General features: G+C 40.7%; 1 protein-coding gene across 5 annotated transcripts; it reads right to left on the minus strand.

Moving 5' to 3' along the window:
- Positions 1-2,559: 2,559 nt before the first annotated feature.
- SGK1 (serum/glucocorticoid regulated kinase 1) lies at positions 2,560-113,384 on the minus strand. 5 transcript variants are annotated; one of them, XM_079938845.1, is made up of 14 exons: positions 112,935-113,384; positions 67,885-68,100; positions 32,964-33,039; positions 8,233-8,308; positions 7,421-7,496; positions 6,901-7,005; positions 6,715-6,798; positions 6,483-6,614; positions 6,101-6,213; positions 5,635-5,758; positions 5,105-5,200; positions 4,454-4,609; positions 4,260-4,349; positions 2,560-3,879 (listed from the first exon to the last, which is right to left on the minus strand). In XM_079938845.1, exons 1-14 carry the CDS (start codon positions 113,001-113,003, stop codon positions 3,712-3,714), a joined length of 1,581 nt encoding a protein of 526 aa, XP_079794971.1. In that variant the 5' UTR covers positions 113,004-113,384; the 3' UTR covers positions 2,560-3,711. The 5 variants fall into 5 exon arrangements, with proteins under 5 accessions (XP_079794971.1, XP_079794970.1, XP_079794969.1 ...); XM_079938844.1 differs by lacking the exons at positions 32,964-33,039; positions 67,885-68,100; positions 112,935-113,384 and adding an exon at positions 9,375-9,751 and having other exon boundaries at positions 2,564-3,879; XM_079938843.1 differs by lacking the exons at positions 32,964-33,039; positions 67,885-68,100; positions 112,935-113,384 and adding an exon at positions 11,152-11,247 and having other exon boundaries at positions 2,565-3,879.
- Positions 113,385-144,179: the final 30,795 nt, after the last annotated feature.

Here is a 144,179-nt window from a genome sequence, read left to right on the forward strand (position 1 = left end):
GGAGCTGGGATTCTGACCTAGGTCTGCCTGAGACCCTCCCTTTTTCCAATACCCCATTCACTGTGCTTAGGCAGGCTGCCCCCTGGCTCCCCACCTCTACCAGCCAGACCTGGAAGGCCCTACTTTCTGCCTCACTTTCAAGATCCAGTTCCCAAGACAATCTACCTGAGCCCTTCAGACCTCCCTAAGCCTCTCTGTCCTAAACTCCCGGAAAACTTAGCCCCTTTCCCTGACCCCCAGATTGGATAAGAAGTCCCTCCTCTGTGTTCCCATAACATCCTGTTTCTGTCATACCATGTATTTTTTTAAATTAATTTATTTATTTATATTTTATTTTTGGCTGCGTTGGGTCTTTGTTTCTGTGCGAGGGCTTTCTCCAGTTGCGGCGAGTGGGGGCCACTCTTCATCGCGGTGCGCGGGCCTCTCACTATCGTGGCCTCTCTTGTTGCGGAGCACAGGCTCCAGACGCGCAGGCTCAGTACTTGTGGCTCACGGGCCTAGTTGCTCCGCGGCATGTGGGATCTTCCCAGACCAGGGCTCGAACCCGCGTCCCCTGCCTTGGCAGGCAGATTCTCAACCACTGCGCCACCAGGGAAGCCCCATACCATGTATTTTTAAGTAAACTTTTTTATTGATATATAACAAACATATAGAAAATTCACGTATCATAAGTATTTAGCTTGATAAAATATCAAAAAGCAAAATCACGCCTGAAACCACCAAGATCAAGAAATTACCACCAGGGCTTCCTTGGAATTGGAATTGTCCCTTTTACCAACCATAATGCTCAAATGTAGTTTCAAATGCTGACAGGGATGTGCCCCACGGCCCTAGATAAAAGATACCTCTGCACATATGCTATTTGACATCATAGTGTTTAATAAATATTTGCCTTTTTTTTAGTTGATCCCTTTTTCTTTCTGGACTTCCCTGTTCTTGCCCTGTTCCTTTCCCACCCACCTGTGTTTGATTTAATCTCCTCCTGTTTATGTGACACTTGGGACTCCTCTGGCTCTTATCAACTCTCCAGCAATGCAAATCAGATCTTACACAGTGACTGACTGAAGCCATAAACCAAATTTCTACCCTTAAAAAATTAAAAAGCTTTGTAATCCATGATTAACCCCTCTCAGTTATCTATAATTAGATGGGAGAGTCCGGGCTGCAAGACTTATGTTCAGATAAAAAAAGTGATTTAAGTACTTATTGTTCAAAGAGGAACTCTTAACTGTTATTGATCATGAGAATGAGGGGGAGATATGCAGAAAGCCTTTTTGTCAGGGCTAGCATCAGTCATTACTAGGACTTTAGACTTTCTTTGTCACCATTGTCGATTTTGGCATTTGGGTTTGGTAAGGGGTTTATAATATGCAGCTCATGTCTGTAGGGCAGAGCCGTAACTCAAATGCAGAGCTTGATCTGGGGTTCCCCTTCAGCAAGAAGTCATTGACTCAAGAGAGACAGACTAAGTGATCTCCAACACCTGTTCAACCCTTACAAGCCTTCTGGGAGAGGTGAGATATAAGAGCCATGATAAAAGGGAAAATGACCACTACTTTCCCTGGGGAAATCCCTGTGCAAACTAACAGGTCAGGGTAGAGGGTGTGCAGTAGGCTTAGAGCAGCAGCAAGGCCAACTATTGGAGAATCCCGCGTATGCTAGGAAATTTGTGGAAGGCCTAGAAAAGTGAAAAAGTCCAAACAACTTGGACGCAAGATGATTATCTCCTAATATCAAGCCCCTTTCCTTTCTCCCACAGGAAATATTCCAATGGGATGAGCTCTAGGGAAGGCCTCTGAACATCAGTCGGGTGGGCCCATGCAGTGCTGGGTGCACACCAGCTTCAGTGGCTTCTGGTCCAAACCAGGGACATGCTCCTGCCAGGGTCCTTCCCTGAGCTGACACTGGACTTGTTCCGGCTCTGGTTACTCTCACGAACCAGGAGTCCTGCCGGCTCAGCATTTTGGGAACATAGCCATGTATGACAAACACCCTCACCCTCTTCAGTGGCATTCTCATACACTTACAGACTGTTATCCCGATTTCCATTTCGACAAACTGCGTTATTGAAAGTCTGTCTTTCCCACCAGGATGTGTAAGGGCAGATCTGTCAGCTTTGCTCATTGCTTTATCCCCAGCACTCAGAATAGAGCCTGGCACCAGGGAAGGCACCAAGTATTTGTTGAAAGAATTACCTGTTACTTCAAATGTCAAATGCCAAATGTCAGACAGACAGCCAACTTCACAGGGCAGGCAAGAGTATAGGGATCATTACTTCATGGCTGTCCTTGAGAGTTAAATTGACAAGGACTTGTTTGGATGGATTTATGGATAATGACTGACATAAATTGGCTTTAGAGAATCCCCTGGTGGCCCAGTGGTTAGGACTCTGTGTCCTTCCACTGCAGGGGGCATGGGTTCTCCCTGGTCTGGGAACTAAGATTCTGCAAGTCATGCAATGCAGCCTCCCACCAAAGAAAAAAAAAAATAATTGGCTTTAAGACCACCCTATTCTCTCTTAGAGTCAGAAGCTGATGCTATTGGAGGAAATCAAGCCACTGAGCTGTAAACTACAGCAGCCATTTCCCCGGTTTTAAATTTTAAAGAGATCTGCTATTGTCCCCTTAACTGAAATTTACAAAATAACACACATGACACAATTTCTGCAAATATTTTTCAAGGTTTTATTGCAAACCAAAGTTGGTTTATCACACACAAAAAAAGGTGTGTGGTAGGGAGGGGGGGAAAGAATTGTACATTATTATAACCATGTTAATTACAGTACATTAAAATGGTGGTTTACATTACAAATAAGCCTGTAAGTTTAAATATACTAGTGTTATAACCCAATGTACAGACTTTCTTTATACAATACATATAATTATCAGGAATGCAAAAAAGAAACAAAAAAACCCAAAAACATAAATAATGCCCATTTTACAGGTGATATTTTAAACAATGAAAACACCAGGCTCTGACTGACAACTGGGGCATTGGTCCATAAAAACCTTTTCTAAAAATAGAAATATTTGTAGCAGCAATGCTTCTTTAAGCATCTGGATACAAGTCATTGCAAGACCATTTTCGATAAATTTTAGTTATTAACTATATCTTACAAAAAAAAACAGCCTACACATAAATTTATCTTCCAAATATGGAAGAAACAAACAATGTCCCACGTTGTAGTGTCCTGCAAGTGTCACATTGATGCTTATAACTGAGTCCTTCTGTGAGCAAGCATACCACACTCATACGGCTGATCACACAGGAAAGTCCACAAGGAAAAACAGAACGGAAACACTCGGCAACAGGAAGAACTTTGGAGCTAACACGATCTCATCAGAAAAGGCACGTTTCATAAGATGCGTTATCACGGCCCGGACAGACCTTCAGAAGCTCCTTCTCCGAACAGCGTCCTCCTAAGAATGAGACCACTGCATCTGCCTGGGGCGGCCCTCTACTGCTCATTTCAGAGATAGCACCACATTGGAAGGAAGGATAAAGGAAAACCTCACAAGCTCACTGAGGAGGATGTGCTCTTCGAAAAGCTTCCAGCAAACAGTGTGCAATAAGATTGCCAAGATGTGCAAGCTTCCAGGGATGTGCAAATTCTCTTTTAAGATGTCCTGTCAGCTGGCAGCTCTGCCAAAAGGCTAACTAAAACATTTCAAAAACGCCCGTAAAATCCTTCACAACCAACCCTAAGACCATTCAGAGGAAAGAGTCCACGGGAGGTGCGTAGGAAAAGCCCAGGAAGGCCTCGGCCGCTTCCTTGACGCTGGCTGTGAGGAGGATACTGTCGGGCGACCGACCGATGGAGTTGGGGACTGGCTCTTCGGTAAACTCGGGATCAAAGTGCCGCAGGTCGCTGGGTCCACTCTGATGCAGGAAGGGAAGAAAACAGTACTCGATGTCAAGAATTCACAATGGAGACAAGAAAGGGAAATTCTCATGCAGGCACCATATGGCAACTTCCACCATCAGCAACCATTTCAAGCACAAAACCCAAAGGCCACACAAAGTTTCAACTATGAGGACCATGCTTACTTTCCGTCTTTTGCTACCGTAATTTATAAAAGGTGTGGAAAAATAACGTGAGTTTTGTTGGGACAAAAGTTCTTTCTTCTGTGGGTAAAATAATGGCTTACGAATGCCAATTTATTCCCTGAGGGCCCTTCCCCTTCCACCACTACCAACAGCAACTCTGACTTAAAGAAAGGCCCTCTGGGCCTGTGCACACTCATGAGAGAGATACTCACCACATTTGGGTTAAAAGGGGGAGTAATCTTCTTATTAATGAGATCATCCCAGTTAATTAGGGAGAAGAAGACGTGATTCTTAATCTCCATCTGTTGAGAAAGGAGCACGAATTTAGAAGAGTGAAATTCAAGAAGGGCGGCGAGGTCTAGGGCTCTACCCATGCAGCCCGGGAGGAGAGGAAAAAATGACTCACAAAGTCATCCTTGGCACCAAGCCTCTTTGTCCTGTCCTTCTGCAGGAGGCCCTCCAGGACGTGTCTTGCAGAATTTGTAATATTTGGCTTCAACTGGAGGGGTTTGTTCAGAATGTTGTCGTACATCTCAGCTGTGTTTCGGCTATAAAATGGAGGCTGAAAGAAGCAGGAAGATTACTTACCACTTAACTGCAAGTTTTGGAGAGCATCCATTACCAAGAAAGACTTAAACGTAATATACGAAGCTGGTTTGGACAAAGTTTATCGCCTGATAGGTTTTCTTTGCCTTAGATTTTTAAGTGTCTACATTTTCCACCCTTATCGGGGGGTAGATGTTAATAAGCCATGTTTTTCACTCTCACATAGGTTAAGTGTGGTCACACCTAGTAAAATGTGAACTTACAAAAGAAAAAAATCCACTAGGTAACGGTTTACCCTAAAATACCTATAGCTTAACCAATATGCCTCTCTCATCAGCATTTGATAAGCATACTGATAGAGGGCAAGACGTGATGATCAGGTCTGCAATGGGGCTTGTGTGCCCAGATAAGTCTGGATTTTTAAGACTAAGTCTAGATTTTTAAGACTACATTCTAGGGAGAAATGTATCAACCCAGGGCAATATTTCACGATTTTCAATGGGCTACTCACCAGGCCATAGAGCATCTCATATAAGACGGCCCCCAGACACCACCAGTCCACGGTCCTATCATAAGGCTGCTTATGAAGTACCTCAGGTGCAAGATACTGAAAGACACACCAGGAAAAGAGAGTTCAGAGCCCCTGAAACGAGGTAATCCCAAGACCAGGCATGCACTTTGAAAGGGCTGAGAGACCCTGGGTCCACTTGGAGGATATATTTCTTTAAACTACTTCCTGATAAAACTGCTGGCTTTGAGGCTGACTGGCCACTTACATGTCCTGATGTTTTGAAAGCTATTGGGCCCTCCTCGGATATCTTACTTAGGGGTTTAGAACCTTTTATAGTGTGGACCTTACAAACAGCTCACTTTAATTAAAGCACCGTGAGGCCTTGGAATTTCTCATGCCTCCAACAGCCAGTGTATTTTACTTGCACTGAACTGGATTAAATCATCTCCGAAAACAGCTTGTTCTTTCAGTAGTTAAGAGTCACTGCAGTGATCCCTTCCTGGAGGGGTGTGGACCAGGAGTTCGCCTACCTCGGGTGTGCCGCAGAAGGTGGATGTCGTGCCATTGTGTTCAATGTTCTCCTTGCAGAGTCCAAAGTCAGTAAGGACAATGTGTCCCTGTGAATCCAGCAAAATATTCTCTGGCTTTAAGTCTCTGTAAAAAAAAAAAAGGAAAGTAGTCGTATTAAGTTAATTTCACCGCATTAGCAATCCTCCGTAAAGATCACCACTAGGGCTATCGGAAGCACTTTGCATTCACTGTAGTTGTGTTAGTGAATCTAAAAGGGGGTCCTTGTTCTGTTTATCTATTCTGGATGAGGCACAATCCTCATTGGCTAGTTCCCTCGTGGCAGGGAGTCAACAGATGGGTCACATGCCGGGGACCTGGTTTTAGGTGACCAAGTTGTGCCTAAACAGATTATTTTAAGGCCCTGTCAAAGGCCGGGCTATGTCTCCTTTACACAAGGAAAGGAGTCTTAAGAGCCCTTCAGCTCACCTATAAACGATGTTCAGAGAGTGCAGGTAACCCAAGGCACTGGCTATTTCAGCAGCATAGAACCGAGCCCGTGGTTCCAGGAAGCATCGCTCCCTCTGGAGATGGTAGAACAACTGTAGGAGATAGAACAGAGTTAGCCTGGGTTGCCAGAAACCCCGGACAATGCATTGGCTCTGTCTTGACATATATAGCTAAAGAGGACAATTGCAGGAAGTGGCCCTAAATAGTTTATAAGCCATCTGAATGCTGGCAGGTTAAAGGAAATACTAAATCTGGTAACTCTTCCCCCACTAATTATCTTTTAAAAACTTTCCTCTCAAATTAAAACAAAGCAGGCTATGCATGGGACAGCCAGGGGTCAGCTCCCATCCTCTCTGCTCACCTCTCCACCGTTAATGTAGTCTAGGACAAAGTACAGTTTGTCAGCCGTCTGGAAAGAGAAGTGAAGGCCCACCAGGAAAGGGTGTTTCACGTTCTTCAGGAGAACATTCCGCTCCGACATAATATGCTTTTCCTAGAAAAAGGACAATCAAGATTTAGTGGCAAATTTCAACGTGGCACCAAGATGGCAAGGTAATGTCTACTGAATGTCTATCTCCAAGCCCATCTCATACCTCCTTCTTTTTCAGGATCGCTTTCTTTTGTAAAACTTTGACTGCATAGAATGCTTCTTCGGCTTTGTGTCTTGCCAGGAGAACCTGAAATTGAAATTAAAGATCATTTTCCTGTTCACATCCAGGGAGATGTAAAATGAGCATATGAAAGACTATAAATAATGAGAGCTTCAGATGTGAAATTACCTTTCCAAAACTGCCCTTCCCGATCACTTTCAAGAAGTGAAAGTCAGATGGTTTAGCATGAGGGTTGGATGATGGGCCCAGGTTAATTTGCTGAGAAGGACTCGGCTGGAAAATAAAAGGTTTTCTTTTAATATCCTTGCTTCAAAGGAAGATAGAGATTAATAAAGTATAGGCAATGCAAAAAGGTGGTACATCTGCAAATGACAGGGGCAGGTCCCCAGACATCTATAAACACATTCCAAACTCCTTTTCATCCATACATGCAAATATTTCAAATGAGAGTATGGAAACTGTATATAATCGTGTTGTTCTTAAGCAGAAAACTTTTATGAAATATGTCTTTTAAAATACTCCACTGACTCATACTTAAGTGCTTACATCACTTGTTTGCCATGAACCAACGAGGCATTCCTGCCTTGACGCTAATTCAAATGCTATTTTATAATTCATCAACATAGGAAAACTAACTGACTCATTTACAAGATTCTCCACGGATGCATCACGAATAGAGAACACTTACTGGAGGAGAAGGGTTGGCATTCATGAGCTCAGGCTCCTGAGGTTGGGAGATTTTCAAAATGGACTGAACTTCAGGGCTGCAGAGAAGAAAGGAGCAACGTTGAACATCCTAACTCGCCACGTGAGGGCAGACCAACACCAATAGTGAATTTCTGGCTCAACCTTTCCGGGGGATTCAGTATTTAAAAACACACAAGTCAATTACTCAGTGAGAGAAAATAACAGCCAAAATGATAAACCCAGTTAAACACAGAGGGTGGTTCTTCAAGGAGAGAGGGGGTGAATTAGGCAAATATGAAAATTTTATTGGGACTTCCCTGGTGGCGCAGTGGTTAAGAATCCCCCTGCTAACGCAGGGGACACGGGTTCGAGCCCTGGTCCGGGAAGATCCCACTATGCCGCGGGAGCTACTGAGCCCGCGCGCCACAACTACTGAAGCCAGCGCGCCTAGAGCCCTTGTGCTCCGCAACAAGAGAAGCCGCCACAATGAGAAGCCCACGCACCGCAACAAAGAGTAGCCCCCGCGCACCACAACTAGGCCTGGGCACAGCAACGAAGACCCAACGCAGCCAAAAATAAATACGTTTATAAAAAAGAAAATTTTACCTTGCATTTCCAGAACAAGCCAAATCAGCAAATTAATTGTAATGCTTTAAATGTTTGAAATAATTAGAACTTAAAGAGAAAAGGGCTCCCCACCCTCGGTAAGTCGTCGGCTTCCTGATCAATATATTGATGAGGATGTCTTTACCGCTGGTAAATGGAAACTTCCCTACTTAATTCTATTTCCCCACGTCGCCCCACCAAACTTACTGTTTGCATGCATAGGAGTTATTGGCAATCTTCTGAATAAAGTCGTTCAGGCCCATCCTTCTCTGTTTCATGAAAGCTGCGAATTAGAGGAGAAACGTTTAGACGGCTTTGTAACATCCGACGCCACACGCACCAGTCTGATCCGCGACCTTCAAAACTTTCCAGTTGGCGTAACCTGGAAGTCCAGTCGTATTCCTACACTCACCGATGAGAATTGCTACCATGCCCCTCATCCTGGAGTAAGTGAGGGTGTCCCTAGCAGCCTCGGTTTTCACCGTCATCACCACAGAGAGAGAGCACGAGGACTTGTCAGGCCCGAGAGACCGGCTCAGCCAACACTGCGCTCCGGCCGCGCCGCCGGCTTTATATGCCTTGTGCCGCCGCGAGGGCGGGACCCACAAGACATGGAGGAGGCGGCGCTGCCCGGCCCCGTCGCGACCCCGCCCCCGGCTGCCCCGCGACTTGCCCGGCGGCAAAGCGGCCGGCGGCAGGCGGTTCCGCCCCCGGCGAGAGGGGCCAGCCCGGAGCGGGGGCGGGGGACGCGGGGGGCGCGGGGACCGCCCGGGCAGGGCCCGGCGCAGGGCAGTTGTCGGCCTCGCTCGGCTCCCGGGCCGGAGAGGGGGAAACCGCCGGCGGAGGGGGTGGGGAGGGAGGGAGCGGCCGGGGTAATTTTCCACCTTTCTCATTTATTCCGCCCTGCGAGGAAATCAGAGTCGCGGCACATCAGGAAATCAGAGCGCTTTCTGCCCGGTGCGAGGCGATCGGGGTGGCTCTGTGCCCGCTCTGGCTTCTCAAACTCTCCGCTCGGATTCACTCCCGGCCCCGGCGCCGACCCTGACACTCTCCCCTAATCCGCAAGGCAGCCTCCGCAGCCCTCGCCGGCCGGCCGCGCACCGCCAGCTGAGGTTATCTGTCGGGCGCAGGGCTGCAGCGCCCGGGGAGGGCGGCCCCGCACGCCCTTATCTCCGGCCCCAGCTTGGGGCCAGAGCGCCCGGCGCGTCCCCGGGTTCCCGCCCTCCTACCCCTTCCCCATCTCTCCATCCTTGGTACTACCCCAAATACCCAGCCCCTCTCGCCCAATGCGAGCAACTAGTGGAGGAGTTGGTGAGACAAATCCCCCGCGTGCCGGCAGCGGCGCTTACCCAGTCCGGTCAGCAAGAAGGACTCGCTCCGTTTCTGCGCCTCGGCCCTCTTTTTGTGCCGGGGCCGGAGCAGGGACTCGAGCCGGGCCCTGGCCAGCGCGCCCTGCATCTCCCCCATGGGCAGCGGCGGCCGGGCGCGCAGCGGGCGAGGGCGACCAGAGAACACTGACGTTTCCTTGAAGGAGCCGCCGTGACTCAGGCCGGGCAAGATTTCCTGCCCCGAGTCCCAAAACAAACAAATGGCCCTTGTGCACGGCCGAGCCGCTTCCGAAAACGCCTTTTTTGTGCTTTTGGCCCAAGCCAAGCAAGGCTGAAAAATCCCAGAACTTGGAAGAGGAGGAAGGAAGGAAAGAAAGAGGGAAGGGGGAGGGAGAGAGGTCAGGAATGTGGAGGGGAGGGGGCGGAAATAAAATTCGTCTCAGCACTAAAGGAAAAAAAAATCTGCATTTCACTTTTTTTTCCCCCTAAAGTAATCTTTGGGAACATTCAGTCCTTTCCGCATGTAATTTTCCCCCTTGCCTTTTTAATCCCCGCCTTGCCAAAAACACGTGAGGAGGTGGCAAGTTAGGGGACAGACCTGGCGTGACCCTGGGGCGGTGCGGAGTCGGCATCCCAGGCCATCGTCGACTCCCGAGGTTTCCTCGCCCGCTCCCCGACCTGAAAACTCCGCAAGGTTGCATCCCATTGTCTTCAAATCTCTTAGTTTGTGCTCGTCTTCCCTACCCCTCCTCCGGTTTAATTCAGGGTTGACCCCGCAGTCTTCTTACAGGTTTACCACCTCGATCTTTCCCTCAAGTCCCAGATAACTTGTGACTCGTTAACTCCTGAAAGATTAGCCGGGAGCCTCCTCCGCTCCAGAAAGTAAGGGAGGGAAGGAGGGAAGCTCTGCAGAGCAGCGGTGCGGTGCCTTCCAGTAACCCCGCCGCTGGGAGATGCCTGGGAGCTGCAGTCTGACCGCCGGTGGGAGGACTTGCGCCAGCGCCGGCGGGGAAGCCACGAGCACAACGACTGGGCCAGGAGCGGGGAGAGGGCTGCAAGTTACTAAGTTTGCAGGGCCGGGTACCTGGCGCTTGTCAGGGATGTCTGCGGTGCCTGCCCTGCCATGACCCCTTGCTGCCAACGCCCCTGCCATTTAAGGTTGCCTACTGGATCTGACACACTCCGAACTACTAACTGTCAAACCAAGGATACATGTGAAGCGGTTTTTCTTTGGTGCTGGGCAGGAATTTGTTTTGCAAACCAACCACCTTATTTGTCTTAACGTGATCTGTAGCCTCCACTGCTTTGCAGCAGCCTCAAACTGGCAGAAGAGAACACACATCCTCTCTGCTGGAGGCTGGCTGGGAAATTCTGCTCAGCACCCACTCATTAAAAAGCACTTACTATTCCCCGAAACTGACACTCCAACCCAAAGCAAGGTTTAGGAAACTCCAAGTCACAGCAACTGGCCCACTTCTGCTTCCTCTTTCAGGGATTCTTCATATAACATGACTTTGTTATTGCCAGTACCCCCATATCCCACGCTCCACTTCAACTAGTCTAGGCCAGCCCCGCTCCCACCCGGTTCCTTCCCCTTTTGAGAAAGCAAAATTTTTGAAGAATGACCAGAAACACCAAACTGCACCAGGATTTCTGCCTGTTTGTTTTTTAAACATGAGATTAAGAAACCTCCAGCGACTCACCTCCTGTGCCCCCCCATGCCAAGTAACCCCAAATCCTCTGAAGCATCTTTGTTTTACCCATTTCATCCAAATTACCTTAATAAAAGCAGACAAACCTTTCAAAGGGGATTTTATAGCTTCCTCTTTCATTCTTCAGGTTGTCTAGGATATGAAGGTTGGGGATTCCTTTCTGGAGGCTGGAGGTAGAGCTTAGTTATGGCTGGAGTAGCCTCCCTGCTATGTGCCTGATAGGACTGGAAGTTGAGATGATAAGGGAGCACGAGTCAGAGGTGGCTGTCCCAGCTCTGTTATGAACCCCACTTTATATAAAAGGCAATTTACATACAGGAAGAGAGCAAGCTGCAAAGTTCAACACTGGGCCATTTATTCCCTTCGTTGCAACATCGTCCAGAAAATTACAGTCATCAGTGCCCTGGGTTTATTACACCCCCAGCAAGACACACAAGAAATGTAACTTGACTGATTATCATCACAAATCAGTCCAGAAAAAATTCAAAACACATGCACAGAGTTCATTTTCTCAAAGAGGCTCTGCTCGCATTCCAGGAGGAACGTGGAATTTAAGTTAGAGGGCTCTAAGTGGAACAGAGAAGAGGCACAACCGTATGATTTGTGGTTGGAACAGAAAAGTATCGTCTGCTGTGCTCCCTCCTCCCCCTACACTAATGTGCAGCCGTTGGAGACGGATGGTCTGCTAAACTTATCATTTAACGGAGAGAATCAAGTTGTTGAGACTGGCTTTTCTTCCAACCGGATACCTGATGGGTGGAGCAGGGGCCCCCTGTTCTGTCCCAGCAACCTACTAAGACTTCCGAACAGGAAGGTGACACACGGCGGCGGGTGTATGGGGTCGGGGGAGGTACGCGGGGGAACTGTGTGCGACGCGCGCCTAACTCTTCACAGGCTTTAGGTTGTCCTGTGGCTGCTATTCAAACGCTTGATCTGTTCTTCCTTCCTGTCGCCAGCCTCTTTCTTTGGTTCAGAGAGTGCTCCTACCGGGAGAAATCCGGCCCCTTCCCTCCTACACCCTGGTGGCGAAGTGGCCCGAGCTACGTCACCAGTATCTGCTTGTAAATACGAGCTAGAGGGCGCTCGCGTTCTCCGGGAGAACTACTCCCGAATGTATGATTTCCCCCACTTCTCTCCTGGGGTTTAATCAGTTCCAGATAATGCCTCCGCAATACCTTGTGAGGGCAAAGAAAATAGATAGACGGCTTGATATGAGATACGCTAATTAGTTCCCCGCTCCCCCAAGCCAATCGTCTCATTTATTCCTCATACTGGGAAAACGCAATCAAACTCTCAAATGGGAATTATTCATCAAGATGTAATGTTTGCACTGAAACAAAACAGTTTCCAATGTATGTGTATTTTAATACGAAAATTATTTTAGCTTTTCAAATGGGAATTATTCACCAAGATGTAATGTTTGCACTGGAACAAAACAGTTTCCACTGTGTATTTTAATACGAAAACTATTTTAGCTTTCCTACTTAGTGATTAAGTAAAATTTTTCCTTAATGATGAACTATAAATAGTACAACCTGAAAGCTTTACTAAGATATGATTCTTTCCATTTAATTTAAAGGCGCAGAAAACAAATTCCTGGTACTTCTCAACATATTAGAGGAAATATTTTGAAAAATATAAGGACTTAACTTTTTTTTTTACTGTTAAAATATTTTCATGTCAATATAAAATGAGATCAGGGTTTGACAAGCAAGTTTCAGAATATGAACATCGATTTCTAAAATGATTTATCTTTTCAGAAGCCTAAATATGAATGCATATAAATCTTAGGGATATAAAAAAAATGTCATGTTTTTTTTCCCCCATTTTAATACATCTGCAATTGACAAACATGCAAAATAATTAAGTTCCCCTCTTGGGCTATTTCTTTAATGTGTCAGCTGTGTTAGTCTTCATTCCTTAGATAAAATGTCTTCCATTGATAACAGGGCAATATGATTATTTTGTATTGCTCAAACTGTCATAAATTCTATAACAATCCTGTGCTGCACCATTTAGGTTGCCATACTTATTGTTTTATTGGTGAATGCGTATGGAAATCTTTTTCCTGGAGCATCTCCAAAGATAGTACATAGAAATGCCAGAAAACATAATTATTACTCTAGAGAGCAACAAAATGGATCAGTTTTTGTTGAAGGTTGTCACCAAGTGCATTTTTTTTTTACAGTATTCATCAAATACAAAATGATGATGATAAATGAGCTAATTCCGGATAACTGTTATAGATCAGTAACTAGCAATGGTGGTTAAATGTCTATCTATAGAACACAGGTTCTATAGTGACTATTACCTTCCCTATTCATAATTGTCAAAATCGACATGCATAAAGGAGTTAGGAATGTGATACAGCAGATAACTAAGAGAACGCATTATCTAGAATAATAGTGTTGAGTTATTAAAACCCACAAAACTACATGCTTTATTTACACAGGGCTTATTTTTTTCCCAAGGCAGTGATGTTGAATAAGCAAGACTATACACTATAAGAATCTTGGAATAGGGTTTTGTTAAATAATCTACGTGTAGCCGTCTACTCGGCAGACCTTATGTTGTCTTCTCTAACAGCATTTTTTCATTATTAAGGATTAAGCAATTATTGTTATTTTTCTTCTGAGTTGGACAGATGATAGGCAAAATTGTGAGGTAACAAAACTTACTTATAGGACCAGATTTATCTCCTTCAGTTAACCTTTCTTTGTCACTGAAGTTGACTCCTATGCCTCTCCCACTTCCCACCCATGGCAGTGACATACTCTCTGGTCCCCCAAACTCTGAAATATTGCCTCCCATCCTCCTTCCCACTAATGCTAACTGCCTCAAAGCCCTGCTGTCAGCTAATCATCACAGGAGGTATTGAACTGATACATCCTTCATTCCTTCCCTCCTTCCTTCCTGCCCCACTCCCTCCCCTCCCTTCCATTTATTCATTCGTGCAAGTATTTAACAAGCATTTATCAAGTAAGTACAGATATTAAGATCAAAGGACACAGATATGAGTAATCCCGTTATCTGACTTGACAGAAGCACTCATTCTAAGTAGGGAGACACACACGTAAATTATGATACAACACGATGAGTGTTAAAACAAAGGTCTGAGCAACCTGCCATAGAACAACAGAGAGGGGAATTTTCTACTGGGGAGAGGCAGCAGACTTGGAATTTTTTTTTGTTTTAATAGTTATTTTTTTATTTGGTTGCCCTGGGTCTTAGTTGCGACCGGCGGGCTCCTTAGTTGTGGCATGCGTGTGGGATCTGGTTCCATGACCAGGGATCAAACCTGGGCCCCCTGCATTGGGAGCATGGAGTCTTATCCACTGCACCACCAGGAAAGTCCCCAGACTTGGAATTGTTGAGGAAAGTCTCCACAAACAAAGGATATTTGGCCTGATCCTGGAAAGGCCAGCTAGGTACACAAAAGGGAAAGTCATTCTGGGCAGAGGGAATAGTATGGGCACCAAATTTTAAGGTGCTATGTAGTATCTCTGGCATAATTTGGAAATATGGTCCGTACTCAGACCTTACACACAAGCAAATGTACATGGCTCTCTTGCTGCTACTGCTGAAGTGGATAACAGCACTTTCAAGTGAAATAAAAAAGATCTTAGGGACTTCCCTGGTGGTCCGGTGGCTAAGACTCTGCGCTCCCAATGCAGGAGGCCTAGGTTTGATCCCTGGTCAGGGAACTAGATCCCACATGCCTCAACTAAGAAGTTAGCATGCCGCAACTAAAGATCCTGCATGCCACAACTAAGACCCGACACAGACACATAAATAAATAAATATTAAAAAAAAAAAATCTTAGCTGACACAAATCTGCCTCTCCTCTCTTTCTCTCACTGCCCCCCACCCCAATAAATATGGAATTAATAATGTCTTAGAAAACATACCCGTTTGAAGGACTGCTGATTATTAGCCTGCATAGGCACCTCTGTGTCTGATACGCTCTAGGCCCGGTGGAACTCATTCATTCATTCATCCAGATTCTTCTAGAACTATGCATCAGACATTGCGCTAGATGCAGGAGATACAGTGGTAAACATGATCTCACCTGGTGAGAGGCAGGTGGGGAACTACCTACAAAGGTAGACGGAGCCCTATTGTGAAGAGATCTTAAAAACCACCAAGGAAAATCCCTTTTAAGAAGGAGAACATTCCAATGTGCTTTGAAAAGTTAATTCAAACCAAATGTGATCGATCACTCAGCTATCATTCCTTCAAAGGATATTTGCATTTTTTTTTACACTACCCCTACCTCATTGAAAATGAACAAATTTACACACACAAACACATAAAGAAATGTTGGAAGTTGGAATGGGGAAATTTATGTAGTTGGAAGATAAAAGTTTAGACAAGCATAGTTATAACCCAGCATAGGGATTAGCAATCTGTCAGAAGTGATAACACCATGTTCTATGCCCATCCCTTCTGGAAAGTCAGGCCACAGGGAAGTTGGTGGTAGGATGCGGACATGGCTTTGTAGTAAATTTTTAATTTTAATCAGGGAATAAATTAAAGAAGGGAGGCCAGTGGCAGCTCTTGACATGGGAGGAATGGGAATCTAGAACAAACCAACGGGTCTATGTTGGGTTGAAAACTCACTGTATCCCCATCTTTATAATGCTGTCAATGTCTGACGTAGCATAATCCAATGAACAAGAAATAAAAATAAAAAATGACTGTCAATTAGAATACAGTATGAAGGGTAAGGAATAGCACATACTCGATAGCTTTGTATTTGGCTCTCAGGATTGACCTGGAAAAAGACCTCCAAGGTATTTTCTGTATGATTATGAAAAATAATTCAGGAATAAATTGGACAATTTTTGAAATGAAAATTCAGTATTATCTGTGACTTTCTAAATTCAAGAGGACTATGGCTTTACTGAAAGCTTTATATTTTATTATTATTATTACTTTGGTTTTTTTTTTTTTTGAGCAGAGAAAGGTTTATTGCAAGGTCATGCAAGGAGACGAGGTGGCTCATGCCCTGAAAAGCCTTGAACTCCTGCAAGGGTTTCAGCAAAGCATTTTTAAAAGCCAGGTGGGGGGCGTGTGTCGCAGGGTAGGAGATGGTGCACAATTCTCTGATTGGCTGATGAGGGAACAGGGTGGGGTCACAGGGGTTAACTTTATCAGTCCTTACTGAAATCCTTATATATTGTTGACATAGCTTTATTATTGGGCATTTATTGCTAGGCATTTGCATTTTAAAAGGCCTTGGTTGATTAAAAAAATGAATTTGTAATGATAAAATGTCAGATGTTGTCGCAAGGATCAAGTCAGAGGGCTTTTGGCTTTACTCCCTTTTCTCTGTCCAGGATGAACCCTCATACACACCTACTTTCCCTATGTGCCTCACAGCCCAGCTCAGAGTTCAGGCAGCACAGGGCTTGGAATTTCTTTGCAGGCCGAGTTCTTCTTGGGACACACATATTAAAGTTGTAACAGACATGAAAACAATATAAAGGGCTCTCTTTCACCCCAACTGTATTTACAAAGTAAATAAGGAGCCTGGATTTCCGATGGACATCTTTTGCCAAACAAAAGTGAAACCCGAAAGCTTTCATTTGCTCAGGGTAAGTAAATCTCTCTCCAGTCGACTCCATTTCTAACCCTATAATTAATTTAGCAAGAAGCAACAGAAGCTCAGGCCACCCTTATGGGCTGTTTCCTGTAAAGCCTGCCTACAAATTGCAGCAACGAAATAAGATAAATGTCATAGTAACTCGTAGTGGGAAAACCAGGAGGCACGGGTGGCTGGCAAAAGGTTGAATGGCATCATTTTTATGTAAAGCAACTTTTAAAAAAATGTTTATGTCACCTCCCACGACAAGCTCAGCAGTGACAGTAATGTGCTGAGGATAGAGATCTTTGCAGTACACTTAAGTCAGCTACAACCGAGGCTCATTACCTGTGAGAACTTAGACAAGGTATTCTCTACATCTTTATCTCTTAATCCGTATAATGGGGATACTAATACTTAATGTAAATTGCGAAGAAAAGTAATTGAAATTAAGAATTTAAAGTGCTGACTCAAGTTGGAATCTCACATAGAAAATATGACATATCTTAAAAAAAAAAAAAGAAGAAAAAAGAAAATATAATGTGTCTATGTTCCTTACCCCACTCCACACATACCACAGCCACAAACAGAACACATCATGTAATGCAAAGGGCTCCAACAAATCAAAATAATACCGGTTATGTGCTGTGTTTAAAGAGCAGAAACAGTGTGGGCCACTTAATCTGCTGGGTCAAGGTCAGACTAGTTGGATGGGAATTCCTTTAAAGGCCTGAAAAGGTGATCCTCTTCGTTTTTTCGAATTCCCCCCTCCTCTCTTGGTCTCCACACAATGTTCCAGAACAGGCAGTAAAGACCTAAATGCCACAATAACAGAATAAGTGCTTGTTTACCACGTGTTTGAAGTAAAAGTTAAATTTAAGGTGAAAAAGCAGAAAGTAAGGCAAAAGCTAAACCAGAGGAGTTTTTAATTGTTCAAGGTGGATGGAAAATAATAGAATGTAAATATGGGCCTGTTGAGAGGGTAGAATCATTGAAAGCAGGTCAGAGAAAGCCAGCAGCACAGAAGATGCTTGTTCTAGGTCGTTTAGCTTATCCTTGAGTTACAGAAAGAGGTACAAGCACCAACTGATGGTGGCCTGTTGTTTTTAATCCTTCAGGCCTCCACAGAGCACCGTGCTAAGTCCTGGGTCTAACAAGGATGCCCAAGACGGACAGCGTTGCTAAACTCAGGGAGGGCAAAGTCTGAATTTATTTTGTTAAATTGAACAGCGCTTTCCCAAAAGCAAAAGTAAGCTTACAGATATTTCTACTTTTCCTAAGGCCCTGCTATGCCTTAATGCCATTAAAATACAGACTTGGGCATGTTGAACCCTTTAGATTATTCATTTCTCAAGTGAACGTGCTAGAAGTTCTCTTGCAGCTCTAATATTGATTCTACAGTTCTGTGATATCTGGGAAAAGATAAATCTAAAAAGGAACTTCTGAATGCCCAGAAGCCCCTCATGTGACTTCCTAATTCAGCTAATGCTTTGCATGCCTCTCCCCTCCCTCCATTGTCAGGGACTTTGTGCTACTATTCTAAATCTCCGGTGACTCCCTGGACCTTGAGTTCCCTGAAGACCAGATAACACAAACAATTCAGGTTTCTCTCCTGCCTAACAGTCTCCAATCAAACATCACTTACACAGTGTCACTTATTCTGTTTCCGTTACTTGCATATTAGTTTTATTAGCTGACTTTCTGAGTGTTTGTTGTTTGTCTCCCCCAACTAATAAGTAGTCTCTGTGAGCCAGGGATAGTACCTATTTTTCCTTTTTTTTTTTGCGGTATGCGGGCCTCTCACTGTTGTGGCCTCTCCCGTTGCGGAGCACAGGCTCCGGACGCGCAGGCTCAGCGGCCATGGCTCACGGGCCCAGCCGCTCCGCGGCATGTGGGATCTTCCTGGACCGGGGCACGAACCCGTGTCCCCTGCATCGGCAGGCGGACTCTGAACCACTGCGCCACTGGGGAAGCCCGATAGTAGTACCTATCTTGTTCTCCAGAGTATCCCTGGTGCCCCAAAGAGTACCTGATCCGTAGAAAATGCTTAATACATGAAATGGTTTAATAATACGCCCCTTATATATTGTTGGGCATAAGATTTGTTCTCAACCAAATTTAGTTTTTTTTTCCCTTCACCAAATAATCAAGGGTATGTTTCCCTAGCAGTCACTTGACACCTCACTGTAAAACGCAAGACAAAATCAAACCAAACAACACCCCACTCAGGCTTAACTATCATATTACATATTATATTATGCTACTCAGTTGCTTCAGAAAATTGAGGGACTAGATTTTGTACATGAGGTACATGAAGATTTTGAAATCGAGGCTTTGGGTCCAATGGGATCATTAAACAAGCATATTGAATAACCATTTTTTGAGAGAACTAAAGTAGATGCCCTTTTCTACAGACAACATTCAATGGATAGTTCGTCAAGTCCAGAGAATCAAACCATCGGGAGGGTAGCCATCTAGGTTTTCATCTGCCCAGGCTGGGAAAATGTCCATTTAGCCTCTTGTTCCAAGGACCACAGAGGAATCTTCCAACGAGTCAGAAAAATGTATCCTCCTTTTACTTTCCTTACATTGCCCCTCAAATTCTCCTTTGCCCCAAAATTCTTTGCTGTCTATAAAGATAGAATTTACAAATGAGAGTCCCATTAAGTTTCATGATACTTTACTTCTGTTTTCATCTAAAAGCCTTCTGCTCTGTTCCTGTTATGAGCCTCCCCAGTATTTTTAGGGGCTGTACTGATCATGTTCGTGAGCCTTGACAGTTGACTAAGAACTGTTCTTTAAAGAAAGTGTTAACAAGCATAGGCCGGTCAGAGAGGCAGCCTGGTGCTCTCAGGGTCTCTTCTTGGCCTTCTATGATTGCCCTGCATAATCTCTAAAAGTAGATGATGGTAGCAAAATGTCACACTGTCTCTGCAGATATGTAGGAACAAAGGGAGGGAAAATCCTCTTCATTAATGATACCGCATGAATTTGGTGTATAGAAAAGAATGCCGTCATAACCTGTTTGACTTTTGTCACTCAATCAACTTTCTCCAGCAGCTCCAGAACCTCACTTCCAGCCTGAGAACGTGGAAGATAACACAGCCACCTCACAGAATCCTTTCTTTCTATCTTGTAATCATAAAGTTTTTCCATAACTTTCATATTGCCAGAAAACCTGAATGAACATTTAGTCCGAAACCCTTCTACACTATATCTTTGTAAAATATCCTTCTCTACGCAATGATGAGGTCTTGATAAAAGGGCCCCTAGTGTGCAGTGCCACCCTGGACAAAGGAGTTTTAAAGCCATAGCAGAATGACCACCATGTTGTCAGAAGCGTCTAGAGCCACTGGCCATGCGCAAGTGGTGCAGATGCTTAGTACCAAGTCGGTGGGTAAATTGCATTGTCATACCTCTGTGGTTATATGCAAGCACAAATGTATTAGTTCTCCAGAGAAAGAGAACCAATAGTATATGGGCAGAGAGAGAGAGAGGGAGAGAGGGAGGTTGATTTTCAATAATTAGCTCACAAGATTATGGAGGCTGTCAAATCCAAAATCTGCAGCTCTGCAGGGTGGGTCAGCAGGCTGAAGACTCAGGGAATAGCAGTTCAAGCCCGAAGGCTCTCTGCTGGCTGCAGAATTCCTCCTTGCTTGGGGGGGCGGGGGGGCGGGGGGTGGGGATGGTGGGGTGGTGTGTGTGTGTGTCAGTTTTTGTTTTATTAAGGCTTTCAGCTGATTGGGTGAGACCCACCAGCATTCTGGATGACAATCTGATTTACTCAAAGCCCGCTGATTTAAATGTTAATCTCACACAAGAAATACTCTCACAGAAACATCTAGAAGTGTTTGACCACATATCTGGAAACCATGGCCCAGTCAAATTGATACATAAAATTAACTATCACAAGACCAGTCCTTGTCAATTTGGACCCATATGCATCTCCTTAAATCTCACTTAATCTCCATAAAAGGACAATGACAAGGTCATACTTCCACCTAAAATGATACAACTATCCTGCTTACAACCAAAAACCTACTAATACTCTCCCTAGAAGAGGGTGCAAAGTCCTTGCAGGAGGTCTACGGTTCTTCTTGCCCATGAATTATTATTATATACATTTATTTTATTTTATATATTATTATATAAATAAATAAATATTATTATTTAATTATATATATTAATTTTATTATTATAGATATTATTATTATTATAATCCCATGCCTCCTTCCAAGCAAAATGAGCAACCAGGTGCACTCCTCTTAAGTTCTGCACACAGAGCGGATTTTCCTTCACTACTGGCCTCCAGCTATGTCCCAGAAAGGGGGTATCATATTGCAGCTGTCCACTTCTGTGATCATATCAGAGAACTCAGTGATTATATCAGTAACTCTGTGGTGTCTTCCATCACATGAGGGTATGACACACAGCTTCATCTCACACAGAGATAGGAAAATGCAAGAACCCGCAGACTTGATACTAAGCACTTGCATTTTTATTTCCTGAGGATTCTACATCTTCATTTGCTTTTTTCTTAGTGCTTGGTAGATTTGGGTATGTTTCTTTATTTTTAGGACATTCCTGGCTGGCTTTAATATTTGGGTTCTGTCGTTTTCTAGTCCTCCCACTCTCTTTTTAGCTGGTAATTTGCAACCTATTCTTAGTAACCCAATGAAAGTTAGGCACTGCCATCAGTTTACCAAGCCAAACTTCAAAGAAAGATTACTGTGAAGCGCTAACTACACTATCTGATATCCACTTAATATATTTGAAAATATTGTGTAAAAGTACGGAAGGCATTGTCTTGACACTAGACAATTTTTGTGTGAAATTCAGAGGGTCACCTAAAGCACATTTCATATTTCACACAGTGGCACCATAACTTGGCAACAATAGGAAGTAGCCAAATACGCCAGATATCAGGATATGACACCATAGGACTTCTGATGCCTAAAAAAGCCCTGACTTGTATTTTTTTTTTTTTTTTCGATATGCGGGCCTCTCACTGTTGTGGCCTCTCCCGTTGTGGAGCACAGGCTCCAGACGCGCAGGCTCAGCGGCCATGGCTCACGGGCCCAGCCGCTGCGCGGCATGTGGGATCTTCGCGGATGGAGGCACGAACCCGTGTCCCCTGCATCGGCAGGTGGACTCTCAACCACTGCGCCACCAGGGAAGCCCTCTCCTACTTATTTTTATATCTCAGCTTAAAACCCTAAGATGAAAATTAAAAGCTTCGATCTTTTGCTCAGATGACACATTTCAGTGAGAGATGTTTATTCTAGACTAGTTAATAAGAGTAAATTTATTTTTGTTTTTATTATTATTTCCTTGATCAGAACTTCTATGATTAGCCATTAGAGCCTAATTTTCTAAAAGCATATGGTCATCCCATCAGTCGTTTTTGATAGTACTATTTGTTTCTGCGATGGGATTATAGAATCCTTTTAACAAGATTAGTTGTCACACACACACATACACACACACACACACACAAACTGATGGTTTGGTCAGAAGTTTCAGATATATTAACTACTTCTGTTATTTATTTTTCTATTTTGTTTCATAATCACCATTTCACAAAAAATATAAGTGACAGCTAAAAGAATAAAAATAAGCTTTTTTTAAGACCACAAGAAAATTACAGAGAAGAAACTAAACAGATGTGAACAAAAGATAGGAATCATGAATAATACCTCCCTTTCTACACTAAATAAATATGGTCACTTAGAGAAGTTACTATAATGTTATTTGTTTATAAAACTCTGTTTAAAATTGCCTTGTATCCTATCCTCATTTAGAGCAAATGAATATTCCAAAGAAATAAGACTATTACTATCGTTAGTATCTACAATGATTCTATTTCACAATTCACAAACTATTGCTTAAAAATCTAAAACCTTAGAATACAAACATAGATCATCATGAGAGACCTATCTGAAATTCATTCTTCAAATCATGTTGTTTATATCTCTTTTAATGTACAAACGTAAATCCAGTTTAGCAAGTCTTGAGTTTACCTTTTAAAAGAAAAAGCATTTTCTTTTTTCTCTTTACCACCTTGTAAATACTGTACTTTTATATCTACAACCTGCTCTCATAAGCATCACTGATGGCCCATTGCCTTCTGACTTTTCCTTTAATAATAGGAACAAATAACCAAAGAGTAGAAAGGAGTACATAGTTTCTGTCTAAGCCCCACTTGCCACTCTTCTCTGCATCCTTCTTTCTGTCTCTTTCCACTTTCCATATTCTTTTCTTAGGACTGTCATTATTTAAGATCATCAGTTTCTGTAAGGTTGACAGGGACTTTGTAAAATTCCCCCAAGACAAGACTGCTATTCCTTTTCCATCTCTTTTCTTAAAACAGTATAGAGGGTTAGACCTAATATTACACACATTGTGTATATATATACATTATATATAATACACATTGTATACCATTTTAATATTATTAAAATATTAATATTTAAAAAATACTAGAAAGTACATTTACATAAAGATGTCAGAGAGGAACAAATACACCAGCCATAGCTAAAGTACTTCCAGGAATAATAGTAAAAGTTTCTAACACAAGTAGTCTTGTCAGAACATGGTGCTGCTGGATCTAACATTGTCTTTCCTATAAGAGCCAATTATTTTTCCTCACAGAGCAATTCTTTCTGATTTTCACAGCCTGCTTTCTGATCATTTATCTCACAACGAGACTGGGTGAGGGCATGTGTTTGGACCATTGTAGACCCATTGCCATTTCCAAAAATAACCCAACCACCACTCACTTTAGTTCTACTGTATTTTTGTGTCATGTGTGCAAAGGACAGGAGAGTTCACAGCCAGCACACTAAAAGCTCCTTTTCTCTTTGTTTTAAAGTTTGAAACTATTGTATATATATGAAAGTTGGAGTTTTTATTTGAACAGCACTGACAGCCTCATTTCATGCTGTTCATATTATTGTGAACAGATTCTATTGATGTTAAAAGGATCTTAGGGACTGTGAACATCCCTACAGTATTCCTGATAAATATTTATTGAGCTATCACTTTAATTTCTCACTGGACTCACCTCTACTTCCAGGGCTATCTCTACCATTGTCAACCAGCATCAATCAGTAAAGTTCTTTCTTAGACTGTGTTCAAATATCCTCATGAACGTTTTATAAGGAATGGTTCTCCCGCATGTTCTAAAGCCAGGCACTTCAGTGATGCTAAGGACATACCGCTAAGCAGAAATGAACATGTTCCTCTTTGTAACTTCCACAGTTTAGGGCATCTATTATAATAGCCAACACTGAATGATTATACTAAGTGGCAGACACTGTGTTTTAGTGCTTGTTATGCAATTTCTCAATTAACCCTCATAATGACTCTATGAAAAGCTGTTACAATACCCTTATACATTCTTAAGATCTGAGGCTTAAAGAGGTAAACGTTGGTTGTGTGATGCCACATAGCTAGTAATGGCAAAAACAGAATGCACAATGACCTACTGTATAGCAGAAGGAACTATACTCAATATTATGTAATAATCTATAAGGGAAAAGAATCTGAAAAAGAATGTATATATATAAAACTGAATGGCTGTGCTATATAACTGAAACTTACATATTGTAAGTTACATATTGTAAATCAACTATACTTCAATAAAAAAAAATTAAAAAACCCAACAGAATGAAAGTGTAGGTTTTTCTGATACCAAAAGCTTTGCTTTTAACGATTAAAATAATCTTCCTCTCTATCTGTTTTAAAAACCAATCGTTCACATATCTGTAGGCAGCAATCATGATTTTAACTTGTATTTAGACTACTTTATTCAAAGTTCACCTGTGTCTGTCCAGTTTGTTTACCTAAGCTTTCCAGGGAGAAAACTGTTGCTTCCTTGTCCATAGAACCTAGCAGAGTGCAGGGCAGAAAGAGATACACTATATCTAATTTCTGTAAAACAAACCTTGTATCTACCTTAATTTCCTCCTCTTCCCAACTGCCTCACCCAATGGCAAGATCACAAGTCAGTTGGAATCTCCTCCTTCACTTACTGCTATTTCCCCAAATACTTGTGTCCACATTCAAGCTACTTTCATTACTAAGCTCCCCTGTTACCTTTTTGAAGCTGTAGAAAGAGAACCAGAAGAGTTTCCAGGAGATGTGACTTTTCAGCTCTGTGTCTTAGAATTTATGACTAAATATTTAGCTCTGGGCAAAGCACTTAACTTCCTTTAAGTGTCCTCAGGGTTAACACCCATTTAGTTAATCCCTCAGGGCTTGATAGGAAAGATCAGATGAGATTAGGTATGGGTGAACAATTTGAAAACTCAAGTGTGTTATGTAATTTAATACCTATAAGAACAGTGCAGCTGAACTATTAAATGTAAAATTTTCCTCTAAGTGCCAAAATTTTAATCAGTGGAAAGAGCTGATTGCCACGTGCTTCTGAGGAAAAAAGGTCAGAGATACACTGTTCATTGAAGTCTATTCCAAAGGCCCCAGCCCACCCTAAACCATTTTTTTTTCTAAATCCTTTTGCATTTTCTTTTTGTTGTCATTTTACACCTTCATAGAATAAAGGAGTTTCAGAGTAAGAAAGAATCCTAGAATCAATTGACTTCAATCAACTCTCACTTTACCAGTGAGTTTGCTCGGGGCTCCCTGCCCTAAATTTTTTTTTTTTTTAATCTTAAAAAGTATTTATTGAGATCTCTCCGTAGTGAATCAAGTGGGTGTAGTGAATCGAGTGGGTGTAAAGTGGCATAAACACAGCATTGAAAATCAGCTAAACCCCATTATAAAAATAAATTACAAAAAAAACAAAGGCAGTGAAAGAGAGAGAAATTCTTACAAAATTTGTTCAGGGGCTGTGATGCAACCTGGATTGACCACATCTAGACCCACAGCTGGATGAGACCTAAGGCTGGACACTCTTGGGGCTGAGAGGATTGGTGAGGTTGGGTGAGCAAATGCAAACCCATTCCATGGGTCCCAAATCTCCAGGTTCAGGGGAATCTTCCAAGAGCTAAAACATGCATGGGAAACCCAGAGGATGGTACACCGTGTGATTGGGAAAGGTTTCTAAAACGCACCTCCTCTATTCATCTCCTGGTGATTCACTGCTGCCTAAATTTTAATTCTATTCTCAACTCTGGGCATCCTGGATTCACACAAACCTCCCTGTCGCTAGGCTCCAACCCATCCATCCCACCCCTCCCTTCCTAATCCGTCACTCTCTATCCTGCATCCACCCCTCTCTGTGGGCCATTTCATCCCAGGGAAAGCCCATTTTCATGTCATTGGCCCATTCTCCTTATTACATACAATTTTAAAGTTGTAAATAATTTTTCTTCAAATTTTGTAGACTGCGTTTATATATTTGACCAGATAAAATATTTCTGATATTAAGGCAACGATCTAAAACCCTTTTTTCAAATGATACAAATGAACTTCTAGAAATAGACCCACAGACATAAAAAACAAACTTATGGGGTTTCCCTGGTGGTGCAGTGGTTAAGAATTCGCCTGCTAATGCAGGGGACATGGGTTTGAGCCCTGGTCAGGGAAATAAGATCCCGAATGCCAATCAGCGAGGCCAAAAAAAAAAAAAAAAAAAAGAATGCTGGGAAATCAGAAAAATAAAATTGTGAAAAAACTGCTAGTTTAGCTTTGAGTCAAACAGCAGAAATAACGAGTAATTTTGGTCATAATCAAGAGGAAGAGAAAGTTGTGAGTTTAACAAAGGGAGAAACAGACTTTGCTCCAACTGTAAAACTTACCTGACACAATGCAAGGGAGAGAGAGGGGGCTTCTCTGCGCTGAGCTGGAGGAGTCTATAGTCACACGTTTACACATTCACACACTAGGCAGCAGGACCATCATGAGGATTGGAATTGATAATGTTTTGCTATCAAACTTAAATGCTAGATGCGCGTGACTCTAACTTTAAACAGGAAAGTTTTGAAATGACATTTTGCTACTCGCTGGAATAAACAACCCGTCCTTGAACTGGGAACCCTCTAAGCCATTGTAAATGGTTAAAGTCATGCAAAACTAAGTGCGTTTCTGCTTTATGGACCATAGCTTAAGAATGCAATATTTTATCTAAATGAATAGGCGATGTCTAAGGTTCTTTCCAGTGTGAGGGTTTTATGTCCAGCCATATGTTTACTTTCAGGAAGCTTATCAGTGCTGTGTATGGGGACCCAGATAACAGAAGACAGTGAATGATGAACTTCTTGGTTCAGAGAGAAGAAAAAAACAAAACGAAACAAAAAAACAAGTTATGGGTTCAGAAAAGTATGAAATAGTAAGAGTAATGACAAAATAAAATGTATTCTTCTTTCAACCCATAGATTGTAGACCTTATATATGGCGGGGGGATGAGTGTTCAGGTTTGTATAAATGACATAATTCTTTCTCCAAGTAAAAAGAGCTGTCATAAATTGACCACTAACTATATGCTAGACAGAGTTCTAAGTACCTTTACCTGAATTATCTCCTTTAGCCCCCACAAAACTGTAATCTATTATAATATTCCATTTTTGCACGTGAAAGAAATGGAAGCACAGAAAGGTGAAATCATTCCTGCAAAGTCACACAGGTAATAAGCACTGAACTTGGTGGCAAACTCAGGCGGCCTTACTCAAGAGCTCACAGCACTAATCACAGCAGAAAGTAAAGTGTTGAGCAGTTTCCTGCTGCTCCATGCGTGGCTCACTGGGAAGCATGGCCAGATGGTCTGCTGGTCAGCACTGATGTGAGTCCAGTTGGCTGAAAGAGATGCGGTTCAGAAAACTGAGGATGATTGTGGCTTCCTGATCTAAGATGAAGGGAATAAATACCAAGTTTGATTTGGAAAGCTTTGAGCGGCAGAAGTAGGGGATATCAGAAGCAGCCAGGAGCATGCCCCCGTTTTCTCCAAAGCCTACCTCCATCTCTGATCCCATGGGTGGCATTATGTGATATTTGGAATTTCTCACTGTGGGTAAGGTGGCTTTCATTACTGAGATAGCTACCTTTTTTAGTTAAGACCTGAGTAATGAGGTCAGTCTACTTAAGAGATCTTCTTGTATCCACAGATTTTTACCAAATGGTTTATCTCTAATAGCAAGAGGCAAAGTCTACACTGGCCAACAAGTATCAGATGCAAAGTTTCTGTGGAAGCAGATTGTGTTTAACTTTTCTCACATTTCTTTTTGTTGGCAGGGTGAGGGGGTTAGATAATTCCATATCTTGAGGAATGAAGCAACAGTTTTCTGGATATTAAATATGAGAGTGTTTTGCTTTTTAAGAATAAAAATCTAGAAGTTATATTTTCTCCACTTTGAAAGATCTATGGAATGAAGTCCTCCCTCTCCTTATATTAACGCAATGATCGAATTTTATGTATTCTCTGAAACACTGAAATATTTCTGTAGTCCATATGTTTTCAAACTATGCATCTTTTCATTTCTACATTTGGTACAAAAATTACTGCTCTCATATAAATATGAATATACCTCTTGATATTGATTTCTACATCTCCAGAAATTTGGGCTGAATTTTAAAATGTGATGAATCATTAAAAAATATAGGGCTTCCCTGGTGGCGCAGTGGTTGAGAGTCTGCCTGCCGATGCAGGGGATACGGGTTCGTGCCCCGGTCCGGGAAGATCCCACATGCCGCGGAGCAGCTGGGACCGTGAGCCATGGCCGCTGAGCCTGTGTGTCCGGAGCCTGTGCTCCGCAACGGGAGAGGCCACAGCAGTGAGAGGCCCGCGTACTGCAAAATAAATAAATAAATATAAAGAAATAATGATAATCCTGAAAATATAAGGGAAAATTTAGTTTTCTTTCTGGAAAAAATTTGCACAATAATGAATCTTCCTCTTTAATTTTTGCTTGAAAGAAATCTAGACATTTTGAACATCCCAAGGGTAGAATTGCATTTTGTTCAAAGGTGACTTCAAGTAAGAGCCCAGGGAGAACATCAGGGAGGTACATTTTCCTACCAGGCAAAACAGGTGCCCAGTTAAAACCATGGCCCTTGCAAAAGAAACCTTATTGTTTAACTGCTTCATTATCTGACTTCCTCTAAGTAAATACCATTATCTGTGTTGCCAATAATAGTACCTGGAAAAACACACATTCTGAAAGTGTGAGGAAACTCATCCTACCTTGAAATTCTCATTTAAGAGGATGTTACAGGCTACGGAAGGACTAGCAATTGAAAAACAAAGGTGGGCCAAAACAAACAAATCAGGTTTTAAGGCCTAAAAACAAAGATAATAGGAAAGAGCCTAAACTTTTGCAGCCTGTTTGCTTTTGTCAGAACAAATGCTGGGAATGCACAAGACAGTCAAGTCCAATGAAAAAAAGTGTGGGTGGGAGGATTATGGGTGGTTAATTTTCCATTTCTTTCCTATGATGAACATATGCTACTTTCATATTATATTTTAAAAAAAAGCTTTTAAAAAATTACTTTTGTTTCTCCAAGTACCATATCTGCATATGGCAACTGAGCACGCCAGCCCCGTCCTCTGGTAGTCAGGCAAAAAGATAATGGGTATGAAAATCTAGGCAATCTCACCAGATTTCAGGGTGAGCTAACCCTCAGTAATTCCCTACTTCAAAACAAAAGATTTTTTAATTTAACTTCTATTTCTATCAAGCAATCTTGACTAGTTACCTCCAATATTGAACTCTACTTAAACTGTGTATTGAGACTATACATTAGATTAAGTAAGTAAAATACTCTGTGATGATGGCTGGCTTTGAATGGAAATAATCCATTCACTGAAATATATTTGCTGGAGGAAATGATGGAACCATTTTATCACAATTATTTCAGGAACTGGGAAAAGTTACCCTAATAAAATTCATACTATGACCAGAATATTGTCTTGGTAAACAATCCATTTGCAGGCTTGTAAATTTGCATGTTGCAGAAGGCTGTGGAGTTGCTTCAGCTTGTGTTTACACCTAACAGAATTGAAGGCATCTAGAAGTTTTAGTTGGTGTGCTGATGTCCTGATGAAGAAAGGGCGTGCTGCAGTGTAGAAACTACCGCAGAAACAACTGCATCCCTCAGATTCAAATTCTAAGAAAACTACTAATAGACTAGAAGAGTGTTTAACTTCCTAAACCTCAGAGTTCTACATCTTAAAGAACATTGATTCTATTCTAGACACATCATAGTCAAACTGATAAAAGCCAAAGATTAAAAAAAAAAATTTAAAGCAGCCAATGAAAGACAACGTATTACATTCAGGGTAACAATAATTTAAATCATCACTGACTTCTCATCAGAAACTATAGAGAGAAGAAGACCTTGGACCAGCATCTTTAAAGCGATAAAAGAAAAAAAAAAAGTCATCAACTTAGAATTTTATATCTAGAAAAACATATCCTTCAAGAATTAAATAAAAATATTTTCATGTATAAAGGCATATCATAAAGATAAAAGAAAACTGAGAGATGTCATTGCCGGAGAATCACTGCATTATAAGAAACACTAAAAGAAGTTTTTCCAGGCTAAAAGGAAATGATTTCTGAGGAAAATTGGATCTTCAAGAAGAAATGAAGAACATCAGAAATGGTAAACATCTCAGAAAATACAAAGGATGGTTTTCCTTTAGATACGTTATACCATTGGTTTAATTTCATATGTAGAAGTGATATATATTACAACCATAATGTAAAGCATGGGAGGAGTAGTGGGATAAATAGACCTATACTGTTTGAAGTTTTCTATAATGGTCTGTGAAAACTTAGTTATTAATTGTAATCCTTAGAGCCACCACTAAGCCAATAGATAAATTAATATTGAATTCTAAAACATACTCAAATAACTAGAGAAGTCATAAAAGGAAGGATAGCAAACGAAGAGAAGGGTCATGAGGAAGACAAATATCAAGATGGTATAGTTATATCTAACAATTACATTAAGTGTAATTTAATTCCAAGCAAAAGCAGAGATTGTCAGATAGTCTTTAAAAGGAAAACTTAACTATATGAGGTCTATATGACAAGCACTTTAACGATAAGACACAGATAGGTTGAAAGTAAATGGATAGAAAAGATATATCACATGAAGAGTAGGTGTCAGAAGGTTGGCTAGGCTATATTAATGTCAGAAAAAAAAAAAAAAGACTTCAAATGAAGACTTTTACCAGAGATAAAGAGGAACACAATTCATCAGGAACTTACAACAATTATAAGAGTGTATGTGCTTAATATCAGAGCTTCAAAATATATAAAGTAAAAATGGACTGAACTTTAAAAAGCAAAAGATAATTCTACCACCATAGGTGGAGATTTTAATACCCATGTGTCAGTCATTGACTGAACAGCTACCTCTCCCACCAAAGCACTAAACATAGACCTTAGTCTAAGAAGTGATTATTGGAGAGGATCTTTATTAAGCGAGCTGCTACTACAGAAGTGATACTATCTTTGTAACCCCATTGAAGATGCAATAAAAATTTTTTTTAAGTTTTTAAGATGAGTAGATCCAGAGCATTCCTATTACTATTTCTGTACATGTTCTGCAGTAGTTTTTCTTGTAACATAATTTCTCCAGCTCCAAAAAGTACCTAAGTAGCATTTTCTGGGTCTGGCCCATACAGATTCCCTTCTAATTCCATTCTCTTTGCATAACTTTAAGAATCACTTATTTATTTATTAACATCTTTATTGGAGTATAATTGCTTTAGAATGGTGTGTTAGTTTCTGCTGTATAACAAAGTGAATCAGCTGTACATATACATATATCCCCGTATCTCCTCCCTCTTGCACCTCCCTAGAAATGCAAATCAAAGCTACATTGAGGTATCACCTCACACTGGTCAGAATGGCCATCAACAAAAAATTTACAAGCAATAAATGCTGGAAAAGATAGGGAGAGAAGGAAACTCTCTTGCACTGTTGGTGGGAATGTAAATTGATACCGCCACTATGGAGAACAGAATGGAAATTCCTTAAAAAACTAAAAAAAAATCATTTAATTGTTATGTTTTGTTCTACATGGCTCCTTCACAGCATACGTGCTGTAGATCTTAATAGTAGTATTAGTCGGTGGACAGCTTGTTTATTTTGTGGCTGTACTACTAATGGACCACAATGATGGCATAAATAGGCCAATTCACTTTCATGTTTCTTCATCTTTCTTCAAAGGACATAAAACAGACAGAACAGTTTTTTTGACAGATGAAATTGATAATAAGTTTACTGTAAGCCTGGTCTTTGAAAAAAAGGCAGCAGAGTGTTTTTCCCTCTCCAACCCCTCCTGCTTCTGCTAATAGGCATAGTCTCTGACTCTCTTTTATAAAGAAAAGATTAAAGCACCAATTTAGCTCATGCTGCTTCTCAGAGGAGAGCTGCTTCTTCCTAGGAAGAGTGATACAGAACTGAGCACGCAGGTTCTCCATCCCCCTCCCAGCCCTGAGGTTCTCTGCTCATGAGCTTTGGATGTCAGCTACCCTCTTTCAGCATCTGATCTCATCTATCATGTGTGCCCCTCTATTTCATAGGGTTGGCCCAAACACTAAATTAGGTTTTTGTGAACACACTGAGATCTATACAAATATACAAACCGTGAGGCCTAATACAAATATTAGGTATCACCACAATTCTCCACTTAATTAGACCCTATTTAATTAGAGAAGGTGAAAGCTCTAGGATCACCCTCTGAATTATTTTGTTTCTTTTACTGACCCTTCTCTTCTCAGTTCTAGTGTCTTTACTTGGTGTCATTAGGCCTCATGGTTCAATGTGTTTGTGGAAAAGAATGAAAAGATGTTATGTCTTCAGTTTCCTATAAAAACATACCTACCCTTGGTCCGAGTGTAATTTTTAATTACACATGCGAAGCATATTCTCCAATCTCAGAAAGTAGCATTCCTCTGACTGTGATTAGATTTATACTTTGGAATTGATAGTGCAAGTCATACTTGCCCTCCACTGAGTATTTGGAATATGACTCACCTTAGGGTTTTTAATCCCTTCCTTCCTTGGAAGAGACACTTGAATCAGTATATTTGCCCACCTTATCTTATTTCTCTGTCCTCCACTCCAGGAAATAGACTCATGCTTTGTTCCCCCAACACTTGATTATACTTCACAATTCATCAAGCTGTACTTAATGGTATACATGCTTTAGAAATTGAAAAAGAAGATAAAATAAAGAGACTTATAAAAAAGTGATTGTGAAGTACATTCAAGTGTTGGACTATGTATAAAGAAACAAACAAGCAAAACCAAAAATTTCCCCTAAACCTTGCCTTTGTGTGGGGCTTTACCGCCGCATGCTTTCTATATATCACAGGGCCAGAATGTATTTTTCCAATAATACCTGAGTCATCATTAGTCCAGAAGGTTCTTGGGTCAGGCTTGGACAGGATGTTGGCATGATTACATGGCTCTTTCACCTTGAAAACAGAAGGAGAAAAGAAATGATGTGAAAAAATTGCTTCACTGTTTCAGTTGTTTCAGGCCTACAGTTCTACAGAAAAGATTCCAAGGCTGAAACTAGAACATAAAGTGCATCTGTGACCTGATTAGGGTGACCAACCATGCCTGCTTTGTCCAGGACTATGCTGGTTGTGTCACTGAAAGTCCCATATCCTGGGAAACCCTTCAGTCCTGGGCAAACGGGGATGGATGGTGACCCTATGCCTGATGTGGTTTCACTGCCAGAGCTCATGGGGGCTGGAGTTCAGCCTCCTACTTTTCTCCCTCATTCTTGTGCCTTTTGCATAACACAAACTGCACAGCTGGACGCAGAGGCCCTGCATGATTAGCAAGCATTTTCATCTAAGAATATCCATCACATAAAAAGCATTTTGGGGAATCCCCTGGTGGTCCAGTGGTTAGGAATCCGCATTTCCTCTGTGAGGGCAGGGGTTCCATCCCTGGTCAGGGAACTAAGATCCCGCGTGCTGTGTGGTGTGGGCAAAAAAATAAAAATAATAAAATAAAAAGCATTTTGGACTTCTACGTGGCCAAGATGGTACTTTTAGTATATATGCTTGGGAAAACACATAATAAGAAAGAGCTACTTTTAATTCAGTTGCAATTTAATATGAATTCTTCTTTTATAATTATAGCAGAATCTTTCTTTTTAAATAGTAGCACATGCATATATGCAATATGTATTACTTATTCAACCTAAAGACTCTGCCTGGTGCACAGCACATCCAACTAATAGAATCTTTCAATAAATACCAGGGAACAGTAATGATCCTTTTTTTTTTTTTTTGCAATTTTCTATAATTGTGATGTGTGACTTTCAAACATATAGTCAATTGGGGAAATATAAATCCTAGTGTTCAAATGGATGTTCCATTTATATATATTTTGTAGTATGATAATTTGATTACTGTGAAAATTCTCTAGTATTTTACTATTTAATGGATAAATTCCTACCATTGCAGCAACAGTCAAAGTACTCAAAATACTCGAAGTATTCCTTCCATTGCAGCAAGAATGTCACTAAGTACATTGTTTAGTTCTGTTGACATTTTCTTTCCATAGCAAATCTCTACTGATGAAGGAGTCAGTGTGTCCATTTTCAATCTGGCACAAGCTCTTTCTCTTGTCCTGAACTAATACCAAGGAACGTGTAGAAATCAAGATCTCAAAGGGCTCTTTGCACCCCTATGATTCACAATAGCCAAGAGGTAGAAACAACCTAAATGCTTATGGACAGATGAATGGATAAAGAAAATGTAGTAGACACATACAATGAACTATTATTCTGACTTAGAAGGAAATCCTGTCATATGCAACCACACGAATGAAGCTTGAAGACATTATGCTAAGTGAAATAAGCCAGACACAGAAGCACAAATACTGCCTGATACTACTTATAAGAGGCATCTAAATTAGTGTAAAAGCAGAAAGTAGAGTGGTGGTTGGCAGGAGCTGGGGGAAGGGGAAATGGGGAGTTGCCATACATTGAGTATAAAGTTGCAGTTATGTAAGAAGATTAAGTTCTAGAGATCTGCCTAGCAACATGTGCCTATAGTTAACATTACTGTATTGCACACAAACATTTGTTAAGAGGGTAGATTTCATATTGTGTTCTTACCTCCCCTCCCCCAACAAGAACATCTAGGAATAGATCATCATCCTATGTCTCTTAGTATATCAGATACACACATAAAATATTTCATACATAAATATGTAAGTGGTCTACATTTTATTAATGGATTTCCTGGTAATGTCGTTTGTTTTAATTGATAGGAACCATCATTTTAGGAGTCAAACTGTGATAAAAAAAATCATTAAAATATAAATCTCCAGCAGAAAAAAAAAGAAAGTATAGACCAGCCCCATTCCGTGGATACCAGTTTGAGTGGCAAAGCAAAAACATCCCTCAAATTTCACTAAGCAGCCCCAGTCTAAATTCCTTCAAAGGAATTACCTCTTCCACTAAGTATTACTCCCTTTGTTAGAAAATTCTTTGCAAGTTGAACAGAAGTTTGGATCCTTGAAACTTTCCTCACTGGTTCTAGCTCACTCCTGAGTTACATAGACGAGATCTACTTTCTCTTTGATAAAATAATACCTAGAATATTAGAAAGTAGCTGTTATGTCTCACCTCAGTCTTCCATTCCCAGGTTAGCTGGTCCTCTTTCCTTCCACTGTTCCTCGTGAAATGGTTTTAAGTCTCTTTATTGAGATCACTGTACCCCAGAAGACATCCTCTCTGGCCTGTGAGCTAATCACCTAGGAGCTTCCAGGTCAGGGACAGATAATAGCCCCTGAAATAAGGAATCGGTTTTGAGGAACAACTCCGGAAGGATTACAAACATTATTTCCAGATGTGAGTAATTGAAATGTTTCTAAGAACCTATAAATCTAACAGAGTGAAAGTAAAAAATTCATTGCTATTTAGCCACACTTTTTTATTTGGGAAGTCCTAGTTGATTTTATAACTATGGACCCATTTGGGAAATTTGCCATGTATGAGCATTCTTCCTGCATTCAGCTCTAATTATCTTGTGTTTCTGTGGCGTTTGTGTCAAATAAACATCATTCCTCCAAATATCATTTACTTATGAATAATTCTTTATCACTATTTGTTGGAAAAATCTTCTACATTGTTGAAGTTGTTCCTGTTAAATTCAGAGTCATCAAGAATGACTTCCTGCTCATTGTGTTATTATCATGGAAGTATTATTATCATGCTGTTTTCTTCATGATTCCCAAGCACCAAAGTACCCACGGCAAGTTATCTATAGAGCTCGTGGCGCATATTTTTAGCACAAGTTTATGCAAATTAATTCATAAATATATATATTGCAACTGTTTGTAAGCAATGCCCTAAAACTCACTCCCATAGTTTTAGGTACTTCACAGAAGTAAGAAAAGTCTATATCGGATGTCAGTCCTGCTGGGTCGTCACAAGATCCTTCACAAGAGACTTCACAAGACCCTTCACAAGACCCTTCACGAATCCACAGTGGGCTCTTTGGTTTTTTCCTTCTTTCCCATATCAGGTTCCATGATGTTCAGAAGTAAGCAAGAACACTTTAGAGAAATGAAATTTTGCTTCTCAAATTGCTCTAATAAGACTTTAGAAATGTCCCTTGGACACTATCACAGGATGTAAAACAGTCCTGCAAATATTAATTTTGAATTCAGTTCTGTGTATCTGGGAGGAAGAAAAGCATTCCTTGATTTTTTCTCTTGGATGTGTTTATTACATCCAAAATGTATTTATTAAGCATTTGTTTAAGATGCTACCCCGGTTTTTATAAGGACACAAAGGAAACTTGATCATTTGGACTTTATATTCTGATTTGGGAACAGCACATAGACATCCACAAAGCCATAATGCAGCCTGATACTAAATACCTCCAGGGACTTCCCTGGTGGCGCAGTGGTTAAGAATCCACCTGCCAATGCAGGGGACACGGGTTCAAGCCCTGGTCTGGGAAGATCCCACGTGCTGTGGAGCAACTAAGCCCGTGTGCCACAACTACTGAGCCTGTGTGCCACAACTAATGAACCCTGCACGCCTAGAGCCCGTGCTCCACAACAAGAGAAGCCACTGCAATAAGAAGTGCGCCGCAAAAAAGAGTAGCCCCTGCTCGCCACAACTAGAGAAAGCCCGCGCACAGCAACAAAGACCCAAAGAATAAATAAATTAATTAATTAAAATAAATAAATAAATAAAAGTACCTCCAAGAAGAAGTACCTCCATGAAGAAAGTGGTATGGTTATTAATTTTGATCAGGGTTTAAAGGAAGAAGCAATAGTGTAGGCAAAGCTGTTAAGCAAGGCTTCACGGAAGAGGGAGGATTTGACAGGTTTTCAAAATACTGGTGGGACTTCCCTGGTGGTCCAGTGGTTAAGACTCTGCACTTCCACTGCAGGGGGCATGGTTTCCATCCCTGGTCGGGGAACCAAGATCCCTTGTGCTGCGTGGTGCGCGGCCAAAGAAAAAAAATACTGGCAACACTTGGATTGGTGAGCAGCCAGTAGAAAAGTATCCAAAGTGGGCGGAACAATACAAATAAAGGTGTGGGAGCAAAACCTAACAAGGTGTATTTAAGCAACTGTTGGTTGAACAATTTCATGGGAGTAGAAGGCTCCTGGGAGAAATGACTGGAAACTAGGTGGAAGCCAGATAGTGGATAGCTTTGAAAGTCAATGAGTGCTTCACTCTGAGGAAATTCAAGAGCCCTGGAAGTTTGTGTGAGATGCCAGAGTCAGAAAAGACCCAAAGTGAGGAGATTAGGAGGCAGCTGTACCATCAGAAGGTACTGGATGAGAGCAGGGTGAACATGGGGACTGTGGATATGGGCAGGAAGGGATGGGCGTGAAGGGCAGCTGGAATGATTTGGGAAGACTTGATAAATGACTGAACATGAGGGAAGACAGAGGAGTCCAAAATATTTCAGAACTTTGGAACTTGGTGTGTGGTCCCAGCAGTCCACAGTCGCTGGCAGCTAAAGGGACGATTCTGTATTGTGTTTAAGCTAGCATGGCGGGCTTTCCAAGCACATGTGGTCCCCTGTTCATGTGCTAGGTCTTTAGTCCTCCTAGGAGCACTTGCTCATCTCTAACCTCCTCAGACCAGATCCCCTTTGGGTGCCTAGTGGTGAGGTTTCACTTACATAGTCATATGTAAGTGGCTTCAACCTTCGGGCTACAATCTTCCACCGCACACAGGGCAGGATGAGAATCCACCCCCACTATTTCACTAGAGCAGACATCCCACAGTCTGCAGATCTAGTATCACTAACCTCCACCCTCATGAAGATGACAGTTTGGACAAGGACAGCAGAAGTCTGATCAAGAGCTTAGTGGAGGAATCCCATCAGAGATCACAAGTCTTATCATGCAGGTCTCCACAAGCTAGTGACTCATCCTCATTCAGTTGCTTAAGGATAATTACATCTGCATAACATGGAGAATAGGGATTATTCTTGGCCCCTGAAGATACTGTGATGCTAAGCTACTAGATAACTGTTCTTCCTTTTGTGGCTTTAATTCACTTGTGTCCTTACTGGGATTTTATATTTTTCAGTTTAGCCCTTGTGACTGTGAATTGCTAAAGGCAATTTACCACCCCACCCATTTTGCTTATTTATGTCTCCTGCCTGGCCCAGCAAGTGTTTCAGTTTCATAAAGTCAAGATATCCAGGTTAAACCTCTATTAAATTAGATGTTTTCTATATTCTACACCAGTGGTAGAGTTCAGAGGATCAGCGACTTGCGGGGCTGGAAGACACTGTTTCTCTCCTTGCTGCTTACTTTATGGACAAGGAAACTGAGGACTAGAGAGTAATGTAGCTTAAGTTAGTGATTATAGAGTCCAAGTCTCCACTGTTACATTTCAGGATGTCAGTTGAGAGCTGATATTGGTTTCTTAAAACTTGGGTTTATCCTCAATTTTGAAAGTAATTTAATTATACATTTCATTTAGTAAATATTAGTGGATAACCTATGGTATAGGAGGTACAGTACTAGCAGCCACATGCTTAGATGGGAAGCAGATGGATGTGTCCCTGACCTCATGGAACTTATTTTCTAACGTTGGTGATTGAGATGAGCATGAAGGAGGCAAAAAATAAGATGACATGAGTAGGGAGTGGGGCAATATATTGTCATTTTAGATGCTTTAAAGTAGTCCACCTTCTTACATATTTTAATAATATTGCCAGAATCAACAATACACATCTGTATTTGTAAGTGAAAACACAAAGCAAAGCAGGCACATGGAGTTGGTTTGACTGGAATCCAGGTCAAACCTTTATAAATTCTATACCAAAGCATATAATTAAATTCTTAAGTAAAAATTATTTCGGGTCATGGAGTTTGGCGATCAATGTATGTCTACTGACTATGTCATTGATTTGGTAGGACTCAAAAGATGTTAAAGTGGCCAAAGTGAATATATCATAGAATCATAGTATTTTGAGGCTAGAACAGATTTAACAAATGACTTAGTTCAGCTCCTTATTTAATGGATGGGAAAACGGATTCTGAAGGAGGAGGTAAAGTGACCTACAGAAGGAGATACAAAAGTTATTTATATTGCTTATAATACATCCACCATGGTTAAGAGAAACTTCCTTGCATTTATTGTTTATTTTAGATCAAAGTTGATAGAAATAATAAGGTATAGCTGTTTAGAGCATGGACTTTGGAGTCAGACAGACCTGGAATAAAATATGGCAGCCCCACACTTGACTATGCATGTGACCCTGGGCAAGTTACATAATCTCTCTTAGGCTCAGTCTCCTTCCTGGAAAAATTGGCAAAGTTACAGTTAGATTTAAGGTTAGATTTAGCTTCTTCTAGGGTTCATGATTATATAGTCAAACATGTTAACAGGAGTATCATGACTTAGAATGGAGGCTGGAAGGGAGAATCTTCTGGTAGAAAAAGTTTACTGTGTTAACTGAATTATCTATGTGCAAACAATATCGGCAAAAGTAAAAAGACTTCTCTCTAGGCATTGTGCTTGCTGAGCACTCAGACTGGAACTTTCTTTGCTTGGACATCTGCGTAACTTTCATCTCCTTCAGATATCTATCTGCTCACACGTCAGCTCCTCAGGGAAGCCTTTCCCAACACCCTGTTTAAAATGGAAACTTCTTTCCCCTTCCTGCTTTATATTTCTCTACGGCACTTAACACCATCTCATATATAATTGTGTTCTTCATTTTTTTGAATGGTCTCTTGTAAATTTCATGAGTCCTAAAGGGGTGCTTGGCACATGGTAGGCATTCAACAAACACTTGCTGAATGATTGAATTATTAATCTCTAAACAATTAAAAATGAAGACTATAAATCCCACTCAACTTAAGCTATTTGAGTGAAAAGGCTAGTCGTTATGGCAAAATGCAGTGGTTTAAAACATGTGTCTTTATTTCCTCTAGTGTTTTAACCCTTCTAAATTCCTGGTGTTGGGGGCCTGAAGTGATTTAGAGTGGGGTCAGCTCAGAGTAGCTGATGCTCCTGTAATTAATTTGGAGTGAAAGAAACTTCTCCCCAGCCCAGCAGTAAGGCTGGGACCTGATCTGATATTTAGCTCCTGACGTTACCATTCAAACCATTTTTTTTCTTTGCATAAAGATGTAGAAAATTGTTTCGGCTATACTCTGCTACTAAGTATATTTATTGGAAAAATGATTAATGATTGGCTTTTCATTTTTCAGGTTATTGTCTGACTAACACACCATGTAGCTGGGAAAAGATAATCTTCAAAACTCTTTGCATAGATTCAGACTTCATTCAATGAATCATTTGGATTTGTCCATGACTGATCCATGTCTAGTCCATGATTAGATTTTTCTTTCCTCCATCTAAGACACATTGCTTTCCAGTGGTTTTCCATCATGGCTACACACTATAGTGAGGAACTTAAAAAATACATACCAGTGTCAAGGCCCAACGCAAGAAGAGAAGAGACTGGGGAGTCAGTATATTTTTAAGCTCCCCAGGAATCTCTAACATGCTTAAACAAACTTCTGCCACACAGAAGTAACAGGGATTAAGTGGTATTTATCTACTGTGTACAGGGAAGAGACTAAATATGGCTATTTCAGCGTCACTGTACCGTCTAAAGGTAATATAAAGAATGATTCCCAGGCCTGAGTTAAATGATGACCAAACATTCACTCCTAGGCTTTCTGGGCAAAAGAGAAATGTTTTGAATCTCTCGTTGCAAATGACAGCATATTTCTTAGTATTTTTCTCCTTGAGCTTACCTCCAAAAAGGTATTTGACAGGAGGAGGAAAAAAAGTAGAAATCTGGATCTAGATTTTGTGTGAGGTTCTAGGAGAAATATTTCCGTTGCTTACCTATACAGAAGCTATGTCAGGTTCAAGGCCAATACGATTATAATTTGTTCTGTGCTATAATTCTAAATGTTTAATTTTATTTTAATACAAAAGGCTGATATTCAATTTTCCAGTAACACTTTAACCATAGAGTCTAAATTGTCCAATGCCATTGCTGACAAATGCGTGGTTTATTTTTCCCTTTGTGAATGGAACTAGACATCTCCATTTAAGTACCTGTTGTCTTTCTCATGCAGTAAGCTAACTGTACAGTATTTAATGGTCTACAGGTCTAAAAATATTTCTTATATGCCTTGGCTTGCACAGAGTGCTTCTGCAAAAACAGTTAATAATCTGCCCATCCCAAGAGTCCAGAATGTTGAGTTAATTTTTTACAGAGGTTCCCAGATGTGCTGGAAGACTCACCCATAGCAAATCCGGCCAACAGTTTTTTAGCTCTCATTTGACCTTTCTTGTATCTGATATGAAACATATGTGAAAAACAATACATGACAATTATGAAATGCATTTTTTGCATAAGCAAAACCACCGTGCATACATCTTTTGCAAAGTTTTGAATGGCAGAGATTAAGGTTTTCATTGCGAAACTGTGTTAGCATTTAGCCAAGTTAATCATACATCTTGACAGTAATTCTTTATCCGACATCTTTTTGGTATTCAGTGGGTAGGTCATTAGGCCCATGGAGAAATAAGTGGGAGAATGTCCAGGGAATGAAAAACATCTATATAACTTGTGGAGAAGTGGATAGTTTTACTAAGTACTAAATTTCAACTTTAAGGGGTGCAGGTTCTGACCCCAGCCAGATCACTTGAGCTCTTAACTTCTGGGAAGTAAGCAGACTAACAACGTGAGTCTGTGCGTGTTCCAAGAAGATCCTGCATGAGTTGCTTCCCTTTGCAGGTATTTTCCATATGCAGCTTTACTTTTGCCTTTTCTTTCTTTTTATTTTATTTTTTGGCCGCGCCGTCTGGCACGTGGGATCTTAATTCCCTGACCAGGGATCAAACCCGCACCCCCTGCATTGGAAGCATGGAGTCTTAACCACTGGACCACCAGGGAAGCCCCTTGTCTTTTCTTTCTGTATATATTTTCTTTCCTATTTATTTTTCAGTGTGTTCTAGGAAATCCTTACATGAATTTTGTATTTTATCATTCCTTATAGAGATCCTGTAATATATATGAGATACAATTGTGGATCCAGAGTTTGGCGAAGGATCAAATAGACATCCCAGATAGTTAAAGGCAAGAGACTACTATTGAGGAAGAAATGGTGCTACCCTTAGCTGTCTTAAAAAGGAAGTAAAGGTCACTGCAATCTGGTATTGAAGTTTTCCTAGACTTAGAATATCATGCATTTCAAGTCACACTGTATTTTAGCATAATAATTACTAAAAATTTTTAATGGATGTTACAATGGGCCAGGCACATTAATTATCTCATTATCAGTTTATCCTCAGAACAACCTCTGGGTTGTCTCCTTTTGGGGGAGAAAGGAAGTATGAACAAGTTAACCTTTAAAATCTTATCCAGGGAGGTGACATCAGCCAAATGACAGAGTATGCCCCTCCAAGCTCCTGTACCCTGACAGAAACATCAAAAAGCAAGCAAAAATTGTCAACTAAATTTGTTAAAACTCTGGAAAACAGTCAAAGGTTTACAGTAACCAAGTGAAGACAGAATAAAAGACGGGAAGGGGAAATCTAAAAATTGTAGGAAAGCTTTGCAGAGTTCTTAGTTGTCTGTACCCTCCCCCCTCCCCAGCTTAGTGACAATCTTGAAGAGCCAGCCCTCTGCCCATCCCCACAACCTGCCTTCTTAGTCCCTGGTCCCAGAGGGTATGTCCCTGAGTGTATGTCCCTTTGAATCTATCTGTGAGCTACCTAAGGACTGCAGTAAGGAGATCATCTCTCACCCAGGCCAGAAAAGGAGCGGACACTGCTGGAAAACCTTGTAAGGAGATAAGTAAGCGGCAGGCTTGTAGGGCAAAAGACTACAATTAAACCCAAAGAGGAAACACATTAGGTTCTATGTGCTTCACATTAACTAACTCACTTTATGCTCATAGCATCCCTATGAGAAAGGTACTATGATCATTATCCCCATTTTACAGACGAGGAAACTGAGGTACCTTGGAAAAAGTAAATGCAGCTAGCAAGTGCAGGCTTTTAATCTCTATACCACACTGCCTCCAAATACATACATACTTGAAGTCAAATGACTTAGATTATAACTATTGTACATGAGTATATTAATCAAATCTTATTTGAAAATTTTATTTGAAATTTATTCTTTTGAATGTTAGGGCATACATCTGCCTTTTAAACCTGTTTGAAAGAGAAGAATAAATGGAATTCATTCTCAATAACATCAGGGTACACTTTCTACAAAGATGGTGTAAAATATATTACTATTTAAATTATTAGTTTGTTGTGGGGAAATAAAGATGATTAAATAGGATACCTTTTCACAAAGTAACGCTAAAAAATTAATTAAGGACAATTCTCCATTTCCAGGAAATAGAAGTTCAAAAAAGGAAAAGAGAGGAAGCAAAAAAAAAAAAGGCACAGAAAGTATACTTCCTGGGGCTTCCCTGGTGGCGCAGTGGTTGAGAGTTCGCCTGCCGATGCAGGGGACACGGGTTCGTGCCCCGGTCTGGGAGGATTCCACATGCCACGGAGCGGCTGGGCCCGTGAGTCATGGCCAGTGAGCCTGCCCGTCCGGAGCCTGTGCCCCGCAACGGGAGAGGCCACAACAGTGAAAGACCCGCGTACCGAAAAAAAAAAAAAATAATAATATGTATTTGACTCTTCCTCATATAAAAAGACAAGGTTAGCAATGATGGTATTTGGTTAGAATATTCATGTTTCAAAATAAAATTATATTCATAATAATATACAGAACTAATTTTTTATTTGGCAATATTCAATGATGGCAAGGGTTTAGGAAACCTGGTATTCTCATAGGTTGTTCATCGTATTTTAATTTTCAGAACATTTTCTGAAAGCTACTGTAATGTATTTTAAGACCTTTAAGATTCTCAATACTTTTAGGGGCTTACCTGGTGGTGCAGTGGTTAAGAATCCGCCTGCCAGTGTGGGGGACATGGGTTCCAGCCCTAGTCCGGGAAGATCCCACAGGCTGCAGAACAACTAAGCCCATGCACCACAACTACTGAAGCCCTCGCACCTAGAGCCCGCGCTCCGCAGCAAGATAAGCCACTGCAGTGAGAAGCCCGCGCACTGCAACGAAGAGTAGCCTCCACTCGCTGCAACTAGAGAAAGCCCGCGCACAGCAACGGAGACCCAACACAGCCAAAAATAAATAAATAAAAGTTAAAAAAAAAAAGAAGATTCTCAATACTTTTATTTATTTTATTTTAGGTAATTTATCCTAAATAAATAATTCATAAATCTATATGCACAAAGCTGAATTAGCATTGTTCATAATTACAAAACACTGGAAACAACCTAACATTTAATGGGGAAATGATTGAGTAAAGAAAGATAGCCACTATTCACATGGTGCCTCTGAAATGTTTTTGTTGGTATAGAGAAATGCTACCCATATTATGTTAAATAAAAGAAATCACAACATAAAATTGTATTTCAATTGTGTATAGAAGGACAAACAAGTCGATGCCTGAAGCAATGTTTGTTGTTTTACTGTAGTGGGATTATGGATGCTTTTCTTTTGTTTCTTATTTCTTTGCTTTTTAGTAATATTTTATATTATCTTCATAATTTAAAAATTATGTAACATCTATGTCTATAATTCTATCTATCTATCTATCTATTTATCTATCTATCATCTATCTATCTTAATGCAAACAGAACTGCTTTGTCCATATGTAGGAAATGGAGTATAGGAATGAATATCCTAATGATGGGAAAAAGCCCTGATATAAAGTGTTACTATAAAAACAACAAACGAAATTATATTCATTTTGAGCTATAATCTCATGCTTGCTTCAGCACAGAATTATTGATGAACGTGAATGCATGTGTACCCTACCTCCAGTCTTCTCTTATAGTTTGGTGTTCTCGAGTTTCTCTGGACTTGTGCAAAGATAAGGCCCTCTAGCACCAATCCATGACAGGTTCATTTTGTGTCATTGGGAAAAGGGAGACAGGGAGTATCAAAGTTCCCCTGTGAAGATTTTCCTTTAAGTTCTAGGGCCTCAATCATTATTTCCATTGCCTACTTTCCCCATGGACCTGGTTCTCACCCAAGGTGAATGAAAATCCACATGCCAGGTCAGCACTTTACTGAACTTCCCAAAGACCCATACTGAATATGCCAGTGCCAGTCAAGGTTACCATTTCTGAAGGTCTGAAACTTCAGAGGGATTAATGAAGTTAATGAACTACAATCTGCATACTTGCATCTACTGTAATCATTTTCAGCCTGATTTCCAAAAAAGGAAAACAATAAACCTGATATTTAAATATAATTCATGCAGAAATAGCTCAAAACATTCTTAAAGGCTCTAAATTTGTTCATAATCACACTGACGCCAAACTAAATTGGCCTAGTACTAGTATTATGCAGCTAGTTTCTGAATTTTATTTTTGGGGGGGTGGGGTGGGGCAGAAACTTGCTGGAAAAACATAGAACTGGAAAATTCATCCAAGATTAAATAGAGGAAAAATATTAGAAATAAAAATTAAATAGAGAAACTGTAAAGCTATTTTAACTGTAGTTATAATTTCTATGGATGTTTCTTGGAGAAACTTTATGTATGTCATCTGTGTTGCATTAAAACACCTACTCTATATAGACACACTCATTTAAACCAATCAGTTGCATTAAAAAAAATCTAAATCTAGATTCAAAAATTTGGTTTTTATAATAAAACATTTAAAAAGACCAATATAAAAATAAATAAATGTAGAATGAGAGTATGACGTGAAGGAGGTGTTAGGTGATGTCAACTTATTATTGTTCTGAAAGGTGAATTCCTGGAGTCCATGTTTGGAGACTTGATTGGAGAAGTTGGAAATTGTTTAAAAAATAACCAGGAAAATGGCAAAATGATTCAAGTGTTGGAAAATAAGACCAGGAAGAAGAGTAAACAGGACAGTTATTCATTCTCTTGAAGAGAAGTCCAGATGGCAAATGAATACATTCTTTGAGTGTATGAAGAGCATTTTATAAGGAGGTGGTGGGCTATCTGCATTATATATAAAACAAAAGAAAACAGGCTGGGGTTGAAGTATAAAGGCTTTGTTTAAGCAGAATAAGAGTATTTCTATGTCGAAATGAGATGCAGGTTGAGGTTGTGCAATCTTCTCTAGAGCCATAAAAAATAATTATTGTATGGTATCTTCTTTGGCTGGCTCTTCCTGAAGGAGAGGGATGTGCTCATGTCCCTTCTAGGCCTAAGATTCAGTTCCCTGGAGAGAATCTTCTTAAAGCCAGGGAGTTAATATACACTCTGAAAACAAATTAGCTGAACGTGGTAAACAAAAGGGGAGAAAGCAACTAAGATGAAGATGAAAATGTAGCTTATTTTTAGAAAAAAGAAAAGGGATTACTTAAAAATAATGAAATTCATTATTAAAAGGTTTAGAGAGGTTTTGACAGGAAGGAAGTAGGAAAAAATAACTATTTTAAATAAGAACAAGATCAAGTGTTTCACCTAAATTAGAAACTTAGTATTTCTAATCAACTCATTTTTCCAAACACAGCATCAGGAGACATAACTTCAAAACACTGAGTTTAGGTCAGCCTTGACTTGGAGGCCAGTGCTCAATGTTAACATAGGGCTACAGGTATGAGAGGCTCCTTCGTCAGTCTTAGTTTTATTTTATTTTATTTTATTTTTATGCAGTACGCGGGCCTCTCACTGTCGTGGCGTCTCCCGTTGCAGAGCACAGGCTCCGGACGCGCAGGCTCAGCGGCCATGGCTCACGGGCCCAGCCGCTCCGCGGCATGTGGGATCTTCCCAGACCGGGGCACGAACCCGTGTCCCCTGCATTGGCAGGCGGACTCTCAACCACTGCGCCACCAGGGAAGCCCAGTCAGTCTTACTTGATCATTCCATTAGTCTCTGACTTTTCTATATGGATTGTAAGATACAGTGAAAGGGTTGTAGTACTGGCAGGTTTGTCCCAAAATAGATTGTGAGTCAGTTATGAAGGAGGGATTCCAGGAACTAGAATTTAAGAGTGAAAAAGTTAAAAAAGAAAATTTACATATGACTCAGTTCCAACATATTTTACATACTATTGGGTACTTTCTCCTCCTATAATAGCTTCTATGCTTCATCCCCAGAGTTTGTTGTTTCTATCAATAGCCCTAGATAAGTGATTTTTAAAAAATCATTAAGAAATAACTATTTTGAAGTAGCTTGCCAGCAACTCAAATATCTGAAATAGCCATTTTCTAAGTATTAAACGTTAAAGTTTTTTTTTTTCTTCACGGGCTCTAGGCACACGGGCCTCAGTAGTTGTGGCACACAGGCTCAGTAGTTGTGGCGCACGGGCTTAGTTGCTCCACAGCATGTGGGATCTTCCTGGACCAGGGCTTGAACCTGTGTCCCCTGCATTGGCAGGCGGATTCCCAACCACTGTGCCACCAGGGACGTCCCATGAATATTAAAGTTTTTTGAGATAATTATAATAATTGCAGAATGGAATGGTTTGCTACCTTTTGAGCTCCAATTCACTCCTCAAAAATCAGGATATTAACTCCCAAATGCTAATGGGATTCAGGTAGATGCCATTGCTGCTATTTTGTTTCCCTAACCAACCCACAGCATTAGAGTTGGACAGAAAAGCACCCACAGTAAGCATCTCCAATGCTGCTGTATTATTTATAAATAAAAGCATTGTTGAGTGAGTGCACTCCACTTGTGGGATTCACTTTCACTGACTTTATTTTTGTAAAATAAACTCAATTCTAGTTATATATACACTTACTTTTTAGAAAGGTTTTTTTTTTTTATGTCCGATTGCATGGTCTAAATCTATAGAAATGGCTTGCCCCCGAAGTATTCTCTTTTCTCAAGCAAAGGTATACTGAAAGAGTAAATAAGTTGCATGTTTGCAATACCAGAGCATCTAAAATAGAATAAACTTGCCATTGAGAATAGTATACTGTAGGTAATTCACATAACTCAAAATTTTGTACCTGTAAATGTGTGAACAGAAATCTTACTCCCCAATAGAAAGGTTCCCTCAGTTTATGTGACTTAATAATTATTCAGAGTATAATTGTTCTGGAATCTAAAAACATTTTAAAGGGATTTTATGTATCTCTGGGAAAGGATTGCCTTCCAGCTGGAAAGATAATATTTCTTCCATTCTCCCAACTTTTGCATAGAAAAGTAAATAACCGACCTCCTGCCTAAGCACACCTGGATTATTTCTCATGAGAGTAACAAACGGGTTGATTTAAGAATTAGGAAAATGACCCTAAGGTCTAAGAGAATCATTGACTTTAAATGTAAGAAGGATCTTGGGAATCTGGTTTAAATCCTTCATAAATGATAAGAATTAGGCATGAAAACTGCTTTTGAGAAGCCTATTAGCTTCAGGAGTGAGGTAAGTTCCCTTTCAGCATTAATGACACTAACTGCTATATAAAGAAAGAGGGTTCTGGCAACTACGTCCCACATGGCAGAAATCCAGAATAGACCTGAAACTGAAGAAGTAAGAACGAAAGTCAAATGGACTGACGTAAAAGCATTTTTTTTTTAATTGAGACTAAAGAATATCAATTCCCTCATATGATTCCCAAAATCAGTCAGTTCTTTTTTTTAAATTAATTCCCTCAAAACTTTCATGCATGATCCTGAGATACTAGCCTGGAAATAATTAGTACTTTTAATTAGTACTACTGGGAAATAAGGCAGACCAGCCTTAAAAAGGGTCTTCAATCTGGAGCACACTAAAGTAAAAGCTTTTTCTAATAGCAGAGTACATCCTACTGATGAACATACAAAATGAGTTATTTTGCAAATTGGAAAGAGCATAACTGAATTCAGAACATCAATGTATTAAGAACGGAGACGCCTTGGAACTCTGGGACCTGGGAATTAGATTGTCTCAGATGTTCACTAATACATTTCTACAACACACGATTCATACAGCAGGTTTTTGGTTTTCTTTTTAACTAGTTAAGCTCTAAATATCTTTAAATACTGAATAATGCCTATTTTGAGGATCAAAACGGAAAATGAAAATGATCACATATATTAGGAGCATGCCAAACAACATATCTGAACATAGTCTAACTGCTGAATACATACTTGGCAAGAAGAGAGCTGGGGTCGCATTACCGCAGATCAACGGTAGCAAGAACATCTGGAATCCTAATGATCCCAGGAGCTCTGGGGCCTTTGGGGGACAGCCATCTGGTGCAGAGGAAATCTAGACCAAGTGTCCCACCCAACAGAAAGAGCCTCACTGTGCTGCTGTGAAGAGCAGTGGGCCCTCCTGTCCTCGGATAACACACGAGCTTCTCAAGCAGCGAGTGAGTAAGAGAAATATTTATGAACAGGGGGTTCACTGAGAGGCTTAGATCTAAAACTATGACGGCGTGACAGATAAGAAGTAGTCAGGGATATAATGGTGAAATAAATCTCTTTTTGAAAGGACATCAGCAGATTCTGTTACCTTTATCTAATCTTTCAGCCGTTTCTTTTGATAATGTCTGTTTATGGGCTTCTTCAGGCCTCCGTTCTTTATCTGTAAAATGAAGGTGTTGGGCTGTGTGAACTTTATGGCCCCTTCTAATCTCAATATCTCATCAGTTTGTGATTTCACAGAATATACTCCGGGCACAGAGAGAAAGGACTATGGAGGAATAAGGAATGACAGCAAACATGTGAAACTTGCTCTGGGACACCATAGCTCCTGATGGTACCAGATCGTTGGGGAGGAAGGTGATACTCAAAGATGATCTCTCAAATGATGATAGATGTGTTTGGTTTTTGTTTTTTTAACTTTTTAAAAAATAAATTTATTTATTTATTTTTTGGCTGCGTTGGGTCTTCGTTACTGCACGCAGGCTTTCTCTAGTTGCGGTGAGCGGGGACGACTCTTTGTTGTGGTGAGCGGTCTTCTCATTGTGGTGGCTTCTCTTGTTGCGGAGCATGGGCTCTAGGTGCATGGGCTTCGGTAGTTGTGGCACACAGGCTCAGTAGTTATAGCTCACGGGCTCTAGAGCACAGGCTCCGTAGATGTGGCGCACGGGCTTAGTTGCTCTGTGGCATGTGGAATCTTCCCGGACCAGGGCTTGAACCTGTGTCCCCTGCATTGACAGGCGGATTCTTAACAACTGCACCACCAGGGAAGTCCCGATAGATGTGTTTTATAATCCTGTCCGTGTCTTCTTTTCTCTAAACTGCCTACAAACTATGCCCAGCTTGTTGGGTCGTCCCCACATTTAACACACTGTAGGAATCTCTGGTAGATGAAGAGAGGACTTGCCACTTCAGCAGATAAAGATGAGGTCTCCGTGATGAAGAGCAGGGGTACAAGGGAAATGATTGGAGGGCATGGAGGAGAAGGGCAAGCAGTGAAAGTGAGGGAGGAGATGGGGGCATAAAGCCTTAGTCAAGAGGGAACTGCAGAGTATAAAAACTTGGAGAAGGAAGAGCTTAGGGTAATCACAAGATCCAACAAATGGCCATGCCGGTAGGATGACGTGGAATGGGGGTACAGAGGTCTGATGAAAGAGTTTGAGTAGCTATAAAGCGGGAAACTAGACTGACAACAGTCCCATATGGTAGATCAGCTAAATATGGCTCTGAATCCTGGTTCTGCCACTTAATGTTCTGTGTGAACTTGGACTTGTTAAATAATGTCATGATCCTCATCAGTGAATTGAAAGTAATGATATCTCTTACTTATAGTGCTTGTGGACATTAAATGAGATAATACATGTCAAGTGTTAAAGATACTTATTGGTGCACAGAAGACATTCAAAAATAATCTATTACTTGTCAGTATTACTACTACTATTGTTATTATTAGCCGAATCGTGAGTGTGAATATTGGATTTGTCCAGAATGACTGCTTGTGAAAGAGTAGAGAAAATTATGACATCAACCACCAAAGTGATTAAAGAATAGGAAGAAGTGTCTTGGAGGTTAGTAGAAGATGCCAGTGAAGACTGTGGTTGAGTAAAGGTAGTGAAATTCTCAGAGCCTATGTTAGAGCCAAGCTCTTTACCTCCAGGTAAAGGAGGCTGGAAAAGAGGCCATTTCTACTCGAGGGTGCAGGAGAAGCAGTATCATCTTCCATAGAAAGCCAAGTCTCAGCTAAGACAGTGGTCTCCTAAAGATGTTTCTTTATAGGAAATTTTTGGGTCCAATGCATCTGGGTAATGCTCAGGCTCTTCCCTCTTGGAGATTCCCAGGGCACATTACCCTAACGGAGGCCCTGAGAAATCTAACCTGGCTTTTTCAAAACAAACCCTGTTTGTTGACAGGGTTGGTGACAAACCCTGTTTATTGGTGACAAACCCTGTTTAATGTGTGGCCCATATTGCCATCTTGCGTAACAAGGTGAGAGGGCAGAGGGAGGGTTTTGAGGAAAAGTTGAATGATTTAATGGTGTTTACTGACAACAGTCCCAGAGGATGCTGTAGAAAGGGAAAGTGAGGGGGTTAATGGTGTTGTTGAGTAAGAAAAACAGCAGACCAGAGATGAGTGGGATGAAAACTGTGATGGGGACTGAATGTGCTGGGGTGCTTGCTGTGATGCTGGGACTCAGGCATCACTGAATTGAAGGAGGAGAGCAATTAAAGGACAGTGGTCGCAGGAGGATGGATTGCTGATCCAGATGTCTCTCTGACTCAGTGTTGAAATGGAACTTTGAAATAAGGGATAAGAGTGAAGGAGATAGGTGGTCTGGGCCAGTGGCGGAGCTATTTTGAACATGTGAAATTTACCCAATGTTGCTTTATAACCCTTCCAACATTTAGAATGTTTTTTTCTCTTCGAAACAGTAATCTGTCCTTGAGTATGAACTAGATTACACAGTGACAGGCTGAATAGGTATTTCAACTAGTGATAAAAAATCCTTAAAAAAGGGCTTCCCTGGTGGCGCAGTGGTTGAGAGTCCGCCTGCTGATGCAGGGGACACGCGTTCGTGCCTCGGTCCGGGAGGATCCCACATGCCGCGGAGCGGCTGGGCCCGTGAGTCATGGCCGCTGAGCCTGCGCGTCCGGAGCCTGTGCTCCGCAACGGGAAAGGCCACAACAGTGAGAAGCCCGCGTACCGCAAAAAAAAAAAAAAAAAAAAAAGAAATCCTTAAAAAGATTCTCAAATCTTCCAAGTAAAAAAATACTTAAAAGCATTGTTATCAATACATTTCCCTATTTAGCTTTTGTCTTCTGTTATAGGAAATGTAGAATCAATAAGAATGGATGAATATGATAATAATAAAGAATATATGCCATCTTTAATATATTAATGATTAAATTTTAGTTCTAAATTGCCTGAATGGAGGCAAATTGAAAGTAAATTACAAAAGTATAATTGGGGCAATTCGTTATATGCCAAGTTATGGCCTTGTTATTTTCATTCTAATTTATAGTTTTAAAGTCCCATCAGTGATGGAACTAAATTGCTAGTGGTTTTCTAATCTGTATTATTCATTAACCTTGCACGAAGGAATTCTACTGTCTGGCTTGTTCTCAGAAAGCTTAAGATGCTGCTCATTAATTTATAGATAATTATTATTTATGTTTTAAAAATTCTATTGCATTTTTTCCTTTATAGGTGAAGAAAAATTGTCTTGAGGTTAAAATTGAGAAAACTCTAAACAACAATAAAAAAAACTCTAGGAGTTCTGGTTTTATTTATGTTTTAGGCCCTGATAGTTTAATCTTCCAGGCAGCAATTATTTCCTAGAATTAAAGATAAAGACACACCTGCTTGGGATGATCTTGAGATTATACAGAGAATCTGACTTTCCAGAAGGAGCTGCAGTTCAATGGGGAAAAAAATGTCAGTGGAATTATTTTTCTGTGAGAATATTTCAGGTTGCAGTGTAGGTTGAGCAAACAATCTGTGTGGTTTTGTCCATAATAGGTATTCAGGGGAGAGCTAGCCTTCAGAATTGGGGGTAGGAATACTAAAAATTTTGCCCTAGAGAAAAGCAAACTCAAATATTTTTCCTCCAGTTTTCCCACTAGTTTCATTCAAGAGATTTGGAAATGAGACTAAAAATAAGTTGACAGAATACCTTGACTGGTCAAAAGCTCACTTGTTTTAAAAAAGCTACACTGACACAAGCTTGTTTAATAATGTACTTGTTTTGCAACTTTCACTTCCTATTTTAATTCTCTTTTTGCTGAACGAAAAGACATGGGACACAAGCTTGTGATTAATAAATGTAGTATCCTACGGAAACAAATTACAAAGTAAATAGAAGTAGTACATTGGGCTCACGACACATAGTTCAGAATCACCGTATGACTCTCACTGTTAGATCTGTTTGACTTCTTTTAGGCTTGGGGAGCTAGGAAGAGGTTTGAGGGAAGATGGAAGCAGAGAGAAATGTAGTCAATGTCTGTACATTTTCTCGTTGAAACCATACAGCAACCCTGTTTAGTTTGTATTATTATCCATTTTGTAGGTGGGGAAACTCAAGGATACAGCTGGTAAGTGTCAGTGCTGGGCTTTGAATTGAAATCTGACACCAAAACCATGCTTGATACATACATGGGTCAGAGACAATTATTATTATTTTTTTTATTATTGGTCACTATCAATAGCATGCCCATAGACATGGTGGGCTGACCAGAGTGCTCAGGGCATCTTGTTCTTATGGCCTCTTCTACACCCCGGCCCTCGAATACCCACCCCTCATTCCCTACCCCTACCCCCTTACAGTCCCCCCAAGTACAGTCACTCATGACAGGGAAAATCATTAACTGTTTTTTTTTTCATTTACTGTTTTGAGAGTACTTCTGTACGGTAGAACTGAAGAAGGGGAAGGAAGTAACGTGTTCCAGAGCAGAGGGGAAAATCCCTCTTTTGATGAGACATCCTGTGTGGCAACTGCGAAGCTTGGATTTCCCCAAAGTGAGGTTAGGGTGGCACGCTGCTGCTTGTCACATGGCCTCAGCTCAAAGTGACATCTGCTGTGGACTTTTGTAAAATTTACCTATATATGGCCCATGCAAAGCCACAAACACGGAACCCAAAATGGCATTCAACCCTGAGAAGTTCCTCAGAAAGAAATAGCAGTTTTTTATGCATTAAGTGTATGGTGTATGCCACCAGGAGGAAATGAACCCTCTGAGCTTAAACTTGCCTGTCCTCTCAAAACTGAAATATCAAGTTTCGTGGCTGAGATTAATAAGACTACGGTTATTTGTGTTTGGATGTGAATGTAACTTGACTGATTGGGAAAGCAGGTGCTGGGTTGATGCCCCATCCCTGAGACCCATGAGTCATGTCATTGATTTACAAGCTGTCCTTACCATGAAAATGAAAACCAGAGCCAACTTTATGTCATACAATTTATGACAGTCACTGAAATTATAGGTAATTTCAACCTATGCATTTGTGAAACCATCTACGCCATTTGCACTTTAAACATCTTTTGTACTTTGTATTTCTGACTTGTCGAAATAAATATTATCATCCATAATAACCATTACCAATCCATTATGAGACTTCATGAAAGTACATACAGCTTTTAGACTTAATCCATGAAATAAAGCCTCATGACTCCTCCTCGTATCTTTGATGAACAGCCGAGTGCTCATAGCTGTTATGATTTCAGTTACGAAGAAAATTGGAACTTTCGCATTCTTCAGTGGCTAAAAATCACTAAAAACCTCCCCACTTCTTCAAATGTTGTTACTTTCTTCTCCTTGTGTGTATTGCAAACCATGGATCTGATTAGAGTAGCTGATTAGAGCATTGTGCTAAAAGACCAAGGCCCCTTGTTTAAGCCCAGGGAAGGTCAGTCAGATTAACCCTCCAAGTCTACTGAAAATTTGTTCTATTAGTCTTCTGTGAGATTAGGCAAGACAGTATGAGCAGATCAGTACAAATCCAGCTTTTAGCGCTAGGAACCACACTCAGCGTTGATACAAAGTCAGTGGTATCATCTTCCCATACAAAGACTGATGACACTGGTGCAGATGCATTTTACAAACATCCACTCTCCTTGGCTTTTTACAGCTTTTTGCTTACACATGTACAATCAGCCCCAACAGAGAGAACTCCTTGACTCTGATCCACGTAGGCTCTGCCTCTGCAAGACACAGTTGGATTCCTCAAGTCAAACACAAAATGGCTTAGAGCATGTGAGCATGTGATCACACGTATCCTCTCTTTCTGTCTCCTTCTCCCTCCAACTACAATCCTCTTTGAAACTTTTCAATTCTCCCACATCTTAATTTTACCTTTTTTTTCAGTCACAAAATAACAACAAAGTTGGCAAATGACAAAGTTGGTTCATGGTTTCAGATTCTCATCCTCCCTCCCCATTTTAATAATGAGGGAATTTTTAGTAAATTGGTTAATGTTATCCTTTTCCAAATCTGGAACCTTTGTTTTTCTTTGTGAAATGAGAATCAAGCTTATTGTATTAAATCTCAAGCATATTTATCCTCAGCAGTGTCAGAGCCATAAACCTTAATCCAAAGCCATAAATCTCCAATGGAAGAATTTCTGGAATTTGACTCTCTCCTATCCATTCTTTATGCCTAATGATAACACTGTTGTGATGGAAACATTTCAATGGATCTTTGTTTCCTGAGGATAGTTATAAATTATTTAAAATGCCTTGTGAAAAGCCTTAATGATCTAAACTCTTTGTGTCCCAGTTCAGCTTCATTTCCCTTGCTCCAAATTTACTCTCTCATTTGAGTTCTCCAGGCTTTTGGTTATTTGTCCCATCTGCCTGGGTTTCTCCTTCCTCACCTTTCCTTACCTCACTAATTTACGCATCCTTCACTTTTTTTTTTAAATTGAAGTGTAGATGATTTATAATGTTGTGTTACTTTCAGGTGTACTGCAAAGTGATTCAGTTATATATATACATACATATATATATATATATATATATATACACACACACATATATACAACACACATATATATACACATATATATGTTTGTATGTATATATATATATATATATATGCATTCTTTTTCAGATTCTTTTCCATTATAGATTATTACAAGATATTGAATATAGTTCCCTGTGCTATATAGTAGGTCTTTTTTTAATCTCGTTTATATATAGTAGTGTGGTATCTGTTAATCCCAAATTCCTAATTTGTTCTCCTCCACCTTTCCCCTTTGGTAACCATAAGTTTGTTTTCTATGTCTGTGAGTCTATTTCTGTTTTGTAAATAAGTTTATTTGTATTATTTTTTTAGATTCCACATATAAGTGATATCATATGATATTTGTCTTTCTCTGTCTGACTTACTTAACTTAGTATGATTATCTCTAGGTCCATCCATGTTGCTGCAGATGGCACTATTTCATTCTTTTTTATGGCTGAGTAATATACATGACTGGTATATATATATATATATATATATATATATATATATATGTGTGTGTGTGTGTGTATGATGTGTGTGTGTGTTTATATATATATATACAGGTATACCACATCTTTATCCATTCCTCTGTCAATGGGCATTTATGTTACTTCCATGTGTTGGCTATTGTAAATAATGCTGCTATGAACACTGGGGTACATCATCCTTCACTGTTCAGTTTAGATTTCTATTCTGCTGAAGCCTTCATCGACCCTCAGTAGTGGGCTATGGGACCCTCTTAAGTACTTTCCCCTTTGGTAGCATGTATCACTGTATTATAACTGCCTGGTTAATTATCAGTATTTTCCCTTCTCCTGGAAGCACTGCATGAGATACTTCTTCCTGCCTGGCCTGTAATAGAAATTCTCAATAAACACTAGTTGAGAGAACAAACCAATGGTGGCTCGGAGGGCATTCCACATTCTCATGTCCCTCTTAGCATTTTGCATATGTGGTCACTACAGGAAAGGTCTGCCTTTGTGCTAATATCAGATTACTTGTTTTAAAAATAAGTCAGTGCTGCTGATTCCACAATACTAAGCTGAGAAGAGAACTGTAATGGTCATTTCTCTCTTTTCTTTTTCTTTTGGTACGGACCAAGTTAATGCATTTAGCATTTTCTAATCTACAAAGATCTATAACCCCTGCTCCCTGTCTTAACTAGGGAGCCACCTGTCTGCTACTTATCTAACCCAGCCAGAGGTGTTGAATTCTCAAATTTTTCCCTCAAGTAGAAATCTAGATGAATCTCTTGAAAGGTCATTTTAAAACCAACTCAAAAGGAAAACCACCTATCAGCACAAGAGAGAAAAGTGAATTGAGGATAGAATTGTGTATTTATAGTTATCAAGGCTGATGGACATTGGAAAAGTACACTAAAATTATGGATAGCAAGCTGTAAAGTTTGGCTTGACTTCAAAGGGATTTTTAATATGCCCTTATGCCAATGTCTGCTGCTCAAGGTCGATAAGAAAAGTTTAATCTTCTCATGGAACAGAGCTGAGTCACATAATATCAGTGTACTTCTACTGGTTGTGATGATTCTCTAAAGAGATGATGTCACCAAATTGAGCTTTGCTAGAATCTTGCCTAGAAATAGATTGATTTATTTATGGGTTCACAAAGACAAGTGAAAATAGAATGGCTTATTTGTCATGAACACCACAGACAAATGTGTGTCTTGGCACATTTAGGTGTTTATCAAAGTCTCTCTGTGTAAGCAGAATGAACCAGAAGCAATTTACTTTGTGTGAATAGGGAATATCAAGGTGATATTAATCATTTTTATTTCCTTTGTCTTTAGAATGTTTATAAGAAGAGTCTTTTCAAGTCCGCAAAAGTTAAGTTTAGAGTTACGTTTTAAGAAATTATCATTGTCTTTCTCAAAATTCTTCACAGTTTTGTTTCACTTGTTCTTTATAGTTTACACTATAGGGATGCTTCTTGATAGATTCAATTCTATTATTTCAAAAAACAATCCAAGAAAAAAATATAATTGTAAACTTTGAGGAAAAAAAGAGAAATAATGACCAAAAATATCAAATGGAATACAATTAAACTTGCTTTATCACTTAAATTCAGTTCTTGCTTGTAGATTTTTAGTAGTTTGTAAAAAGCCTTCTTATAAAATTTTTAAAGTCTCAAAACTACTAAGAAGGGGTATTATTATAGTGGAAAATAGCCGTATGGTTTCTGGGAAGGACTATACTAAAAGGAATAAGTTTAATTAGAAGCAGGATAGATTTGGTTACATACAACAAGAGCCAACGAAATATGCTCCAACCCAAGCGTAAGTGTAACCACTGGCTAGAGATTTCTAGAGAGGACAGAGAGTGACTTTCCTGGAATATTTTATGTCCTAAATAGCCTGGATGGATTCCCTTATCCCTTTCCAGACTTATCTCCTGGGAAGGAGGCATACTGGTGGGATGGACCTCATAGGAGAGCTTAGGTAATCAAAATGAAGTGAGCTCTGGATGCAAGCAGAAACTTGTTTTATTCCAAAGTCTGACTCTCACATGTAAGTCCTGTGACTTAAGTCATGTCTTTAAATACAGCAGAAGTGTGTGCCAGGTTGTGGAGCAAACGAGCCTTTGGTCAGTGCCTGGTGGTGAGGGGCTGAGCGGGACACTGTGCTACCTCCTCCTGTGCCCTGACCCTGGAAGAATGCCCCTCCAGAGTCCCGGCCCTCGTCTCTGGAAGAGAAGGACAGCACCAAGTGGGTGGAGATGGCTTCCTGGCTCTACAAGCCCTGGAAACATGGACTGGAAACACAGATGTACTCCTGGAAGAGGAGGAACCGGCATCCTGGGTATCAAGCTGTCTGGCCAGACACAAAATGTGCATGTGGCACAGACAGAAAGCCACAATCACCCAGGACCTAGCATTCTTTCACGTGCAACCCTTCTGTTGGCACTAGGGCTTTGCTCTGTACCTTCTTGGGTGGAGGAGTGTGTGCTTATTTTAGCTTTAAATGTAGATATCCTCTCTCTAGTAGTGCAAAAAGCAGACCTGGTTCATTTCTGTGGCTATAATAACCAAGACGTAGAGTGGGAAAAAAATCTGCCCCAGACAGACTTGAAAGAAGTTGAAGGAGAATGTCAACTACCTAGAAATAATTCATTTAAATTGACAAAATTAAATGCAAAATTCTGACAAATAAAGAGGCAAGGATAGAACAAAACAATTCTCATGAAGACTTACAAGTAACGACTTGAAAAATAGAAAAATTTCTTAAATTTTCTGGTAATCAAAGAAATGCATATCACATCACTGAAGTGTCATTTCATTAAATGAACAAAAATTAAAACATACCACTACCTTCAAGGGATAAAGGGCTAGTGGAGTAAGTTTATTCACATAGTGCTGGTACCATTTTTATTTATTTGATTCTTTCTAAATTGGTCTTGAAAGTATTTTGACAAAAATAATTATTTTTAAACTCTACTCCATTACTGGGGATTCATACTAAGGTTCAATTTATTCTAAGGTTATTCAAATTGAGAGGGAAAAAATCATTTTCAGCCTTATGAAAAAGAGAAAAAAATTAAGAAAATGAAAGGACTAACGGTAGGTCTATGGTTACATTAAACAACATCAATTTGATGCAATGTTAACCATAATAAATATGAAATTTGTTACAACATATGAATGTTTCCAATAAATGTTAAGTGGAAAAAAGGCAGCTTCAGTATCATATATACACTATGACAACAATCATGGACAAACTAGGTACACAGGGGGGAAACTGAGAGAGAACACAAAAAAATAAAAACAGTTGGCATATAAAGAAAATGGAATTATTTTTAAACATCTCGATAATGCTGTTATGATCATTCTTACATAAATTTTGAAAATCATGGGGAAAAGTCAGAAAGGAGATAGATTTATAGTAAAAGACATATGAAATCTAAAAATGGAAATTTCAGCTAACTAGTAGCTCTTAGCAAGAGCTACAGGATAACAAGGTAATCTTTCCTCTGGTTCTTAGCCAAAGAGAAATGCTTGAGTTGTAAGTCACTTAGGACACTTCAAATTATTGTAGAACAAAGGAAAAAACATTGAAAACCTCCAAGGGGAACCAATAGAGTTTCCTCTATTTTCTTACCCCTACCTTTTTTTTTTTTATGTTGCCTTTCTAGGAAAAAATATTCCAAGTTTTTTGGGGAAAGAAACTTAATTTTTTTCCAATTCTGCCTTAGTCTTAGAATAATAATATTCAGATAAATATTGGCAATAGTGAGTATCGGGGTTTTCATTCTCCTAAGAGGGCAACTAAGTCATTTTTTAAAATTTTATTTATTTTTGGCTGTGTTTGGGTCCTTCTTGCTGTGTGTGGGCTTTCTCTAGTTGTGGCGAGGGGGGGCTACTCTTCCTTTTGGTGTGCGTGCTTCTCACTGGGTGGCTTCTCTTGATGCAGAGCACGGGCTCTAGGCACGTGGGCTTCAGTAGTTGTGGTGCACGGGCTTAGTTGCTCTGAGGCATGTGGGATCTTCCCGGGAACATGTGTCCCCTGCATTGGCAGGTGGGTTCTTACCCACTGTGCCACCAGGGAAGTCCCCAATTAAGTCATTTTTAATGTTTCCCAAGACATATTACTTTCCAGGTAGTATTCTTTATTGTTGCTGTTATTACTAGGAAAGTTTGGAAATGTGATGAATGTTTTGCTTAAGATTGATTTACTTGCTTTAAAGTCTTTTCAGTTTGTATTACCCTTAAGTGTATTTGCCAACTAATAATATTTCAAGTGCTGTTTATGGGTTTTTTTCTTTAGGAGTTTCCACACATGCTCTGTCATTTGATCCCCATCATCTCATCAGCTGGGTAAGGTAGGCAGCACTGTTTTATTCTTCAGGGTTTGCAGGTCAGCCTCTGGAGATCACGTAGCATGTGGATGTTCACGTGACCCACCAGTGGTAGAGCTGGACTTCGAACCCAGGTTTTCTGGCTCTGGACAGAATTTCATCCACTCTGTCACATCCTAAGTATAGGGTATTCTCTTTTCCCTGCCTTAGTGGTCTAATGTTTTGTTTCATGTGATAAATGCCTTCTCAAAGATGAAATAGCTTAAAATTTGGTGCAGAACAAGGACTATTGTGGATGATAAGCTTAGAAATCACCCGACATCCCCCAGAGACCATGATATGTCATAATAAGAGCAGAAAACTGGGGGAGAAGGCAATTGGAAAGACTATTATTTTATTCCCTATAAGCCTTCATAAAAATCCATTTTTACTATGTAAATTGAAAGAAACCAGAAGTCTATAAAGCCATCTGGTTGATTCAAGTCTTTTATAGCCTTTTCTTAAGAAAGATCAGAAAACGTCAAGATGATGTGAAGGTAAATCAGGATGGAGACTGTCCCTCAGCTCACCATTTTACTACCAAGCTTCCTGGCCTTCAAAGGAACAGCTCAACAGTTTTGAGAAGAAATATAAAGGTAACGGTGCACCTCCTTGAGCCATGATAGCCTAACAGATGGAGGGATGGCATCCCAGATGCTGAACAAGCCACATGGGGCAGATGCTCTCCCAGAACTGTGTCAAGTAAGCTTAATTAAAAGTGCCTTCTATTATTGTCTGTGGTGATTTGCTGAGGAAGAAGAAGAGGCAGTGACCTTATATTTAATCATGTCAGAGGCTCAACAGTAATTCTTGGGTTAGTAATGTGGTTAATAATTTCTTCAAGTTGGCAGCTCTATCCAGGGGACTGACTTCACCAGGCCTTAAAATCCACGTGCAGTGCCCTGGTTTCATTTGTTGGCAGCCGACTAAGCACCTTTCGAGCTGTCTTCAATTGAAACACAGACAGAGGAGTCTGAGGAAATCCTCACTCAGCCAAATCTAACCCGTATGAGAGGGCAAAGTTAATGAGAATCAGTCATGAGCCTTCGGCACGCAACGCCTCTGAAATGTTAAGTGATTTATAACCAGCATGGGCTGCAGAGTTTTCTTAGTCTCCCCTTTTCACGTTAAAAAAAAAAAAAAATTGCATCAACAAAATTTCCATTTCAACTAATAAAGGCAAAGAGAAAAACAAAGAACACATTAATTTTTAAGATGTAGGCAAGGTCCAGGAAGGATATAGGAGAATGAACATGTTAGATTTAAAAACTGGGGGGAACTGCGAGAATGAATGGATGTGCATACCAAAAAACACCACACAGGGCAGGGTAAAATGATTGACAGACAGAAGGATTAGCAAGGCACGTTGGGAGCACAAACATTGTGTGTTTCCATTTTCCTCCAGGTGCCTTTCTTTGTAGTGTAGTGCTGGGAAAGTCTCATGGTACAAAACCATCTTTGTGATGGTGCCTGACTTTTAACCAATGAGGTTGAGTTATAACTTCCTTTCTACAAGTGAGTTTCCTGGTGGGCATAATATTTTCCCCAAACTCACAGGTAATACACTAATATAGTCTTGAGAGGTTCAACCAATATAGACAAAGCTAAAGTCCTTCTTGATTACTCTCTCACACCTCATCATCTCTCCATTTGAATCACACGAAAGTTGTAATCACTATTTCAGTTTGATGTATATACTTCCAGATCTTTTTGTTTGCATTTACACAGACACACACATATACTCATAGATACACACGCACATACACACACAGACATGAAAAGAGAAATACCGAATTAAAAAAAAAATAAATGTGATGATGCTATGTTCATCTTCGATTTGCTTTTCTAACTGAATATCACTGTACCTGTCCCCATTGTCAGCATAAGCAAGTACATATCTAAAGTAGAGGTGGATGAGAATTTTTAATAAAGGAAAATTGCCAAAAAAATCCTTCCACCAGTAGTGTTTTGGCCTATACTTTTACCATGACATTATCAATCTTTTCAACCATTGACAATCTGATGGATTAAAAACACATGGATTTCATTGTTTCAGTTTGCATTTCCCTGGTGGTGTGGTAGACACTTAAAATAGTATTTAGTTTTCTTTTCTTATTTCCTCTGTAAGCCCAGAGTTATAGGAAGAATGTATGGGAATTCCAGGTGGATGGATTGGCTGAGGATGGTGGTTGGCTCTCATATTGTTTTTAATTTCTAATTTTATCAAATTGTAATTAGCTAGTACGACCTGTATGATTCCTGTTTTTTGGAATTTGATGAGATATGCTTCATGATCTAATTCTTGGTCAGTTTTTGTAACCGTTCCATGTGTGCTTAAAATAAACTATATTCTTCTTTATATACAAATCTCAGCATAAATCAGATTTGGTTAATTGTTTTATTAAAATCTTCTAATGGGACTTCCCTGGTGGTGCAGTGGTTAAGAATCTGCCTGCCAATGCAAGGGACACAGGTTTGAGCCCTGGCCCGGGAAGATCCCACATTCCGTGGAGCAACTAAGCCCGTACAGCACAACTACTGAGCCTGAGCTCTAGAGCCCGCAAGCCACAACTACTGAGCCCATGTGCCACAACTACTGAAGCCTGTACACCTAGAGCCTGTGCTCCACAACAAGAGGAGCCACGACAATGAGAAGCCTACACGCCACAACGAAGAGTAGTGCCCGCTCACCACAACTAGAGAAAGCCCACGCGCAGCAACAAAGACCCAACATAGCCAAAAGTAAATAAATAAATAAATAGATTAATTTTTAAAAATAAATAAAATAAAATCCTCTATCCTCACACATTGTCGGTCTTCTTGAACTGGCAATTCCTGGGAGAAGTATGACAAAAATGTTCTTCTGTGACATGAATTTTCCATTTTTCTTTGTATTTCTATTATTTGTTGCTTTAACTATTTCCGTGTTATGTTGCTAAGCTCGTAAAGGTTGGTGAATGTTTTACCTTCTTAGCAGCTATCTTTCATCAATGTGAAATATTCCTCTTTGTTCCTTTCAAATTTTTTGTGTTACATTGTATTTTTTCTGACATTTATATTCTTAACACTGCTTTCCTTTTATTAAGCCTTGCCTGGAACATCTTTATTTTCCAACTTACTGGATTCTTTTGAATAGATAAGCTTGCAGTGTCCCCATCTGTTAGATCTGTCTTTGATGTGATCATTTTGGACTGTAGTTTTCTCATCAACTTCATAATCCTACCTGCCTTCTGTTTTTCAGAGAGTCTTAATTATTCCTTATGCATACAATGACATACCTTGTTTTCTAGCACTACTATAAATTAAAATGCGTGTGTGTTTTCTATTATTTAAAGCAAGAAGAAGAGATGACGTTAAATGTTCTGGCTGCCATCTTGATCCAATCCTATGCTTTCCCTCACACCAGATTTCCTTCCCCACTGCCACTCCAAAACATTCCTTTCCTGTCCTTCCAGCAAGGTCTATCTGGATATTGGAGGTGCTGTGAGAGACATGCTTCAAAACAGAGTTTGAACATGTTTAATCAACATGCACCCATCGAAAAACTAACATGGTTTTCCACCTCTTTAGGAACTAAAAGTTGACTTCAACTTGAGTTCCACTGGCATGCATTATTCAGTAACAGCTTACACAGCTCTATGTTATCCTCTTCCCATCTCATTCCCAGAAAGGTCTGTTTAATAAACAGTCCATTTTTAGACAGCACTACTAATAACATCACAATATTGCTATTCTTCTGGATGATTTATTAGCAATACGTATATGCCAGTTTCTTGCATAGGAGAAACATGTTTAAAAGCTACTAACTAGACAATTGGTGAGGCATGGCACAAACTAACTGCACTATAACTCTTAGCAAATTTTTGGCCATTAAAAGTAGCATTTATTTATTTTTATTTATTTATTTTTTGCGGTACGCGGACCTCTCACTGTTGTGGCCTCTCCCGTTGCGGAGCACAGGCTCCGGACGCGCAGGCTCAGCGGCCATGGCTCACGGGTCCAGCCGCTCCCTGGCATGTGGGATCTTCCCGGACCGGGGCACGAACCCACGTCCCCTGCATCGGCAGGCGGACTCTCAACCACTGCGCCACCAGGGAAGCCCAAAAGTAGCATTTAGACTGTACTATTTTTAAAGTCAGGAAAAAAAAAAAAAAATCTCTCACAATTATTCATAAAGGACTTGTGCTTTGTTTCCTTTCTTATTTTATTTGAAACACTCTCACCTCATTTTCTATGCTTTATCTTTATACATCAAATAGAGAGTTTTTTCTCATTTATAGGTCATCAAATTCCAACCACAGGATTTCAGACTAAAAAGGGCTTTAGAGTTAACTAGGTTAGGCCCATCACATGATGTTGAAGAGCTTTTGTGACATGCTCAAGTTCGTATATTGACCTTGGGACAGAGCTGGCACTAGAATGTGGGTTGCCTGACTCCAGAACACTACACATAAATTTACATTTACAAAAGATTTTAAAAGTCCCATCTCATCTGCAAAGTACCAAGAAACTCCTAGGAAGAAACTCGATGGCATGAATAATCTCAGTTTTCATAGGAGGGAACATTGAGCAGGAAGGATGAATTAATGACTTGCTTAAAATAATCCACATCAGGAGTTGTCAGGGGGCCAACTTGAGGTCTTCGCCACGAGGCCTGGTCTCCATCTAACAGCCTCTCCATCTACTTAGCACACAACTCCACTTCCTAAAAGGACAGCGGTGCCTTCTCAAGGAACTATTTCATGGTTTAATCCCTAAAGGATACAAGGTATAGATTCATTTTTATTTTTTGGCCGTGCCACGCAGCATGCGGGATCTTACTTCCTCAACCAGGGATTGAAGCCATGCTCCCTGCAGTGGAAGCGTGGAATCTTAACTACTAGACCACCAGAGAAGTTTCTAGATTCATTTTTAAATTGTTAAAATATAAGTGTCTTTTTGGTTTGTGGTGATCTTAAAAAAACCCAACTAAGTCAGAACCAGGTAATCCATTGTAAATTGGAGACTGATTCACCTATAATCCTGGATAAAGTAAAAGGATGAATCACAATGTTGCTTTAAATTCCTTCCAGCTCTTTGTTTATTGTTTCCTCTTGAGTGGAATTCCATTTATTCATTAATCTAGCTCTGTTCCCAACAGCTTGGCATATAGTAGGGCCTCCAGTAAACATTTAGGACTAGGCATTTGTGCTCTGTATAGGATTTGCAGAGCCCTCTCTCTGCCTCTGCGTCATGAATAGTTCTTTAGACTCTAAGGAGTTGGCAAATTCTTTTAGACTCTTAAGAGTCCAAGAGTATGCAAACTATGGCTGGTGGACCAGCCACATGTTTTTATAAATATAAGTTTTATTTAAACACAGTCAGGCCCATTCATTTGTATGTTATCTGTGGCTGCTTTCCCTACAAGGGCAGAGCTCAATCAGAGTGACAGAGACCGTATGGCCTGCAAAGCCTAAAATATTTGCTATTTGGCCTTTTACAGAAAAAGTTTTCCAATCCTTGCATTTAAAATCTATTTGTTACCTTTTATGACTAACACGGGGTTGAGCCAGTGTCTAGCTAAACAACAAATGCCCTATGACAAATGTTCATAGATCAGCAAACTGCTGACCTAGTCATGGAAGTCTAGTTCAGTTACAGGCTTAGCTAATATGTACGTCAGCAAACATAAGTAATGATGTTTTATATTTGCGTGACACTTTATAGATTATGAAGTATTTCATGTATATCTCACTTGATATTTCCAATAACCCTAGAAAGTAGGCAGCAGGTATTACTTTTTCATGAGGTAACAGTTTCTGAGACATTGCATATCTCAGGGTTAAAAGGAACTCAGATTCAAGTGTTTTTATCTTTTAGCAGCTAAAATGATTACTTTATCTCTGGAAAATGCTGATTTAAAAAAAAAAAAGAAGGAGAAGTTATTAACATTTATCATCTTATGATGCACTGATTTGAAATAATATATTGGAAGATCACTTGCAATTAATTGTACTTTGTAATAACATGTCCTGTCTTCTTACTGTTGTATTTTTATGTCAATAAATTGGTAATAAAAATAATATAAACATGTAATCTGACGGTTTAAAAAGTCAAACTAAATAAGCCTAATTGAGTTATAAGTTAAAAATACAACCTTAAATTTTTGAAATGTTAGAACCTACAAGATAAGTCAGTTATCTGGCTTCCTCGAATTAGCAAAATTAAAAAACAACAAACACACAAATCCCCAAAACTCTTGGAGTAACAGAGAAAAATGTCAGGAAAAATATAAGTATATATGGGAAAATAGTGAAAGATTGACATAGTTCTCTCTTATGGGTCAAATCAAGTTGAGATAAATATTTCAGTGGTGTTTACAAACTTTAGATGACTGTTATGATATCCTTCTTACATCATACAAGAATTGATTTCTGTGTGATCAAACAACTTAGGAGGAATTTCTAGTTGACCAAAACATTGCTGCCTTGGAACAGCATAAAAAATTAGGGCAATAGAGTGTATGATTCTAACTGCATGGCATCTGGAAAAGGCAAAACTATGGAGACAGTAAAATATATGTAGTTGCCAGGGTTTGGGGGAAGAGTGGGATGAATAGGTGAAACACCGAGGGTTTTTAGGACAGTGAAACTATTCTGTATGATATTATAAAGACGGATACATGTCATTATACATTTGTCCAAACCCACAGAATATACAACACCAAGAGTGAACCCTGATGTAAACTATGAACTTTGGGTGCGGATGTGTCAATGCAGGCTCATCAGTTGTAAGGAATGTTCCACTCTGGTGGGGACATTGATAGTGGGAGAGACTATGCATATCTAGGGGTAGGGAATGTATAGGAATTTCTATATTTTCTTCTCAATTTTGCTGTAATCTGAAAAGTGCTCTAAAAAGTAAAGTCTATTTAAAAAATACTCAGTACAATGGACTAACAAAGGCCACAATTCTATGTCCTCCTCAGAAGCTTTATAAACGTGCATTAAAAAAATAAATTTTGGGGGCGTACCATGGCATGGATACAAGAAAAACAAAGGCCTAGAATCCTTTCAGAAGAACGGATCCAGAGCAAACTTACTTCGCACGCGGATTGAGTTTCCCATGAGCTTGACTCCTTCTCCTGAGGGAGAACCCCTCTTTGGAAAGCTTGGTCTCCCAGGCACGTCTGACACAATGAAGGCTCGAAGTCTGGCTCCCCTGGTGGCATGTACACCACTGAAGGGCCCGTGTACTTCAGACTGGGACTCTGATGCTTGTCCACACTGACCACCGGACTCTTGATCCATCTTCGTACCTGCAGTGTGCAAAAGAAAAGAAAAAATGCGTTTTACCTCCTTTGATGTCTAATGAGGCCTTGATGGGAAAGTGGGTGGGATGGACAGTCAGGAAAGGAGTCTCACAACTTCCCTACCTATCAAATCTTAACATAACCTGAATTGGTCAGTGCTGGCCACTCATTTTCCAGCACCTTGTGTTTTTTGGCTGGTCATTTCATTTCACTGAGTCTGTCTCCCCATCTGTAAGACTGGGGTAGGAATATTTCTGCCCAGGTTGTTATGCAGATTTTAAAGTATTTTTAAAAGTCCAAGTGTTTTGCCTGGCACATAATATTGAGTAGATGGTGCTTTTTTTTTTTTTTTTTTTCTGTGGTACGCGGGCCTCTCACTGTTGTGGCCTCTCCCGTTGCGGAGCACAGGCTCCGGACGCGCAGGCTCAGTGGCCATGGCTCACGGGCCCAGCTGCTCCGCGGCATGTGGGATCTTCCCGGACCAGGGCTAGAACCTGTGTCCCCTGCATTGGCAGGTGGATTCTTACCCACTGCGCCACCAGGGAAACCCTCATTTATAGATCTTAACACACTTGGCTGTCATCCTCTATCAAGGTAATAAATATGTTCTGCATAACGATTTCTTTCACATAGCAATAGCTCCTCAGAGCAGACACCCTAAGAAGACAGAGTGGCTTTTGGAATTCCTCATCCTTTCATGCCACTGAGTGGTGCTTATTTTACTTTACTCTTACTATCATGATTATGCTGACAGAATGATAGTTCACAAATGTCTAAGGTGAATTGTAACCAATTCACCTTAGAAAAAGAAGTAAAAGAAGTTGCTCCTGGCTAAGAAATTATCTCACTTTGTTTTTTTTTTTCTTAAAGTTTTAAAACTCACCACTTGTCTTGCTTGCATGTAGAATTCTTGTAAGGTAGAGAAAAAATGTAAAGGTATTCTAACATTAAAAGGATAACATTTATATAGCACTTTCAGTGTGAAAGACACTGTTCTAAGTGTTTAACATGCAACGTTTTTTTTTGGTTTAATCCTCAGAACAGTCTTACATGATAGGCACTATTACTAATCCCATTTTGCAGATGAGAAGACAGAGGCAGAGAGAAATGAATCAAGTTTCCCCAAGGCGCAATACTGGTGTCAAGCAAAGGCAGGATGCAGGCACTTTGAATCCACTGTCTAGTCCTTTACAAGCATGCAGTTTTAGCAAGTGTTGGAGTGATTTATGACTTGTCATCAAATGCTTGAAATTCATCCTAATTTAATATGTCTTTTCCATGCTCTTTGAAACTCCTGAGGATTCTTTTTATAGTTAACCAATTGGTGAAATTAGTGTATATTGAAAGGATGAAAAAATAAAATCACAGTACTGAATTTTAGTTAGTAATGCTGACAATTAGATTTTTTAAAAATATACTGAGAATAAACTAAAATTGCAATAGCATAAGAATGTTTAAGCAATTTGATGGAATATTATGCCATCACTAAAAATAAATATTGTGAAGACTCTGTGGCAACATGGAAAATGTTTAGAATGTAATTATACGAAAAAAAGCCAAATACAGAATTGCTCAATCACTATAATTGCAAATGTAAAAATATATGTACTATCTATAGACAAAGCAAGAAAGTAACAGGCAAAATAGAAACTTGCATTTCTTGTTAGGATCATGGATGTCTTAGTTCTCCCTCTTTTTACAGTGTCCTGTGCTTTAATTTTTTAAAGAATAATTTCTTTTAAAGTTTATAAGAATCTTAAGCAATTAAAATCATCATATTTCTTTCTTTGGTTACATACGTGTCTTTTACTTGCTTTGTGTATAGGTACTCTTCTCAATGTCATTTAAAATAATCTTTTTACGTTTACTATTCTGATGTTAACATTTGCGAGGGTTCCATCAGTATTTCTTGTACGCTGGGGCCCCATAAGCATGTTAGTAGCTGCATTCAAAGTGTTTGTTTGGGGCTTCCTGGTGGCGCAGTGGTTGAGAATCCGCCTGCCAATGCAGGCGACACGGGTTCGAGCCATGGTCCGGGAGAATCCCTCATCCCACATGCCGTGGAACAACTAAACCCGTGCGCCACAACTACTGAGCCTGTGCTCTAGAGCCCGCCAGTCACAACTACTGAGCCTGCGCGCCACGACTACTGAAGCCCATGTGCCTGGAGCCGGCGCTCCGCAGCAAGAGAAGCCTGTGCACCGTAATGAAGAGAAGCCCCCGCTCGCCACAGCTAGAGAAAGCCCGCGCGCAGCAACAAAGACCCAACTGAACCGAAAATAAATAAATAAATTTAAATAAAAGAATCACATAAGGAATTGTCATTTTATTTGATATCAGCTAAGAATTCCCAAAATAGTTCAGATGACTTTGAGCATAGGCTGTCAAACAATGCATAGATGCTTTCACAGAATTTGAGAGTTGAAAGAGACCCAAAGATGTTAGTAATTTGCCCAAAGTCACAATGAAAATTATTATGTGGGAAAAACTACACCTCTTAGTTTAAGCAAATCAGTCAACTAGTTTCTACTAGGGTATAAGCTGGCAAACTCAGTGTCTTCAGAGGCTGGCAAGAACAGGAAATGTGTAAAGCCCTATGACCAGGGTATAAAAATAGGGAGTGGTAGAGACTGCGGCAAACTAGGAGTGCATGCTTGCCAAGTGTTTTCACATTTAAATGAAAAAATGAACAAACAAACACATAAAACCCCCAAGCAAACAATGCTGGCCAAATAAAACCCTAGTCAAACATACCCTACACCTTCAAGAGTCACTGCTTGACCCTTGAAGTTATTCTAGCAAGTAGAATAAGTATGACGTAGAATTCTATGAAGTAGAAATAAAATGATTTGCTATCTTCTAACTTAAAAAAAATCCAATGCTTTCAACATTTTAACTTTCATTCACGTATTCATCACTTATTATTGAAGACCAGCTACGTGTCAGGCATAATCTAGGCATTGAGAATTCAGTTCATAAGTCAGATCCCCCAAAACCTGCCCTCGTGGAGCTCGACTTATGACTCAAGGAGTAAATTATTTATTTATTTAAATAAAGACTAAAGGGGGAGGTGAAGCAGAAGTGAGTGATCAGTCTCAGTGGAGGGTTCAGTTTTAATTTTATGAGATTTCGGGAGAAAGATTCAAGCTGAAGATATGCGTTGAAGACTTGAAACAAATAGCCATGTTCTACTGAGGTCTTCCAGGGGAAAAAACCCAGTGACTTGCCAAGATCTACTTGCGAAGTATGTGTCATATTTCTGGGGATTTGGTTATTCGAATCTATTATATTTCACGTAAACTTACTGAATAACATGACTTACTCAAGTCTCCTAAGAGTGAGTGTTTCGTGTTTTGTGTCTTCACACCTCCCACTGGAGGGCAGGGAGTGGGTGGCGTGACATTTCATTAGAAAGGTCCCTGATTCCAAATAACCTTCAACGAATTAACCCATTCTGATCCTTACAGACATGGGACTAGGATTCTCCCTCTCTTTCCACAGAAAAGGTCGTGAGGGAAATTTAGAAATATTCCATTTCTCCAGAAGCATCAGGGAGAAAGGAGAAAGGTGTTATAAAAATAGATATAGTGATACGTTTTGTGAAAGGACTGTGGCTGACATTCATCACCTGCGTTGTCTTGAACTGCTGTATCTCCTCTGGCTAAGTCCTCTTACTGGCTTCAGTCTGTCCCTTCCCCTCCTACTGCTTTGCACACTTCACTGCTTTGGAGCCTTCCAAGTGGTTTTTATTGGCCTGATTCATGACAGCGTTGACGATGTGTACTTAATCTTGAGAGAGTGGCTGGACGGGGAGTGAGTACAAGGGCTCTCCCTCTGGCCTTGGACTCCGGCAAGGTGCCCTCCAAAACTGCTGAGTGCAGGACCACTCCCTTGGCCCTGAGGGAATTCAAGCTACAACCGGCCTATTGTGGGAGTTGCTGACAGCGAGTGGCTTTGGGAGCCCCTCAGAGACCTGTCACAATGGCTCTCGGAAAACCGTAGCAGCTGCCTGTGTGAGAAAAATGAATGCCCGGATACAGGCTGTTGCCCTGGCTCCTGGGCCACCTGGGCCTGGTTTTATTCAGAGCCACACACTCTCGTTTGTGGAGAGCATTGTAAACAAACACGGACTGGGGTGAGACATCCTCTTCACCGCGAATAAATCAAAAACTCCCTCACTTGGGCTTTCTAGAAGCCTGTTCTCCAAACCGCATCAGACTTTTAAAGGAGGAATTACCTCTCCAGCCACAGGTCAAAGAGTAAAGCCTTTCTTTTAACCTCACAGCTACTCTTACTGAACAGTGTGTATGCAAAATATTAAGCCAATCTCTTTGCTAAATCAGTCTGCCCCGGTTTTTTTAATTTCTCTATTTGAATAGATTTGAAAAAAATCTCCAAAAGCAATAATCCCGCAGACTAGAAAATCACCAGATGTGATTAAAAAGATTGGCCAGCTTCGAGGGATTTTCCACTAGTGGTTTTCTTTTCCTATTAAATAATAGGAAACATGTATTACTCCTAATTTAATACGTTTAAGCTGATAATGATGTCCACTGATACAGAAAAATTATAGAGGGTTCAAGTACTTATCTGTGAATTCACAAGGCAGCACCTGCTGGTCTCATCACTCCTTTTGTTTTCTGGGAATGAAGAGCTGTCTCTTCCTTAAAATCCAAGTGAACTTGATGTTGGACACAACTTTGGCAATTTCCAGAGAGGCGTTTTTTATTATACAAAACTGACTTTGTTTATATGATGCCACTGTAACTTTCAATTCGGATATAGTCAAGCAAGCTTTCTAGTAAGATGATCTGAATAATTCAATTGATCATAAAGAGAGACCTCCACACCTATTCCTTTTTCCAGAGGGGTGCCTGCCAGCAGGCTGGTTTTGACATTAATGGAATTCAGGAGAAGGCTCCTGGAAGCAAGTTCCTCTTACCTTGGTGTCCGGGGCTGCTTCATAGCACGGTTCCTAAAATATAACAGTGCTACGATACAAGGTCAGTGATATTAATCTGATTTCTTCACTTTAGCTATTCGTGGTCATCATCTAACTTTCTTTTCTCTGAACATCTGCAGTGTGTATTGCTTAAGTAAAACCGTGGGACTTTGATGCTCACCGGCTGTTATGCTATGTCATCTCTCTAACTGGAACATAAGGGTGAGGATAGCATCTTAGGCTTTTTTTTTTAATTCCCCAGAGGCTAGCATTAGCCCTTACAAATAGTAGGCAATAAAAATAGGAATTGCTTGATTATTATTATTGTTATTATTTTTTTGTGTGGTATGCGGGCCTCTCACTGCTGTGGCCTCTCCCTTCGCGGAGCATAGGCTCCAGACGCGCAGGCCCAGCGGCCATGGCTCACGGGCCCAGCCGCTCTGCGGCATGTGGGATCTTCCCGGACCGGGGCACGAACCCGCGTCCCCTGCATCAGCAGGCGGACTCGCAACCACTGCGCCACCAGGGAAGCCCTGCTTGATTATTTTTGACAATAACTATATTTATTCATTTATAGATCTTTTTTTTTTTTTGGCTGCGTTTGGTCTTTGTTGCTGCATGCAAGCTTTCTCTAGTTGCGGCGAGCGGGGGCTACTCTTCCTTGCGGTGTGAGGGCTTCTCACTGCAGTGGCTTCTCTTGTTGTGGAGCACGGGCTCTAGGCATGCAGGCTTCAGTAGTTGTGGCACACCGGCTCAGTAGTTGTGGCACACGGGCTTAGTTGCTCTGCGGCATGTGGGATCTTCCCAGACCAGGGCTCAAACCCGTGTCTCCTGCATTGGCAGGCGGATTCTTACCCACTGCGCCACCAGGGAAGCCCTCATTTACAGTTCTTAACACACTTGGCTGTCATCCTCTATCAAGGTAATAAATATGTTCTGCATAACAATTTCTTTCACATAGCAATAGCTCCTCAGAGCAGACACCCTGAGAAGACAGAGTGACTTTTGGAATTCCCCATCCTTTCATGCCACTGCCCTTGGGATTTCCCCGTCCTTTCTTGTCAGCATTGGCCAAGGTAATTACATCCTGTTCAAGATTCTCAGGGTCTAACCCTGTGTTTCCCCAGGGCTCCTCTGGGGGATGGGGTGGTGAGGAGGGCTAGGGGGAAGAGGCAGGAATGAGAGGGTCCACATCTCTTCATCCTTTTCTACGCTGCTACCTACACCCTCAGCTACATCCCCTGTTACAGCTGCCAGCCCTCCGTGTTCTACCAGCATGAGGCAGTGAGGATTCAACACCAGACCCGGTTCTCGTAGTCAGTCCTGTAAATCCCCTTCTTTTTCCTCCTCGTTTACGTGCCCACCTCACCCCGTCTCCCCCCACAAAGCTTTAAACAGAAAAAGCTCAGAATTTACTGACATAAGTCTTTCTTTGGAAATGGAAGTAGAGTTTTTCTCAGTCCTTTAAGTTCTGGGACTGAGGCTTTTAGCTTGAATTCGTCTTTCCTGGATCTAGAAAATTTAAAAAAAGAAAAGAAAAAAAGAAAAAAGAGGAACAGCCCTTGGCAGGATGGGAACGGTGAGGACAACAGAAAAAGTTATGCTTAAAACCAAACATGTTCGATTTAATGGATTGCCTGGCATTCTGGAATCATGTACATTGGGCTTTTTTAGTGTTTAAATGGCCCTTTTAAAAAAAAAAATGAAAGGCTTCTTTTGTGCTGGGCACAAAGTAGGTATCAGTAAATATTTGTTGAGTGAATGGATGAATAAAATAATGGTGACAGTCAAAAAAAAAAAAAAGGAAAAAAGAGGAAGTAGGAGAGAATTCTTTCAGGTAATATCTCTTAGGGGGCAGTATGTACTATTTGCTTTTGGAATTGAAAAATAAGGCTCAGGGAAAATTGCAAGCCTGAGCTGATCCCCGGGAAAGAGCCTGTCTGGCCCGTCCACAGCTAATCCACCCACACACGCTTTGGAAGCTTCCTCTTCTGGCTCCTCCAATAATGCCCTGTTCCAGGAGCTTTAACTTCTTCTCTTTTGGCTACTGTCCCCTGGCGTATTCAACACATTGAAATATTTGAACTATCTCTAAAAAGCCAGCAAACTAACTGAACACATAACACCCCCTTTTCACCCACAAATTTCCTGGTTCCAGAAACCCTCTTTCACCACCACCCCAGCCCTTTTCCTTCTTAGCTAAGCTTCATGAAAACATGATCTCCATTGCTTCACCTCACATTTACTCCTCAGCCCATTGCAATTATCCATTAAACAAATATTATGGATCACCTAATATTTTCTGGGACTAAAGGGAAGAACATGACAAAAAGTCTCACTCCATTGAAACAAGTTTTTACTGAGATGTCAATAAACCTCATTTCCAAATCCAATGGACCCCTCTCAGTACTTAACCTGGCTTGCATGCTCGTTAAAGGTTTCAACAAAAGTTCAAAAAGTCTCTGCCTGGCATTATGCTGGGTGGTGAAGACACAAAGAAATAAAATTGCTCGAGTGACCCTTGAGTGAGGTTGCTTGCATTTCAGAGGAGAATGGGTTATCACATCATAGTAAGTGTTAATGTAGCAAATAGTTAAACGCATAAGCTCTAGAACCACACTGCTTGGCTGCAAAACCTAGCATCACTGCTTCAGCAACTGACTGAGCCTTCCCAGATCTCAGTTTCTACACTTGTAAAATAGAGATAATGATAATACCAACCTCATCAGGGTTTTATGAGGCCTGAATGAGACAATGCAAGTAAACTCAGCACTTGGCACTGGGTGAACACTTGGTTAATATTTGCTATTATAGTTATGGTTCTAAGCAGGAGAGAGTTTCATACAAAGTGCCATGGCAGAAAAAGTGGGAGGTATTTGGCCCATTTGGGAGAAATCAGGGAAGGCTTCCTGGAGGAAGTGATGGTTAAATTGAGGCTTAAAGGTTGAGTTAAAGGAAGCCAGGTGAATTGAAATGGGAAAGACACTTCCAGCAGAGAGGACGACAGGAAACAAATTACAGAGGCAAAAATCTGCATGTGATGTATAGAAACTAAGCCCATAGAGGATAGGCAAGAACTGAAGCTGGATAGAAAAGTTGGGTTGTGGGGTGATGAATGGTCACTGAAGTGTTTAAAGCAGGAGAGTGGGATGGTCAGATGTGTCTTTCAATGCAGTATGATGGATGGATTTAAGTTGATCAAGAACACAAGTAGCTAGATGAGTCAGGAGTCTTTGATTATAAAAGAAATGATAAGGGCCAAAAAAGAATAGCAGCAGTGGAGGTGGAAAGGAGGGATGAATCAGCAAATCTATCGATCCTGCAGCTCTCAAGTCTATATTCATTCGAGAATCACTGTTTTATTGTCTTTTATCTGGATTCTTAAAGCCAAGCCCTACATGGCCTTGACCCTTTAATCCATTCTCACTGAAACCACAGTATCTTTCCAAATGGAAAAGCTGATCTTGTCCCAGCTTTAAACTCTTCAGTGGTTTCCCATCAATGGTGGCAGTGGCTTTCAAATCTGTTTGGTAAGGATGGATGTGCTGTAAGAAAGTCCTGTGCAGGGAGTTCCCTGGTGGTCTAGTGGTTAGGATTCCAGGCTTTCATGGCCGTGGTCAGGGTTCAATCCCTGGCTGGGTAACTGAGGTCCTGCAAGCCACATGGTGCGGCCAGGAAAAAAAAAAAGTCCTGCACATATACACATTTATACACATTTGTAATAATACAGAGAGAGATAACAGGAAAAGTTGTCTACCTCCAACTTTATTCTTTTTTCATGAAATTGCACTGACATTTTCTATTCTAATCTATTCCTTTAAAATGCTTATTACAACCCACTAATTTGATTTCATGACCCACTAATAGCTGACACACAAATTGAAGAACACTCATCTAAATGGTAAAGTCTAGGGGAATTCCCTGGAAGTCCAGTGGTTAGGGCTCTGTGCTTCCACTACAGGGGGCCTGGGTTTGATCCCTGGTCAGGGAACTAAGATCCCGCATGCTCCGCGGCACGACCAAAAAAAAAAAAAAAAAAAAGTCTAAACTCATTGGCCTGGGATATTCCCCAAGGATCTGCATTCTCCTTTCCCACTGTGCCCCCAGTGGATCCAGAGCCTCCACTATATCGTTTAATTTTCAGTTGTCTTAAAGACTGGTCTCCTAAGTCTTTGATTGTGTACAAACTCTTCTCTCTGACCCACCTGTCCATCTGGGAACTCTTACTAAGTGTCACACACTAGGGACAGACTACCGTTGTCTGTCTTCTCACTACTCCTTGACCCATTAAGGTATTTATTTCTTCAAATGGGACCTCACATTCACTCTGATTTACTTGTCTATTTTCCCTATTATAATTTGAGTTTTGCAAGGAGGAAGACATTATTTTCTCTCATTTATTCCTTAAAGGGACATTTACAAAGTTTCTTTTGTGTGTTCCTTCTTCCTAGCCCATCCTCTCCCCACTTCCTGTCTGCCCTGACTTTGAGCTGAAGCTCCCAAGGAAAGAGGCTCACTATTATACCTCCTGAGCGCAGCTCCCAGCATATAGTAAGCAATAAAGAAATATTTGTTGATTGGCTTAAAGCCAGATATTATTCAAGGCACAGGGAATAAAAAATAAGAGGCAATTGTCCTTAAGAATCAACAAGGAAATCAACAGTTGTAAAACAGTGTTAAAGCTAGTTTGAGTTCATCTTTGGGAACAGCTAGGACAGGGCCATGACGGGGGTGGGTTTTGGATAGAGAGGATAGCGTGATGGGCTTGGCTGGAGCCGCCCTTGGGCGTGAACATGTATAGGGCAAGACAGAAAGCCAAAGAGGGAAGGGTGTCAGCTATCAAAGGGACTTGACCTCCTGAATGATGGAATGTTATCCTTCACTCCCAGGGAGGGAAAAACTTAAGGGTTTTAAAATTTCCAGTGATTAGACTTGCCGTACTCTGGATGAATTAGAACACGTCCAGGGGAAAGGCAGCCTAGACTAGAGGAACAAGCACTGGGTAGAGAGGGGGGTCTCGAGAAAGCACATCTTTTTCTTGTTTTTAATTTATTTATTTAATTTACTTATTTTTGGCTGCATTGGGTCTTTCTTGCTGTGTAAGGGCTTTCTCTAGCTGCCGGGAGCGAGACCTACTCTTCGCTGTGGTTCACGGGCTTCTCATTGCGGTGGCTTCTCTTGTCGCGGAGCACCGGCTCTAGGTGCGCAGGCTTCAGTAGTTGTGGAACACAGGCTCAGTAGTTGTGTCTCACGGGCTTAGTTGCTCCAGGGCATGTGGGGTCTTCCCAGACCAGGGCTCAAACCCGTGTCCGCTGCATTGGCAGGCGGATTCTCAACCACTGCACCACCAGGGAAACCCAAGAAAGAACATCTCCTACATGTGTTTCTAAACCTAGGGGAGGTTTTTTTTTTTTTTTTGCGGTACGCGGGCCTCTCACTGTTGTGGCCTCTCCCATTGCGGAGCACAGGCTCTGGACACGCAGGCTCAGCGGCCATGACTCACGGGCCCAGCTGCTCTGCGGCATGTGGGATCTTCCCGGACCGGGGCACGAACCCGTGTCCCCAGCGTCGGCAGGCGGACTCCCAACCACTGCGCCACCAGGGAAACCCCTAGGGGAGCTTTTTAAAAAATGAAGGTAAACCAGATTCTTTAAAAAAATTTTAAATTTTCCTTTCAAGCTCTGCGTGACTGGATGAAGGTCAGGGCAGACTGAATGAAGCATGAAAAGAGTGGGACCTTGGAGGTTAGGGGGTCAGGTAGGATGGGCAGACCCAGGAGCGGGCACTGGGAGGGGTTACCCTGAGTATAGTGCAAGTGGAAGCCTAAGCGCCACTTTGCAGCCCCTGTTGCAGCGCTACCTTATCATCCTTCAAAGACCATCTCCTTCCCTTCTTCCTCCCTCCTCCCCCCCGACCGAATCTAATATAATGTCAGAGGTTTATTATTTCACACAACTGCTAAATTCCTTAATAATCAAGGTATATTATGAATTTAATAGATTCTTATGGTTAAGGGTAGGGTCAGGTGTGACACATGAAAGGTTACTAAACAGCAAGTATAATATTGCTTTTATGTTATTCTGGGGTGAAACAGTTTACAAGTGATTTGGGTTTTCTCACAATTTAAAAAACATGTAAAATGTAAAAATGATTTTCTACAGACATGAATGAACTGGCTGATGAGAACTGGATTCTTGTTCCCGCTGTGCAACGACCTTGAGCAACTCACTTCACCTGTTTGAACTTCACTGCCCTTATGTGTGGAATGAAGGGCTCGGTGCTGGTAAACTCCACAGTCCCCTGCAGCCACGTCACAGATTCAAGGCTATTTCTTCACTGGGTTCTACTAAGATAATTTGGAACCCCCACTTCTACGGTGTGCTGTGCTCAGCACAGGTCTGCTGAATGAACAAATGATCAAATAACATTTGCTTTACCCACTACATTTTCTCCTTGCTTGCCAAGTCAGTTACATTCTTCCATAACTATGTATTACCTCCATTAGATAAATGGAAAAAAACCCACAAGGCTCTTAAAATAATCATATGGTATTAAAGGCAGTTGTTAGAAAACCCATTTAAATTGCAATGACGCAGACTGATGAAAGTCTCATTATTTGAACAGTGTACATTCCTTAATTAAATTGAAAGCTCTAAATGAAAGGGAAGATGATTTGCATCCAAAATGGGGGCTTATTACTACTCCCTGATTTTTTTTTTTTTTTTTTTTTTTTCGGTACGCGGGCCTCTCACTGTCGTGGCCTCTCCCGTTGCGGAGCACAGGTTCAGCGGCCCAGGCGCTCCGCAGCATGTGGGATCTTCCCGGACCGGGGCACGAACCCGTGTCCCCTGCATCGGCAGGCGGACTCTCAACCACTGCGTCACCAGGGAAGCCCCTTCCTGATGTTTTTGCTCCGTCCTCGAGGCTTCTTATAACAGAAGCTGCACAGTACAGTCAGTTTCAATTTTATGCAAAAACAGTTTTCCTCCAGATGATGCTTGTTCTGTATTGGTAATGGTTGCTATTTCAGTATTCTATTTTTTTCCCCTCACTTCATGTTTTATAAAGAAAATGGTAAGATTCAATTGTTGCCTGAAAACAAGAAGGAAGTCAAAGCTAATAAATAGATATTTATTAAGTCTCTACTATGTCCAAGAATTTTGAGGTACTAAAAATGTGGGAGATGGCAGAAGGAATTCAGAATGAATTGCAGATGTTTGAAAATCCTATGGAAACTGCTGAAATCGGAAAACTCACTATGACCTCAGAACAACTGAGCCAGAGGAAAATTACCATTACTATGAATCTGTGTAAGTGGAGAAGGAGAAAAAGATATTTTTCAGGACAGATGCAATTTGGGGATGTGAAAAAAAAAAACACTAATAATAATATTAAAACTAAAGAATTAGGGCTTCCCTGGTGTCGCAGTGGTTGCGAGTCCGCCTGCCAATGCAGGGGACACGGGTTCGTGACCCGGTCCGGGCGGATCCCACATGCCGCGGAGCGGCTGGGCCCGTGAGCCATGGCCGCTGAGCCTGCACATCCGGAGCCTGTGCTCCACAGCGGGAGAGGCCACAACAGTGAGCGGCCCACATACCGCAAAAAACAAACAAAAAAAACTAAAGAATTAGAATCAGAGAAAGAGCTTAGCAAGCAACATTATCCCTGGTGATCCTACGCCCTCCAGAAATGGTGCAATCTGCCAATGGACAGCAATACTGAGCCGTATGAACTGACTCGTTAAAGGAAACATGAGTAAATGAAAACGGAGTATGTAATCCAGAAATACATATTTAATGCAATACTTTAATATGGTCCTCATTAAACCCCAAAAGGATATAGCAAACCTTTCAGCTTTATGGGGAGGGCTTCATACATAACATTCAGGTAAAGGCAATTGTAAGAACTTATGTCTCTGGCCATGGTGATCGGTCCAAGAGTTGGCCTGCGACCCAAATCAGAACTAATCAGAATCCTTCTCTGCAATCTTTTCATACTGAAGCTGAGAGGTAGAGTTTTCTTCTTTCTGGATTGCAGACCCTAGGGATGTGTCCCGAGGAAATACCAGCAGCCTCTCTCTTGTCATGTGGAAAAGGCTGAGATAATAATCTACCTAGTGAGAGGCAGAACTGAAAGGCAGAGGCATATCATACCCAGATTCCAAAAAAAGTAAGCATTTTTTAATGTGGACCATATTGGTGTAATTAGATGCAAGGAATACAATTCTCAGGAAAAGAAAGTTGCTTTTAGGTAGACATAATTCAACATATTTCACCCGTTGAACAGCAGGGGCACGGAGCACAGACATTGTCTGTAGGACCCAGGCAGGATCGCTTAGGGCTCCTACTGTCCCAATTTCATGCCTCTGCTTATTAGATTGTGGAGAGTTCTTGAAGAGTCCTTTGGGACAGGCAGGAAGAGCTAGGTTGGTTGGAGGGAGGGGACACTCAGAAAGTTCTGGACAGTGACTATTTACTAACCCTTATAGAAATATTTCAACATTTCAAAGTCAGTATGGCTTACCATGCATGTCAACTGAACATCCGCCCTTGTTTGGGAAAAGAGGAAATGGAATTGTGGTTATTCTCTGTGGAAATGACAGAGTAGACTGTGTGATGAAGGTTGTACGTAGCATAAAAGCTGTCCAATTGCTTGAACTCAAATTGTTCTTATAGTTTGGGTTTTATGGTCTTCTTTTACATTCCAAATTGATAATGGCCAAAATTTCATTTCTTTCCACAATCCAGCTGTCCCTGAGCCCTCCACCAAGTGCCAGAAGATAGTAAAAAGCATTAAAAATGTCTTTTGTTCATGTCCAAGGTTAAATAAGACGAGTACTTACATTTCATAAAGAAATATAGGGCAAATATTCTGAGCATAAGGGAAACTAATCCTAACCAATCAAAAAAATAGGAAAGAATTTCCCAAAAACATGAAATAAAATGTGAAAAAAATGGATTTTGGTGGGTACTTTGGCTAATAAATCCACTAAAACAAAACAAAACAAAAATGTAGAGTATATGAAAACAAGGCATTTGAATTCCAGGCCTGTCTCTAGTGAACTGAGTATTAAGGAAACACTATTGATTGCAATAAGAGCTGTGGTCAGCAGACAACGAGCTCAACAGTACATTTTCTTTCCTCAGTCCCATAGGGAATGTTCTTTAGGAACCCAAGAGTCACAGGTTAAGCGGTGATTAAACACCATCACAGCAGCCTACTCATTTCCCTTTCTCCTTCGCCCCCTTCCAATCCACCCTGTACTTCCCTACTAGAGCCATCTTCCCAAAACATAGTTTTGATTATATTACCTCCTTGCTTAGTACCTTCAATGACTTTTTATTTTCTGCTGAATAAGGGCCAAGCCAGTTTGTTTAGCATTTACCTGGAATCTCTCCACGCTCTGGCCCTGACACTATTTACCATCCAATTCCCCATGATTCACCTGCTTTTGTGCCATACACCAGCCAAAACAGATTATTTGTTTTTTTCCTAACAAATCCTTCAATTTTTTGATCATTGAGTTTCTGTATTCTTATGTGTTCTTGTCAACAGGAGTGACTTTTATTCTTCATCTCATCTCAGTTTTGCTGGGTCAAATCTTAGCCAAACTTGAAAACCTGGCTCTAAAAGCATCTTCATGAAGGCTTATTACAACTTCATGAAGTATCTTCCTCCTTGAACCCCCCATTTTTACTCCAAACTTCTCATGTGAATCCATCATATTGTATAGCACCGTGATTGATGCACTCTTTAAAGATTCCAACTAGGATTTATTTTCATGGATAATTACCATGAGGTATATTCCCCTCCTGGGATTATGAGAAATGTAGAATTTTTTGCCATAATGTCATGCTAGAAGGGTTAGGAGAAAATAATTCATCATGTGTATATGAAATTGGAGGACTTCATTTATACTCTGAGAATTCCCCTGAGGGTTCAGTCTGTAAGACTAATTTCTTTGCCAATACTTTTGCTATTCCTTTTCCTAAGGGACTGTATGAGACCTTGAGGGCTACTATAAAATTTCTAACATGTCCTTAGACCAATGATTTCCACTGATTTTGACATTTATTTGACTTGGATAGCGGTCAATGATTTACTTAAAATTTCATCACCAAGTGCTTTTCACCTTTCTATGCATGGGTATTAATTTTGCTTCTCTGATTCTATCAAGCTTTATATTTTTACTTATCACTTTCTTGAAAAAACACTGGTCTCGCTATAGCCATTCCCCACCTAGTCATTTTCCCTTGGAAACATACAAGGGCCAACATGAGAAGGTTTGGGGTAGGAGTGCCTGACTCATTTTACAAGGAATCCTCAACTCTGTTCTTCATCATTTTCCTCTCCTGGGTGAAGAATTTCTCCCAGTCTCATTTAATCTTCCAGTGGCCTTTCTCTGTAGAAGGGTACCTCTACCCTGTAGAGGATACTTCCTATTATCATTTTATTACTTATATCTTGTTCATGACTGTCTTGAGGGCACACAGAAATTCCTAAGTATTTGTAGATGAACAGATGGGTAAAGGAATAAATATTTAACTTCTTAATTTGTGTCCTTACTAGATGGTAATTTTTTTTTTTTTCTTTTGTAATACGCGGGCCTCTCACTGTTGTGGCCTCTCCCATAGCGGAGCACAGGCTCTGGACGCGCAGGCTCAGCGGCCATGGCTCATGGGCCCAGCCGCTCCGCGACATGTGGGATCTTCCTGGACTGGGGCACAAACCCATGTCCCCTGCATCGGCAGGCGGACTCTCAACCACTGCGCCACTAGGGAAGCCCCAAGATGGTAAATTTTTTAAGGATAAAGTTTTCACCTTAGACATCTTTGTGTCACTTGTCACTCCAGGCAGTGTCTTGCATGGATCAAGTTCAGCAAATATTTGCTTTATTAGTTGCTAAGTAACTACCTGTCACCCCATGGGGCCTGAATGGAGTAGCAGACCCAATCTTTGGAAATTTCACGGTCTTATTCTCTGTTCCAGCTTCCTTGAATCTAGACCATAACCATAATTTTAAGGTCCTGATCCAAATTTTTCATCCACCTATCCATTCATAGTTTTAGCTCTTGTCTGTTTTGATGTCTATCTCACTATCTTAGTATTGTTAGAAGGTCTGATTTCAAGTGTTGTTTCTTGAACTTATTAGAGGTGTGATTTTGAGCAACTAAAACTCTGAGTACTTTCTCATCCATTAAGAGGTAATGATCATACTTATCTAAAAAGTGGTACGAATTAGAAGACAAGCAGGCGGTAGTAGCAGGAAGGCACCTGAGCCCTCTGTGAGTATGTTAAATGAATATACATGTATAAGGATAATTAATTTTGTAATTATTCACAGTTAGCTTTCCAAAGATGAAACTGGCTCTCGGAAAAGACAGGAAGTCACTAGAGTTACTTCAGAGAAAGTTGCAGGCACTTGGCAAGTAGGGGCAGAGGGAAGTCAAAGTTTAACTGTATACTTGAGCTTTCTTACACTTGAGCTATGACAGGTAAATTCACTATTTTCCTTCTAACTGTGGAATAAGAGAGACTGGCTTAAAAGCAGTTCAAGTAGAAAAAGTCCTAGGGATTTTAGTTCACACTAAACCCTATAAGAATCACCAAATCCATCTTCCGGACTATTGGAATGAAGCTATATCAGTAGAAACATTGAGATTAGAGCAAGGGAGGTGATACACTGACCTCTATCCTGCTAAATCAGATCAGGAGTACCGGTTCCAGACTTGGTTTTCTGATTTTAATAGGGGTATTGACAAACTAGGGGACACCCAAATAAGAACAGGTAAAATGGGGAAGGAGATTGTGATGGTTAGTTATACGTATCAACTTGGCTAGTCTATAGTATCTGGTTATTAAATTAAACACTAATCTATGGTTTGCTATAAAGGGATTTTGTGGATGTTATCAATATGTACAATCAATTGACTTTAACTAAAAGAGTTTATCTTTGATAATCTGGGTGGGCCTCATGCAATCAGCTGAAAGGCCTTAAGAGCAAAACAGATTTCCCTCAGAAAGAAGAAATTCTGCCTCAAGATTGTATCAACCTTCCAGCCTGCACTATGCATTTCAAACTTGCTATTTCCACAATCTCATGAGCCAATTCATTGAAATAACTTTCTTCATCTATATCTCCTAATGGTCTGTTTCACTGGAGAGCCCTGATTCAGAGACCAAATAAGAAAGATGGAGATGAAAAACTTAGGAAGGTCATGACTACAGTTTCCCAGTATTTGAATAGCTATTGTGTGAAAGATGAACAAATGGATGGAGGTGACAGCAAGGCATATGTGGGCTTTCCATATAACAGAAGTTAAATGGGGTTTTCTCTTAAAGAAGGCAGCTGCCCGTCAGAGGGCACATCGAAGAAGAAATCTGATCAATCTTTTATTCTGTGAAATGAAGTGCCCAAATAATGCTTTTTTTTGGTTCTAAGCATTAAATGAGTCCCTTTCTTACAGCTCTTTTATTACTCTTTGAAATTTTATTTGCTCTTATAACTATTCTTCCTGGATGGACTTTTCTGTGGTTCATTAAACAATATTTCTAATTTGTGGACCATTGTATTAAGCTCAAAGCTCCTAGCTGCATATTCATCCACTAAGTAAAGCTTCTCACATGGTTCTAATTTTGCAGAATATAAAACTGATGCTTTTCTAAAGTCGTCCAACCATTCTGTAACAAATCAGGACTTGGAGAAGGTTAGCAAGCTTATAAAATTAACAGCAGGGTTTTTCTTACCAGACTAGTTGGCATCTCTCAGCCAAATGGCTTTAGCAATATACAATTTTCCCCAATTTTTCTGTGAGACTGTAGCCAGCAAAACAAATTCTAGGCTAGATAAGCATAGAATCAAGAATTGAATTTTTATAAAGCTTATTTTTGAAATGCACAAATGACATTATAATGTTCTAACACTTAGAACAAGGTCAAAGCTAGGAGGTGACTTAGAAATCAGCCAACACTGCCTGCAAAACACATATTTAAAGTGTGCCCTGTGCACCCACCCCTGGCACCATCATGCAAGCCATGCTCATGGAGGACTTTTCCCTTGAGCTTTACATTCCCTGAAGTACACTTCATAGAACTGCTTGCTATAATTATTTTTTCTACTTTTCAGCAACTTTAGCTGAAATATGGAGCCAATATAAAATATAATTACAATATAATAATCATCCCTTACCACTGGAGATGAATATAATGGATTTCCTCATTTAAAACGAGACCCCTTTTAACTATAATCATTAGTTCTTAGATGGAAATGATGCCTGTTTTAAGTCTCTGTGTCCAGTTATCTTGAAGGATATTGTACGTGTTCTGGTAGTGGGTAACATAATCTTGTTTCTGTTCTCTTTTATTTCATTAAATTATATACAATTATATTAATTCAATAGAATGTAGACTTGGAAATATTTTTAACATGAATTTCTAAAAAGGGAAAGGTATTATTTTATATTGATCTGCAGAGAAATAATAAATCTTAGAATTGAATATATTTTTCACTACTAGTTTTCAGCTCCTAAAATCTCCATGGTGCTCTTAATTATTTGCTCTCTCTCATTTTGCTGGAAATGAAGACATTTTTAACAGGCATATTTAAAAATTTCCAGCTCTGGCAGGTGATGAAAAAAATATTTTTATATTTTGACTTTATATTTGACCTTGACTAGAAGAAAAGTTCATTCATTTGGAGTTTGAAGTTATTCTAAAATTCATGTTCAATTGATATTAATTTTCTAGTTAACCTAGGTGTTCAGACCTCATTTCAGAATTCTACATATAGTAGTAGCCTGGTAAAGAAAGCATCATCTCAGAATAGTGATTAAATGACTAATTTAGGTTACCGCATATAAATAAGCAAGCAGAAAAATAATAACTGTTCTTTTCTCCCTCCCTCCCTCCCTCCCTCCCTCCCTCCCTCCCTTCCTTCCTTCCTTCCTTCCTTCCTTCCTTCCTTCCTCTCTCTCTCTCTCTCTCTCTCTCTTTCTTTCTTTCTTTTGGTAATGCCACGCAGCTTTCGGGATCTTAGTTCCCTGACCAGGGATGGAACCTGTGCCCCCTGCAATGGAAGCGCGGCATCCTAACCACTGGACTGCCAGAGAAAAAAGTTGGACTGCCAACTTTTTTCTAAAGTACATCAGAGTTAATTTTTAGAGTTTCTTGTTTTCCTCTTAGAGACTAGATTTCTGAGAGAAAAAGAATTGTTGGTCTTATTTCTTCTCCTCAGGTCAGTAATTTGAACTGGGGTCACTTAGGTTGCCCCTAGATAAAACGGTGAGCAGGTGACTGTCCTAGGCACTCACGTAGATGTTGGTGACAGGGCCTGGGCCTGCTCGAGGCTCCAGCCAAGCCGTCTGACTCCACCCCACTGCCTGGGGCTCAAGCTTCACCCCCAACCCTGCCCCCCTTCCCCTATACAGCGCATGCATAAGGTCCCCCTTAGGAGAGCAGGCACTGAAAGAGGGCTTGTGGCCTTTTGTAAAGGAAGCCCCAGGTGGGCTCTGGGGAGTGGCCTAGAGGGGTGTGGCTTACCTGGGGCGGTGCTCTGGGGGGTGTGGGACTGGACTCCATACACTTTGTTGGGGGGTGGGAGGAAGGACAATGACACAAGGCCAGTGGCAGAGGCATTAGGTAAATGGGACCCACCTAGGGGCTGGGCAGATGCCAGGGCTTCCTCTCACCTCATAGGCTACGCCCCAGTTTTCTCAACTTCCACAAGGCCAGAGGTTCTCAAATTTAAGCCTGCATCAGAATCATATGGAGGGCTAATTAAAACACAGTTCTCTGGACCCCATCTCCAGAGTTTCTGATTCAGTAGATTGAGGATGAGGATTTGCATTTCTATCAAGTTCCCAGAAGAAGCTGATGCTACTGTTCCGGGGACCCCACTTTGAAAACCACAGCTCCAGGATTTCCAAGGTCCCTGCTTTTGCCCTCCTCCTTCAAACCAAGGAGGAGTTTTTGCAGCCCAGGTTTCTTTCCTCACCATGAAAATACATCTTATCTCTTTGCCACAAGGCCAAGTTGTCAACACTTTCTAAATGTTTACTAATCTGATTAGCTCATTTGAACGTGTCCTAGCCCCCAGGAGCCTTTGGGTGCAACTGAGGTCAGTTTAAAGGTAATGGCCAGATTATGTGTCTTAGTCTCCCCTCAGAGTGTCCTCAGAAGTAAATCCAGGTGCGTGTGTGTTCTTTAACCTCTTCTGGGCCTCCAGTTGTGCTTGTGTTATCTTGGCTCCGCACAGACACCTTTGTTGGTGACTGCCTTGCATTCCTGTGACGCTTCAGCCCCTGTGTGTCGATGTGATGCTGGCATGAGCGTTCAAGGACAGGGGCAGGTGTTTACGGGGTGGAAAACGCCCCTCTGCCCAGTTCTGTCTCATTCGACCATCACCAGAGGCCCAAATGGCATAATTTGTGCTCAGAGTTTCAAAGGCACCGGAGAACACGGCCCTTCAGCATCTAGCCTTGACATCCCTTCCCCACCACTACTCAAACCCATCCCTTGATGTGGGCAGGGAAACAGATACTATACAAGTTTTTCAAACGTCACCTTCTCCATTCTCAAGGGCCTGTACGCCACAACTACTCTCCTGTCCCTGTAAGGTGCCTTCTTCCAAAAACTAAAAGCACACATGCATGTCATTTAGTATAAAGAGATATTGGGCACCCAATTCTATAGATCAATCCTGATTTCCAATTTAGGGTTCATCTGAGACATTGTGCTATATTATCAATGCAACTTCATTCCTTTATGTTTGAACATTTTTGAAGGCCATAAGACTGTCACACTGGCTATCAAATACACTAAAATCCAAATGATTGACTGAGAGGTTGTTTTTGTTTGTTTTCATTGAATTTTTGCTGCCATGTCTTATCAACGGCTATTTAAAATATAATGATTTATGAGTGATATAATATCTGAGGTTACAGAACCTGAGTTTGATGTTTCTTCCCCATTCTAGATTTGTAAATGTTCAGCATTCAGTAAAATAAGAACTCTATTACAGTAAAAATGATGTCAAATTTCTACCAAGGATTCCATCAATAATGTCCCAAGCCACTAAAAACAGCTTTCTCTTATTGAAGGACTACTGTGTCCCAGGCACTGTGTAATTGTCACCTCTTATGCATAATATCCCACAAGGCCAACATCATCACTAATTTATAGATAAAAAATACTGAGGCTCAGAGAAGTCACTTGACTTGCCTAAAGTCACACAGCAAGTAAGATGCAGAATCCAGGTCTGACTTTTTTCAGAGTCTTATCTACTACTTCCTGCTGCTTCTCCACAGAATGTGCTGGGCCACACCAACAAATATACAAACACATTTTTATCCTAGCACTCGTCATATACAGTATGCTTGGCATAATTAAACTATTTCCAGCAAAATTTCTTTGAGCTTACCCAGATTTATTGAGAAATAAGCAGAAACAATATTCACATAAATACATATAACACATGGTATATTAGAGAGCATTTATTAGCTCTGGGTGTCAGCCACACCCTCTGCTCCTTCTGAGGAAAACCCAGTAATGGGACTTTGTCATACTGGCCACAATTGATTGAACCAAAACTAGTCTAAAATGAAACATTTTATCCAGGCATAAAACATAATATCCTTGCAAACGGTTTTTCAAATTGGCTGAGAGGTGTTCCGAAATATTTTATGATGAAAACTGTGTTTGGTTCATCCTCAAAGCTCCCTTAACAAAGAGGAGAATGTGTGTGCAGTGTTGCCATGGGGGAGCCTCCATGAACTTAAACCGGAAAATTGTTCTAAACCTGAAACTGGCCAAAACAAAAGAATCCATAAAATTACAGATGTGGTACTGGGAAGTCCTACTTTTTTTCTTATACCAGAAATACTTGGTATCTTAATAATTTTTTCTTTCTGTTATGTTTTCTATGCTCTTAATAATTTTCCTTGGTCTTTGTCTCATCATTAAAAAAGACCAAGTCAACCTTAGAAAATCATAGGCAGGAAACAACATTTTATTCCATCACTCCTAAACCATCATTCACAATACTCAGTGTCAGTATAGCTATAGCAACAGATGTTAAAATACGCATAGTAACTACAAAGGCTCTTTTAATGTCAGTTTAATTTAAACCTTAGCCACAGGTTTTTTCCACAGATACAGCGAGAAACCACAAGGATCCTCTTGTCTTAATGCTCCTTCCACACACTGCAATAAAAGTTCTTGTTTTGGAAACAGAGAAACCTTCTGAATCAGCTGTCATGGCCCACTGTGTTTGCCATGGTCACACCACATGTGTTCTGTACATTAACCTTCTCAGGGCCAAGGGGCAAACCTGTCCCCTTCCCCACCCATTATTCTCACTGTGGAGTTGTGGCTACACATCTGAAATGGAAAGTAGGTAGTGTACTAAAATTGCAAAGTACTTTTAAAAAATACTTTAGAGAATGGCAATGAATTTAAAACAATATTTACTGTGGACAAGCTAGTGTGTTGCTTAGTTAGGGAGATAAACATATACATAATTGAATAAACACTCACTATTCAGGAAATCTATAGTCCGGAAGAGTGTTGCTCACTAGAAATATAATGTGAACCACAAAAGTAATTTAAAACGTTCCAGGGACTCCCCTGGTGGTGCAGTGGTTAAGAATCCGCCTGCCAATGCAGTGGACATGGGTTCGATCCCTGGTCCAGGAAGATCGCACGTGCCGCAGAGCAACTAAGCCTGTATGCCACAACTACTGAGTCCGCAGGCCGCAACTACTGAAGTCCACACGCCTAGAGCCCATGCTCCGCAACAAAAGAAGCCACCGCAATGAGAAGCCCATGCACCACAACAAAGAGTAGCTCCCGCTCACTGCAACTAGAGAAAGCCTGCGCACAGCAATGAAGACCCAAGGCAGCCAAAAAAAAAAAAAAACAAACATGTTCCGGGACTTCCCTGGTGGTCCAGTGGTTGAGAATCCTTCTTCTAATGCAGGGGACGCAGGTTCGATCCCTGGTCAGGGAACTAAGATCCCACATGCCACGGGGCAACTAATCCCGCATGCTGTAGCTACTGAGCCCACGTGCCACAACTAGAGGCCTCTTGTGCCACAACTACTGAGCCCATGTGCTCTGGAGCCTGCAGACCACAACAAGAGAGAAGCCCGTGTGCCGCAATTAAGACCAGATGCAGCCAAATAAATTAATTAATTTAAAAATTAAAATGTTCCTCTAGCTACATTAAATAAAGCAAAAAGAGGAAATTCATTTTAATCATATAATTATTTAACCCAATATATCCGAATATTATCATTTCAAAATGTAGTCAACATGAAACTATCAATGAGTTTATATAGTTATAAACTATCAATGTATATATATATATATATATATATATATATTTTTTTTTTTTTTTCTTAAAAGCCTTTAACCTCTGGTATGTAGGTTAACTTACAACACATCTCAGTTCAGACTAGGCACGTTTCAGGGGTTCGAAAACCACATGTAGCTGGCAGCTACCATATCAGGCCTTATAGGTCTAGTACTTGGAAGAGATAAGGACGTAAATGAGTACAATACAAGCTCATTTGTTTTAGGGAGAGGAGGAACTTTTCCATGGAGGAGATGGCTTTTGAAATTGGTGTTCTAGATAATGCTTGTGAGTTGGAGAGATGAAGAGTGTAGTTCACACTTTAGAAATTGTAGAAGCATCAACTTGGGGGAGGAAAATTGCAGGGAATTACAGCTCAGTTCAATCAATGGAGCTTCTCCTTGTGCTCAGAATAATGACACAACTCCTCAAGGAGGTCTATGAAGTTCTATTGAGTTTTTTACTTTACACTCCAAACCTATCCCCTACTTTCAGGCTCTCTGCTCCAGCTGCACAGGCTATATGCCTCTTCTCATAAATTCCCTACTTCTTCCCACCTAGGTCTTTACATAAGCAGTGCCCTGCCTGGAACCTATCTGGCTCCTCATTGCTTCTAGCACCTAGCAGAGTGCTCAGATAGTCATCAGTTAAGACATTTGGATGAACAAATGAACAATTGCAGGGAACATGAAGGAAGAGAAGAGGAAGAAGAAGAAGAAGGGGAAGAAAAGAAAGAAGAAGAAGGGAAGGGGAGGGGGAGGAGGAAGAGAAAGAGGAAGTGGAAGAAGGAGAAGAAAAAGAAGAAGAGGCAGGAGGGAAAAAGGGAGAGGCAGGAGGAGGAGGGAAGGAGGATAAGAAGAAGGGAAAGTGGGAAAGGTCTGATGGTGACATGTTGCCAAGGACCTTGAGCTTAAGGGTTTGTAATGAATTCTGGAGAAGCCAGGTCCACACCTGTCCCTTGCATGTTAAATATCTATCTGCAATTTAGCTATGTGCAGGACAGTTTGGGATGAGGAGACCTAGGCAATGGAGAGCCCTGTTAGGAGCCTTTGGAAGGAGTCCAGATGAGAATTCGTCGGGTCCTATGCTGTAGGAGAATAGTGGGTGTGTGTATTAGTTACAAATTACACCAAGAGAGCAAATCATTTCTCACAAATCGCATTTTTAGAGGTGAAAAGAGCTTCTGTCATTTTACAGATGAGGAAAGCAAGACTCAGATAAGTTAAATTACTTTCCTTTAATGAAATCTTGGAGTTCATTACTCTGCACGAATGAACTTCATTCTGAAGATAAAGTCCAGGAGTAGATTACCTGTTATAGGAGAAGGGATCATTTTACAAATATTAAATTAAACAGATTATAGATAGAGGAGAAAAGCGTGAAAAGGATTCAAAATGCATCTGAATTATGAAAGAAATCATTTTTAAAAGTTTTGGACACTAGGGACTTCCCTGAATGCACAGTGGTTAAGGATCCGCCTGCCAACGCAGAGGACACGGGTTGGAGCCCTAGTCTGGGAAGATTCCACATGCCGCAGAGCAACTAAGCCCATGTGCCACGACTACTGGGTCTGCGCTCTAGAGCCTGTGAGCCACAACTACTGAGCCCACGTACCACAACTATCGAAGGCCGCGTGCCTAGAACCCGTGCTCTGCAACAACAGAAGCCACCGCAATGAGAAGTCTGCGCACCGCAACGAAGAGTAGCCCCCGCTCGCTGCAGCTAGAGAAAGCCCACATGCAGCAACAAAAACCCAATGCAGCCAAAAATAAATAAATACATAAATAAATTTATTTTTAAAAAGTACTAAAAAAAAAGGTTTGGACACTAGAGATTACTGACCTTAAAACCCTGAAGCTGATAACATATTCAGTCAAGGGCTCTGATTTAGCAATTACTTAAATATTTCCATTTTCTAAGGATGTTAGAAGCGTTACTGATACCTTCACAATGATCAAAATGTCAAAGGGTTCCCATTTGAAAGAATTAAAAAAGAGGGAAATTGGTGGCAGCACCATGGTCATGGAAGCTTGTTCTCTAAGTCACATGTCATCTCATAATTAGATAACTTGCTTGTTTCTAGGCCGTGTTCTCAGCTAAACTCCATGTTTTTTTTTGTCTGAGTGTCTCAGAAGACAGTGAAAAGAGGGAAAGAATACTTTTAATATTTAACGAAATAAGCTTTGACAATCGATACTTTAGGATCTAGACAATATAAGATGACTCATAATTTGCCGGTTTCCAATAAGCTGTAAAAGTATCACTATTTCATCGAGAAAGATTCGTAAATTTAAAAAATCTTAAACAGTTACAACTAACTAAGAAAATATTACAAAGGAGTAATAGACTGAACATTTCATAAGGCTTTGCTGGTCGAGGTGTACCTCAATGGTAGAACCTTTAGGTTAAAGGCAAACAAGAGTATTAGAAGGTCTGTGTTTATTTATTTGTCAAATTACCTTAAAAAAAAAATCAACTAGGCTGTATGATTGATATTGCAAAGCCCAAAGAGTCTTGATTAGATAGAAGTTTCACTTTATAACTGGTTGTTTTGATATTTTGTAAATCAAACTTTAATATCAAACCTCTAAACCTCAAAATTTGATAATATTTACTTAAATAAAAGCCTGTATTTTAATAAAAAAAGAACAGAAGTCAGACCGCTTACAGAAAGGTTACAGTTAGACTTGGACTCCCCATTGATTAGCTTTGTGAGTAAGAAAAGTATATAGTATAAAACCAAACTCACGGAAACATGGATATTACGGTGATTTATGAGGACATGAGAGACGTAAATCGGATATAATTATCTGATTTTCAAAAACGAATCATATTCGCCTCCTCAAATGGTCTCATAGTTCTTTGATGGCGCACAGCAGAGAAGTGCTTATGTCAAACTGAAAAGTGGAGGGGGAAAGATAAATGGTAGGTCCAAATAACAATTTTTTTTTTTTACATCTTTATTGGAGTGTAATTGCTTTACAATGGTGTGTTAGTTTCCGCTTTATAACAAAGTGAATCAGTTATACATATACATATGTTCCCATATCTCTTCCCTCTTGGGTCTCCCTCCCTCCCATCCTCCCTATCCCACCCCTCCAGGCGGTCACAAAGCACCGAGCTGATCTCCCTGTGCTGTGCTTGAGATGCCAGTATTCTTCCTGAGGATTTCACTCACTGACTGTATGCTTTTCCCAGAAGGTGCTAGGGGAATGAAAGGCATCCAGTTCTTGGGAATTAAGCATCACACATTACAAAAGCTCTGCTTTTATGCCCACTGATGATCATATGGGAGATTTAGGTCTTTCCGAATCTTCTTCCAAACAGGTGGTCTTTGTGCCTGTAACTCAGGTCTCGAGCAAAACAAGCAAGAAATCCTGTGGCCGTGAGGCCTATCCCAGCCTCTTACCTCTCAGCCCTTCCTATTCCCCTCTTCCCATCTTTACTTTTCTCCAGCACATTTCCCATCTAGTATAGTGTGTTTTAGTTTTGAAAAATTGTAACATAACATAACATAAAATTTACCATCTTAACCGTTTCTAAGTGTGCAGTTCAGTTCATTCACATTGTTGTGGTATCGGCCACAGACCGATACCACCTCCAGACCAGTCTTCCTAAACTGAAGTGCTGTACCCGGTAAATAGTAACTCTTCAACCCCCTCTCCCCTCTGCCCCTGGCAACCACCATTCTACTCTCCGTCTCTATGCATTTGACTACTCCAGGTACCTTACACCAGAGGAATCACACAGTATTGTTCTTTTGTGACTGGAGTGTTTTACTTCCTAAATTTTGCTTATTGACTAGCTCACTTCATGAGCATGTAAGCATGTAGTTCAGGAATTTCTTTCTGTCTTATTCTCTGCTTCATTTCCAGTGCCTAGAAACTCCCTGGGACTTAGGAGATTCAGGATAAATGTTTGTATGAATGGATGGCTCAGGATGGCATACCGCTAAAATGGGGCAGGAATCAGTTGAACAGAGGACCACTGAGCACTTCTACGTTTGGGGCATGGTGGATATAACAGGGATAAAGCCACTGGTCTGGCCTCAAAGAGTTCGTGTGTGTATTAGAGTCAATTGGTTGAAAGATAATCGTACCATAGTGAAATCAGCCCATAACTGAGCAAAGTTCACTGCTAACGAAGCAGACAGGAAGTTCTCCCAATCTTGGAGCATCAGGGAAAAGACTTTCAAGGGCTACCTTTAAATCTCGACCTCAGGAATGAGTGAGTGTTGGCCAGGTCAAGAGTGTGGAGTTCAAGGTCAAAAGAACATTGGAAGGAAGGGGAATCACAACAGGGGACCTTGCCTTTTTTGAGGCTTTCACCCTTCTGACAGTCTGGTGAAACCTAGAGGTCCCTTCCTAGAATAAGTTTGTTTGTTTTTTTTATAAATTTATTTATTATATTTATTTATTTTTGGCTGCGTTGGGTCTTCATTGCTGTGCGGGCTTTCTCTAGTTGCCGCGAGCGGGGGCCACTCTTCGTTGCGGTGCGCAGGCTTCTTATTGCAGTGGCTTCTCTTGTTGCGGAGCACGGGCTTTAGGCACATGGGCTTCACTAGTTGCAGCACGCGGGCTCAGTAGTTGTGGCTCGTGGGCTCTAGAGCACAGGCTCAGTGGTTGTGGCGCACAGGCTTAGTTGCTCCAAGGCATGTGGGATCTTCCCGGACCAGGGCTCGAACCCTTGTCCCCTGCATTGGCAGGCGGATTTTTAATCCTGCGCCACCAGGGAAGTCCCTAGAATAAGTTTTTAATGAATGAAGTAAAATACGTAGGATTACAAAGGCAATCAATTGTATTAAACTATAGTTAGCAAAATTTTAAAAAATATTTCAGTACTATATAAATAATCAGTACTATATGTGATTCTTGATGTATTAGGTAACAAGGTTTAGAAGAGAACTGGTAACTACTGTAAACTTCTTAGTAATGATAATCATACACGATATATTTAGTATCTTCAAAAATTGTCATGTGATATGAAAATATCTGTGATTTCTATTATTGATAAAATTACAGATCCTGGTGGCGCAGTGGTTGGAAGTCCGCCTGCCGATGCAGGGGACGCGGGTTCGTGCCCCGGTCCAGGAAGATCCCACATGCCGTGGACCGGCTGCGCCCGTGAGCCATGGCCGCTGAGCCTGAGCGTCTGGAGCCTGTTGCTCTGCAACGGGAGAGGCCACAACAGTGAGAGGCCCGGGTACCGCAAAAAAAAAAAAAAAAAATTACAGATCCTGGTAATAATACTGTCATTTGTTGGTTTCATTCGTAACTGGAGGAAATACTAAAGTTCAGTTAGAATTTGGTGAAAATAAACTTGTAAGTCTTTCCATCCAAGTTTCTGGATTCCATCCACAGACATCTCTCTCCCTGCAAGGGGTCTGTAAACCCCAGCTGACGAGCCCCAGGATTGATGGCAGGATGGTGTAGGTGGAAAAAATTAAGTTACTCAACTTGCTTGGAGACCGGAATTCAGTGGATAAAGAAGGGGAAGGAGAAAGGGAAAGACATGAGGGGTGAGAGAATTAAGCAAGGGCTCAATTTAGTAAGTTTTATATGCAACAAAAAGGAATTAGGAATTTATTTTGAGAGCTATGATGAACCATTGAAATATTTTAAGCACAGGTATAACAAGCTTTAACTTGTCTTCTAGAAAATTCTTCTAGACTGAACTTTGGAGGGCTCCGTGGGGCAAGACTGACAGCAGGAGGCCACTTTGGCAGTGGTGGCAGTTCTCCAGGGAAGGATGGAGGTGGCCTGAGCTAGGGAAACAGCAGTGTGGACTCTCAGTAAGTAAGGGAAATGGGAGCAGAAAGCTATTTAGAAGATAGTATTGACAAAAGTGGATTCCCTCCTACTCCTAGACCAAAGAATCTGACAATGCTAGCATGAACATAAAGAACTCTATTTCCATTTTCTGAAGTTCCTGCAGTAATAGATGATGAGTATAAGATGTCCAGTGAAATACCACAATAGTTGCTAGAGAAGTGATGTGATGTAATGGAAAGAGACTCTCAAATGTAACCAGCTGATGTGGGCCTTTCTTTCTGTGTGACCATGGGGAAGTTACATAACCTCTCTGATGCCCAGTATCCTTGTTGGTAAAAAAAAGGCTAAGGACTCCTGCATTCCTGAGTTGTGAGACACAGGGAGAAAGAAATCATTGAACATCTTCTAAATTAAGCGCTATGAAAATGCTACTTGTGTTCCTATATTAAAATCAATCAGAAAAGGGTAATTATTGTAAGTCAGTGTTTACTAAGAGTTGAAGAGCCATTTGAAGAAAGCAACCTGTACAGTTTCTAGCAGCTGGTTAAGCGTCATGGATCAAATGGAACTACAGCTGACGCTGGAAAGAATGCGTAGAATTTAGCGAAGAGTAGGCTGAGGGTGAGGGGCGAGCCAAAGAAGGACTTTTCAGGTGGAAGAAGGGTAAGAATGACATGATGGGGGCCCAGTTCCTGAGATAACAAAGGTGAAGAGTTACGCCAGGGAGTGTAGGGTATAAGGTATAAAGGATGCTGAACGTGTCCAGAATATGGAGGACTTTGAAAACTATCCAAAGCGGTCCGTTGACACTACAGTAAAACTCATAAAAAATATGGTCCCCAACATTATTTACGCTTCTGTTTCATAAACCACTTAACAAAGATTTCCAATATGGAAAAAAGATTTCCACTTTGGAAATACTCAGTGTTTGGATATGTCTGTTTATTCTAGTTTCAGAGGAAGACTCAGGCCAGTTCCTTCCGACAGGGTTTCGGAGCCTCTGGTAGCTTTTCTAATCCCTATGACTTTCTTTTGCCCTGAGGTAGGTGGGGATGAATAATGGAATTTAAGTAAAGCAGATCAGCGTCCGCTGTTCTCACGAGGGTCCAAATACCTCAGTTCTTCACCAAATAAAATGCTTCTTTAATTCAACAAACTAAAGTAAATCAAGAAAAGGAGAAAACTAAACCACAACAGGAGATATCTGAGAGGGTAAAAGAGTTTATTGCCACAGAGAAGGAGCCCAGCTTTTAATGTCAAGTTGGCCACTTCTCTGTAAGTCTCTGGGGAAGTTCTGTTCTCTTTCACTGCCTTTTTTCCTCAAGAAAACCGCACTACTATAGTCTGACTAAAGTGCTGTGATTTCTTCAGGGGACAGTCAAGGAGGTGAAAGGCGGGGAAGAGCAGATTTAGAGATGAGAGTAAAGACTTTATTAAAGAATTCATAAGATAGGGTGGTGGGCGTGGCTTGCACCAAGGCCCTGGAGATAAAGAGGGGGATTAAAAACAAAATCTGTTCTAGAGGTACACTCAGTAGGATGTGCTGATGAATTTATTGCATTGATGTTGGAAGAAAAGAAAGAGGAATAATGTTTAGGTTTCTGGCTCTAATGAATTAGTCGATGGTAATTTCAGTTCCTGAGCTGGGGAAAATTGGGGAAGGGGTAAAATTAGATAGGAAGGAAAATCAAGAGTTTAATTTTTGGACATGATTAATTCATGGTGTCCGTGAGACATTTGAATGGGAATATTAAGTAGACAAGTGGGAATAGGAATCGGACATTTAGAGAACTGATCATTTTTTTTTTAATTAATTAATTTATTTTTGGCTGTGTTGGGTCTTCGTTGCTATGCGCGAGATTTCTCTAGTTGTGGCGAGCGGGGGCTACTCTTCTTTTGTGGTGCGTGGGCTTCTCATTGCGGTGACTTCTCTTGCTGTGGAGCACGGGCTCTAGGCACGCAGGCTTCAGTAGTTGTGGTGCACAGGCTTAGTTGCTCCACAGCGTGTGGTACCTTCCCGGACCAGGGCTTGAACCCATGTCCCCTGCACTGGCAGGATGATTCTTAACCACTGTGCCACCAGGGAAGTCCCGAGAACTGATAAATTTAAGAAAGACATATGGATTGTATTTAAAGTACAGGAATGAATAAATCTGTGTGCTGCAAGAGGAGGAAGGGGAGAGGAGGGAGGGTGTATGGGAAAGCGAGAAAGATAGAGAACCAGAGGGAGAAAAGAGAAAGAGACGGTGAGACAGGGAGACAGGCGAGTTAGCCAACCACTCAGACTGAGCCACTCCTACTCCTAGGATGGAGAGGAGGAGGAGCCTGAAAGGAGACTAAGAAATAGCCCAGAGGTAGGAGAAGAGCCTGGCCAGTGCTGTGCCACAGGGCTTTTCATGGAAGAGTGGTCCACCTGGAGGCATGCGGAGAAAGGGAAAGTTGAGATGATGCGTAAGTGTCCACATGACAAGAGAAATACCAAACAGCTTGATCTTAGGGTTCAAACAGAGGGATGAGAATCCATTGCAACACAAGCTTTTGAGCCTTTAACAAGAAATATTTTCATGAAAGGGGGCCAAAAAAGAATTTTAAAGGTCATCTGAGTGTTCATGAGATACAAGGCGCTCTGATTTAGAATTTCAAGCTCATATCAATTCTTGGTTGGCAATGCAAGACAGATTAGAAAGGAAAACCTGGCATTAAAGTCAGATCGAATGTCATTAATAACTGATTACACGTTGGACCTGTGGGTTTGGGTATCTGTTCTTTCCTCAGTCCTTTGTGCACATATAGCTAAGGAAGCAGAGTAATTTGGTGTCATTTGATTTAATGAGATCTTGGGTAAATGAAATATCGTTTTGGTAATGAAGCTGGACCTCTGCAGTTGCTCTAGGGAGAAGTATCTATAGAAGATAAATTAATTATGTTCACTAATTCCTAAGCCTCTGGAAGCATCTAAATAACTCAATAAAAGTGTGAGTTTACTGATCATGCAGATGTCTTTTGAGAAATGACCTTTAAGCAATAAAATCCAAAAGCAAAGAGGTTTGAGAGCAGCATGTCTACAAGTATACCCATGAGTAAAACCACAACTTACACCATAACGAAAAATGTAGAAAAGTAGGCTAGAAAGGTAGGTCATAATTTTGAGGTCTGTCTTGATAATATCTAACACGCTTTGAGGTCTAAGTATATACCAGGTACTGGGGCTAAATGCTTTATACATGTTATGTCATTTAATCCTCCCAACAGTTCTAAGAGCTAAGTGTTGTCATTAAACCCATTTTACGGATAAGTCAATAGGCTTAGAAATTTCCATAACTTGTCCAATGTTACAAAGCTGGTAAGAATGCAGGTAAGAATCCTACTGGCTTTGTCTGATCCCTATTAGGAGTCCTTAACAGCTTTTTCCTATAAGGGTTTGGGTGTTTCTTCTACTTTTTAGTGTAACTGAAAATGTTTTGATTTTAAAAGTTTAGAGATAAAAATCAGTAAAATTGGACACAATTTGGAAAATTATGCCATGTCACAGTGGCACAAATAGGAACATTCAGCGGTTAGTAAAAGTAAATTGTCACTCTTCCCATTGAGAGGTGGAGTTTATGTCTCTACCCCTCCAATCTGAGCTGGCCCAGTGACTTTTTTAATGAATCAAATGCAGTGGAAATGACGCAGTAGGACTTCCAAGGCTGGGCCTTAGGAGACTGGCAGATTCCACTTCTCTCTTGGAGCCCATCCTCTTAGAAGCCAGCGGCCCTCTAAGAAGTCTGACTGTCTTAAGCCCCTGATGCTGTGAGGAAGGCTAAGTTACATGGAGAGAGAAAGAGGCCAACAGAGGAGCAATGAGGCACTAGACACGAGAGTGAAGCTTTCTTGGGCTTTCCGGCCCAACCTAGCCACCAGCTGAATGCAGCCAAGGAATGACCCAGCCAGCATCGTGGAGCAGAGCCATCCTAATAAGTCAATGTGAATTCCTAATCATAGAATCATAAGCAAAAAAAAAAGTGGGGGTTGTTTTGATCACTAATTTTGGGGTACTTTTTGGGGGGTATTTTTTTATGCAACAATAAACAACATAAATTTAGTACGGTTTGATATGATTTGGAAAAATATACTCTACTTTGGGGGGACAGAGAGTAAACATTCCTATAGCTTTACTTTGCGTCCCAGTGGCTTACATAGGATAGCCAAGCTAATAAACCTACAGTTTAAACGTTAGCTCTGTTGTCCAGTGGTTAATTTCTGTAGGTCTGAGGCAAGCAGCATTTTCAAGAAGAAAAGCTAGCAGAGAAGCACTTTATAGCTTAGAAATACATTTCTTCTGTGTGTGCTGTATATCACCACAGTGATGTATTTGTGTAATCTTTAGCCACTTTTTTTTTTTTTTTTTTTTTTTTTTTTTTTTTTGCAGTATGCGGGCCTCTCACTGTTGTGGCCTCTCCCATTGCGGAGCACAGGCTCCGGATGCACAGGCTCAGCGGCCATGGCTCACGGGCCCAACCGCTCCGCGGCATGTGGGATCTTCCCGGACCGGGGCACGAACCCGTGTTCCCTGCATCGGCAGGCAGACTCTCAACCACTGCGTCACCAGGGAAGCCCTAGCCACTTTTAATATTTGGAACTCGTCCCTGATAAGTCCTTTTTGCTTTTTTATTTATATTATATACCATCTACCTTACTTTTAAGACCATCTGAGGCAGATTACAATGAGATACGTATAACAAAAGAGTTACAATACAAACACAAGCTCAAAACCAAATTCAGCAACTGAGAAGTCATTTCTAAAGATTTGTCTAATTTGTTCAACTGAAATTTACCTTTAAATTTAGCTTTGAGTTTCCTGGCAACTGAGGCAAACCTGTGGGATTATATCATGCTAAGTGTGATTTCTTTCAGAGAAGAAAAATCTTTAGCCTACTGCTAAATTATAAGGACAATTTATTAATGTGGATCTCTTCACAGGGAACAGTAAATGATAGAAAAGAAAACAGCTTCCAAAGAGATGTCATTTAGAATACAAATGTTTCTCAGACATGGAGTCTTCATATACGCCTCCGTTTAAAACAAAGCAGAATAAAATGTAAGGGGCTTTTCATTTCAATGTGGGTTTTAAGATTAACTCCTCTCTCCTCTCCCCCATAATCAGAATTTCATAATATCCTATCTTTTTATTTGTTTCAATAGGATGTATTGATAACCCTCCAGGTACCGAGCCATGAGGGTATAACTGGAAGCAAAAGAGAGAGAAGGTCCCTGCCCTCATAGAGGTCACAGTCCAGGAGGATATTAATTAATGTAAAGGGCATTAATTAAATAGCTACACCAATATGTGATAACAGATTTATAGGTGTCATGAAAAAAAGTACAAGGTGCTATAAAGAGTATATACACAACAGGGAGATGTGATCCAGGTTCTTGGGGATGGGGTAAGATGGGGAGACTGAAGGAAAATATAATTTTTTTAAATTGTTTTTGTTTGTTTGTTTGTTTGTTTTGCGGTACGCGGGCTTCTCCCAGACCGGGACACGAACCCGTGTCCCCTGCATCGGCAGGCGGACTCTCAACCACTGCGCCACCAGGGAAGCCCTTCTTTTTTTTAATTGAAGTATAGTTGGTTTACAATGTCATGTTAGCTTTAGATGTACAGTAAAGTGATTCAGTTTATACACACGCACACACACACACACACACACACACACACACACATTATTTTTCAGATTCTTTTGCCTTATAGATTATTACAAGATATTGAGTATTGTTCCCTGTGCTATATAGTAAGTCCTTGTTAAAGGAAAATATAATTTCTTATATCTGCATTCCTACCATAATGCCTAACACATATAGGTGCTCAATTCATGTTGGCTGTTGATGATGATACTATTAAAAAAAAAAAAAAAGGAGACTTTTCAACACATTCTGAACCTATTGTTTGAAAGATAATGACTTTAGGAAAAAGGCATTGTTAGAAATTTTCCGATTTTTGGAAAAGAATAAAATACATAATACAAGAGATAACTGTCAAGATACCAGAGAAAAAAAATCCATCTAATTGAGATTAGGTCTGAAGGGTTACTCTCAAATGCCTGATTTAATGTGTTCATTTTGGCCGGGAAGACTAATTATTAGCAATGGCCTCACCATCTTATTAGGCAAGGTGAGAAGGTGTGGGCCCTTTTACATAGAAGCTGACTAATAGACAAATAAATTAGATATGACTGCTTTGCCAAAGCTGATAAGCAAGGCCCTGTATACAGTAAGTGCCGGGTCCTGGTTCTTACTATGCAACATTTAATCTTTGAGGTTAAGTGGTTGGAAGAGGAAGCAATTATATTGATGTTCTTTGGAGAAATTCATTTACAGAGCTTTTTTTATTTTAGTTGCAAGCTTTTTTTTTTTTTTTGCCTTTTAAATTTTTTAATGAACTTCATTTTTTAGTATAGTTTTAGATTTACAGAAAAACTGAGGCAATGGCATGGAGAGTTCCCATATACATGTACCCAATTTCCCCATTATTAGCATCTTACATTAGTATAGTACATTCATTACAATTAATGAACCAATATTGATACATCATCAGTTGTAAGTTTTTGATGCTGTATTAGACATCTTATCAACCATATAGCTCCTCAAGCTTTATTACATAACATTTAGCAGCACTTTTTTCCCAGTTACTATTCCCATTTCTAACACATCACCACTGGTTTTTTTGTTTTGTTTTGTTTTGTTTTGGCTGCATTGGGTCTTTGCAGTGCGCAGGCTTCTCTTGCTGCAGAACGCAGGCTCTAGGTGCACGGGCTTTAGTAGTTGCAGCACGTGGGCTCAGTAGTTGTGGCACATAGACTTAGTTGCTCCGTGACATGTGGGATCTTCCCAGACCAGGGATTGAACCCGTGTCCCCTGCATTGGCAAGTGGATTCTCAACCACTGCACCACCAGGGAAGTCCTCACCATCTTTTTTTTTTTTTGTGGTACACGGGCCTCTCACTGTTGTGGCCTCTGCCGTTGCGGAGCACAGGCTCTGGACTCACAGGTTCAGCGGCCGTGGCTCACGGGCCTAGCCGCTCCGCGGCATGTGGGGTCTTCCCGGACCGGGGCACGAACCCGTGTCCCCTGCATCGGCAGGCGGACTCTCAACCACTGCGCCACCAGGGAAGCCCCTCACCATCTTTTTAAAAACATATTCTTGTGTGCCAAACCTCTCTGTCTCACCTGATACTCTCCAGTGTTATAGATTTTCTGCAATATTTTGCTTCCTAGAATTTGCAAATAATTTTAACAAAGTAAAAATTTATACCTTAGAGCCCATCCTATTGGGATGTTCCTCCATTTCAGATATAACTGAAGTTTCAATGATAAGAAGAAACTTCTGTTATGGGTTGAACTGTGTCCCCCTCAAATTATTATATTGAAGTCCTAACCATAGAGCCTCAGAATGTGAACTTATTTGGAGATAAAGTCTTAACAGAAGTAACCAAGTTAAAATAAGGTGGTCCCTAGTTCAACTTACTAGTGTCCTTATAAGAAAGGAAAACTTGGACAGATACATGTGGAGGGAAGACATATAGAGAAGATGGCCATCTACAAGCCCAGAAGAGAGGCCTGGATAAGAGCCCTCAAGAGGAACCAACTCTGCTGACCCCTTCTTCTGAAGCTTCAAGCTTCCAGAACAGTGAGGCAATACATTTCTACTGTTTAAGCCACTCAGTACACGGAACTTTGTTACAGCAGCCTTAAGAAACTAACGCAAACTCTATTTCCCCATGAAAATCAAAGATAGTTTCTGGAAGCTTTTTTTACTTCTCACCAAGAGATGAATTAGAAATTTTATAATCTACCTCCATGAATTAAGTGCCGTGGATGTCTTTGATATCTCTGAACTCCTTAAGCTTTGTAATCCCATTAAACATATTCTTCAGTAAACTACCAATATATTCATTCAGCTTTTCTGGTTAATCACAGTAAAATTGATGTACAAGATATGGGTATTCATATATCAAGCCCTCCCACTTGTCACAAAGATATTAAAAAAATTATTTACATCTAGCATCAAAAAAATGCCAAACTAGTCATCAAAATAGAACATGGTTTAGAGTTCAGTGCTCAAATCTAGTTTCTACCAAGCCTGACCAAACAAAAACAGCATTTCACTACCTGCGTTAAAGTATTTTAATTCATTAAGGCCTTGGGTTCTAGTTCTTCACTTTTATGTGTTGCTATGGCACTATTGAAAGCAGTGGAAAACACACCAAGGTTTTCTTAAATTCTTAATCTCTCTCTTTATCAATACGCTCTCTGTTTAACTGAGTTTTGTTATTACAATTACACCTTCTCCCCAAGCCCTTTTAATTGTTTTTATCGATCCATTAAACATATATTATCGATATATGTTATATATACATAACATTATTGTTGATATATATATAACATTTTTATTGTTACATATATTTTATTGTTATATATTGTTCCTTTTTAATGTCTTTGCTTTTACTCTACCTCTCCACTGTTTTGCTCCTTAGCTTTCCTTGAATCTTTTTAACTACTCTAGAAGCTATATACTCACAGTTTTCTTTCTTACACTTCTTTTTTCTACAATATAACCCAAATTATCACAGATCTAGAAAGATTCAGGGTTCAAAGGAAATTCGGTCAATTTTCAGAAAGAACATTCTATAGAAAAGATGATGTTTGTAACGAAAAACATTGAAAATACATATTTTTACTTATCAATTAACTTTGATTTTTTTCCTTCTTGGCATATTTTAATATTGATCCTACAAAGATTTGAGTCTTAAAGTGTTTTAACTATCTTGGGGCCCTTTTCACCTTGCTATTTTTAGAAACTAAAATCTTGGAGCTCTCAGGATCTTCCACACTGGCCGATTTCACCCTAACAGCCTCGGAGATGGCAAGATATTCCTGAAGCATTGGGTTAGAAGAACATGGGTTCTCTGTTCTCCATGGAAGATGAATCTAGGGGTATTTCATGTCAGGTTTTTCTCTCTTTGGCCTTGATGTGCACTTATCCTCCAGAGACAGGAGAGAAAGAGAGGGAGAGGGGTGGAGGGAGAAAAAAAAAGAGAAAAGAAGAAGAAAAAGAAAAGGAGGAAGAAGAGGAAGAGAGAAGAGTAAAAGAAAAGAACCTTAGGACCAGTCATTCCCCAAACAAATGGCATTTTGGGTGAATGCCCTGACCTAGGAGGAAAAAAGAGACCAAGGTGACCCCAAAGTTATAAAAATAGCTCAGCGGACTCTTCCCAGAAAAATGTCACAGCAGGCTCTGGAAGGCAATTAGAGTAATATTTTGGCATCTTGAACCACCAAGGGGAAGAGTCTCCTACCGTCCTAGTTACAGCCCTGATTTTCATTTCCCTTTGTTGTAAATACTTATGAAATCATTTTAGAATGCTGTGAAGAAATAGGTGTGAGAGAAAACAAACTCTAATAGTAATCCTTTCTGCAAACGCCAGAGCCGCTGCAGAAGGAAGCTGAGGCAGCACCCAGCTCGCTTGGCTGTCTGCTCTCCCCATTGTCCTCCTCCTGCCTCCTTCTCCTTTTCCTCCCACACAGAAGCTTTTAAAATTTGCCAGCTCACTGTGCAGGCTGCCAGAGGACCCTGGCCAATTGCTGGGTCCGCCTGCCCTTAGACCAAGGACCTGGGGAGGTGGTTGCAACTGACCTTCTTTCTTTTTTTAAAAAAATAATTTATTTATTTATTATTTTGATTTTTAGTTGCATTGGGTCTTTGTTGCTGTGCGTGGGCTTTCTCTAGTTGCGGCAGGCGGAGTCTACCTTTTGTTGTGGTGCATGAGCTTCAGTAGTTGTAACACACGGGCTCAGTAGTTGTGGCTCACGGGCTCAGTAGTTGTGGCTTGAGGGCTCAGGTTCAGTAGTTGTGGCTTACGGACTTAGTTGCTCCGTGGCATGTGCGACCTTCCCAGACCAGGGCTTGAACCCGTGTCCCCTGCATTGGCAGGCGGGTTCTTAACCACTGTGCCACCAGGGAAGTCCTTCGTGGGCTTTCTTGAGAGCTGCTGGGGTGACAAATACCTGATACTCCTTACCTGCGTCCTATGGTACTGAAGAGTAATCCCCCAGCACAGCCAAGCCTAGCCAGTCCCTGCTCCAGTCCAAACCCTCTAAGACTCACTGGTCAAAGCAGAAAAGCCCTCTTGAGTTCAAGCTTTTCTTCACACTCAGTAGCTCCTAAGATCACATTGAAAAATGAGGAAAAACAATAACTGGGAAAATATTTTAAGGATTCTAGGTGGGAGAATACATAATGCATAATGTATAGTGTTGAAGTCAGTGATTTATATTAATATAAAATCAAAAGAGATTAGTAAGTCATGACTATGTCTGTCTTGTTTGTCCTGACAGGAAAAGCATTAGAGAAAAGGTGTGGTCATTGCTCATTAAATGATCTGAGTTCAAGTTTCCCTGCCAGCTGCTAAGGGTAGTGACAACATGTCTTTGAATCAGATTTAAGTTATTTTTCAAAGTCTTCATTTATATATAATTCATATTCAAACACAGAGAGAACTAAAATACATTAGATCCCTAAGCCGTTCAACTACCTCAAGACAGAAGAAAGTGGAGGAGGAGGACAAGGCAACGAATTAGGGACCAGTTAATGTAAGGATTCATTTATTCATTTTATTCATACATTCATTTAACAAATATGGTTTGACTGGTAGGGGATATAGTGAACAAGGTTATGGGTTCTCTGTCCTTAAGGACCTTTCTGCCCTGTGGGAGATCCAGGTGGGCCCTAAGATTACAGTGCACTGTGACTGGGGCTGTGTGCTGTCGAGTGCACACAGGAGGGACTCAAAGGGCTCAGATTTTAGCTATCTCTGAAGACAGCACAGTAGAAGCCATTGGAATCTCCACCATGGTTCCAGGAAGTATGATCAAATATATCTTGGAGAAATCTGACGCAGACTTCTGATTCCTACAGCCCTGAGGAGTCGTGTGGGAAATGTAATTCTCCACAGCTACGACCACCACCACCACCCCTGCCGCCCCACCCCCCGCTCCCCGCCAATTAATCGTCTCTGGATCATCTTCACAGATGATCCAGTGGGAAGAGCTAACCCTGAAGCGGTGTTAGCCTCATAGCCATTCACTCCAGTGGGTCAAATGGAAATACTGGTGGTGCTAAAGCTGACTGCCCGAGTTTGTATTCTGGCTACACCTCTTCCTAGAACCATGACCTTGGACCAGTTACTTAACTTCTCTGACTCAGTGTCCTTGGCTGTGAAATGGGCATAATGGAGTGACTGCCGATTACATGAGTAAAGTGCTGCACTAGTAAGGCCTGACCCTTAGTAAACACTCAGTAAACTCTAGCCTCCTGAGAAGACATAAAGGGTTTCACATAAGAAAAGGACCTTTGTTATCATTCCAATTCAGTTGCTTTAAGCAGACATAATAGAAGAGTAAAGGGAAATATGATGTAAAGGGATGCGGTGTATGAAACAGTGGTGGAGAATAACCACTTCAGGGATGTTAATTTCATCTCTCAGCTCTGCTAGAGGAAACGTCATAACCAGGCTGAAACCCTTTGCTTTGCTCCCCATCATTTTTAGAGAAGGGAGGAAGCTAAGGCCATCAGACCTCTTCATGTCTCTTCTGGCCACGCTGGATTGTTTGACGTCACAGACAGGAAGTACAGCAGTGAAGGATACAGACTCCGCAGCCAGATGTTTTGACCCAAACCCTAACTCTGCCATGAGCTACCTGTATGATGTTAAGACTACTTCCTCCTCCTCGGCCCACCTCACCTTCTTCATCTGTGATATCGGGATGACAATAATATCTCCCTTAGACTTTTCATGTTTGAGAAATTAAATATGTAGTATATGAAAGCCTCTTAGAACAGTGGTCAGTGATATTAGTGCTGTATAAGTGATAGTTATTATAAAATGTGTCATTAGTAAAGAACAATGCAAGGGATTGCTCAAAAGCATAAAAGTATCACTTAGTGAGTCGAGACAAGTTTGGCAAGAATTGTGTCCTGTCAGAGTTGGTGGTCATGAGGCAGTTAGCTCTAGGAAGACAAGAGCTGGATTTTGTCCCTACTCTGTTTGCTAAAAAAAATATGAATAGTAAGGCATAAAACACTGAACGACTTTGAGAGCATAATAAAGAGGAAAGCACACTTGATTTGGAAGTGAAAACCCTACCTGTGAGGGGTGGTTGGCCTCATTTTAATTTGAGTAAGTGATTCACCTGCCAAGCACTCAGTTTCTACATCTTTAAAATAGGGAGGTCAATGGAAGAATTTCTAAGGTGCATTCCAAACCCAAAATTCCATACGGGTTAGTTATCCTTTGAAATGTTACAAAAGATGTATAGAAGTCTTTTTACATACCTAGCATATTTCCAAAATGGATTATCAAGTTGAAGATAACGTCATTTGTTGGTGTTTTCTGAGTCATAATGCGAGAATCTGAACCATGAGCAAATCTTTAAATCCATGAAAATGGATTATCTTTAGCAAACATGTTCACTTTTAAAGCTCTTGGATTGTAACAATAAAGATGATTAAGGACATTTTTGCATTCATCTTAAACAAATTTTTCAGAAATTCTAAGAATACAACATAATCCATTGGCATCTAACGTTAACTTATCATTAACACGGAGAGAATGAAAGCAGAACTCTTACTGAGGTTAGCTTAGCAATTCTCAACTAAAGCTGATTTAGTTGAGCTTTTAAGACATGAGCGTGGAAAGCATCAATCCAAAGGATTTGGGGAAACTATAGCACCGGGAATGTCTTTCTTCAGATTGTGTTCCTTGAAGCTGGGTTCCCCAGAGCTGCCTCGGTCACGACTGAGGGTTGGAAAGGAGCTTCGAGAGACATCAACTGAGGACTGGCTGCCTTCATAGGTTTTATAAATTGTGTAATGGCATAAAGATTTCATTTGGGGAAAGAAAAGATTCTGTTATGGAAAAAAAAAAAGGTGGGAGCATAATTTTGTTTGTTTGTTTTTAAATATGTATTTATTTACTTTGGTTGTGCCATAGCTTATGTGTGGCACGAGGGACCTTCATTGCCACCTGCGAGATCTTTGTTGAGGCATGTGGGATCTTTTTTTTTTTTTTAGTTGCAGCATGTGGGATCTAGTTCCCTGACCAGGGATTGAACTCAGGGGGCCGCCTACAATGGGAGGGCAGAGTCTTAACCACTGGAGCACCAGGGAGGGAAGTCCCTAGGAGCAGATTTGAATTAGAAAGTCTGGATTAAGAATATGGGCTTTGGGTCAAAGAAAGTTTGAATTTTGGCTCTGCTACTTTTTAGCTAAGTGATCTTGGGCTAGTTGTTTAATCTCTTTTAAGCCATCCTTTGCACATTTAATAAGCTTTCTTACTTCATAGGGTGGCTATGAGGATTTAAAGAGCTAACACATATAAAGCACTTGACCCATAACTTCGAGAACAAAGTAAGCACTCAATAAATGGTGCTACACTTACTATCCTAAATGAACGATAGGGCGGATCGTTCTGCCTTCCCTTTTTGCTACCTTCTTACGCTCCTTTTGAAATGTCTCAGAGGCATAGAAAACACTGTTTAAGCTTTCTGCCATCAGAATTTGGGTCCAAACCTCCATGTTTTTAGTAAGCCCTAAAAAACCTATGGCTTTTTTTCCAAGATCTATTCATAGTTTAACGTGGGCCCAAAGGTTCACTTTGTAAGACTGTCTAAGTAGGGTAAAAATAAAATGTGCAGAAATGTGTGGAACTTCAACAATAAAATATAAGAAAAATGGATTATTCTTAGCTGAAAACAAAGGCATTCTAATCTATAAATATATATGCAGATGCATAGAAAAGATCTGGAAAGGATAGACACCAACACAGTAACAACAGTTACCTCTGGAGAAGGGAGGAGGAGGGATTTACCTGGATGTTATCTTAGTGTTTTACACATTTATTTACATATAAGCTGTGTAAATAAAGATCCCAAACAAACAAGCAAACAAATGAAAAGCAAAACCTAAAGCAAAGTCATCGTACAAACTGAAAAGAACTTTCAGAAAAGAGAACGTATGGACAAGAATCAAGGACTTTATTCTTAGGGCCATCCATGACTTGACACAAAGTCATATTCTGCTTAGTTCCATCCTTGAAGAGTACGGACAGCAGGAGGGGGCATTTCTGATCCTATCTCCAGCAAGTGATAGACCCAGGTTCAAAGGCAGATGAAGCTGCCAGCCGGATATCTTGGTGTAAAGTTCTTTCTCTCTGCAAGTACTCAGATTAGACATCAGTACCCTGGTTAGTTCTTTGTCAAATCCAAGGTCTACAGAGGCACCAACTGAAGGCTATTGGTAAATCATGCTCTTAAGCAAAAAAAACTAGACAGTAAATTAATATTGTTATTAGTACATTTTGATAGCAAAGAAAATAAGAGAAAACCTAAAAAAATCAACTTGAGTCTCCTCTAGTGGGAGACCTTGCCTGCTGCTGGGGCTCCAGGAGCAGCGGCCAGGGCAGCGTGGGTTTTGCTTTGGTTTTAATGCATACATTTTGGTCCGTGGACTTTAGGGAAGATTTTGCCTTACTGAAGAGAATTCAGTCACAGGCGTGTGGGAACCTGTGTTAGCCCTCTGGCCTGGCCTGACACGCTGTTCCCAGCCCTGCCTTCCCAGCTTGCCCACTTGGTGTAGGAGGTAGTCCAGCCCAGTGTATTATCACTGTGTGCTGCTGCTGGTTTAAGTGAAGGGCTAATGTTTCAGGAGCAGCACAGAAAAGACCTGAATGAAGGGACAGAATGAATGAAGAGAGCCATTTTGATGGAATTGCCCCAGGGTATTAAATAAGCTGGGCAGCTGGGGACTGGAGGAAGCTTCTGTTGCTAAAGAAACTCTCCATAAGAGTGTCAGTCATCAGTTGCTTAGCAGTCATTCATTTCTTACCTCCCACTTGTGTATAAATTTGCAGATTTACGCAGACCACCAGTGGGACCATTACAATGAACTGAGTTTATTGTGAAACACACAAAAAAGAACCCCCCCTCTATTTTATTTTATTATTTTTTTTGCTCACTTACAAGCAATGTAATGTTAACTCTCTGAATAGAACAAGGAATTCAAGAAATAAAAGTATACAGCAGCATAACCCCATATTATCACTTGAATTCAGACTGCCCACAAAAAAGAAAGGCAGTTGTACCAAGTAAAATTGAGGCATTCTTGAAATAGAGGATTTAAAATGCTGGATTCTATCATTTCTGTAAAAGGTCATTCTAGTCCTTTGCTATTTTTACCATAGATAGAGACTCAGCAAGTTATTGGCTGGACGGATTTGGAAAGCTAGAAGCTGCTGCTTCTGAGGCAGGAAGATGATAATGCAGCACTTGACATGAGTGAATGAAAGGTGTGGGAAAAGTTGAAGCCTTCAAAGATAACAGAGAGCAAGAGTGCGCTACTGAATTAGTCCCTGACTAAATTGCTAGCCGTAACTCTACCCAGGCCAGTTCTCTTTGAAACTGCTTGTAATCTTGTGGCTTTGATTGAGAAATTCCCATTCCCAGCTCTAAACCTTCCTTAAGACATCTCAGCCCAACCCCCTTCTCCCAAAGCAACTCTTCGGGGCCCCCACCCACAAATTTGTATCAAGGCAGGTATATTTCCTAGCTGGACCACTGCTACCAGACACGCGGCTTCCATTCAGGGCTCTGCAACTGAACCTTAGGCTTACCTCAGGCAAGCAATCAAAGGCATTTCAGACAAGAGCAGAAAACAAAAGAAACAGACAAAACCTGTCCTTACCCGCTTCTTAAAAAATTGGAAGGCTGAGCATTTCTTGACTGGGAATCCATTCATGTCTTTGTTTACCATCTTCCACAGTGGGGAGTTCACAGTTATAGATCCAGGGTGGCACCTGCCTGGTCAATGCATCTGGTTCTCGGTGTGCCTCCTGGAGATAGTTAACGAAGACGGAGCGTGATGGAGAATCTAGCAGGGCTCAGGTTTTCACTCACACATTCTGCAGCACTGGCTACTGCAGCAACCTCTCCGCACTCTCAGTTGTCACCGGCAGTGGCTCTTCTCTTTCCATCATTGCTCCGAAACGCAGGCATCACCGCTACAGGACCCCGGGATGCAGCGGATTCCGGGGAGAGGCTCCTGCTGCCGCAGAGCCGGAGAAGGGCACCCGCTGCGCGGCCCCAGCTACCTGGCCGCTCTGCGGCGGGTGCACTGGGCGAGTCGCTCTGCTCCAGGTGATGAGTTCTGGAGGCTGCTGGAGAGGAGAGCTCGTTTTGATTGTGCAAGTTCCAGTGGGAGCTGTAGTTAAGTAGCTGAGAGAAGGAGTAAGAAAGACCAGAAGCCAGAGGGAGGGAGGGAGAGCCGCGCCACAAAAGCAGAGGGAGACAGAAAGCAGTGCTGGAAGCAATTCACGAATATCTGAGCAGCGGATGGAGAGAAGGCACCAGCGCAGGAAGCGCTGAAAAGCAGTTGACTCCCCTTGGGAGGGTTACTTGAACAGCTTTTTTCTTTTCTTTTTGTTGTTAAGACCATTTAAATCAAACTTTCATACAAAATGCAGAACGTTTTTATTTTATGCTCATTGAAATTCTGTTGATATGTATTCCTGGGAAAAAAAGGCTCTCAGTGGAAACGTAATCAAATTTATTCCTGATCTGTCCAAATGTGGAGAAAAATGAAATAAAGTGCAAGTGTACATATAACAATTGATGATCTCTCATTATGTAGGACCTTTCTAGTGTCCTCTTCTACTTGTCGTAATACAGTGGGCAACCGTGAACGTAATTGTGTGTGTGTGTGTTTTCCACTAAAGGAGTCTGCTTAAAAAGAACACAATGGGCATATATCCAAAGTGTTTTATGCAAAAACTACAAAGAGCATTACCCAAAAGTACTACTGAATCCATTTGACGGAGGGGAAGGACTCACAGTGAATAACCTATACCCCATCAAGGGAAAAACTATCCCCCCCACTATACTTTTTACTCGTTATTCTTTGCACATTACATTCAATTTAAAAAGCCATGTAATTTGTGTGTGGCTTATTTTTCCATTTTTACTTTTTCATGTTGATATTTTATGAGGATTTTAAACAGTTGATAGCTAAATAGAGCAAAGAAAATAATCTTGGCATCTGTCAACTGGGCACTACTACGACATCAGCGTGTGGCTTTCTGCCCATCACATGACCTCACACGCCCCTCAGACCGTGTCTCATCCATGAAAGGGAGGCAATCACTCATTCATTCACTCACTCCTTCACTTATCTAGTCATTCACTGGTTTGCCGTGTCATTCTACGTATCCATTAAATCAGATCCCAAAGCAGCAAGTGTCCCCAGGAGGTAGGGCCTTTTCAATGTCACCACGAAGGAATACAATTAATAAATAAAGGAAAGGCACAAAGTCTACTTGATAAAACAAATGGCCAGGTCATTAAAAACAATGTACCTAACACTGTTAACATATTTATATGACAGTCTATGGCAAGAGGAGAAACATACAGGTTAACTGGGGAAGAGATGCACTGACTTCATTGAATTGGAATATAAACCTTTATAGCTGGATCAGGTTTTCTTGGGAATAACCATGAACTCTTGTTAGCTAAATGCTTTGAGATTTCCAAAAGAAAATGCAGCACAACCAAATGACGGCATGATGATTGAGGAAAAATAAGCTATTCATTTTAGAGAGATACGTTAAGCTGTCCGAGACGCCAGGGGTTATATTATTTAATCTCCAACATCGATAGCTTTTTGTGGTTCTTCTGAAGAGTTCATTAAAATTCTGGCAGTTCGAAGAGAATTTCTTTTCTTTTCTTTTCTTTTCTTTTTTTTGGCTGTGCCGGGCGGCTTGCAGGATCTCAGTTCCCTGACCAGGGGTTGAACCAGGGCCACAGCAGTGAAAGCCCAGAATCCTAACCACTAGGACACCAGGGAACTCCCCAAAGAGAATTTTTTTTTTTTTTTTTTTTTGGCTGTATTGGGTCTTCGTTGCTGTGTGCAGGCTTTCTCTAGTTGTGGTGAGTGGGGGCTACTCTTCGTTGCGGTGCACGGGCTTCTCATTGTCATGGCTTCTCTTGTTGCGGAGCACGGGCTCTAGGCATGCAGCCTTCAGTAGTCGTGGCACGTGGGCTCAGTAGTTGCGGCTTGCGTGCTGTAGAGCGCAGGCTCAGTAGTTGTGGCGTACGGGCTTAGTTGCTCCGCAGCATGTGGGATCTTCCCGGACCAGGGCTCGAATCCGTGTCCCTTGCATTGGCAGGCAGACTCTTAACCACTGTGCCACCAGGGAAGCCCCCCCAAAGAGAAATTATTTTAAAAATATTATTGGATTTTCTTTTTAAAATTTTCTTTCTTTCTTTTTGGCTGCATTGGGTCTTGGCTGCCTTGGATCTTTGCTGCTGTGTGCAGGCTTTCTCTAGTTGCAGTAAGCAGGGGCTACTCTTTGTTGTGGTGCACGGACTTCTCATTGCAGTGGCCTCTCTTGTTGTGGAGCATGGGCTCTAGATGCACGGGCTTCAGTAGTTGTGGCACACGGCCTCAGTAGCTGTGGTGCATGGGCTTAGTTGCTCTGGGGTATGTGGGATCTTCCCAGATCAGGGCTCGAACCCGTGTCCCCTGCTTTGGCAGGTGGATTCTTAACCACTGCCCCACCAGGGAAGTCCCCAACACAGCTTTTTTATTAAAAAACTCTCATGTTAAAAAGAATCCTTTGATCCTCTATTTGCATTTTTGTAGTATATATACTTTTCCTCCCAAGAAAAATGTTTAAACCGTGAGGCAAATAATAAAATAAAGTAAATAGGTAGGACCGACTACCAATATATAAATGATATGGAAAGAGGTTATGCCGATTTGGAAGATCTGGTTACTAACCTCCCTTCTCTAACTGTGTGACCTTGAACAAGTCCCTTCAACTCACTGAGCCTCAGTTTCCTCATCTGTAAAATAATAATAACAAAATGCATCCCATCTACTTCATAAGGCAATTGTCAGTATCATTTTTTTTAAAGTTTTATTGACGTGTAGTTGATCTACAATGTTGTGTTAGTTTCAGGTTACAGCAAAGTGATTTAGCTACACATACATATATATATATATATATACATATCCTTTTTCAGATTCTTTTCCATTATAGGTTATTACAAGATACTGAGTATAGTTCCCTGTGCTATACAGTAGGTCCTTGTTGGTTATCCATTTCATATATAGTGGTGTGTATATGTTAATCCCAAACTCCCAATTTATCCCTCCCCCCTTTTCTCCTTTGGTAACCATAAGTTCATTTTCTATGTCTGTGGGTCTGTTTCTGTTTTGTAAATAAATACATTTGTATCAATTTTTTTTAGATTTCACATATAAGTGATCTCATATGATATTTGTCTTTCTCCTTCTTATTTCACTTAGTATGATAATCTCTAGGTCCATCCATATTGCTGCAAAAGTATCAAATTATATATAAAAGGGCCTTGTATAAGAGTATTTAACTCTACTGTTTTGGTCTTACTAAAGCAAGAGACATATACTGCTGTAATACTTTTTAGAAAGTTTATCTTTCCATAGATTAAAGTGTTTTTGTATTATGCACTTAGTTGTTAAATGGAACACAGATTCTTTTTTTTTTTCTTTAACAACCTGGAAAACCAAAAGTTGATAAACAACAGAAGATCTATCTAGTGACAAATGTCCCTAAGGAGAAAAGGATACAAATAGACCACATGATGAGAAATGTTTTACATTCCTCTTTGGCCCAGATGACTTGATCATTTGCTTAAAACTCCAGCCACAATGGTAGTGATGTATGTATGAAATTAGGAATTAGGAAAGCCCACTGGGAATTATGGGTTGTTTTCGTACAGATGAAAGAATTTTTCTTTTAATTAGAATTCTTTGGTTTCACCAAATTAGATTTATTTTTATTTAATTCGTGCATATATCAAAGGAAAAATTACAAAAGAAGAGCCAAACCCTGCATATCAGTTCATGATATTTTTCTTTGAGAGAAAGGATTATATACACACAAAGAATCAATACCAGAATGGATTCATGGAATTTTGCAGAAAAGATGCCAGTAGCTATGGATTGCTGTCCCTTTTGTAAATAAGAGACTAAGTAAGGATAAAGTGCTGCATCCTTACAGTTGGTTTCCATTCTCACTACATCCAAAAAACAGTCATGCAATTTATAGATATACAGCTTCCTTATAGAGACAGTATTTATCAACTATGTTCTTCTAATGGGCAAAAAAGTCAAAAAATATTTTCAATGTTAATTGATTTGGCACTACTTATTGAATGTCAAGTCATTATACTTATGAGAAAAAGAACAAACCAATAAAAAGAAGAACTGTATTTATCTTGGTAAATCCTATCTGAAGATAATATTTAATTCACATTTAAGGCATTTGACGTTTTTCCAGGGATATGGTTTTAGCCAGATCACCAAATAAACTTGACTTTTATTTATCTCTATTACCTGAAACATTTTTACATAGAATTACAACATTTAGTTCCTTAGTTCAAGAGAAGCGGTAGCAGCTGATTAAAAATTCAAGCCACCTCCCTATATTTCTCTGTTACTTGCTTTTTACCTGGGTCTGCTCACCCACGCAGGCACACACACACATAGACCTCTCTTTCTTTGTGTTTTCTCTCATTATTTCGATATAATAAAATAGTATCAAACATATTTGTGACAGCCTTTTCTGACACGAAGGCATAAAGAAATCGGCTCTTTCTTGAGACGATGTGACAACATGTAGCCCAAGGGGACAAGTCAACTTGTTAGTAATTGCTCATTTGAATATTAGTGATAATTCATTCAACATAAACAGTGAAGTTTACAGCTCAGCCAGATTTCATGTTTATTTCTATTCCCTCGTTTAAATCATACAAAAGATTTAGGACCCGCAAAGATTGTTTTTTAAAGAAAATATATTCCTTTGAACTCCTTTTAGACTTGACCATCTTTATTACAGTGATCTCTTTTCTCCTGAGTCAGGATAGTTTCAACATGTAGCAAGCAAGACTTTGTGTAAATCTCATTGATGGAGACCTGGAAAACATACAAAGACACACTCCCGCTTGCACACACATGTGCATACTCAGTGGCAACGAATAGAGCAGGTCAGCAGAGTATCCTGCAAAGGTCATTATCATCTGTGAATTAGATTGCCTTCTGAATGACTTTGAGAAATGAAATAGAAACTCTAGATGGTAATGGATTTCGTAGCCTTTTTATAAGATGCAATTTTGGGCATTGGGGATATTTTTAGCGACTTCTTTGTTTTTCTTTCAACATTCAACCTTTGAGATCAGGTTCAATAAAATTCCTAAAAATGAGGTCAGAAGTCATGTTATTGATTTGATTTGTCGAAAAGATGTTCATTAGCTACTTCTCTGTGTGGAGCACAAATGAACCATGGGGTGGAGGGTTACTCCTGTCAGCCATCCCATCATGCTCTGTACGTGATGCAGTAGGCTATTGGGACTGGTATTGATTGAGAAGACTCTAGAGGGAAATTAGTAGCCTGTACCAGCGTCCTGTTTTCTCTATTTTATAGGCAGGATCCTTGGCTTTATCTCTACGAGCCCCATGAAATGAAAAGCTGAGTCAATTTCTCAGATAATTCAAATCAGAAGAGAGAGTGAGCTGGGTGGATATAAGTCCAGCAGCAGGAGTGGCCCCAGCAGAGACAGAGAACCAGAAACCTCATATCCTAGCATTCTAGAAATTCCTGTGCCTTAGGGTGAATTGATCCCTGAATGTGATTGGCTTCAATTTGAAACTCTCTCAGAGTTTACCTGGGGTTTATTTGTTTTGTAAATTATGCTTATTTAAATTGAACACAATTTCATCTCATCTGGCTTATTTGGTTTTCAAGGGAAATCAGCCACCATGAATACAGTGTCAACTCAAAATTATTGGAGTGGCAATAATAAGCATTGAAATGAATGGGGTCTCCCCTCCAGTCAATATGGTTTAGTAGAATTAGCATGGCTTTGTGTAGATGGATTGGAATTCTCCCTCTGAAACTTACTAGTTATGTGACCCCAGGCAAGCTAAAAATAGAATACTACCTATCCAAGTGATTGATTGTGAAAATTAAAGGAGATTTAATATACACACGTGCACATATATATATACCTATTTATATATATATAAAAATATATATATAAATTTATATTTTTTTATATATATATATATATATATGACAGTTTTAAAACATGGTTTGCTAATTCTTCAGTTCTGCTCTCTCATTGACAAGTGAGGGGTTGGTGACCCCTTACTTGGAATCCGGGTGGGCTTGTGTCTGCTTCAACCAATATAATACAGTGGAAATGCTGTTCTGTGACTTCTGAGGTTAGGTCATAAAAGGCCAAGTTGCTTTACTTTGTTCACTGTAACTGCCTCACTTGGAGCCCTGAGCCACCATGTGAGAAGTTTGTGGCCCAAAGACCATAGTGGTGTGAAGAAGCCCAAACTGCATGAATAGGGCAGCAGTAGGCTCTCTGGTTGACGGTCTCAACTGAGCCCAGCCTTCAAGTCATCCCAGCCCAGGAACCAGACATGTGAGTGGAAATTCTTCAGATAATTCCAGCCCTGAAATATTTGAGTCATCTCAGCTGTTTGAGATTTTTCAGCTGAGGTCCCAGGCTTTGTGGAGCAGAGGTAGAATTTGTGAGCATACTAAAATGGCATTCATCCCTGACTATACATCATAGATTTTAGGTGCGATGCTGGGTGCTAGGACATTTACATAGAATAGTATTTGATCACAGTCAGTACCTAGAATTGTAGAATGTAACATAGAGCTGCAAAGGACCCTAGTGATCTTTCAGTCAAACCCTTCATTCTATAGATGATGATATTGAGGCGCAGAGAGCGACTGACTTGCCCAAAGTTACATCCTAGTTAATGACTTTCCATTTTGAATCTAGCCAATCACAAGAATATATGAAACCTATACAAAAGAGAATAGAAAATATAGTAAAATGTATCCATCAAGCAATAGGACAGCAAGTGTTTGTTGACAATTCAATCATTCCTTAAGCACAGGGTTCAGGACTAAGTGTCACTCACATTTCTTTAGGCTCTGACTCATTTTTTTCTAGACCCAGCCTTTGGCTACCAATGCTTAATTTTATAAAGGCCTCTTTAATAAAATTTGCGTGAGGACTTGTAGCTCCTCCTTTTAGTGACTTTGCTTTTTCTTTCTTTCTTTCTTTTTCTTTACTGATTACAAACTCAGTCAAACAACCGCTCCCTATAAGTAAACTTCTTAATCAAAAGAGATAAACTCAGACAAACAGGATTCTGGTAAATGATTGAGAATTTAATTGAATTTGCATCATAACATTTTCATGAAACTTTCCCCAAGTTCCTAAAGTCAAGAGATCTATAAGAAGTTGAATAGGAGGTTTAGACTTTTTCAGATGGGATGGGAAAAATAATGTTTAGTTCAAAATATAATAACACATTCTGAAGAGAAACTGGCTATTTTGGGAAGTTATGTGCAATCAGAAATCACTTGGACTGTGAAAGGTCATCTATTGTAAATGGGTAAACACATTTTAGCGACTGTGTTTCTCATTTGATTTGGCCTTTCCTTCTACACTATCTTGTCACTGAAGTACAGACTTGACATTTGGACAGAAGCTGTTGAACGAAGTGGGGAAAGACCAGTATGTTCTTCTAAAATTCTCACGTTTATTTATTTATATTTTTAAAATACTTATTCCTTATATAGCCTATCGTTTTATATTTCTATTTTTAATTTTTTTTTTTTTTTTTTTTTTTTTGCGGTACGCGAGCCTCTCACTGTTGTGGCCTCTCCCGCTGCGGAGCACAGGCTCTGGACGCGCAGGCTCAGCGGCCATGGCTCACGGACCCAGCCGCTCCGCGGCATGTGGGATATTCCCGGACCGGGGCACGAACCCGTGTCCCCTGCATCGGCAGGCGGACTCGCAACCACTGCGCCACCAGGGAAGCCCTATTTTTAATTTTTAATATAGGGTTTTACTAGAGAGTTCTGCCTTGATTCCCTTGTCAGCTTTGGCTGAGCCAAATTCCAATATTTAACTTTTCTGGAAGGGCTGAAAGTGTACTTTCAGTGGAATACTCTTATTTTTACCCAGTGTGTGCTATTTTTATAATAAAATAGACCGCTGAAAAGCTTTAAAAATGTAATATAAATTTATGTTTTATTGCCAGGCATTCTAGATAGTGCACAAACATGAAATCTTAAGGAAAATAAGACCTCTCTATTTTTAAGGGTCTATATGCTAAGCTGTATTTATTTAGTCTACTAGATACATATCACCACTGTTTGGGTGAGGAAGGAGATACAGTCTAAATAAAGGACAATGAGTTTCACCTCTTTATCTCAAGGATTCAATATGCATATTTAAATTAACAACAGAGGAATAATGAAACAATGGGTTATTGTACTAGAGGCAGTGGGGTCTAATGGCCCGGGTTTGAATGTATGTCTTCATCATTTCCCTGCTATGTGATTTGAGACACATGATTTAAGCCTTCCAAGCTCGTTTCTGATCTTTAAAGATGAGATAATAGTAGTACCTATCTCTTTGAGTTCTTAGAATACTTGAAAGATATACGTGAGTTGTTTAACAGGGTACTCGGTGTACTGTAGGAGATCAGTAAGGGTTGGCTACTGTTGCTATTGCTACCTGAAAACATTCACAGAGGCAGATCTCATTGAAACCAGCGGCTACAAAAGAGCATTCAGAGCACAGCAGGCAGGAAGCGTTCTGAGTGTTCTTTTGGGTGCTGGACAATACTTTCATAGGACAGTGGACCTAGTTATTAGAGGTGGTCTGAGGATATTAACCCAAAGCAATCACCTGCAAGTAAAGATTTTCTTTAAGTCTTATGTTTTAGCTTTTGAAAAATTCACACCAATTTTGTATTATAATTCCATAATATATGCTCTTAAGTGTTAATATAAGAATAATATGCCTTCTTCGCCTTGCACTGCAAGTCCTCAAGTACAATTTCTGTTCCTGGGGGCTGAGGCCTACTTTTTCTGTGGCTTCTGGCACTCTGTCCTTTATGCCAGATGGAGAAGCACAAGGGGCAGAGCAGAAAGAAGTCACATGTAGGCTGGAGGCAGGAGTTTAAGTTGGACCAGGTTACCCACTTTATAAAAAGGGTGTTAAGTGAAATATTCCAGTAGTATTTACAATAGCAGGTACTAGGTTGTGAGTGCTTTTTTTAAAAAAAATTATTTATTTAATTTATTTATTATTTTTGACTGCATGGGTCTTTGTTGCTGCGCACGGACTTTCTCTAGTTGCAGTGTTGCGGAGCACAGGCTCTAGGCGTGCGGGCTTCAGTAGTTGCAGCACGCGGGCTTCAGTAGTTGTGTCTCATGGGCTCTAGAGCGCAGGCTCAGTAGTTGTGGCACACAGGCTTAGTTGCTCCGCAGCGTGTGGGATCTTCCCGGACCAGGGCTCCAACCCGTGTCCCCTGAATTGGCAGGTGGATTCTTAACCACTGCACCACCAGGGAAGTCTCAAGAATAGAATTTTTAACTGAGTGGATGTAGGGCATGGAAGCATATTATGGTGGCTAAAAACAAAGACTCTGACGTCAGACTACTTGGGTATAGTTCTTCACTCTGCACTGTGTTCTGGCAATGTGACCTTGAGAAAGTTACTTAATTTCCGTCCCTTAGTTTCCTCAGCTAAAAATAGAGGTAAAAATACACGTATTTCACAGAGTTTTTATGAAGATTGAAATGAGTTAATACATGAATTTTGAAATATTTACTGACTCACGAGCAGCTCTGTGTAATTATTTGTTTGTTGCTATGGGAAGTTCCTCATAACTACAGAGAAGTTATGAGTGTAAACATGGAAGGAGCCGGTGCTACAATCATGTTGGTCAATGAACTGATATTTCTGAGGCTTCTCCCACTGTTATAGACTAGGGGCCAGGTGGGCTAAGGAAATGAGTGAGACTGTCAGCAACTGAGGTGAATGGAGCCCCCTGAAAAGGACAGCTGCTACTCAGCCTCAGTGAATTATCGCCCATGGAAGTATCAGTCCAGTGATGCCAGATCTTCTGATGTGTTAGAGAAGCTGCACAACCATATATTTATGAAAAATATTCTAATTTTTAAAACTCTTTATGAAACAAAAAATTATCTATGGGCTGAATCCAGCCTTTTGTGACCTCTTCTAGGTTCTCTGTTGCCTCAGGGGATATATGAAAGCATTTTCTTTCAAGTTCCCCACCAAAAAGAGGTTGCTGGGCTCCAGGAAGACAATTTCCGAAACGCTGTGGTTTTCTCAAGTCTGGGCGCCAGGGAGGCACAGGCTGAGTAGATATGCCACATAGTATAGCCTGGGATGGGGTGCTCCCTAGACCTAGAACGTTCCGTGTGCGTGTGTGTGTGTGTGTGTGTGTGTGTGTGTAGGGAAATGGTTCTTGAATGCCCCACAGATGGTGACATTTATTGCACTTTAAGTGTCAGGGAACAACTCATATTGGCTCCCCATGTAAATGACTATCTTTAGTATCATTCAGACTCCTATTGTTTCATCCTCAGACATACTCTACAATATGGAAGAACCAAATGTAGCTAAAGGGTTGACTTATTGATAACTGCCACCAAAAGTAACATTTGAGGCTGTAATTTCAACCAACATTCATTCTACAACTATTTCTTGAGCATCAACTACACACTACCCTAGTTACAGTCTTTTGTCTGGTCCTCCTTGTGAAAAGCAGTGCGACTATGTTGGGGTTCAGTGTGGGGCAGTGAAGGCAAAGGGACTCATATGAATTTGGGGGCAGGAAACTTTGATCTCGTGCGTCCAGGGCTTTATCAAACGATCCAATCAGCAAAACCTCATTCGGAAAACTAAACAGTAAAACGGACCGTCATTTTATTACTATAGTTCAAGTAGAAAATAAAATGCACCACGAGGAGGTTATCATACTTACCCTGTGTCTAAAAAGAAATCAGCCACCACACCAGGTTGAGGATTTAATACTACTTATTTCAGCTTTAAAAAAAAAAATTATTGAAATACAGCTGATTTAAAATATTGTGTTAGCTCCAGGGGTACAGCAAACTGATTCATATATATATATATATATATATATATATATATATATATATATATATATATATATATATGTATGTATGTATATATATATTATACATGTATAATATATACATATATGTATGTATATATATTCTTTTTAAGATATTTTTCCGTTATAGGTTATTACAAGACATTGAGTATAGCTCCCTGTGCTACACACTAGGTCCTTGTTTATCTCTTTTAAATATGGTAGTATGTGTATGTTAATCCCAAACTCCTAATTTATCCCCACCCTTTGGTAACCATAGGTTTGTTTTCTATGTCTGTGAGTCTATTTCTGTTTTGTAAATAAGTTCATTTGTATCATTTTTGTAGATTCCACATATAAGTGATATTTGTCTTTCTCTCTTACTTCACTTCCTTCAGCTTTTTCTTATTCCATGGAGTCCTATAACTCCATAAATTCAAATGTCCAGAAAAATCAGACTAAATAACATTTAATGATTGATAAAATTGACAACAGTTTTCCTATCCCAGTTTAAGTCTTTAATATGTTTTTTGAGGATATTTGACTCTTTCCTACCATAGCAAATTCAGGGGCTGTCTCTCCTCCGGTTTCTCCTAGCTCAGGAATTTAATTATTTATTTTTAAATAATAATGATTAATTAATTATTAATTAATTTCTAAATTAATTATTAAGTTTCTAAATAAACACAGTGGTGACAGTAGACGGTGTGAGACTCAAGGACAGAAACCCTCCAGACTGAGCTAGCTACATCCAATTTGAGGATGCATGACTCACTTCTACTGGAAATGAATGGTACCATTCAAGGCTTACACACGCAGGAACAAAGGAAGAGGGCTAAATACCCGACTGCTCGCAACGGACACTACTACAGCGCAAACATACATCCTAGTACAGCCCTTCTTGTCTTCAATTAGTTTTTCCCTACACATAATCTCTTCAAGTCTTTTACATCTTGGAACTCAACCTGCATAATCCTCTGCTTTGTAATCTAATTGAGTGGAAATCCTTCTCCTTGGTAATGGAGAGCTTCAGAGCACAACTAAAAAGTGCAAGTGTCTTTAAAATTATGCAATATGATGTTTCCCTGCGGTGAGTATTAAGACTTTTAATGGGAAAATGACACTGACTCAGAAACTTAATCTTTTTCCATTTCTATTTTGCTCTTTCATATTGAGCCCATTCTCTTATGTCATACACAAATATTTTCTGCATGAATGTAGATCACGTAGACTATTTTTTGTAAGGATTAAATTAGTTCATACATGTAAAGGACCTAGAACAGCATCTGAAATGTAGTTGAAAGTTAAATCTTGGGGGCTTCCCTGGTGGCACAGTGGTTGAGAGTCCGCCTGCCGATGCAGAAGACACGGGTTCGTGCCCCGGTCCGGGAAGATCCCACATGCCACGGAGCGGCTGGGTCCGTGAGCCATGGCTGCTGAGCCTGTGCGTCCGGAGCCTGTGCTCCGCAATGGGAGAGGCCACAACAGTGAGAGGCCGCGTACCGCAAAAAAAAAAAAAAAAAAAAATACTGTCCTTTTAGGATTGCCTCAAATGATTATTTCTACATGGCTCTCCAATGTAAGTGAAGAAATTACCATGTAGTGATATGATCAACAGAGGGTTTCAGGATTGAAAGCGTAGAGTTGGCTTGTACGATAGATAGTTTAACAACTGCCAACAAGCAGAAAGAGAAGAGCTGAGAGATCAGCTTGTCGTTTAGTTACTTATGGACCTGTATTCTCTGTGTTGGATACCAGCCAACTGAAAGGATTCATGGGTCCAATGATCATCCATCCATCCACCCACCCATCCATCTATCCAACTGAATGACTACTGCGTACTAGAAATTGATCTAAGAGAAGGGATTTTAGCAGTGGGGATAAAAGAAAAGTCCCTGGTGCTTATATTTTAGTGGGGGCAGATAGACAAGAAACAAAATAAATAGGTATAAAATAAAGAAGATCATGGAGAAAAAGAAAATGGGATAGGGCCATAGGAAGTGCCAGGGTTGGTGGAGGGAAGGCTTAAATTTAAAAAGAATAGCAGGGAAGTCCTCTTTGGGAAGGTGATTTCGAGTGAAGGCCTAAAGGAGCCCACGGAGTGAGCCCTGTGGCCAACAAAGGGAAGTGTGGCAGCAGGAGAACCAGCAAGGGCAAGGCCCTGAGCAAGTTTATGGTACAGGAAGGCTACTGTGGGGCAGCAAACTGAAGCTCCCAGAATTCCAATGACTCAAAATTTCATAAGATTTATAACAGCAATCTGTTATAAGCCTTTGGTCAAGGTAAATTTCCATCTACCCTATGTTTAAAATTATCTACTACCAGACACTTAAGCTAAATATTGACCTAATTTTTAAATACAGTATGTTCTTTGGAAATAGAGTACTAAGTCGTTCCAGCAGGACTGGCAGTTTCTCTAATACTGGTACCTAGGAAGTGGTGGTGATGGCAGTCAGCGACTACAATTCGTGATTGCCTACTGCCAAAACAAAAATGGTCGTGACCTGACCTCATTCTAATATAAATCCTTAACTACCAGAGTAACGAAGAAACTATTTTCAGTGTCACGCCCCCTTCCCTGATGTCCCCTTTTAGATTTCCATAGTTTAGCAACCTTTCATGGAGGTCAGCACTCAGCATGCTTTGGCTTGGCGCTATTAATCAATGTGATGTTAATCCAGGAAGAATAGCTATTACACTAGGGCAAGTGGTAGGAACCAACACTGTTGTTTCATGGATAAAGGTGACACTTTCGATTGCAAGGTTTATTCGTCCCTTAATGCACTCCTCCCCACCTCCCACAGCTCTCATGAAACCAATAGCTCATTTTTACAGGGGCTACCTTTAAACTGTATTCTCATCCATAATCCTGCTACTACAGCACAATAATAGGCCTTCAGACTAAGTGGACGTTTGCAATCTTCAGATATCTAGAGGCTACATATAGTAGGTACTTCACAGAAAGAGATGATAAATCTTCATCTGAAGTTGAATTCCTAGTGCTAGAAGGGAATTCAGTTTGCAGGCTTTTATTGGTGGAGTTAAATTGCAAACACATTTGTCTTTTCATAATTTTCATCTCTACTTTTGAGCAAAGTAGGCTAGAAACCAGGGCAAAACTCAGTCATCCTTACTGTGAGTCAATTTTGGACTCTACCAGAACTTCCAGCTTGTATTATACTTAAATTATCCATGAGCGATCTTTTAATTTACTTCTCACGGTGCCTGGAATGTTTACGAAGAAACTGTGTTATGTAAATTACACATCAGGCTCCTCCAGTTCTTTTCCTACCTGTCTCCTTTTTCCCAGAAATGAAGCCTTTCTCTGGGTGTGTGTGTGCGTGTACATGTGTATGTGTGTTAGCAGGTGGGTAGAGCTCTGAATCGGAAGACAGGAAGTGGTCTTCTTCTCTACCCCACTGCATGGTTACCAGTGCATTTCTCCATCCTTTGCCTAATCTCTGTCTCAATTTCCTCATCAGTAAGATGAGGGTACCTTTTGCTTAAAAGGACTTTTGTGGGGATAAAATGAGCTGATATATGTGAAAAACGTAGAAGTTGCAAGTGTTATCACAGTTTTAATACATCGGTTACCCCTCCCCCTCTCTGTCCCAGGCGTTAGGCCAACACTGCTACTCATCCAGCTTCGGAAAACTTATTTCAAAAATTATTTCAGTTATTCCACCTGTGAGAGGAAGGTATGGCTTATGCAAGTATGCAGCACGTTATCTGACAGCAGCTCAATAAAAAGCAGTACTGTGGTTTGCAGGGGACGTGGGGAGCGTGTCAAAGGTCTCAACAAGCCCGAACCCTACAAACCCAACCTCGCGAGACCTCAGGCCGTGCTAAAAGCCCGGGCCAGGGCAGCGAGGTGGCGGTCTCCCATCCCCGGGGCCTGTGCATCCGTGCAGGCGGCCCTGCCCTTTCCTGGCCGGGCGTGGACAGCTGCCTGGTGCTTAGGGCAGGCGCCGGGGAGGTGCTGGATGGAGTAAAGGCTTCTAGGATAACCCCTCCCTCGGAAATGAATTCCAATGCCTCACTGCAGATTTAATTCATCTTAACAAAGGACTACTTCTGTTCAGCTTGATTAAAAGAGAAAACAGACGTCTTAGGAATTATCAGCAGAGAGTCACATTTCCCACACATTCGCGCGTGTGAGAAACCTGAGGAACAGTGGGTGATTCTTTGCAGTTCAGTGTCCAGAAGGTTGTCCCTTCCCCCAAGGGTTTCACACCAGGGCTGCTGTCTGCCATCAAGGCACTCAACATGAGAGACCTGTAGACGTCACAGGAACTTGCTTTTTTGAGGGGGGGTTTGGTTTGGTTTGAAGCCAAGATGTTTACTTTTGCCAATCTGTGCAAATTATTGAATAGTATTTAAACTGCACATGGCAAAAACATTTTTATTAAAATTTGGAAGTCAATTATCTTCAGTTTATTTAAAGTGTGCCTACTGTTGATCAGACGAGGGCTACATTACACACACACAAAATCTCACTGAATATGACGTTGATCCTGTCCTCAAAAAGCTTATGAAGTGGTTGGGGGTGGAGCTGGTGGGTCACAGCAAACCAATATGCAAACGTGCTGGAAGAAAACTCCGGGGACAGGGGAAGCCAGAGAGTGGAGCTTCCAATCTGGAAGCCCTGGGGCTTGCCTGGCGTCTCAGAGGATGAATAGGAGTGGCAAGTAGGCAGGGAGGAGAGGGAGGAGTCTGCAGTGGAACCTAGACTCTAGTGGAACTGTTAGCAGGGCCAACAGCACAGACATGTGAAACAACATTGTGCCCGGAAATAAACGCACAAGGCAAGTGTGAGGCAGGATGCAGAGGAAGACGAGCCTGGAGAGGAGGGAGGCAAAGTTGGGTCCCAGGAGGCCTCTAGACATGCTAGGAATTTGGACTCTACTCAGGACACATGGCGGTTGGAAAAGGTTGGGAGTGGCTCTTTGTATTCGGTCCCATCCCTGGAGGATCTAGGGATTTTTGAGATAACACCCATCAGGCTACCAAGCGTCAAGGAATGTCAGAAAGACCTGAACCTAGGAAGGCTGCATTGACCTCAACAGCTGATGAACGTAGTGTCTTCTGCTTCCAGACATTGCTCAAGTACAATGCTTGCTACTAAACTTTCCGTTTTTTTTTTTTTTATACAGCAGGTTCTTATTAGTCATCCATTTTATACACATCAGTGTATACATGTCAATCCCAATCGCCCAATTCATCACACACACCCCACCCCCTGCTGCTTTCCCCACTTGATGTCCATATGTTTGTTCTCTACATCTGTGTCTCTATTTCTGCCTTGCAAACCGGTTCATCTGTACCATTTTTCTAGGTTCCACATATATGCATTAATATACGATATTTGTTTTTCTCTTTCTGACTTACTTCACTCTGTATGACAGTCTCTAGATTCATCCACGTCTCTACAAATGACCTAGGTTCGTTCCTTTTTATGGCTGAATAATATTCCATTGTATATATTACCACATCTTCTCTATCCATTCATCTGTCGATGGACATTTAGGTTGCTTCCTTGACCTGGCTATTGTAAATAGTGCTGCAATGAATATTGGGGTGCATGTGTCTTTTTGAATTATGTTTTTCTCTGGGTATATGCCCAGTAGTGGGATTGCTGGGTCATATGGTAATTCTATTTTTAGTTTTTTAAGGAACCTCCACACTGTTCTCCATAGTGGTTGTCTCAATTTACATTCCCACCAACAGTGTAAGAGGGTCCCCTTTTCTCCACACCCTCGCCAGCATTTGCTGTTTGTAGATTTTCTGATGATGCCCATTCTAACTGGTGTGAGGTGTTACCTCATTGTAGTTTTGATTTGCATTTCTCTAATAATTTGTGATGTTGAGCAGCTTTTCATGTGCTTCTTGGCCATCTGTATGTCTGCTTTGGAGAAATGTCTATTTAGGTCTTCTGCCCATTTTTAAAATTTAAAAAAATTTTTAATTTTATATTGAACTATAGTTGATTTATAATGTTGTGTTAGTTTCAGATGTATAACAAAGTGATTTCGTTTTACATATTCATATATTTACCTTTCTCAGATTCTTTTCCCATATAGGTTATTACAGAGTATTGAGTATAGTTTCCTGTGCTATACAGTAGGTCCTTGTTGATTATCTATTTTATATACAGTAGCGTGTATATGTTAATCTCAACCTTCTAATTTATCCCTCCCCTCCACTACTAAATTTTCTTTTCCAACTTTCAACTCCACTTTTTTGATAAGTACTGGGCTGGATTATTTTAACACAGTTCTTTTCAGCTTCTAAAATTTTCATGTTAAAAATGATGACAGCCTTCACCAGGATAAAAAGATAAAGCTGCTCTCATCTGAGTATAGGGAACTCCACCCCATACACCCCCTTCTTCCAAGTACAATACAAGGGCTGAGGGAAAAGTCGTATCTTGGGTGCAAACCATTCGAGGGAGCACCATGACTCTGGTTGGGAAACTTTGCTTTGACTTCTATTCCCAAATCCTCTTATTCATCAACTCTAATGTTTAGTAAACAAGGGTGCATTTTATCCAACTGTTATTTATCGAGTACCTACTATGTGCAATTATTGGACTGGGTATCAGGGATGCTGTGGGGAGCCAGATAAATTGGGTTTCTGACTGAAAGGAGCTTAAAGGCCAGTAATGACGGTGGTTGGAGAAGGAGGTGGGCTTGGAGAAGAAAATAGGAATTACTGTAAAGCATGCCAGACGTGACAACGGGAACACTATATCTGGTAGCATGTAAGAGCCCAATCCTAGACAGGGCGTCAGAAAAGGCTTCCCTGCAGGAAGTGACATTTCAGCTGAGAGCTGTGTACGAGTGAGCCAAACAAACAGAAGGAAGAAGAGTGTTCCAGGCAGAGGGACAGCATGAGTAAGAGTCCCAAAGGCAAGTGGGAAATGTGTCACTTGCAAGAATTCAAAGAAATTCTCTGCGCTGGAGAGGAGCATGGGGGAGGGGTACACTTAGAGATGAGGGGAGGGGGGCAGGAAGGAGACTAGCGCTGGTCTGGGAGGGCTTTGACAGCCAAATGAAGCAGCCCTTTCCTTGCTGCTGTGACCAAGTAGGACTTCAAATTCCTTTCCTTATTTTACTTTTGAGGCCAGGGACTCTCAGAGAGTTTAAATGGCTTTCCTAAAATCAAATGACTATGTATTGACAAGGCCACTGTATCTTCTTTGGGTTCCCCCGGAATCAGACCTTGACACAGGATTTCATTATTTGGAGGATAAGTGGAGGAGACACCAGCAAGGAACTGGGAAGGGGAACAAGAAGAGCAGGCTGCTGATAAAAGGCACGTTAGCACGCCGGGTACCAACTGGGCAACTGGGCCTTAATCCCTGGGGGAAACTCAACACAGGCCTTGGAGCTCCTGCACCTGAGGGAGATGGGAGCAGGACACCCCAATTCTGTCAGTTTGGGGTTGGAAGCCATAGTGGGGGTGGGAGGAGATGTTCATTCTCTGGTGCTTCCAGTCTATTGTAGGGGTGGGCAAAGTGGGCTTTGGGGTCCAAAGAACACTTTCAGGCAAAGGAACACAATGGGGAGATGTAGGCATTTGGAAACTGGTCAGCACGTGTCAGAGTTTCAAGGGCGAGGACGTGGGCCCAGCACTATAACATCCGATGCATAGTTCCAGGGCCCCTGGCATCTGCACCCCAATTCTGAGCCCTCACACCACGCCACAGAGGCTGGATTTCACTCGAATTGCACATGACTGGCGGGTGAAAGATGCGTAGCTGGCAGCCGATAACACCAATAAAACCGTAGAACACTCTGGCAGTCTGTGCTGAGGCCTCAGCAACTCTCAGACCCTAGGCCTACATCTCCTTAATCACAGCACAGATGTCCCATAATTCTCTTCACTCTGCAGTATTGATACTGAAGGAAAACATGCCGTTTTGAGTGGTCTATTAACGGAAAGTGTCACGCTTAACTAGGGAAATAAATGAGACTCCACAAAATGAGAATTTAGTGAGGCATGGGTTACTGAACAAGGTCAAGCATTTCACTTTCAACAGCTGGATTTGCTAAGGTAAAATCATCTGGCTTGGGATTTTAGGGGCAATCTGACTCAGAGAATTTTTCCCAAGACGAATGGGTCCTAAGATTGGGGAAACTGCTATTTAATGACTTTGGTCGTAGGCTAAAATTCATAGTAGTCTATCTTAATAACAATTTTTCTTAGTGAGAGGCTATGAGACAAAAGGCAGGACAGGTTTTGTCCTTCCTTTCCTTCCTGGCTCTGCCCTCACCCAGCATTTGGAGTGGGGCACTGTGGATTTAAATGTCAACAGTGTGGTTCAAGTGTTGAAGGATTTCATAGTCTAGAAGGAGGCAGACACACAGATGAGGGGGCACGCTCACCAATAAGCTATGGGCGTGGGACAGCCCATCAGCCTTTCTGAATCTCAGTTTCATCTGGAAGGGCCTTGATGGATGGTATCAGTGGTTCTCAACCTTGGCTCTCCTTCAGAAGCACTTTGGGGAGCTTTGAAAGAAAACCCACGCCCTGGCTGGCCCCAGTCCCAGAGATTCCATCTAACTGACTCTGGGGAGGGCCCCAGCAATGGTATTTTTATCAAAGCTCTCAAGGTGATTCTAGTGTGTAGCCAAGGTTGGGAACCACCAGATGATAACTTTTAAGTTTTGGGTAAATGTAGAACTCCTGCTTCTTCTGAAGAGAGTTTGCTGTCTGTGTAATTCAGCAGAAACCAGTAAGTATAGCTGGAAATCACATTCCCTGGTAAAAACATAACACAGAGGGAAGTAGCGCTCTGTGTTAGGTGACCACATGTTGGCCAGTACTTGGCCCCTGAGTGGTTAGCTTACCTCAATAGGGTGCATAAAACACTCATTCCAGAAAAAACAGGTGCTATTTTTTTTCCTCAGAAGAAACATTCATAATGCCAACAACTAATTATCATACCAAGAAAACAAAAACTGTGAGGAAGCACAGAGGCAGGTTGGCAGCACCTGAGTTGTACAAACCGCGACTCACTCTTGTTCTATGTTGAAGCATCTTTGTAGCATCTCTCCGAGAAGGACTTGGTCGTTGCTTTGCAAAGGAGAGAAGGCTGTGGTCCTGAAAGGAAAGGGAGTTCTCCAATCTCCTGCATCCTCTGGTTGGCTTCAGACCACATGTCCAGTGAACTTTCCACAGTGGGAATAGAGAACCCTTGGCTTCCACATCCTTGTTCTGGCTTGTTCACTACACTAACAATCTCTTCTATTACCGTATAAGGCAATTAAAGGATGAGCTTAGAAGCTGGCATCTTTCCTTTAAAGTAAAAGCCAGAAGCTTACTTTTTTGCTTTCTCTTTTGCTAGTGACAGTTTCCTGTAAAAACAAATTTCTTATTAGTGATGACGTAAGAGACTCTGGAGCAATCTCGGCTCACGGTTAGCTTGGAGCCTTCCCCATGCTCTTCTGAAAGCTTGTCTGTGATATATGGTTGACAAAACCTCTCCCCTAAGAGCGCCAACCAACATAATGACCTCACCTTGGATGAGTCTGTAATTCTCTGAAGGGACTGATTCTTCCAGAGCATGTTGAGGGGATGAGTTGGCAGCAGGTATAAGTTGCTTGTACTTTTCCTTGCTGGCAGTGAAGCCAGCATTGCTCCATCTAATGCAATGTCTACAAAAAGCCACAGGAACTCCATTCATTCATTCATGCATTCATTCATTTGCCAGGTACATTTACTATTTCATCTTCTACAGCAGGTCTTAGTTAAGAGAACTTTGAAATGTGTACTGATGACTGGGATCATGGGGTTGAATTAGTCAATTGATTGCAAAGGAAACCTCAACTGAAAAAACAGAGATTCAGATCAGCCCAGTGAAGATTTGAGTGGGTTAAAACTCGGAGTGACATAACCCCCCAAAACTAACTTTGTAATGTACAGTATGGACAGGTAACAAAGGCGTTAAAAAATGGGATTCGAGTTTTTCCAGTTAGGTACACTTTTCCATTTAAATCGTATTATTGTTTTATTTGAAAAGCAATGTATGCTCTTAAGGAAAATATTAAAAAAATGCAGAAATAAGATTTTAGAAGTCACTATATTCTTACTTCAAATAATGAGTATTACAGCTTATTATATTTTCTTCTGGTCTTTTTTTTTTCTTCATGTATCAATAGCTTTTTGGTAACATACATATGTGTACATATGTATATACATATGGTAACATATATATGTGTGAATATATAATATTTAGGGGGCAAGTAAACGTTTATGGGACTTCTGTTTTTTATCTTTACATTGATGATAATAATAGTACCTATCTCATAGTGGTAAATATTAAACAAGTTAATACAGAAGAGCAGCTAGAATATGCCTTTTGCATACTTGGCATTTTATAAAGACCAGCTATTATTATTTTACTACTATTATGTAATTGTGCATCCTGCTTTATTTATTTATTTATTTTTTACGGTGTGCGGGCCTCTCACTGCCGTGGCCTCTCCCGTTGCGGAGCACAGGCTCCAGATGTGCAGGCTCAGCGGCCATGGCTCACGGGCCCAGCCGCTCTGCGGCATGTGGGATCCTCCCGGACCGGGGCACGAACCCTTGTCCCCTGCATCGGCAGGCGGACTCTCAACCACTGTGCCACCAGGGAAGCCCCATCCTGCTTTTTTTACTCAGCCTATTATGTGCATTTTCCCATGTTAGAATATACTTATCACAAAATGTCTTTTGTAATGGATGTATAATATTCTGTTGAGTCAAATTATTCTTTATTTTGCAAAGTGACATGTATCCATATTTCATTCCATAAAACTGGGAGGAAGATTTTTTTTTCAGGCTAAATATACTAACCAAAATATCATGAAATATAACTCAAGTCTTTTTGAATGGGTTTCATAATCCCTAGTTAAATTTGAATTGGGGATAAATAACAAGACATTTTTTTTGGTGTAAGTGTGTCCCAAACATTGCATGGAATGTATTTATACTGAAATATTATTTGTTGTTTATCTGAAATTCAAATTTAACTGGGCCATTTGCATTTCTATTTGTTAAGTCTGGCAACCCTATGAATGAGATGAGAAAAAGGGAGAGGATCTGTCTACCCCGCCTAATTGACACTAATTTTTTTCAAAAAAGAAAGTAGTTTTAATTTCTTATGAACAATCTATTACTTGGTAACAGCTAAGCAGAAAACAGAAGTGATAAAGAAATAATAAAGAGAGAAGAAAAGATAAGAAAAATGGGCACGATAGTCTCAAAAAGGTAATCATATTGAAGTAATCATATTGCACCTAACCAAGGTTATTTCAAATGTATAAAACAAAGGAAGGTATTTATGAGTAGCTATTAGTTTGGTGGTTTGAAAGCACTGCAGGAAATTCATTCTGGTTTTGTAAATGATCATCAGTACTGTGTGTTTTACATGTCTGTTCTGGGCTTTCAGCTTTTCAGATAGAATATGATTATGTGGCAGCTCAGACCTGAAAAGACTCTTGGGAAATCCTGCTAAGGATTTAACCAATGGCAAAACCATATGCCGACAGTTTCAGGAGCAATGGTACTCCTGGTTAAGGAACGGAGACTCCCTCCCTAGGCTCCAGCTGCAGAAGCCTCTCCTAACCATTTGTAGGTGAGTGGGGTTCTGAGAGCAGTTTCCCATAGGTCTTTACACAAGAAGGCATTATGAGATCTCTAAGGTCTGGAAGAACCAAAGAATCATTTGTGAGTAATCTGCTGATATTCAGTGGCTGTTCCAGAATTTGTATACTGGGGGCTTCTTAGAGCTGCAGATGGTTAGAAAGCGGGGCTCAGAGCCTTGTCTTGAAGCTGCCCTTTCAGGGCAAGCCCAGCGTCTTTACTTAGATGGCATGTTTATTTGGGGTCGCTGAAGGAGCAGGTGACAAAGGGATGGTGATCGCAGTCTAAATCCTCCCCACCCTCACACACACTCCATGTCATTGGTACTGATGTCATTAGCAATTGGCACGGGGTTTGAAGGATTAGAAGAAAAGGAAGGCTAGTGCTCTTTATTCTAGGAAGATTAACACTGAGGAGAAACATTTCTAACCAGACTGTATAAATGACATGCTGTTGCCATAGTTTCTCTCATTTTGTTTTCACCCGGAAACATCCATCCAAATGCAAGTCTGACCATGTCTCTTCTGAAGACCTCTTCCTGGCAGCTCACTGGCTGTTAGTTCAAGGCTGGGCATGAGAGTGGGTGTGATACAGGTGGCTCTGGCCTGCTGATGACCTCCAGCAGGATCTGCTCCCATCATGTTTGCCTCCTATGACCTCGCCCATCTAACTCACCAATAACCCTTCTTTGAGTTTTATAGGAAGAGATACTACTTCATGCTTTCATCTGCACCTGTTGTTTTCTTTGCTTCCAAGAAAGCCCTGCCCCACTTCTTCCTCCACTTTCTCTTCTCCTACAGATTGCCTGGTCACCTCTATTTCTCCTTCAGAAGAAGCTCAAATGTCAGTTTCTGCAGGGCCCTCTCTTTAAGACTCCTTGCACCTCCAGGATTAAAAGCTCTCTCCTTTTTCTATTTCTGCACCCTTCTCACACTTTATACTGTATCAGGTTGTTTGTTCAATTTGTTTATATGTCCTCTTTCATTCATAAGCTTGATGAGAACAGCGTCCAGCTTTTTATTAGTCTCCATTAGTCTCAGCAACTAGACAGAGTCTGGTACATCATAAACAATCATTATTTGTTGTATGAATGAATCCTAGATTTTAGGTTTAGCAATTATTCAATATTCAGTAAATGTCAATTTATTCAATTAAAATAAATTATTCAATAAATTTTAAAAAACCTGAACTCCTCGGCTGCACTGTAGGATAAACTTTGTAAATAACGGTGCTCTTTCTCAGTCCATAGCTTTGAGATCCAAAGCAGGACCGTGGACAATCATTTTAGCTCCTGGCTGAGTCTTCAATCCTATAATTATTTATGATTCTATCTTTCAAATTTCCATGATATTCCTAATGTAAACTTCTCAGAAATCTCAATCAGGCAAAGGAAGCAAACGCATTGAAGTCTGATTTAAACTTTTTTGGTCTCTTGGGGCTTCTGGTCAGATTAAGAAAGAAGTTACAGGACAGGCAGCTTTAGTAGAGTACAAGTTTTCTACGGACAGTGGTTAAGACAACACAGTCAGTGATAAAACAGAAACAAGAAAATCCTAGGTCAGAGAACGCTGTAGAGAGTGGCTGCCATCATCCTAAGCCCAGCTAATTCTCTGATTCATGTCTCCATTTGAAGTGAAGTGTTACAGTCATCTCTCCTTCTTGATCTCATGCATAAATAAATCTTCCCTTGGAAACAGAGAAGTAGATTTCTTGTCAGTAACCCCTCAGAGACTTCACTGAACTGGGAGTGATTCATTCCAGGTGGTGTCAAGTCTCTTTGTTTGATTAATGTCTCATTGAAGTTGTACAAGTGACTAACAGATGGGAAAGTTTTCTGGAGAAAGTAAGTTGGTTGCTTGTAAGTTTCTTGAGTCTGTTCGAAGAATCTCTGAGATCTGCTCTTGCTGGGTTTTTTATTTTGATCAGATATTGTTAATTCAAAAACGGTTTAAAAGTACCCTAGGGCTTCCCTGGTGGCGCAGTGGTTGAGAGTCCGCTTGCCGATGCAGGGGACACGGGTTCGTGCCCCGGTCTGGGAGGATCCCACATGCCGTGGAGCGGCTGGGCCCGTGAGCCATAGCCGCTGAGCCTGCGCGTCCGGAGCCCGTGCTCCGCAACGGGAGAGGCCACAACAGTGAGAGGCCCGCGTACCACAAAAAAAAAAAAAAAAAAAAAGTACCCTGAAAGTTTAGATTTGCTCTTCTCCTGCACGTTTTAAACTAGAGGACTGCTGCCTTTAAACCAATTCTGCAGATCAAGAGAGTTTATTAAAATTAAGCAGTAGCCTCTGAACGTGTGACTATTTTATGAGCGTTAAATGGAGTCAACGGAATTTGCAGTACTTAGAACATGGCTCCTGGATTAAGAAACCTTGAGAATAGGGGTCCTTTTTTTACTGCTATTGATATTTTCTTACTGCTCCCTCACCCCATTATTCAGTTCTGCCCCAAGGTTCTGTTTTGGGTTAATCACACCCTCGTTGACCTCATTTGGAATAGCATTTCTTAGTGTGAGCCTGGTATTTACTTCCCTTAAAAAAACTGACAAAATATATTTTCCTTCTCTCTTTAAGGACCCCACAGGAGCCCTCCAAAAAAAGGGGAGGGGGAGGGGAACTCTGGGTCATCGCTGTTAAGAGTAGCCCATTTGTGTACACACAGGCACACACATTTGAATCCATGAGTTCATACAGATACCTCTGTTTCTGATGCAACACTGTATGGTGTATTCTACCTAACTTTCCCCTTTCCTGATTTGTAACTCCTTTTTCCAACACTAAGAAACCTTTCTTTCATTATCCACAATAGATTTACTTTTTGTTCAATCCTAATATACAGATAGTTTCAGAATTGCTAACCCACACCCATGAGAGATGCAGTGTACTTGAGTATATCTGTGTACAGTTCGTATTATCTATAGAGCCCGTTAGTATATAAACACGATACTATTTCCCAGAGTTACTCAGGGAAATATTTTCTTCCCCACCCCCTTCAGTGTGGTTTTGTTTATTTGTTTGCACTACACTGAGTTTCACTTGTTAATGTTTGGATTCCATTTTGCCCCTCCTCCTCCATCACCAGGTTTACAGTGATAGTTATAGTAGAATTGGGATTAAATCAGCCACACATCACAGTTGCTTTGTAACCTCTTCTCTTTGCCATTTCCCTTGCCCCTATTTCCTGGTGTCATTTTCATGAGAGTGTTTAATTAAAAGATAAACTGGTTTTAAGGCTCCTCCCGAATCCTTTTAATTTGGGAGGAGATTGAAATGAATTGTTAAAGGGCTTTTAGGTAAGTAGTGGGTGGGTGAAAGAACGGTGGCCAGGAGCGAGAGTAATTTATAAAATAGATAATAGAGATTTCACTAGAATTGAGGGTCAGCGATATGCATATTGATTTAACAATAATACAGTGAAGAAGGGTCTCATCTTTAACCTCTGACTTCAGTTGTTATGCTGGGGCTTGATCAGTGTCAGGAAACTCATCCAGCCATGATGCCATTAGGATCAGCAGGCTCTTGCCTAAGTGAGCCTCTGGGATTGGCAGAGTGTCATTCATTCCCCATAAAGTTTAGCTACGTATTCTATTTCTGCTCATTCCACAGTGTGTTCATTCATTTATTTAATTGTCTACTGACAGACACAGACCTGAGCTCTTATTCTGCATGAAGATGTACAGTAGCTGGGTCTCTTCTAGTCATCAAGCGTCCTTCTGCCTAGTCCCACTGTCTCTGTTTTGTGACTATCCTCAATGGTCATAAAATATTTGGGAGCCAAGCAGTTAAAAGTCATGGAATTATGCTCAGAACCAACTATTCAAAGAAAAAGTAAAACCTCAGGTTTTCTGCAAAGGGAGTTGTTTTGAAAATCTCATTTCATACCCTCTCCTACCATCCAAGCTTTAGGGAGAGGGCTAGCTACCTACAGGCCTTGCCTTAGCTCTCTTACCTGAAACAGCCCTGCCCAGACATGTATTTGAATCAGTGTAAACAGGGTTCTCCAATTATTGGGGAAAAACAGCCTTGTGGCAGTGCTGGGAAACCATGGGGTGGTAGACCAAGGGTGACTCATCAGGCAGGTCACAGCAAGGCAATACAAATGCTGAAATGTTTGTTTCTTTTTTGTTTCTTTTGAATGCTATTCCCAGCACAGTAAACAGGACTGCAAAACAATGACTGCAAAACAATAACAATTTCAAAAGTGCCCAAGGTGGAAGTAAGAGAGTGATTATCATAAACACCCAAGTTTAGGGATTTCATGTACACTTGAAGAGGAGGATTCAGTATCAAACTTTATAACCCAGATATTGGTAACATCAGTTTGTTAGTATCATGTTTCACTGAAAGAAAGATGCACATGTCGACTGAAAAAAATTTTGCAGCATGAGAATGGTGAGTTAAGTTTTATTTGAGGCAAAATGAGGACTATAGCCTGGGAGATAGCATTTCAGATAGTTCTGAGAAATTGCTCCAAAGAGCTAGAGGGGAAGGTCAGTGTACATGTGATTGTGGTGAAGGGGAGTGCATGCAATCAAACACATATTTTTTGCAGAAGGTTAGTGTTAGTCATGAGGAGCAGACGTCACCATGAAGGATTTTAGTGCTTTTCTAGATACGAGGAGATGCAAGAATTGGCTCATAAAGTCTTCTTCTGAAAATATCTAACTATCTGAAGACCTGTTCTGTCAGTTTTTCCCAGAGCACAGAGTGCCTCAGGGGGTGGTGAAGGTCAGCAGCTGCAGATGCTTATAATTTAATCCTTGTAGAGGTAGATGGCAAGTGCCGATGGCAGATGCCGATTTGTAGGTGACATAGAATATCATCGGATGCTGTATGTGCTTGACGTGTTTTATAAATTGGCTTATGGTCTTTGCGGGAGGATCAGGCAGTCTGCCTCGAGAAGCTCTCTCTCTTACTCTCTCTCTCTCCTTTTCTTTATTTCTTCCTTATAAAGCACCAGGGAAAGGAACTCCATTTCGTTTTACCTTGGGGTCTGATTGAAGTGAACATATATAATTGTGCAAGGACTGAACAGTGACTTGAATAATCCTTTCTTCTCAAGGAATAAGACCTCATCTTCTGTGGTTTTGTTGGCAATCTTATGTTTTCTTTCTATCTGTTTGACAGTTAAGTTAGTATTTGGAACAATATTCCCAACAGAAAAGTTATTTGTTGTTTCTCAGGGGCTTGCATTAAAAAAAAAAATGTTATTACAGTGTCTTATTTCAGCATTTCATTGTGGGGGAGCCCTACCTACCCAGTGGCCTCCAAGGATTAGAAGGAAAGGTGTTTCCAGTTGTCCGGACCTTATCTAAGCATCATCTGAATTATGCAAGGACCTCACATTATGCATTCAGGTTGGCTCTTCATTGAGGAATAGCTCACATAAGGTTATTGGTATTTCCTGCCCCTGTTAGGCCAAAACGATCGTAATAATAGCTTTTCTGGCTGGATTCAGGTACCTTTGCTTCAAGCCCAGACCAGAATCAGGAAATGAAGAGGTATGTGTGAAAAGGAAAACTACTGGAGTGGAGGTTTGGGGGTGTGGAAAGGGGAATTTCTCAATGTTTTCATGGCATCAAAATGTTCAACATGGATAAGTCATTAAGAGAAAAAAAAAAAAAAAAAGACCTACTCTTAGTGGAAATTACCACTGGTCAGATTCTCCACTGTAACTTCTGATTCTGACACTGTATGCGTAGGCTCGGTAGATCTGAGAGGCTGCAAGGCTAGTCTGACTTGTTAAAGTATTTAGTTTCTTTGCAAGTATTTTGAGGGCCTATACAATTTGGCAAAAGCTCTTTAAGAAAAAGAATACAGATTAGAAATAAAAAATTAGGTACAAAAGTGAATATCTATTTATAATGAGAAAAGAAATACTAAGGATTACAAATTAAAAAAAACTGGCAAATGCCATATATATTACAAAAATCTATAAAAACAACACAATATTTTTATTAGCCTGACACAGCTTTATAATATTCCTTTTTTCACATTTCTTGGCTGCATGATCTTCAATTGCTTCTTCAGAAAATAACAATTTTGTACTATTTTCTATAAAGACTGGAGTAATCCACTCTTTATATATGAAAATTTGTTTCATACTCATACCCACTTATTTCCAGTGCTATACACTCTTTCTGTATAGGTTACACTCTTTTTACAGAAGCTGGAGGATTTGGCACGCACGGTGTATGTGTGTTTGTGTGTGTGTGTATAGGTGGTTGGAGAGGACATGCCTCAAAGCCAGTCCTACATCAGAGGGGCACTCATGTTACTATACACATGAGTGACTTTGGACCACATAAATGCATCCTATAAAACTTACACTATAGGGGCTTCCCTGATGGCGCAGTGGTTGAGAGTCCGCCTGCCAATGCAGGGGACACGGGTTCGTGCCCCGGTCCGGGAAGATCCCACATGCCGCGGAGCGGCTAGGCCCGTGAGCCATGGCCACTGAGCCTGCGCGTCCAGAACCTGTGCTCCGCAACGGGAGAGGCCACAGCAGTGAGAGGCCTGTGTACCACAAAAAAACAAACAGTAGGTGTTGTCTCCTCCCCTTGGTACCTAGAAGAGCGCCAGGTACCTAACAGGCTTTCAATCAATATTGGAAAGAAGGAACACAAAGAGTAAAAGGAAGAGAGAAAAACACGTGTTGGGGAGGTACCTGTTCCCTCTTGCCTTCATTCAGATCTACAGCCTTCTTGGATCAGATGCATTAATTCCCCCAACCCAGATCATGCCTAGTCCCATTTTCATGGCTTTGTTTCTGTGTTCTGTGTTCTGCACAATCTAATACGTAGGACCCCACCCCTCAGCCTACCTTTGTAATTTTCTTTTTTTTTTTTTTTTGTGGTACGCGGGCCTCTCACTGTTGTGGCCTCTCCCGTTGCAGAGCACAGGCTCCGGACGCGCAGGCTCAGCAGCCATGGCTCACGGGCCCAGCCGCTCCGCGGCATGTGGGATCTTCCCGGACTGGGGCACGAACCCATGTCCCTGCATCGGCAGGTGGACTCTCAACCACTGCACTACCAGGGAAGCCCTGTAATTTTCTCTTTTAAAGCAGCTCACATCCATGTCCTTGAGAGAACGTATACTGGCTGTTGGAGTCAAGCCAACTTCTTTCCTTTGCCTCGTATTATACTTGCAGCTAAATACTTCTATACAGTACTTACCATAGATTTTGGCAATAATTGTACTTCAAGTGTGATAGGAGCCTTAGGTTTGTTTATTCAGTGAATCCAATTAATTAACTTTAAATTAACTAAATTCAATTAATTAAAGTTACCTTTAGGGCAGAGATCGTTCCTTATTCTTCTTTTAGATTCCTTACCAATGCCTAGCCCTGTGTTGCATACATGGCTTAATAACTATATATTAATCTATTGATAACAATCACATGGAAATCAAAAGCAAAATGTTCAACACATTCTTAAAGGTAGAGCATGTGTGTGAATTCCCTGGCAGTCCAGCGGTTAAGACTCAGTGTTTTCACTGCCGGGGCCCGAGTTTGACGCCTGGTCGGGGAACTAAGATCCAGCAAGCTGTGCGGTTGTGGCAAGAAAAAAAAAGAATATGTGTATATATACATACACATAAATGGAATATACTTTTATATACACTCAAGAAAGACATAAGTAAAGGTAAATAATTACTGGAATTATCTTTACTGCTATAGAAAAGTCAACAGAAGCTCAGTGAATTCTGACCCAGTTTACATCCATTTGGTGAGGAAGGGCTCCCTATAAGCGTGTGATGTAGTCTTGGCTCTGAGGACCAGAGGCTCTGACCGTCCCTAGGATGTGTCCTCACTGTGATGGTGGCCAGAACACCAGCACTGGCAGTGACCTGCTTCTCTGCTGGCTGGGCCACAGTCAAAAATCTGGCCGTCTTAGGATGCCCCATGGAGTTAGAGCCACTTCCTGTTTCACCAACTGGATGACTTTAGTGAACTTCCAGTATTTGAGGGCTGGGGCATACAGGAATTAGAAGGAAGGAGGCTGTGCAGCAATTAGTTTTGGTGAAAGGAATAAGAACCCAAAGTATCGGGCCATCCTTGAGGGACTGTGATTCCTCTGAAAGAGCTGGCAGTGATGAAAATCCAGGAGGCCTTCTAGTTCTGAAGAATTGGACATTGCAGTTCTGAGAGAATTGGAATTGCTCCCTTTTACTTGATTTCTAGGCTAAGGGTAGGGAAAAAATGGAAATTAAATTCTACTATCCTCTGAAAATTTTGGTGAAGAATTATGTATTAAAAATATATCTACTCTCTTACTTTCTACTTTCCTAAGCATATG

The sequence above is a fragment of the Stenella coeruleoalba genome (assembly GCF_951394435.1).
Source record: "Stenella coeruleoalba genome assembly, chromosome: 12".
In the NCBI taxonomy this organism is placed as follows: Eukaryota; Metazoa; Chordata; class Mammalia; order Artiodactyla; family Delphinidae; genus Stenella; species Stenella coeruleoalba.

What these genes read in the sequence shown, in the direction of transcription:
- SGK1 (XM_079938841.1), bottom strand. Translation starts at nt 8,918, where the DNA reads ATGAGAAAGGTGGAAAATTACCCCGGCCGCTCCCTCCCTCCCCACCCC. An exon ending in AACTCCTATGCATGCAAACA is followed by an intron (nt 7,497 to 8,232) that starts GTAAGTTTGGTG and finishes TCTTCTCTGCAG; the next exon opens with CCCTGAAGTTCAGTCCATTT. An exon ending in ATGAGATGCTCTATGGCCTG is followed by an intron (nt 4,610 to 5,104) that starts GTGAGTAGCCCA and finishes TGCTTCTTTCAG; the next exon opens with CCTCCATTTTATAGCCGAAA.